The sequence below is a fragment of the Schistocerca piceifrons genome, chromosome 8 (genome assembly GCF_021461385.2).
Source record: "Schistocerca piceifrons isolate TAMUIC-IGC-003096 chromosome 8, iqSchPice1.1, whole genome shotgun sequence".
In the NCBI taxonomy this organism is placed as follows: domain Eukaryota; kingdom Metazoa; phylum Arthropoda; class Insecta; order Orthoptera; family Acrididae; genus Schistocerca; species Schistocerca piceifrons.
Window position 1 is genome coordinate 389,134,346 of NC_060145.1, and position 144,179 is coordinate 389,278,524.

The window sequence follows — 144,179 nt, forward strand, 5'->3', positions numbered from 1 at the left end:
GGTGGCTATTTCGGATGAATCACGTTTTATGCTCCATTAGACAGATGACTATTCTACATCTACATCTACACCCATACTCCGCAAGCCACCTCACGGTATGTGGCAAAGGGTACCTCGACTCACTATATCGGTTCTCCCCTCTATTCCAGTCTCGTATTGTTCATGGAAAGAAAGACTGTCGGTATGCCTCTGTGTGGCCTCTAATCTCTCTGATTTTATCCTAATGGTCTCTTCGCGAGGTATACGTAGGAAGGAGCAACATACTGCTTGACTCCTCGGTGAAGGTATGTTCTCGAAACTTCAACAAAAGCCCGTACCGAGCTACTGAGCGTCTCTCTTGCAGAGACTTCCACTGGAGTTTATGTATTATCTCTGTAACGCTTTCGTGATTACTAAATGATCCTGTAACGAAGCGCCCTGTTCTCGGTTGGATCTTCTCTATCTCCTCCATCAAACCCATCTGGTACGGATCCCACACCTGTGAGCAGTATTCAAGCAGTGGGCGAACAAGTGTACTGTAACCTACTTCCTTTGTTTTCGGACTGCATTTCCATAGGTTCCTCCAATGAATCTCAGTCTGGCATCTGCTTTACCCACGATTAATTTTATATGGTCATTCCATTTTAAATCACTCCTAATGCGTACTCCCAGATAATTTATGGAATTAACTGCTTCCAGTTGCTGACCTGCTATATTGTAGCTAAATGATAAACATCTTTCTTTCTATGTATTCGCAGCACATTACACTTGTCTACATTGAGATTCAATTGCCATTCCCTGCACCATGCGTCAATTCGTGCAGATCATCCTGCATTTCAGTACAATTTTCCATTGTTACAACCTCTAGATATACTACAGCATCATCCGCAAAATCCTCAGTGAACTTCCGATGTTATCAAGGTCATTTATGTATATTGTGAATAGCAACGGTCCTACGACACTCCCCTGCGGCACACCTGAAATCACTCTTACTTCGGAAGATTTCTCTTCATTGAGAATGACATCCTGCGTTCTGTCATTTAGGAACTCTTCAATCCAATCACACAATTGGTCTTATAGTCCATATGCTCTTGCTTTGTTCATTAAACGACTGTGGGGAATTGTGTCAAACGCCTTGCGGAAGTCAAGAAACAGGCATCCACCTGGGAACCCGTGTCTGTGGCCCTCTTGAGTCTCGTCGACGAATAGCGCGAGCTGGGTTTCATACGATCGTCTTTTTCGAAACCCATGCTGGTTCCTACAGAGATGATTTCTAGTCTCCAGAAAAGTCATTATACTCGAACATAATACGGGTTCCAAAATTCTACAACTCATCGACATTAGAAATATAGGTCTATAGTTCTGCACATCTGTTCGACGTCCCTTCTTGAAAACGGGGATGACCTGTGCCCTTTTCCAATCTTTTGGAACGCTATTCTCTTCTAGAGACCCACGGTACACCGATGCAAGAAGGGGGGCAAGTTCCTTCACGTACTCTGTGTAAAATCGAACTGGTATCCCATCAGGTCCAGCGGCCCTTCCTCTTTTGAGCGATTTTAATTGTTTTTCTATCCCTCTTTCATCTATTTCGATGTCTACCATTTTGTCATCTGTGCGACAGTCTAGAGATGGAACTACAGTGCAGTCTTCCTCTGTGAAAAAGCTTAGGAAAAAGACATTTAGTATTTCGGCCTTTAGTCTGTCATCCTCTGTTTCAGTACCATTTTGGTCACAGAGTGTCTGGACATTTTGTTTTGATCCACCTACCGCTTTGACATAAGACCAGAATTTCTTGGGATTTTCTACCAAGTCAGTACATAGAACTTTACTTTCGATTTCGTTGACGCCTCTCGCATAGCCCTCCTCACACTACATTTCGCTTCGTGTAATTTTTGATTGTCTGCAAGTCTTTGGCTATGTTTATGTTTCCTGTGAAGTTCTCTTTGCTTCCATAGCAGTTTCCTAACTCTGTTGGTGTACCACGGTGGCTCTTTTTCATCCCTTACGATCTTGCTTGGCACATACTCATCTAATGCATAAGGTAAGATGGTTTTGAACTTTGTCCACTGATCCTCAACACTATCTGTACTTGAGATAAAACTTTTGTGTTGAGCCGTCAAGTGCTCTGAAATCTGCTTTTTGTCACTTTTGCTAAACATCAAAATCTGCCTACCTTTTTTAATATTGGTGTATAGATCGTGAAACGTCTGAAAGAAAACTATTAATCATCGGAAGTGTCCAGACCGGATTATATTCCCTTGATGATCCCGTCATTCTAGAAAGCAAAATGGCTAAACGGAAGTAAGCATCCATTCTTGGGTACCTTGTCCACCCCTATATGCAGTCCGATTTTTCTCGGCATCTTGGCATCTTTCAGCAGGACAATGCAACCTGTCACACTGCTCGGAGTATATGGGCGTAGTCCGAAGAGTACCATGGTGAGTTGACCACACTCCACTGGCCACTAAACTTCCCACATTTAAGCCCAATCACCAATCTGTGGGACCATCTCGATTGGGCTGTTCACACCATGCATCCTCAGCCGAGAAACCTAGCCTTGTTGGCCAAGGAACGAGAATCAGCGTGGCTCCACATAGGTGTCCATACCTTCCAAAACCTCACTTACTCTCTTCCTGCACGTCTTCCAACAATCCACGCTACAAAAGTCGTTTATTCAGGTTTTCCACAGGTGGTGACATTAATGTGGCTGCACCGTGTATAGTCATGAGTTCAATGGTAGTAGGCACAGGGCTGCAGATAACTTTATTAAAAGTACGATGAATTTAATTCGCTTGGTTATGCGATAAAAGTAATTTTCTCAAGCCATCTGTGACCACAGATCACTTTTCGGAGCACAGGATGGGGAGGGAGAAGTTTCTGGTAGCACCTGTCAGTAAATTCAAAGATTCAGGGGCACGGGCCTCCCCGACGGCCAGACACCTGGCACCACTCCAGTAACGCCAACCTGCGCGAGTGTGGGCCGAACAGCCCCTCTGCTGAAACCCTAAGAGATTGTCGGCATTCCCGTCCCAACTCGTGTTGGCAGCGAGGACCTGTTGTTCTCCGAGGAAGCACACAGTGCGCTAGGACCCAAGTTTACTAAAATTACTGAGAGACGCGCCCTAGGTCTCAGTTTGTGGCAGCACGTCGTACGCTGTTCTTCGTGACTAGCAGTCTCGCGGTATTATCCGCCATTTTGCGATTCATGCGTTACCTTCTACCGGCTTGTAAGCAATGATGCATAGTTAAGCTCTATTTTGATCAGGTAATTGGTGGTAGAAAGCTCTTAGCAAACTCGACCGTGTGTAAGATGCAAAAATTCGATTTTGACGGCGGTTTTATCGGTGTTCAATCATTAGTGTTTTTGTCAGGTGCTCCCAAATTACTTCTTCTCGTGGCTCTTTGCTATAATTTGTGATTCATATCTTGGAATTCCTCTTTATTAAGCTTCATCAAAACTCGATTCTGGAAGAGTTATCGTTGTCTTCGTTCGTATTTTATATCTTTCCGTCTACTTGTGATTTATCCGACAGCAAACTTGCGAATCGCTTGTGTAGTACGAAGTTGTCGACTAGCTAGTTATTATTTATTTGTACAGAAGCTGTCCCTCATTTCAGTGTGTTTACGGGAATAGATCTGCTTTTCTTTTAGCTAGCTATATGTTGTTGATCTGTAGTCTCCCCAGCTACTCTTTGTTAACTAAATAACTCCAGTCAGCAATCGGAATACCTGCAGTACGTGAAGAAGCATGCGACGCCACCACGATCCGGAGATCAGCAGATATTCACATGATTTTTTCTAATCTGATGGTAGGGTGACCCGCTGAACTCATTTATTTCTTCCATTTTGATCTCTCAGAAGCCAGAAGAAATAGGCAAGTAACAAGGCTGTCAAAGATTGTATGGATGTCTGCGATGTTAGACTATGGACTGTGAACAGTTCAGTGACCGGGTTGTTCTAATCAGAATCGACAGCAGACCAACACCGAAAACGATAGTGCAGGTATACATGCCGACGTCGCAAGCTGAAGATGAACAGATAGAGAAAGTGTATGAGGATATTGAAGGGGTAATGAAGTATGTAAAGGGGGACGAAAATCTAATAGTCATGGGCGACTGGAATGCAGTTGTAGGGGAAGGAGTAGAAGAAAAGGTTACAAGAGAATATGGGCTTGGGACAAGGAATGAAAGAGGAGAAAGACTAATTGAGTTCAGTAACAAGTAAGTAATAGCTAGTAATAGCGAATACCCTGTTCAAGAATCACAAGAGGAGGAGGTATACTTGGAAAAGGCCGGGAGATACGGGAAGATTTCAATTAGATTACATCATGGTCAGACAGAGATTCCGAAATCAGATACTGGATTGTATGGCGTACCCAGGAGCAGATATAGACTTAGATCACAATATAGTAGTGATGAAGAGTAGGCTGAAGTTCAAGACATTAGTCAGGAAGAATCAATACGCAAAGAAGTGGGATACGGAGGTACTAAGGAATGACGAGATACGTTTAAAGTTCTCTAACGCTATAGATACAGCAGTAAGGAATAGCGCAGTAGGCATTACAGTTGAAGAGGAATGGACATCTCTAAAAAGGGCCATCACAGAAGTTGGGAAGGAAAACATAGGTACAAAGAAGTTAGCAGTTTTAATGGCCAATATTGAAGTAAGGCACTGATCGTGACATAAAGGAAACGACTTTTGTGAGTACAGGTATGCAAACACCTAACAGAAAGGTAATGCAGGTATCACCTTAACTGGCCAAAGCTACTAGTAAAACTACCGTAGTTTACCCTTATTTATGACAGTCTACAGTAGTTCATGGGTAACAGAAGAAATACTTCAGTTTATTGATGAAAGGAGGAAGTACAAACATGTTCCGGGAAAATCAGGAATACAGAAATACAAGTCGCTGAGGAATGAAATAAATAGGAAGTGCAGGGAAGCTAAGACGAAATGGCTGCAGGAAAAAGATATGATTGTCAGAAGGACAGACTCAGCATACAGGAAAGTCAAAACAACCTTTGGTGACATTAAAAGCAACGGAGGTAACATTAAGAGTGCAACGGGAATTCCACTGTTAAATGCAGAGGAGAGAGCAGATATGTGGAAAGAATACATTGAAAGCCTCTATGAGGGTGAAGATTTGTCTGATGTGATAGAAGAAGAAACAGGAGTCGATTTAGAAGAGATAGGGGATCCAGTATTAGAATCGGAATTTAAAAGAGCTTTGGAGGACTTACGGTCAAATAAGGCAGAAGGGATAGATAACATTCCATCAGAATTTCTAAAATCATTGGGGGAAGTGGCAACAAAACGACTATTCACGTTGGTGTGTAGAATATATGAGTCTGGCGATATACCATCTGACTTTCGGAAAAGCATCATCCACACAATTCCGAAGACGGCAAGAGCTGACAAGTGCGAGAATTATCGCACAATCAGCTTAACAGCTCATGCATCGAAGCTGCTTACAAGAATAATATACAGAAGAATGGAAAAGAAAATTGAGAATGCGCTAGGTGACGATCAGTTTGGCTTTAGGAAAAGTAAAGGGACGGGAGAGGCAATTCTGACGTTACGGCTAATGATGGAAGCAAGGCTAAAGAAAAAACAAGACACTTTCATAGGATTTGTCGACCTGGAAAAAGCGTTCGACAACATAAAATGGTGCAAGCTGTTCGAGATTCTGAAAAAAGTAAGGGTAAGCTATAGGGAGAGACGGGTTATATACAATATGTACAACAACCAAGAGGGAATAATAAGAGTAGACGATCAAGAACGAAGTGCTCGTATTAAGAAGGGTGTAAGACAAGGCTGCAGCCTTTCGCCCCTACTCTTCAATCTGCACATCGAGGAAGCAATGATGGAAATAAAAGAAAGGTTCAGGATTGGAATTAAAGTACAAGGTGAAAGGATATCAATGAAACGATTCGCTGATGACATTGCTATCCTGAGTGAAAGTGAAGAAGAATTAAATGATCTGCTGAACGGAATGAACAGTCTAATGAGTACGCAGTATGGTTTGAGAGTAAATCGGAGAAAGAGAAGGTAACGAGAAGTAGTAGAAATGAGAACAGCGACAAACTTAACATCAGGATTGATGGTCACGATGTCAATGAAGTTAAGGAATTCTGCTACCTAGGCAGTAAAATAACCAATGACGGACGGAGCAAGGAGGACATCAAAAGCAGACTCGCTATGGCAAAAAAGGCATTTCTGGCCAAGAGAAGTCTACTAATATCAAATACCGGCCTTAATTTGAGGAAGAAATTTCTGAGGATGTACGTCTGGAGTACAGCATTGGATGGTAGTGAAACATGGACTGTGGGAAAATCGGAAGAGAAGAGAATCGAAGCATTTGAGATGTGGTGCTACAGACGAATGTTGAAAATTAGGTGGACTGATAAGGTAAGGAATGAGGAGGTTCTTCGCAGAATCGGAGAGGAAAGGAATATGTGGAAAACACTGATAAGGAGAAGGGACAGGATGATAGGACATCTGCTAAGACATGAGGGAATGACTTCCATGGTACTAGAGGGAGCTGTAGAGGGCAAAAACTGTAGAGGAAGACAGAGATTGGAATACGTCAAGCAAATAATTGAGGACGTAGGTTGCAAGTGCTACTCTGAGATGAAGAGGTTAGCACAGGAAAGGAATTCGTGGCGGGCCGCATCAAACCAGTCAGTAGACTGATGACCAAAAAGAAAAAAATAAGTTGGCATCTAAATAACTCAGCAGATGTTTATGTAATCTCTTAACGTGGAGATATCACATCTATGCACCAATAAGATTATAACTACTCTATGTTTTATATTTACTGTTGCGTGTTTTGAGATCCACTTGCTCTTTGATGATTGTACAGATTGCTTGACCGGTATAGTTGGTTCCGCATTGACAAGTAATGTTGTAAATTGCAGGAATCCTGAGACCAAGTTTGCATCCCCATGTTGGACAGAAAACCAGCGACGTGTTACAAACTGTCATTAACAAAAATCAGTGATTTCGTGAAACAAACATTATGAATAAATGTGAATTTGTATTTGGTAACACAAAAATCTTGCGTCACGCACCAGGCTACTAGGGTTCTGAAATCAAAGAGGTCAAGGAGATCACAACGGTAACTTTACCCGGGACAGCGAAAATATCAGTATCTATGGAAGCGGACCATCTATGTCGAGAGGCTACAGCTAAATTCTACGAGCTATGTAGGCTACAGTGCCCATCACTAGCGTGGAACATAACGACACATCTGGCATCATAACAACTGTCAGTTGTCCCTGGCTACGATAACGGAGGATATCGTCGAAAGCTCGAATATTTATCCTAAATTCACGAGGCAATAATATCAGAGAGTTTTATACGAGAATCTGGAAGCGAGAAAGTTTGTTTCTACATTCTGCATTCTCGGTTCCTGCCACTATGTTTGAAATGCGTGTTTTTTAGGAAACACTATCATTCATCACTACGCAGAACAAAGTTTGTTTGCACTGCCAGAAAAGAAATGCAACGCCCTCAGGGACTGTGGTCAGCGGCACCAGAGTATAATAAGTGCACACTGAGGGGCTGTAGTGTTAGTGATTCCTTTGTCAAGGTCATCGGCGATCAGATAATGCTCAAGAGGACGGTCTGCGAGCCTACCGTTTTGACTCTGCAGCCAGTAACTGTTCAGATTTTAGAGGTGAGTAGTGTTTGCAACATTCATACCAGGGCCCAACCTGGCCCCACCAACGAGTACGTGCGCCTGTGAAACAGCTTCAGCCATTTTAGCTGATCGCACTGTGGGCCTGCGGGAACCTGCATGAATGTAACACAAACTGCTGCACTCATTGGGCACATTGTGTCGAAGGTATCTCGATGCTTTCAACAGTGGTCTGTGGAACATCCTCAGGGACCAAATCCGGGAACACGCTGCATCTACTGTGTCATGGGGGACAATTAGGAACCGTCTGTTTGCAGCAGGATTATGGACACGTTTGCTTCTGGTTAGGATAGCACTGACACCATGACACCGCCAACCACGGCTACTCTAGGGTCGTGAAAATGTTGACTGCAGAGAGGAATAGCGCTCTGTTGTCTTCACTGGTGAGAGAAAGTTCTGTCTGCAGGGAGTGATGGACGTACACATGTATGGTGCAGATATGGTGAGCTGCCTATTCCTACGTGCTTTTGCCCACGACGCACAGGTCCCATATCAGGCTTCAAGGGGGGAGATGGGGAGGGGGATGCACCAGTTACAATTCGCTGTCACATTTGTTGTTTCTGCAGGGGAAAGTAACCAGTACCTGCTACATTGCACAGGCTATTATTCCCGTGCTAGTGCCATTTATCGCACAGGAAGGTGATGTGTTTTTTCAGCAGGACAATGCACGTCCACATACGGCTGCGACGATGTAACACCCTATTCGTGAAGTACAACAATTGCCCTGGTCAGAAAGATCCACCAGATCTCTCGCCAACTGAATGCGTGTGGGACATGAGGGACATGAGGGACAGGATGAAGCGGGAACTTACTCGTTCTCCAAGGGCAACAAAAGCTATTGCCGAATTACAACAAAACGCGCAAGATTCTTGTGACTGTCTATCGCAGGATGGCATTCGGCACCTTTATGGTGGTTAGCACGCGAGAATATAACCTTGCTTTGCCGCCAGATGGGATGGACTGTGACTGATGCCATTGTATGGGCACCGTTTACTCTCTGACATACGTGTTTCATTTGGTCTGAATTTGTCATATACCTGTACTCCAACAATGATAAACTGTCACCTCACTTATCAGTAAAATGGCATTGTCACTGAGGATGTTGTAATTTTTTACGACAGTGTACACTGATATTTCAAATGTTGACAAGGGTTCTTCAACGAGTTTTTGAAGTAAGGAATTTAGGAATTTTTACCGCTGTAGGCTCGATACTTTCATTTAGTCTGTTAACTGCATAACCCTCGTTATCGTTTCGTGCTGAAAATACCCGCACACACCGGCGACGAATGTATTACGTGTCTCACGTGACGTTACCGGTGGGTAATGAGCGAGCTGAGGTTTGTGGACGTGAAAACCAGGGCACAACTGAGCGACGGAGGTGATTTTTTTTTGGGGGGGGGGGGGGCACTTTCTTTCAAAACTTAGCGGACACCGGTCAAAATGTTACTTATGCCCTCAACAGCGCACAGTGGTCGTTTTACAAAGTTTTAGATGATGTAGAAATGGTACTATATGGTAACGTGACCCACCACGGCTGACGTGATGGCAGCAAAGTGGTATGTGGCAGTCGGTTGTTTGGAATCAGAGCACTACGAGGTGCATTCAAGTTCTAAGGCCTCCGATTTTTTTTCTAATCAACTACTCACCCGAAATCGATGAAACTGGCGTTACTTCTCGTCGTAATCGCCCTGCAGACGTACACATTTTTCACAACGCTGACGCCATGATTCCATGGCAGCGGCGAAGGCTTCTTTAGGAGTCTGTTTTGACCACTGGAAAATCGCTGAGGCAAGAGCAGCATGGCTGGTGAATGTGCGGTCACGGACTGTGTCTTTCATTGTTGGAAAAAGCCAAAAGTCACTAGGAGCCAGGTCAGGTGAGTAGGGAGCATGAGGAATCACTTCAAAGTTGTTATCACGAAGAAACTGTTGCGTAACGTTAGCTCGATGTGCGGGTGTGTTGTCTTGGTGAAACAGCACATGCGCAGCCCTTCCCGGACGTTTTTGTTGCAGTGCAGGAAGGAATTTGTTCTTCAAAACATTTTCGTAGGATGCACCTGTTACCGTAGTGCTCTTTGGAATGCAATGGGTAAGGATTACGCCCTCGCTGTCCCAGAACATGGACACCATCATTTTTTCAGCACTGGCCAACTCTGGAGGCGATCTATTCAACAGTCATTCAGCGATCCCCCAAAACAGTTCTCTCCACTTTCTCGATCATGTCGTCAGACCGGCTTGTGCGAGCCCGAGGTTGTTTCGGTTTGTTGTCACACGATGTTCTGCCTTCATTAAACTGTCGCACCCACGAACCCACTTTCGACACATCCATAACTCCATCACCACATGTCTCCTTCAACTGTCGATGAATTTCAATTTGTTTCACACCACGCAAATTCAGAAAACGAATGATTGCACGCTGTTGAAGTAAGGAAAACGTCGCCATTTTAAGTATTTAAAACAGTTCTCATTCTCGATGCTGGCGGTAAAATTCCATCTGCCATATGGTGCTGCCATCTCTGGGACGTATTGACAATGAACGCGGCCTCATTTTAAAACAATGCACATGTTTCTATCTCTTTCCAGTCCGGAGAAAAAAAATCGGAGGCCTTAGAACTTGAATGCACCTCGTAAGATGAGTCGACGCGGTGACGTGACAGGATGGCAGATAGATGTTTCGTTAGCATGCGCCCATGGCCACACCATGAATAAAGTTTTCCGATTATTTGCGGTATCAAAGTGGACTGTCCAACATATTTACAGGGAATGGTGTATTACTCGGAGCCTACATTGCGTAGGAGTAGGGGTCTTAAGAAGACAGTAACCAACATCGGAGACGAGTGTCACGCGTTGACAATGATAGTCGAATTCAAACCCGACAGAAACTGCCGATCTTAAGTCAGTGACGGTCCGTCTCAACAAATTTGCGAGTGGACATAGCGGAGGAAAGTGCGTGAAACTGACATCTGCAGTTGCGTACCTCACAAAAGACCAGTGTACACATCGGCACATAAAGTTTGCACGTCTTCAGTGGACCATGCAGCACAGAAACTGGACAGTAGCTGAATGTAGCGTGGTCCGTAATGTCGTGATTTCATGCTTTTTGACTCTGTGAGAGACATCGAGCTCCCCAACTCTTCAAGGAGGGGTTCAGCCTGCAATGTGCCAGTTGCACGTTTGGTACCCTAGACCAGGGCTTATGAAGATCTGCGGATTCCAGCACTCAGTTCTAAGTGATATCGTTAGAGACAAAAACAAATGGCAACTAGCGAACGAAGTAGCAAATAAGGTGTTTGGGAAAGAAGTTAAAAATTATATATAAAGCAAAGACAATGTATGAGAAAACAATTTCTATGAGATACTGCTGAAGTGAATACTGAGCGTGAATTGATCATCACCGCTGATTCACCGCCACCAGAATTAACTCCCACACAGAGGACGACCAAAGGTGCCGGACAGGTGGCCAACAACGTGGCAGCTATGATAGAACCAAGACTTACGCGCTTCTCTGAGCAAGAACGGGGTTCGGGGGTTAGTGTGACTGACCCGTAAGTTTCGTTGGTTGACACCATTGGGACTGCGGACGAAGGCTCTGGCTCACCTGTGGCCCCATCTCACGACTGACATGTAGTGGGTTCGAAACTGTTTGAGGATGGTAGTGGTTTCCTGGAACTCCGGTTCTAGAGATTTAACGTGTTATTCCCATCCATAGCGGACTCACTCGCATAGACTTAACACGGGTTGTACACTGCTGGCCATTAAAATTCTACACCACGCAGATGACGTGCTACAGACGCGAAATTTAACCGACAGGAAGAAGATGCTGTGATATGCAAATGATTAGCTTTTCACACAAGTTTGGCGCCGGCGACACCTTCAACGTTCTAACGTGAGGAACGTTTACCACCGATTTCTCATACACAAACAGCAGTTGACCGGGGTTGCCTGGTGAAACGTTGTTGTGATGCCTAATGTAAGGAGGAGAAATGCGTGTCATCACGTTTCCGACTTTGGTAAAGGTCGGGTTGTAGCCTATCGCGATTGCGGTTTATCGTATCGCGACATTGCTGCTCGCGTTGGTCGAGATCCAATGACTGTTAGTAGAATATGGAATCGGTGGGTTCAGGAGGGTAATACGGAACGCTGTGCTGGATCCCAACGGCCTCGTATCACTAGCAGTCGAGATGACAGGCATCTAATCCGCAAGGATGTAACGGATCGTGCAACCACGTCTCGATCCCTGAGTCAACAGATGGGGACGTTTGCAAGACAACAACCATCTGCACGAACAGTTCGACGACGTTTGCAGCAGCATGGACCATCAGCTCGGAGACCGTGGCTGCGGTTACCCTTGCCGCTGCATCATAGACAGGAGCGCCTGCGATGGTGTACTCAACGACGAACCTGGGTGCACGATTGGCAAAACGTCATTTTTTCGGATGAATACAGGTTCTGTTTACAGCATCATGATGGTCGCATCCGTGTTTGGCGACATCGCGGTGAACGCACATTGGAAGCGTGTATTCGTCATCGCCATACTAGCGGATCACCCGGCGTGATAGTATGGGGTGCCATTGGTTACACGTCTCGGTCACATCTTGTTCGCATTGACGGCATTTTGAACAGTGGACGTTACATTTCAGATGTGTTACGACCCGTGGCTCTACCCTTCATTCGATCCCTGTGAAACCCTACATTTCAGCAGGATAATGCACGACCGCATGTTGCAAGTCCTGTACGGGCCTTTCTGGATACAGAAAATGATCGACTGCAGCCCTGACCAGCACATTTTCCAGATCTCTCACCGACTGAAAACGTCTGGTCAATGGTGGCCGAGCAACTGGCTCGTCACAATACGCCAGTCACTACTCTTGATTAACTGTGGTATCGTGTTGAAGCTGCATGGGCCATCCAAGCTCTGTTTGACTCAATGCCCAGGCGTATCAAGGCCGTTATTACGGCCAGAGGTTGTTGCTCAGGGTACTGATTTCTCAGGATGTATGCACCCAAATTGCGTGAAAATGTAATCACGTGTCAGTTCTAGTATAATACAGGGCTATTACAAATGATTGAAGCGATTTCATAAATTCACTGTAGCTCCATTCATTGACATATGGTCACGACACGCTACAGATACGTAGAAAAACTCATAAAGTTTTGTTCGGCCGAAGCCGCACTTCAGGTTTCTGCCGCCAGACCGCTCGAGAGCTCAGTGAGACAAAATGGCGACAGGAGCCGAGAAAGCGTATGTCGTGCTTGAAATGCACTCACATCAGTCAGTCATAACAGTGCAACGACACTTCAGGACGAAGTTCAACAAAGATCCACCAATTGCTAACTCCATTCGGCGATAGTATGCGCAGTTTAAAGCATCTGGATGCCTCTGTAAGGGGAAATCAACGGGTCGGCCTGCAGTGAGCGAAGAAACGGTTGAACGCGTGCGGGCAAGTTTCACGCGTAGCCCGCGGAAGTCGACGAATAAAGCAAGCAGGGAGCTAAACGTACCACAGCCGACGGTTTGGAAAATCTTACGGAAAATGCTAAAGCAGAAGCCTTACCGTTTACAATTGCTACAAGCCCAGACACCCGATGACAAAGTCAAACGCTTTGAATTTTCGGCGCGGTTGCAACAGCTCATGGAAGAGGATGCGTTGTCTGCGAAACTTGTTTTCAGTGATGAAGCAACATTTTTTCTTAATGGTGAAGTGAACAGACACAATGTGCGAATCTGGGCGGTAGAGAATCCTCACGCATTCGTGCAACAAATTCGCAATTCACCAAAAGTTAACGTGTTTTGTGCAATCTCACGGTTTAAAGTTTACGGCCCTTTTTTCTTCTGCGAAAAAAAACGTAACAGGACACGTGTATCTGGACATGCTGGAAAATTGGCTCATGCCACAACTGGAGACCGACAGCGCCGACATCATCTTTCAACAGGATGGTGCTCCACCGCACTTCCATCATGATGTTCGGCATTTCTTAAACAGGAGATTGGAAAACCGATGGATCGGTCGTGGTGGAGATCATGATCAGCAATTCATGTCATGGCCTCCACGCTCTCCCGACTTAACCCCATGCGATTTCTTTCTGTGGGGTTATGTGAAAGATTCAGTGTTTAAACCTCCTCTACCAAGAAACGTGCCAGAACTGCGAGCTCGCATCAACGATGCTTTCGAACTCATTGATGGGGACTGCTGCGCCGAGTGTGGGAGGAACTTGATTATCGGCTTCATGTCTGCCGAATCACTAAAGGGGCGCATATCTAACGTTTGTGAATGCCTAAAAAAACTTTTTGAGTTTGTGTGTGTGTGTGTGCAAAGCATTGTGAAATATCTCAAATAATAAAGTTATTGTAGAGCTGTGAAATCGCTTCGATCATTTGTAATAACCCTGTATATTTGTCCAATGAATACCCGTTTATCATCTGCATTTCTTCTTGGTGTAGCAATTTTAATGGCCAGTAGTGTATATGCAGAATTACGCAGTATGGGCTTCTTGAGGAATGGCAGCTTCCATAATTCTGAGTTTCCTACCACGTTAGATCAGGAACTGTCAGTAAGACATCTGGTGAAATGGTGGTATGGAGGATCAACAAATGTAGTGACATAGTATAAGCGTTTTAGGTGTTTTTACTTCTTTATTTTACATCTAATTTCTGCAGGATGAATTCGTTAGTGAGTAGCTTCAAGTGAATATGGCACTCCTGGAGAAACTTACGGCCTCTGTTGCTCTGGAAAGTAAGACAATAATGAAGACCTGATCACAGTATTAGTATGGCATCTGCGCTTATTACACTGCATGCGTTCCCTTCTATTTAACAGCAATTGAACTGTGCCATATGGGACCTATTATTGGACGAAAATATGGAGTACGTCCACGGTTCACCTTGAGGATGGCTTGAACTCCGCTGAGGGCACATTCAATGACAAATCTGAGTGTTTATAGAGGCGGCGAATCCAGAGAAGACAGTGACGTTAAACGCTGGGATCTGGAGGGAAATCCCAGAGCAGTCCAGTCCATTTTACGAATGTTACTGTCCACAAACTCTTGCATTACAAATGCTGCTTTATAACAGGTTACTCCGTCGAGCTGATGCAAACAATCATCGTTTCTAAGCCGTTCTTCTACCATTCACAGTGCACAGTGCTGTAATATGTGTTCATATCCTTCCACATATAACGTTTCCTTAAGCGCATTAAGGGGACCACACCCTAACCACGAAAAACATCCCCATACCGCAACGCTGCCTCCTCTGTGCCTCACTGTTGGTGCGTTATCAACGACATCTTCGTCAATCACACCCGGCACTCTGTTCACAGTTACGGCAGGGACGCCACTTCTGAGCTTCCCGCCATCGATCGCTCTTCTCCGGCGGGTGGCGCCGCACATATGCGCCACCCGGAGACGCTAAAATGACATGACTTCACTGCTACAGTTCTCTCTTGAAGCAGCCACGCTCAGAGCTTCGCTGCACCCCCCCACACCGCCGCTCCAGGATTCAGTGCACCTACAGACTTATCAAAATTAGTACGGAAGGCTGCAGTCATAAACATAGCATGACGCCACTCAGCGTTACTAATATTCAGACATACATAAGCGTATCAGCATTCAAGACTGACTGTTGCAGTTATAGTTGCAAAACTACTGTAGACTGCCGGCCGGTGTCGCCGAGCGGTTCTAGGCGCTTCAGTCTGGAACCGAACAACCGCTACGGTCGCGGGTTCGAATCCTGCCTAGGGCATGGATGTGTCTGATGTCCTTAGGTTAGTTAGGTTTAAGTAGTTCTACGTTCTAGGGGACTGATGACCTCAGATGTTAAGTCCCATAGTGCTCAGAGTCATTTGAACTACTGTAGACTGTCATAAATAAGGGTAAACTACGGTAGTTTTACTAGTTGCTTTGGCCAGTTAAGGTCATACCTGCATTACCTTTCTGTTAGGTGTTTGCATACCTGTAGTCGCGAAAGTCGTTTTCGTTATGTCCCGATCAGTGTCTTACTTCAATATTGGCCATTAAAACTGCTAAACCAAGGAGAAATGCAGATGACAAACGGGTATTCGTTGGACAGATATACACTCCTGGAAATTGAAATAAGAACACCGTGAATTCATTGTCCCAGGAAGGGGAAACTTTATTGACACATTCCTGGGGTCAGATACATCACATGATCACACTGACAGAACCACAGGCACATAGACACAGGCAACAGAGCATGCACAATGTCGGCACTAGTACAGTGTATATCCACCTTTCGCAGCAATGCAGGCTGCTATTCTCCCATGGAGACGATCGTAGAGATGCTGGATGTAGTCCTGTGGAACGGTTTGCCATGCCATTTCCACCTGGCGCCTCAGTTGGACCAGCGTTCGTGCTGGACGTGCAGACCGCGTGAGACGACGCTTCATCCAGTCCCAAACATGCTCAATGGGGGACAGATCCGGAGATCTTGCTGGCCAGGGTAGTTGACTTACACCTTCTAGAGCACGATGGGTGGCACGGGATACATGCGGACGTGCATTGTCCTGTTGGAACAGCAAGTTCCCTTGCCGGTCTAGGAATGGTAGAACGATGGGTTCGATGACGGTTTGTATGTACCGTGCACTATTCAGTGTCCCCTCGACGATCACCAGTGGTGTACGGCCAGTGTAGGAGATCGCTCCCCACACCATGATGCCGGGTGTTGGCCCTGTGTGCCTCGGTCGTATGCAGTCCTGATTGTGGCGCTCACCTGCACGCCGCCAAACACGCATACGACCATCATTGGCACCAAGGCAGAAGCGACTCTCATCGCTGAAGACGACACGTCTCCATTCGTCCCTCCATTCACGCCTGTCGCGACACCACTGGAGGCGGGCTGCACGATGTTGGGGCGTGAGCGGAAGACGGCCTAACGGTGTGCGGGACCGTAGCCCAGCTTCATGGAGACGGTTGCGAATGGTCCTCGCCGATACCCCAGGAGCAACAGTGTCCCTAATTTGCTGGGAAGTGGCGGTGCGGTCCCCTACGGCACTGCGTAGGATCCTACGGTCTTGGCGTGCATCCGTGCGTCGCTGCGGTCCGGTCCCAGGTCGACGGGCACGTGCACCTTCCGCCGACCACTGGCGACAAAATCGATGTACTTTGGAGACCTCACGCCCCACGTGTTGAGCAATTCGGCGGTACGTCCACCCGGCCTCCCGCATGCCCACTATACGCCCTCGCTCAAAGTCCGTCTACTGCACATACGGTTCACGTCCACGCTGTCGCGACATGCTACCAGTGTTAAAGACTGCGATGGAGCTCCGTATGCCACGGCAAACTGGCTGACACTGACGGCGGCGATGCACAAATGCTGCGCAGCTAGCGCCATTCGACGGCCAACACCGCGGTTCCTGGTGTGTCCGCTGTGCCGTGCGTGTGATCATTGCTTGTACAGCCCTCTCGCAGTGTCCGGAGCAAGTATGGTGGGTCTGACACACCGGTGTCAATGTGTTCTTTTTTTCATTTCCAGGAGTGTATTATACTAGAACTGACATGTGATTACATTTTCACGCAATTTGGGTGCATAGATCCTGAGAAATCAGTACCCAGAACAACCACCTCTGGGCGTAATAACGGCCTTGATATGCCTGGGCATTGAGTCAAACAGAGCTTGGATGGCGTGTACAGGTACAGCAGCCCATGCAGCTTCAACACGATACCACAGTTCACGAAGAGTAGTGACTAGCGTATTGTGACCAGCCAGTTGCTCGGCCACCATTGACCAGACGCTTTTAATTGGTGAGAGATCTGGAGAATGTGTTGCCCAGGGCAGCAGTCGAACATTTTCTGTATCCAGAAAGGCCCGTACAGGACCTGCAACATGCGGTCGTGCATTATCCTGCTGAAATGTAGGGTTTCGCAGGGATCGAATGAAGGGTAGAGCCACGGGTCGTAACACATCTGAAATGCAACGTCCACTGTACAAAGTGCCGTCAATGCGAATAAGAGGTTGCCGAGACGTGTAACCAATGGCTCCCCATACCATCACGCCGGGTGATACGCCAGTATGGCGATGACGAATACACGCTTCCATTGTGCGTTCACCGCGATGTCGCCAAACACGGATGCGACCATCACGATGCTGTAAACAGTACCTGGATTCATCCGAAAAAAATCACGTTTTGTCATTCGTGCACCCAAGTTAGTCGTCGAGTTCACCATCGCAGGCGCTCCTGTCTGTGATGCAGCGGCAAGGGTAACCGCAGCCATGGTCTCTGAGCTGATGGTCCATGATGCTCCAAAAGTCGTCGAACTGTTCTTGCAGATGGTTGTTGTCGTGCATGCGTCACCATCTGTTGACTCAGGGATCGAGACGTGGTTGCACGGTCCGTTACAGCCATGCGGATAAGATGCCTGTCATCTTGACTGCTAGTGATACGAGGCCGTTGGGATCCAGGGCGGCATTCCGTATTACCCTCCTGAACCCACCGATTCCATATTCTACTAACAGTCATTGGATCGACCAACGCGAGCAGCAATGTCGCGATACGGTAAACCGCAATCGCGATAGGCTACAATCCGACCTTTATCAAAGTCGAAAACGTGATGGTACGCATTTCTCCTCCTTACACGAGGCATGGCAACAAGGTTTCACCAGGCAACGCTGGTGAACTGCTGTTTGTGTATGAGAAATCAGTTGGAAACTTTACTCATGTCAGCAAGAAAATGGCCCTGAGCACAATGGGACTTAACTTCTGAGATCATCAGTCCCCTAGAACTTAGAACTACTTAAACCTAACTAACCTAAGGACATCACACACACTCATTCCCGAGGCAGGATTTGAACCTGCGACCGTAGCGGTCGTCCGGTTGCAGACTGTAGCGCCTGGAACCGCTCGGCCACCTCCATCATGTCAGCACATTGTTGGTGTCGCCACCGGCGCCAAACTTGTGTGAATGCTTTGAAAAGCTAATTATTTGCATATCACAGCATCTTCTTCCGCTCGGTTAATTTTCGCGTTTGCAGCACGTCATCTTCGTGGTGCAGCAATTTTAATGGCCAGTAGTGTAGATTCCCCTGGAAACCCGAAGCGGTGAAACATCTAGAAACTGAGTGACAATATATAAAAGGCTGCATAACCTATGGACCGTCTGTTACTTAATACACAACATTTACAGAAAAATTGAAAAAGTCACTGTTTAATTCAGGTTTTATTCGGAAACTATTGATTCGTAACGGGAAACAGAGGGATGTTGCAGTAATAATAAAGAAAACAATGTGTATTTATCATATAGCTCTATAAAAAGCAATTTCCTCAAGAAAAAACTAACATAAGAAAAATGGAAAACAAAAATCTATCAAACGTTGTTTCAATACTTCATCAGACTTATATAAAACATGTTTCTGTTATTCAATGCCACTTCCGCAGTATTAATAAATACAGGAAACTCTCCCTTTTTGATCATGATAAACATTCCGTCGAGTTAAAAAGTAACAACAATAATTATACATATTTTTTATTTTTCCGTATATAAACTGTACTTGCATAAGAAATAATTGATTTGGGTACATAAAAGAGCAGAAGATACGCTATCAAGCGATTTTTATTACTTAGGTAATTCAGTTTATGTTCTGTAGGGATATAAAATACACAATGGACTGGCCATGCATGAATGATGTGCAGTTAATTAGAAACAAAAATACAAGGAGAGGGCGTTGGCTTCCTGTTTTTCTCTTACAGATTTATTTATGCTTTTTTTCCTTATCAGCGCTAAAATACTAGCTGTAATCCTACCATTTACTACTTCACTTATGTACTGTACCAAACCTACCGCATCGTACTTTTGGTAGAGCGCAACTCTAGTTACAATCAAGACGTTCACTGTCTTTGTATATAACTCAGCACCACTGAAGAATCTACGGCACTTTTAAGATATATGCATTTCAGATATTCATTGTAAGTAAACATATTAATGTGTCGTCTTTTTGTAGATGTGTGAATGTATTTATTCGCCACTTCAGCAACCGATACATCACTTGGCACTACACATAATGACAGGTAATGTTCTCAAGGTATTCATGAAACCCAAAGACTTCCATGAGACTGACACGGGCATAGGGTGATTGCCGATCGCTGTGACCGAGCGGTTCTAGGAGCTGCAGTCCGGAACCACGTGGCTGCTATGGTCGCAGGTTCGAATCCTGCCTCGGGCATGGATGTGTGTGAGGTCTTTAGGTTATTTAGGTTTAGGTAGTTCTAAGTCTAGGGGACTGATGACCTCAGATGTTAAGTCCCATAGTGCCTAGAGCCATTTGAACCAGCGTAGCGTGATTCGTCACTACAAATCTCTAGTTTCCAGTCATTCGCTGCCCAGTGGCGTTGCTGTTTACAACACCTAAAATAGAGCAATATTTTAGCTACAGACTGTCTTTTTCTCAAATAGTCACTGCCATTCGTTATGCACTTTAGAGTTTTACAAGCAGGCTTTGGTTCATGGTTGGCTAAAGCACCTGAGGCTAACCACTTAATTACAGCTTTTACAACAGCATCCGAGTCTTGAAAATATTCACCACTTAGTCCTTCTTTCAGAGGCGCAAAGAGATGAAAGTCTGAAGACGCTAAATCGGCACTGTACGGTGGATGTTGTAAGACAGTCCAGCCGAATTTTGCAATGAGTTGCGTGTGGTCGCAAAACAGGTGAGGGGCCTGGTGTTATCACGTTGCAGGTAAAAGTTGCTCTTCTTCTTTGACCTTACCCTGGAAATTCGTGCTTTCAGAGCAATCAGTGCAGTCTTGTACAGCGCTGAATTGACAGTTTCTACAGGCTCCGTGATATCCAGAAGAACCACACCCTGTCTATCACAGAAGACTGTGCACATCATTTTGCCTGCAGACGGCTGTCTCTTGAATTGCTTCTTTGACAGAGAATTGTCACGTTGCCAGTGGAGTGTCTTTTGCATTCCGGCTAGTGGTGGTGACACCATGTCTAATCTCCGGTGACGGTGCTATTCAGAAACTTGTCACATTCAGCTTCGTATTGGTTCAGCAGGTCCCTACAGATTTCCACTCTATGAGTTTTTTATTCTTCTGTAAGCTTCCGCGGGACCCATCTCGCACAGACTTTGCGATAACTAAGACGTTCTAACATTGTTTTCCGCCGACATTCAGCTGTGCACACAATTCTTTGGCCGTTATCCGCCATTCGGTGCGGATAAGTTGATGAAGACGCTCTTCTTTGCGAGGAATGACAACTGTGCAGGGTCGACCGGGCCGTTCATGCACACACTTCTCACCATCTTAAAAATTGCGTACCCACCTCCTCACATTGATCACGCCTATTGCATCGTCTCCATACACCTTTAGCAAGCGTCTACGGATTTCAATCGGCGCACTTTCTTCAGCGGAGGGGAATTCAATCACACGTCGCGGCTTTATACGCGCGTCCATATGACTCTCCATTTTGGAACACTCCTCTGCTGGTGCCAACTACCACAGGACAACGAAACCACCTGCAAATGAAAAAGGAAGGTTCAAGCATTAATGGTACACCAACGACATCTGGCACGGACATCCAAAGTTACCACAGAAAAATAAGAGGCATTACTTTCGGATCGACCCTCGTACTTGCGATTATGCCTCTCGTGACACCTGTTGGTCGAATTCGCATTGCACTGAGGTGTCCGGATACTTTTGATCATAATGCTGTATATGTGCCAACACGCTTATGCTTGTCGTAATAGGCTTTCGTTTAGATGCGAAGACACTGCCTCATTGTGAAGTCTGTCTTCTTCGCCACGTGACCTCTAATCTGAGGACGCCTGCGAGTACGTTACGTGGAAACGCAGTTATTGGAACGCAGTGCCGCGCGCGCATAGCTGCCACCCTGTTCAAGCCGCCGCCCAGCCGCTTCATGCAGAGTGAGCCGACAGATTGTCGGAAACGACTGGGCCGCGGTGATTTTCCTCTGTGTCGTCAACCCGCGTATCTTACAAGCCGCCTCTGCAAGAGCGCAGACCGCATAGCCGACATCTCCGAGAATACGAAAATAATCTTAGGAGCAGCATTTTTGGGATGCTGGAATAACATTTCTATTGGGTTGGTGGATAAGTTCGTATCGTTTATCCATAAGTTTAGTAAATACAATACGTACACATAACAGAGACTTTAGTCATCAATAATATTGCAAACTCACCGCCTTTTTGTTACCACGTACAAGCTTCGTAAACATCCGTACTTCTGCGTGGTTAAGCAACTGTTAGAGACAAAACTATGATAATAAAACAGGGCCATCACAAGCCCTAGCCCTTCCTAAGTATCTAGAATGACTGAAGTGGAATATCAGTTGAATAATTTCTTCAAGGGGAAATATAAATTTCATTCAAATTAATTGGGACGATTGATGACCGTAATTGATATCCACAGTGACTTGAAATATTACTCATTCCTCTTTAGCTGAGCACACCGGTTTCGTGAATTTATCTGGCTACAGCCCGTCCCAGGGAATATATGAGACGAGCATAAAATCACAATTTTTAGAAACGGGAGAGGCACTTAAGGAATTGTAAATGAGCAAACAGAACACAGGAGATTAACTTTCAGGAATCAGGATTATTCATTAAAAGAACACAATAAAAGAGAGGGGGGGCATATTCAGTTAACATTCTAACCTAGCACCTGAAAACTAAAGCATTAAAACGATGCAGTAAGCTTATGTTAGAACAAATAAGCCCTCGGTCACAAATATTAAGTCAAAATTGATCAGGTTTCGACGCTACTATGAGCGTCGTCTTCAGGATTAAACTAACTGTTTTAAAACATATTAGGTATATAATTCATTAATAAAATTAAAGTTTGTACTGACTGGAGAGATGCAGTACTTACAAGTCACATTTAAAAAAAATCTAAGCCTGAAAGGCGACGTCATGAATAGTTGTAAATAAGATGGCGAGCCGCTAAGATGGCGAACCGCTAAGGGCTGCTCGTACTTGAGTGAACAAGACTTAGTCTTGTTGCAACCCTTGTTCACTCAAGTACGAGCAGCCCTTAGCGGTTCGCCATCTTAGCGGCTCGCCATCTTATTTACAACTATTCATGACGTCGCCTTTCCGAGAGCGCGAGGATAAAGTCCGGCTAACATATACTTACGCTCACACGATAGAACAGGTCAAGACATAATTCACCATCACTAAATGCATGCACGAATCGGCAAAGACGTTTAACCGTTTAGAATAGTTTACAAAGATAATATCAAAGCATAATGAATTGCGCACGACAACCGAGTGCCAACCTCTCCACGTGGCTAGTTACATACACTTTTAAACGAACTGAAACGTTTCCAAAAAAATATAAACACCAAGAAAACCGGAAAGCTGACTAAAACCACGACAAGACTAAATGATCGCGAGTCATACGTAAGAGAAATAACTTTAAAAAAGAATACTGAGAACGGTTTTACGGTACATGTGGCCATTCACTAAACAAGGTAGCTCCCACAAATTCGTATACAACGCTCAGATATGAAAATTCAAATGATCTGCAGGCACAATTTAAATTCAAACCGAATCAAGAAATACGATTAGAAACTACAAACAGCACACATGGCTCGTCGCCCAACGAAAATGAAGTTCAAGCACGAGTATGGACCGGACTCTTAAGTCATACAGAAAAATGCGGAAAATTAGAAAAATAAAAACACACATGCATGTAGATCCAGTCATACCACATTCACACGATACTTTGAGTTACTGTCTCAAATTAAACACATCTACTTCTGATTATTCCACCCCGCTGTTCCGAAGGAACAAGCAAGGCTTCGCTCACTGACAAACTCCGAAACAAACATACTCCTCTCAAAAATCTAGAAACGAAGTGAAAAATAAATACTGCGCTTCAGCAAACCTAAAGGAACATAAATATTTTCAACGATTCCTTTAGTAACTGCAAACGCGCTTAACATCATATTCTAATTCAGCGCAGGGCTTACTTAAAGGGGGATGTAATGCATTTTGGTCCAAAAAATCGATTTTTCAAAAATATTATTTTCTTGATCTGCACTGTTTAATCTATGTTGTGTGTGAATTTCATCGTGACAGCAGCCTGAGAAATACCTTTAAATTATTAAACTGATTAACTCTGCACTGGCGGCCACTTCCGCCTTTTCCGACATTTTGGAGTCCGCAGCTCGTGGTCGTGCCGTAGCGTTCTCGCTTCCCACGCCCGGGTTCGATTCCCGGCGGGGTCAGTGATTGTCTCTGCCTCGTGATGATTGGGTGTTGTGTGCTGTCCTTAAGTTAGTTAGGTTTAAGTAGTTCTAAGTTCTAGGGGACTGATGAGCATGGATGTTGAGTCCCATAGTGCTCAGAGCCGACATTTTGGAAACTGCTTGCTTCAGCGGAATTTTTGTCGGTGTGAAGGCTATTTTCTTTCAATATCTTTGACTGACATCTACATCTTTGCCGGAAAACTTTCTTGCGTGTGGTTTATTTACGTTTAGACAATACTAACACATATTAGTAAGTGGAAGGATGAATTCGCAAACCTTTATGTGGAAGTCAAGATCTATGCATAATGGGTGGTGGAAAAACTGTGTTTAGGAAACGGAAGTTTCATGGAAATCGGTTTACCATCAAAAAAAGGAAGCAGCTCGAAATGAAGAACATAAGCTCTCAGCTTCAGCATCGAAACTTGGGACAGGAGAATTGTACAGGTGCGTGAATGATGTTGATACGGATTCCATTGGATTCAGACTTATTGATTTCGAGCTTCTCTCCCAGGATATAAAGTTTTCATGTTCATGTGTTAGCTATAAAAATACGGAATGCATGATTGTTGTTGAAGAAAGAAGAGTGAGAATAGCTTGTAATTTTAAATTAATTTGTAATTCGTGTGGCTATGAATTTTCATTTTCCTCCTTAAAAAAAAAGTCAAACTGACACTGGTACCTATGAGAGCTCTTTTAGGTTAGCATATCCTCAGAAATGCCTTGGACTGGGCCGGGAAAGAGGTAATTTATTGTGTGGTTTTCTGAACATGCCTCTACCTTGTGCAAGGTTCGAAAAAATAAATAAAGAAATGTCTGATGCTGTACGTGATACTGCCAAAGTTTCTATGAAGAAAGCAGTGGAGGAATTGGTGGAAATAAACCTAAAAGAAATAGATCCTGGGGTAGATATTCTTGATAGTGGTCCTCCTACAAATGTTACTGGCCTGTGTGTGTGTGTGTGTGTGTGCGTGTGTGTGTGTGTGTGTGTGTGTGTGTGTGTGTGTAGATGGGACCTGGATGAGAAGGGGTCTCACATCTCTGTATGGAGTTGCATCTGTTATTGGTATTGACTCAGGCAGAGTTTTAGATGTAGAAATTATGTCTAAATACTGCCACCAGTGTGCAACAAGGAAAATGCCCAACAATGAAGACAGTGAGTAACAGTGGCAAGAAAAGCATGCAGTAGCATGCCCTAAAAATTATAGTGGCTGAAGTGGGGGCATGGAGACTGGTGCAGTTGTGAGGATGTTCTCCAGATCTGAGGACCAGTATGGTGTTAGATATACTAAACACCTTGGTGATGGGGACTCCTCTTCGTTCAAAGCTATAACAGATAAAAATCTGTACAATACAACTATAGAAAAGTTGGAATACATTGACCACATCCAAAAGAGGTTTGGTGGTAGCCTTCGTCGCTTGTTGAAAGAGCAGAAAGATGAAGTGCTTGAGGATTGAAAACCACTAGGAGGAAAAGTCAGGCTTACTCTGAAAGAAATTGATTCCTTGCAATTATTTTATAGGAGAGATATCAGGAGAAACACACATAATTTAGAGGCAATGAGGTGTGCTTTGTGGGCAATTTTTTTCCACAAACTATCCACTGACCAAACACCGGCGCACAATCTGTGTCCGGAAGATGATTCGTGTAAATTCAACTACAGAAATGAGACGTATTCACATAAATACTCATTACCGGAACCTGTTATGAATGCAATTAAGCCCACTTTCAAGTTTCTTGCAAACTCCGATTTATTGAGGAAGTGTCTTCACGGAAAGACACAAAATGCAAAGGAAAGCCTCAGTAATTTAATTTGGGTTGGATGCTCAAACAGGACACTCTGTGGACTTGAAGTACCGGTTCTGAAAATAGGTGTCTATGATGCAGTTTTGCATTACAATAACGGAAATAATGGGAGAATTCAAGGTCTGATGAGAGTTGTTATAGATCCTGGTGTGTTTACAACAAAAGTATTTTACACCGTCGATGAGAGCAGGGTCAAGAAAGCTAACAGATCAGTGTCTTACCTGCAAATACAGGCCAGGCAGATTCGAAGAGGAGAGAAGAGAAACATGGAGGATGAGGAGTAGCAGTAAGGAGGGTTTTAAAATTGAGGTAAGCTTATTACATGTGGAATTACGGCAAGAAAATGTTTGAAAGTAATTTTCTCTGTTTCATATTTTTTACGTTATTAGAAGCCTTTTCTCAAAAAGTATATGCGCTAATGCTATGAAATTTTCAGGAACTGTTCGCAAAGTGTTGCTGTCTCCCTGGAAGTAAAATATACGAGATCCTGCAATTACATTCAGATTTTTAGATGATTGTATGTAGAAAAAAAAAGTTAATTTTAGATGTGCAAAATTAAAAACTCTGTTAATGATACAATTTGTACCATAATTAATAACTGAAGTTTAGTGGTCTTACACTACAATAAAATTTAATTGCATGATTAGAATTTGAGTTATGGCTTTTTATAAAAAAACCGTTAAAAATTACAATTTCAAATTTCTGGCAAAATGTTAATCCTGCATATTTTAGGATGTTTTTTCAGTTAAAACACAGCTTTTTTTGCTTGACACGTGCAAAATTTTAGATTTGTACGTTACTAAATATGGTTATAATGATTTTGTAAATAAATGTTTACATTTTCAGTTACATCCTATCTTAATCCTCTGACCATACTCTCCGGCAACCAAACGAAGAAGAGTGCCGTTGTGAACAAAGCTCCTAGCTACCTTGGATTACAGGCGGAACTGACCTGAGGACCGATTACGCCACCAACCAGAGTCATTTGAACTACTGTAGACTGTCATAAATAAGGGTAAACTACGGTAGTTTTACTAGTTGCTTTGGCCAGTTAAGGTCATACCTGCATTACCTTTCTGTTAGGTGTTTGCATACCTGTAGTCGCGAAAGTCGTTTTCGTTATGTCCCGATCAGTGTCTTACTTCAATATTGGCCATTAAAACTGCAAAACCAAGGAGAAATGCAGATGACAAACGGGTATTCGTTGGACAGATATACACTCCTGGAAATTGAAATAAGAACACCGTGAATTCATTGTCCCAGGAAGGGGAAACTTTATTGACACATTCCTGGGGTCAGATACATCACATGATCACACTGACAGAACCACAGGCACATAGACACAGGCAACAGAGCATGCACAATGTCGGCACTAGTACAGTGTATATCCACCTTTCGCAGCAATGCAGGCTGATATTCTCCCATGGAGACGATCGTAGAGATGCTGGATGTAGTCCTGTGGAACGGTTTGCCATGCCATTTCCACCTGGCGCCTCAATTGGACCAGCGTTCGTGCTGGACGTGCAGACCGCGTGAGACGACGCTTCATCCAGTCCCAAACATGCTCAATGGGGGACAGATCCGGAGATCTTGCTGGCCAGGGTAGTTGACTTACACCTTCTAGAGCACGTTGGGTGGCACGGGATACATGCGGACATGCATTGTCCTGTTGGAACAGCAAGTTCCCTTGCCGGTCTAGGAATGGTAGAACTATGGGTTCGATGACGGTTTGGATGTACCGTGCACTATTCAGTGTCCCCTCGACGATCACCAGTGGTGTACGGCCAGTGTAGGAGATCGCTCCCCACACCATGATGCCGGGTGTTGGCCCTGTGTGCCTCGGTCGTATGCAGTCCTGATTATGGCGCTCACCTGCACGGCACCAAACACGCATACGACCATCATTGGCACCAAGGCAGAAGCGACTCTCATCGCTGAAGACGACACGTCTCCATTCGTCCCTGCATTCACGCCTGTCGCGACACCACTGGAGGCGGGCTGCACGATGTTGGGGCGTGAGCGGAAGACGGCCTAACGGTGTGCGGGACCGTAGCCCAGCTTCATGGAGACGGTTGCGAATGGTTCTCGCCGATACCCCAGGAGCAACAGTGTCCCTAATTTGCTGGGAAGTGGCGGTGCGGTCCCCTACGGCACTGCGTAGGATCCTACGGTCTTGGCGTGCATCCGTGCGTCGCTGCGGTCCGGTCCCAGGTCGACGGGCACGTGCACCTTCCGCCGACCACTGGCGACAACATCGATGTACTGTGGAGACCTCACGCCCCACGTGTTGAGCAATTCGGCGGTACGTCCACCCGGCCTCCCGCATGCCCACTATACGCCCTCGCTCAAAGTCCGTCAACTGCACATACGGTTCACGTCCACGCTGTCGCGGCATGCTACCAGTGTTAAAGACTGCGATGGAGCTCCGTATGCCACGGCAAACTGGCTGACACTGACGGCGGCGATGCACAAATGCTGCGCAGCTAGCGCCATTCGACGGCCAACACCGCGGTTCCTGGTGTGTCCGCTGTGCCGTGCGTGTGATCATTGCTTGTACAGCCCTCTCGCAGTGTCCGGAGCAAGTATGGTGGGTCTGACACACCGGTGTCAATGTGTTCTTTTTTCCATTTCCAGGAGTGTATATAACATGATCTTTTGTGGATGTCCGCAGGTCTTTGTGCGGGGATTTGCTGCTTTGTTTGGGCTCAACTATTCCTTTCCTTTTGTTACGTTAGCATAAAGTCGCCATTTCTCGTCACCAGTAACTATTCAGGATAGGAGTGGTCGGTGTTGTTTCCGAGCCAACGTATGACGAGCAAGCAGATATGCGCATATGGCCGCCCCACGATTTTTGCGATTTTGGCTTAGAACATGTGGTAAACATTCAACTAGTTTTTTAACCCTCCTCATTGCATGCAAATGTCGCACGATGGTGGAATGATCACATCTGCCAGTTCTCGAGAACTCCGACGTGGAGCATTGTCGATTAATGTGTTTAAACGATCTTCGTCAAACCCCGAAGGTTTTCCTGAACGCAGGGTGTCAATAATGTCAGAACAATCCATCTTAAAACAAGAAAACCGATTTCTCCACTTGGCACTCCGTCTTGTAGCGTCCACTGCTCCATTCACTATCTCCTAATGACAAAATGACAATATGCAAACTCAAAAAGCAACACTGAACTACAAATAAAATATGACAATCCATATATAAACCCATAGAAAGCGGAATACCAACATGCAAAACAAAAATGCTACGAACTGATGCACAAATCTAATAATTGCCAAAGGAAGTTTAAATTAAATAAGCTGTTCATACTGTCACGCATAGTTGTACGTAGCTTACTCACTCCAGAGTCAGCACGTATTGAAACAATCTAAATCTGAACATTGAAAGTTGTTTGACAACACATTCAATGAAACTGTGCTTTGATAAGGAAGCCTTTGTGGTTATAATTTATTGTTGGTACACTGAAATTAACTTTGTACTTTGTTATAAATGTAACGTGATAGTGCTTACCACAGAATATTCTGATGGAATCAAGTTCTCCTGTCGGTTGCAAGAGTTCATTTGTTCCTCAGTTCGGTGTCCTTTTTAAATTTGAACACAGATATTGTTTCCCAGAGTGGCAGTTACTAGTACAACCTCGTACACAGCACTTACTATAGTGTGATGGAAAGCAAATACCACGTGGTGGCGAAAGAAATTTCTAGCAATAACAACACCTTAAACAAGTCAAAGCTCGACAGCAATCCACTCACAGTAAAAAGCTGTCGCCGCATTCCCAACATACTTTCTAGCTCTGGGCCGTTTGGCGTGACGTCACAGTGACGTAGCAAAACTGTTGGCTGGCCTTGTTTCCTCGTAGGTGCTGGCACAGTATATGCATTCGCTCACTTGTAGCGGCTTATGTCTGCACGCCAGAGATCACTAATTTTCTGTCAAATTTTGCTTGCAATCAAAAGTAAGCTGTGTTTCTTCCTCTGTTGGGGGAAGCCCTTCTGTGAGACGGCCATCGTTTTGAAGTTCTACGTATTTCACGGTACCAAGGATGAACAGCTGCTCCGAGCTCTTCAGGTGCACACTACAGAGATCATCTTTCCTGAACTTTCTTTTTGGTTTTGGTCCATACTACCCCCTCCAAAAATATGGAAATCAGAAAGCTTGTACTAAATGAGATCCACTGTTTACAGATACCAGAACGGTTTTCGCTTATAATTTTCGACTCAGTCGTGTCTGCAGCAGTGGACCAGGATTCCCGAAACTGTGACATCATCACGGAATCACCCTGCTTTTTAGGGTTCAATGCCTCCATCAGTAGAAACGGAATCCTTATACGGTAATCCTGATGCCAATGTTTGTCTGTCTGTCTCCATGTACGACTGTTAAAAACAATTGTTCACAGGAACGTGTGAACGTGTCAAGTTGAAATTTATGTCGCATGCTAAACTCTACTGTCCGTCAGCGGTGTAAAAATTGAAGCTTCTAAGTCAAAGCAATGAAAAGGTACGGCCATTTATGTCATATATTGTCATACTCGCAAAACTCGCTCATCAAAGCATATAATGTACTTCCCTTTGACGAAAAATCATGAAATGTGTCAAGAACGAAGGTATCACAGTAAAGGGGAAAACTTTTAATTATATAACATGAAAATTTATTTGTATCATTTCTTGTCCGACAGTATATCTGTCAATCCGTCTGTGAAGACGCCTTTTTCTCAGAAATAGGTAGAGCTAGCGTTGAAATTTATGCCCATTACTAAGGTCTATGGTCCATTACAGTGTAAAAGTTTAAGCTACTAAGTGAAAGCACTCAAAACATACATCCATTTATAATCCGTACAATCTTTATTCATAAATGGGAAAAATCTCTCTCTCAGCAACGATGGTAGGAGTCATAATATACACACATCAAAAAAAGTTTTGCATCACCTCGGTTCCGAGAGTTCCGGAATCTGTACACAAAATTGGAATAGATACGAACATAAACATCATTTCCGCCCATGAAAACCACACATTGCATGTTGCACCACCACACAGCGACATCTTCAGAGGAGTTGGTCCAGATTGCTGTACACACCGGCACCTCTAATACCCAGTAGCACGTCCTCTTGCATCGATGCATGCCTGTATTCGTCGTGGCATACTATCCTCATGTTCATCAAGGCACTATTGGTCCAGATTGTCCCATTATTCAACGGCGATTCGGCGTAGATCCCTCAGAATGGTTGTTGGGTCACGTCGCCCATAAACAACCCTTTTCAATCTATCCTAGGCATGTGTCGATAGGGTTCATGTCTAGAGAAAATGCTGGCCACTCTAGTCGAGCGATGCTGTTATCCTGAATGAAGTAATTTATAAGATGTGCACGATGGGGTCGCGAGTTTTCGTCTATGAAGACGAATGCCTCGTCAATATGCTGCCGATATGGTTGCACTATCGGTCGGAGGATGGCATTCACGTATCGTACAGCGGCTACGGCGCCTTCCATGACCACCAGCTGCGTACGGCGGTCTCACATAATGCAACCCCAAAGCATCAGGGAACCTCCACCTTGCTGCATTCGCTGGACAGTGTGTCTAAGGGGTACAGTCTGACCGGGTTTGTTTCCAAACACGTCTCCGGCGATTGTCTGGTTGAAGGCATTTGTGACACTCATCGATGAAGAGAACGTGATGCCAATCCTAAGCGGTACATTCGGCAAGTTGTTGGGCCCATCTGTACCGTGCTGCATGATGTCGTGGTTGCAAAGATGGACCTGGCCATGCACATCGGGGGTGAAGTTGCGCATCATGCAGCGTATTGCGCACAGTTTGAGTCGTAACACGACGTCCTGTGGCTGCACGAAAAGCACTGTTCAACTTGGTGGCGTTGCTGTCAGGGTTCCTCCGAGCCATAATCCGTAGGCAGCGGCAATCCACTGCAGTAGTAGCCCTTGAGCCGGCTGAGCGAGGCATGTCATCGACATTTCCTGTCTCTCTGTTCTCCTCCATGTCCAGACAACATCACTTTGGTTCACTCCGAGACGTCTGGACACTTCCATTGTTGAGAGGCCTCCCTGGCACAAAGTAACAATGCGGACGCGATCGAACCGCGGTATTGACCGTCTAGGCATGGTTGAACTACAGACAACACGATACGAGCACCTTCTTCCTGGTGGAATGGCTGGAAATGATTGGCTGTTGGACCCCTTCCGTCTAATAGGCGCTTCTCTTGCACGGTTTTTTATATTGGGTGGGTTTAGTGACATCTCTGAACAGTCAAAGTGACTGTGTCTGTGATATAATATCCACAGTCAACATCTATCTTCAGGAGTTCTGGGAAACGGAGTGAGGCAAAAAGTTTTTGGGTGTATGTATAAATGAAAATCTAACTGGACTGCAAAGTGCAAGAAGGTATCAGCATCTCTCTACGCCCTACGAAAGTATAGAAAGCTGTTCCCTCTTACACCGAAAAAGAAATTTTTACAAACACTTATACTTCAAAATATTTATTACAGTAATGCTATCCTGAAGGACTTTGTCAGAAAAGGTAACGGCGCATGAAACTGGTTATAAAGACTTGTGTTCTTTGTGTCTGTGATGCTCGACTCTTTGATCATATTTCACCATTCTGGCTGCGTGCAGAGAACCGCAGAGATTTCCATATCCCCGTGTTCTCTACTGCCTTAACAACATACACTGTTCCTCATATCTCTCCTCGGTCTCAACGATTTTGTTTGAACAGTGTGGCAGAAACACCCGTTCCCTTCAGAGCAAATACCATTCTGACCCACCCCATCGTTCAGCCACTTTCGCGATGTCCTTCTTAGTTGCAGAAACCCTTTTCTAGAATAACCTCCCACATAATAATAGAGAAACGAATAACATCTCCAGCATCGACGATAGTTAATGACACATCTATGAGACGCCAGCTAAACCCGCTTGGGAGAACAGTTGTTTAGGATTGTGGAAAGGGCAAAATAATGTGTCGGTCAGGTTCACTAAAAATTGTAATTTGTTATAATTTAATGACACCTTTAAACTAAAACGGCACATAGCATAAACTTTTCAACTACGAGTTTCAAAAAGGATATTATTTAACGGCTGAGGGCCTCCAAACAAGAAATCTTAAAAGTCAACAAAATAAAAATGCAGTTAAAATTGCAAATAAAACAATTAAAGTATTAATGATATCACAGCTAGGCTGGAAAGCCTGAAGGCAAAAGTAGATAGAACAAACATATGCAAGGTGCAATACAAGTGGTTGAGGGCCACAATTAAATTTGAAAATTTTAAAATATATTACCATAATCTTTTAAGGCAGAAGGCCGCAATTTTTTTCCTTAAAAGGTAATTTCAAAATAAGGTTTTAAGCGCTTAGAGCCCACAATTGATTTTTCCAAATAAAAAATACATAAAGTCCAGTAAAAACAAGAATATTTAAATCATTGGCTATGATAGATTAATAACAGAGGATTAAACATCGGTGAGAAGGACAATAAAGAAAACGGCACTCAGAAACCTCCAGGGAGGTCGGTCTGCCCTCGTTCACTTAGGTGAGACACGTGGTGAGCCAAACTACACTTGATCCGTTGGAACCCAACCACGGGACAGCCACGCACCGACCGACACAACGACTCGCTTGCCACCAAGCAGTACATGAGAACTCAAAAACAAAAGGTTACGAACGTGATTATCCACGATGAAATAATGCAATAGCTGTCAAAGTTACACACCATGTTGGACAGCGACAACAGGTGAAGAAAGGACGGTGCCTGAAATTACGTTAGTGGCCAGGGCTAGTAACCGGAACACTAACGGCCACAAGACAGAAAATTCCACTGGTACGCTTGAATTTGAAATATGGTAATATAGTTCACTTCACCCAAAAGAACGCGTCCTGAATTTACGTCAGTGGCCAGGGCAGGTAACCAGAACACTAACGGCCACAAGGCAGAAAATTCCGCTGGTTCACTCGAATTGTAGTCAACCATATAGTTAATTGCACCGCATGGCGGCTAAATTTCAGCAGTACAAACACTAGGTGTTGCTCACAGGAAAACCTCCCCAACAGCGAACCACCGAAACGAACTACACAACATGAATGCATGTGGCTTGGGTAGTTGAAACCACAACTCAACTTTGACATCCTGCGACACTGTGCAGAGACCGCCAGTGGACCCAGTTGACTGCACTGCGCGCAGATACAACCGACCGAATCGCAGCAGAATGCCGACAACATCTAAAATCGTCGTCAGTGGAAACAACGGCGACTACACACACAACCGGACAAACACCTGCATGAAGACCTGAGCGATACCCAACAGTAACTAAACACACACGAAGACAATCGGGAATCGCTGCACACACACAGCTGACTCATGAACGACTGGCGAGCCAAAACACGTCGTCCAGTACGACGACCGACCGACGATCCACCAAGACAGTGGCCCTGCTCAAGTGATGCGTGGCGCAATGGTCGGGTGAACCATGTCGACGCAGACCTCACTGTTCCTCCAACCGACTGCACTAGCGCCGCATTGCAACTCCCCGACTGGCAGGTCTGGACTGAACTCCAGACGTGTTGCAACTGACTGGCCTACCCAAACTCGCTACCTGCACTCACTCACGACAGACAACGACTGGGAAGTCATAGAAGTCCAGCAAAGATACTACGAGAGGGGATATATCGATACGCGCTGCTACCGCCACTCACGGTCAGGCAAAGCAACAACTCAGTGACAGCAGTAATTTAAATTAACGTAGTGAGGTGGAAGTACGTTAAAAACAGGGTGTAAAATACATGATGGCGGGAACATGAGCCACGCACGGCTCAATCTACTCAAGCAAAAATAATTATTACAATTGCCCCTGAATGCCCTCGTTACCCTTGTACACCCTTCTTTCCAACCACATCTTCCTCATTTCCCAGTATTCTTAGCTGGTGAATCGTCCTTAACTTTTTTTCTTTCCCACGAACTCGCTATGTAGGAAAACACCTATTTTGTACACCTGTAAATTCCTATTATATTTGCCACTATAATTTTTGTTATCATTGTCATACTTGTAATGATTTTCATTATGATTATAAGTGGAAACGGCAGCAGTAGTTGAATTACTACCAGTATTAACTTTATTAGTTCATAGTATTAGTTAGTCACTTTGTCATTATATACATATAATTCAAAAAGTAACTGTATGTGTAAAAACTCCATCCCTAGGTAAGAGAGGGTCTGATGGTCCTCATCAGAACAATTTAAATAAATAAATATATTGATACCCGCAAACCTATAGGATACCTTCCGCTGGCCTTTGATCACGATATTTGGAAGCAGCAAGATTCATAGAACATGTAAAGAAAAAAATAATTCCGAAAACTGTTGACATGTAATTATATCAGTTGAAAGAAATATTTCATGCATCATTTGTTATACAACTTCAGACTTAAAATTATAACGTTCTCGAAACACTTGGGGTCCCCAGCTCATGGTCTACTGGCTATTGTTGCTGCCTTTGGATCACGGGGTCCCGGGTTCGATTCCTGGATTCGTGGGTTTTTCTCCGCTCGGAGACTGGGTGTTTATGTCGTCCTCATCAGTTCGTCATCATTCCTGAAAGTGGCGAGTCTGGACTGTGTAAAGGTTGAGAATTTGTACGGGCGCTGATAACCACGCAGTTGAGCGCCCCACAAACCAAAAATAATCAACATCATGGAAAGCTTTAGAATTCCTGAGACCGATATTTTACCAGTATCTATGTCAATGACAGGCAACAGACGTCGAGATTCGGAATGGATGAACTGTCTATATACATAATTAAGTTTGTACGGAACCCTCAGAACGCGGTTCCTATTCATAACTGCTCTATTTTTTTTTTTTTTTACCTCCTCTCCTCGGTTATAGCTAGTCTCAGCGAGCAAACTCAAGACGGATAAATTTCAGTTTCAATGTTAAAAGCAGGATGTAATTTTTTGCTTTCATTGGTCATGTGAAACTATCGCCATGCGGAAACATGGGCTAAAGTGTTGCCAACTAATGGACAGTCCTGGTTGGCACTGTATTACACACACGGGCAGAGTCCAAACGAAAAAAAATAAAATCGTACGAATAAAAAGACGGAAAAAAGTCATTGATGAAAATGATGCTCCAGAAGATTAGAGAAAAATACATATAAACAAATTAATTCAATAAAAGTTATAATGAAAGTCATTTTGAGAAGGTAAAAAATTTCAAAACAGCTGACTGACTTTGAACACACAATATCGATTGGTCCAGAGTGTACCTTAACAACTACACTATACTATAACTGATGCTATAAAATTTATGACATGTTTGGATTCCGAATAGTGGGTCGGCCTCTTTTATTTTGCATTTCATCAGAAATGATAACCAAACGTAAAACGTCAGCAGCTCGTGGCCTTCTGGTTAGCATTGCTGACTCTCAACCACCAGGCGTTGGGTTCGGTTCCTGGCCGGCTCGAAGATTTCCTTACAGTGAAAATCATGGAAAGTGGTCGCAATATTTACAGTTAGTGGCAATAGTGTCCACAAAAACTGAATCGTATCAGTACGAACTTTCCGCCACTTGTCAGCACTAACTGATGGTTGCTGTGTTTGATTGTAGTAGTGCTGTCAGCCGAAATGCGCTGGTTAGTTTGCTCCTGAAAGGACCTCAAAAAGCTCTCTCTTCTGTGTGCCTTTCTATCTTACGATGTTGCCACATCTCATTTGAATATTAATAAAAATCTTCTTGGTAAAGCATAAAGGGTCAACCTTGAAAGACAGAAAGAAACTGGAACTTCTTCAAGAACAATACGCTTCATCTTAGAATGCAAAATGTTTCTCCATAAACAACTACTTCTAGGAAGCCGAATAGATCATTTTTAGAAAAAAAAGATGTAATTTCTCTTGAACAACAGTGAAACGCTATAAAAAATAAAACTACTTTTGAAACTACGAAGCTCCACCACAGTTATAAGCCCGTCAACATTATCTGAAGGTCGCGATCGCGCATCGCCGAGACCACGCAGATCCTGGGCGTGTCCGCAAGTCTAACTTTGAGCGACGCCACATAAGCTCCGAAGAACGGATGAAAGGAACGTTTCAAACTCTCGGAAATTTGCAGTACATAAAGACAGAAACGAGGAGAAAACTCATGAACAGGGTTACGATAAAAAGCAACATAAAATATGGGTTTATACGTCTTAGTGCCGAGGAACATATTGCATAACATTCCGGCGCGCTGGTGAAAGGAGAGTGGAAATGCTTTTAATAGACAACGGGCCGTATAAAACCGCAGGCGCCCATTAGCGAATTGCTGGGAACGGGCAGCGCGCTGGAAATCCCACAGCTGCGAGAGTCGACGCGGTAATTTTCCGGCGACCCCGTGGCGCCGGCCTGGCCCGTAGCAGTTCCCGGGTCGCTTTCTGCTGTGATCCCTCACTACCCTCCCCCACCAACCCCCTCCCCCCCCCCCACTCCAATGACCACTCCTCAACGTCCCGCCCTGTTCCACTCGTCTCCCGTGCTTCGACTCCACCCTCCCTCCCTTTTCCCCTCCTCTTGCCAAATCCGTTGCGATGCATCGATTTAACGCTGCCGCGGTCAATGTCACCACTATAGCAGAGTCTACCATAAACGTCGCGACACTCACTGGTGTAAAGGTTGTTACCGTTTGACAGATGGATCGACACTAGCGCTCCATGTGGCGACTAAGGTGGACGTCAGACGCGTCGTAAGCATAATGTTTGTTTTGCATCCTTTTCCTAAGTAATTTACGAAATATTTGAGTTATTTTCTTGCCTCCAAGGGTGTGTGTAGTATCAGAAGGCATGTTGTTGTTGTCTTCAGTCCTGAGACTGATTTGATGCAGCTCTCCATGCTACTCTATCCTGTGCAAGCTTCTTCATCTCCCAGTACTTACTGCAACCTACATCCTCCTGAATCTGCTTAGTGTGTTCATCTCTTGGTCTCCCTTTACGATTTTTACCCTCCACGCTGCCCTTCAATGCTAAATTTGTGATCCCTTGATGCCTTAGAACATGTCCTACCAACCGGTCCCTTCTTCTTGTCAAGTTGTGCCACAAACTCCTCTTCTCCCCAGTTCTATTCAATACCTCCTCATTAGTTATGTGATCTACCCAGCTAATCTTCAGCATTCTTCTGTAGCACAACATTTCGATAGCTTCTATTCTATTCTAGTCCAAACTATTTATCGCCCATGTTTCACTTCCATACATGGCTATACTCCATACAAATATTTTCAGAAACGACTTCCTGACACTTAAATCTATACTCGATGTCAACAAATTTCTCTTCTTCAGAAACGCTTTCCTTGCCATTGCCAGTCTAAATTTTATATCCTCTCTACTTTGAGGCATCATCAGTTATTTTGCTCCCCAAATAGCAAAACTCCTTTACTACTTTAAGGGTCTCATTTCCTAATCTAATTCCCTCAGCATCACCCGAGTTAACTCGACTACATTCCATTATCCTCGTTTTGCTTTTGTTGATTTTCATCTTATATCCGCCTTTCAAGACAATGTCCATTCCGTTCAACTGCTCTTCCAAATTCTTTCCTGTCTCTGACAGAATTACAATGTCATCGGCGAACCTCAACATTTTTATTTCTTCCCCATGGACTTCAATACCTACTCCGAATTTTTCTTTTGTTTCCTTTACTGCTTGCTCAATATACAGATTGAATAACATCGGTGGGAGGCTACAACCCTGTCTCACTCCCTTCCCAACCACTGCTTCTCTTTCATGCCCCTCGACTCTTATAACTGCCATCTGGTTTCTGTACAAGTTGTAAATAGCCTTTCGCTCCCTGTATTTTACCCCTGCCACCTTTAGAATTTGAAATAGAATATTCCACTTAACATTTTCAAAAGCTTTCCCTAAGTCTGCAAATGCTAGAAATGTTGGTTTGCCTTTCATTAATCTATTTTCTAAGGTAAGTCGTAGGGTCAGTATTGCCTCACATGTTCCAATATTTCTGCGGAATCCAAACTGATCTTCGCCGAGGTTGGGTTCTACCAGTTTTTCCATTCGTCTGTAAAGAATTCGCGTTAGTATTTTGCAGCTGTGACTTATTAAACTAATAGTTCTGTAATTTTCACATCTGTCAACACCTGCTTTCTTTGGGATTGGAATTGTTATATTCTTCTTGAAGTCTGAGGGTATTTCGCCTGTCTCATACACGTTGCTCACCAGATGGTAGAGTCAGAAGGCATATACGTTTCTAAAAATGATTATAAAATAACGCAAGCATGGACAAAAACCATGAATCGAGTGGCAAGCTACAATACATTCGTGAAGAAACACTTGTGACGTTGGATAGAATGGCAACTTACCACGCTGATATCAAAAGAATATAAACACACAGATTCACGCGTAAGAAGCACAGACATGTACCTCTACATGCGAAAGCGATCGACAGCTCATTTATCGTTCTGCAGGCCTACTGTGTTTGTCATTGTCACCTGTTGCCACATGCACGACCTTCATATTTATATTACTCTGAGTGGGACAATCAACAGCCAAATATTAGGAAAATATGTTGAAAACTTTATAATGAGCTGATTAAATTACATTTGACGCAAAACAAAATGTTTGGAAAATTTTCAAACAACTTGTCAGCGAACAAGGTGCTAAAAAAATGTAATCACACGAAGGGAGCAAGGGAAATTAAGTGACTAACAACAGAAGTGAATGAAATACATACCTACATACTTCAACATTCGTTTGTCCTTGTTCACTTCATCCTTCCGATACAATTTCTGTCTCTGTCTGTAGGCACTTTCCTATTCCTGTAATAATTTTGCTCGAAGTCTAGCGATCTGCACATTCTGACTTTTCACACTCTTTTGTAATACACGGATAACTGCACTTAATCTAACCACTTCACCGTCAAAGCAGGTCTGTATTGACGATTCACACGAATCTGACACTGATGCATGGAGAGCTGAACTGACAGCTTTCGTGTCATACGACTGTTTTACAGCTTTAGATGGATTTTCGAATCTTTGTGGCCGTTTCCTCTTCATCGTCAGTTTAGGTGGCTTATTTGCGATGCCAAACAGTGTAGGTACTGCATTCCACACGAGTTTATTATTGTTGTATTCATGGACTGGTTTTGTTCGAAATGTAGCAAACAAAATCTAATATTATTACACAGGTAAACTGGGTCTTTTTTCATAAGCTCTTCTCGTCTGCTATTAACTAGTCATTTTCCGCTCCTAAAACGAAACATTAATCATTAATACACATGTAGTTTGAAAGTGAATCCTGACGATACAGTTTAGTAACATGATGGTATATACCTCTCAGGATTCTTAGGAAACCCAAAAAAAGGCCAGCTGCGGTGTCTTCTTCCTGTTGTTGCTGCAATTTATTGCGCTACAATCGCTCCCGCTTGTAAAAACCATTGTAGAAATAAAAACAAACAACCACTATTCACTTTCATGATCGCGCCGAACTCACAGTTTAACTTACTGGCCGCTTGGGGCGCTGCTGGCGTGGTAGGCAACAAAATCGAGGCGAAGTGTCGCGACTGTAATGTTAGACTGTGCCTACAGCGTGTCAGCAGAGCGCTGAGAGAGACAAATTCCTGTCATTTGTTACTGCTCCAGCTGTCCCACTTTCAGGTGTTCACCCAATTTGCTGAGGATGCGCTGGTAATACCAGTCAAGGCGGTACAGACGTCGTGACGACATAGGTTCCGCCAAAGGCGCAGGCATAGAGGGGGTGCAAACTGACCGAAAAAGAAAGAACAAGAAAGGGAGATGGTTCAAGAATTAACTGGAAGATGCACCTGAGTTTTCCTACCCGTTTCTGCCTCTGGTAAGAAACCTTTCCGTCGGCCTACGACTGTAAACACACGCTGATGTGACAGTGTCGCTGCTACAGTGTCAATTCGTCCAAGTAGCATCATAAAGAAATGACTACTTCTGAGCAGGCGTCCGTTGCTAATAAGGTTTTACGCAATTCTTACTACTACTTCGGTATGGTATTGTGCTTCTTCCGCAGGAACTTCGGAAATCGCAACATATTCGCTGGACAAAACTGCTAAATATTTCTTGACAGCAGATCTAAGCTGTTCCCTTAGGTTCCTGCCCTATCACACCTTCGAAAATCGTAACATATTCAGAAATAAACAGCCAATTATTTGTGACAAGCAAGAATATGTGTTATTGCTGCTCGATTCACTTTTATCAATTTAATCAGTGGTCTCAATATTAGTAAGTGTAACCTACTGCATACAACAAAGGGAAAATCCCCATCAATGTACGAGTACAAAATAAATTCCCAGTCTTTGGCAGCGGTAACATCCGTCAAGTATCTGGGGGTGACTATTCGAAATGATGTCAGATGAATTGATCAGATTACACAAGTAACAGGTAAGGCGAACTCTAGATTGCGTTTTATTGGTAGAATCCAGAAGCGATGCAGTCCTTCAACAAAGGAAATTGCTTAAAATACTTTAGTTCGTTCAGTCTTAGAGTACTGTTCGTCTGTATGGGACCCCTACCAGTTGGGTCTGATTCAAGACATTCAGAAAGCACAAAGAAGAGCGGCAAGATTCGTGATTGGTACATTTAGCCATCATGAGAGCGTTACAAATCTCATAGAAAGTTTGAAGTGGGACATACTTGCAGATAGACGACGCGCTAAACGGAAGGAGCTGCTCACTAAATTACAAAATCCGATCTTCGCCGAGGATGTAGAGCATATACTATTACCACCAACGCCGGCCGGTGTGGCCGAGCGGCTCTAGGCCCTTCAGTCTGGAACCGCGCGACCGCTACGGTCGCAGGTTCGAATCCTGCCTCGGGCATGGATGTGTGTGATGTCCTTAGGCTAGTTAGATTTAAGTAGTTTTAAGTTCTAGGGGACTGAATACCTCAGATTTTAAGTCCCATAGTGCTCAGAGCCATTTAACCATTTTTTTACCACCAACTTTCACATCGTTCAATGAGCACCACTCAAAATAACGGAAATTAGAGCTCTTACTGAGGCCTTCAGACAGTCGTTTTTCCCTCGCGCGATCCTCGAGTGGAACACAGGGAAGAAATTTGACTTTGGCGCGAATAGTGTCCTCCGCCACATACCGCTTGGTGGCTAGCGGAGTATACATGTAATATGTATGTAGATATGTAGATGTAGCTCTAATTTCCAATCTAACAGCACTCACGAAAATCGCGACGTGGTCGGAAATAAACAGTCAGATATTTGTGCCAAACAAGGAATATAAATGTTACTGTTGCCGTTTCAATCGCAGTATTTTTAGCTTTACTGTTATTTCCTTGTTTCCTTTTTTACTTGACTTTCAGTTCGTGCCCATTCAGCCATTTCTGTAATAGAAAGACGATACGACATTGTGTTCGAGACGATTTTCATGGCAGATACGACGATACGAACGTAAGGACAAAACAGCACCCGGTCTTTGAGAGGAGAAAATATCTGAGACGGTCGGGAACCGAAACTGTGCCCTTGCGATTCAGAATTCACAGTGCTGACCGCGAAGTTACTGATGCGCAAAGACTCTTAGGTTCCTGTTTCGTCACACCCTCGAATATCGTGACATATTCGGAGCAACGGCTATTATTTGTGACAAGCAGTAATACAAATGTCATTGATGGTAGTTTCATCCTTCGTTTTCTAATCAGAAGGTAGTCACAAAATCTAAAAAAAAAAAAAAACTCATTCATGAGAGAGCGCACTCTTATATGTAAATAACGTGGAATATTGCAGAACATATTTCTATTACATTAATAGCAATGTCCCAGAATCGGTTACAAACGCGAAGACGGGGAAAAAACGTATTACCTTGTAGCAGGACGCAAACCTAGTTACTTCGACTCCATAACTCGACGTTTCTAACAACGAGATCACGAAGAACACCCGCAATTCTGAATAATAATGTCGTTCATCTTAGCAACTCCTTAAGATTTATACCACCAATGCGCCGTTAACTGACATTTAATTATGAGAAGTCGCACCAGCAGTAACGTGTCTTTGATTTATCTTCAATGTACCGTTGGCTGAAATGGCCATAACACGCAAGCTATCATACAAAAACAACATAATGCGATCTGTCATGCCAATGCATCTTACGTCAGCTGTCCAGCTATTTAAGACATGGTGTACATTTATAGCTCAAATTGGGCACATCTGTTAACCTGTACTGATATCAGGTGATCTACATCTACAGCTACATCTACATCCCTACTCCGCAAGCCACCGGACGGTGTGTGGCGGACGGTACTTTGAGTACCTCTATCGGTTCTCCCTTCTATTCCAGTCTCGTAATGTTCGTGGAAAGAAAGATTGTCGGTACGCCTCTGTGTGGGCTCTAATCTCTCTGATTTTATCCTCATGGTCTCTTCGCGAGATATACGTAGGAGGGAGCAATATACTGCTTGACTCCTCGGTGAAGGTATGTTCTCGAAACTTCAACAAAAGCCCGTACCGAGCTACTGAGCGTCTCTCCTGCAAAGACTTCCCTGGAGTTTATCTATCATCTCCGTAACGCTTTCGCGATTTCTAAATGATCCTGTAACAAAGCGCGCCGCCCTCCGTTGGATCATTTCCTATCAACCCCATCTGGTATGGGTCCCACACCGGTGAGCAGCATTCAAGCAGTGGACGAACAAGTGTACTGTAACCTACTTCTTTTGTTTTCGGATTGCATTTCCTTAGGATTCTTCCAATGAATCTCAGTGTGGCATCTGCTTTACCCACGATTAATTTTATATGGTCATTCCATTTTAAATAACTTCTGATGCCTACTCCCAGATTATTTATGGAATTAACTGCTTCCAGTTGCTCACCTGCTATATTGTAGCTAAATGATAAAGGATCTCTATGTATTCGCAGCACATTACACCTGCCTACATCGAGATTCAATTGCCATTCCCTGCACCATGCGTCAATTCGTTGCAGATCATCCTGCATTTCAGTACAATTTTCCATTGTTACAACCTCTCGATATACTACAGCATCATCCGCAAAAAGCCTCTATGAACTTCCGATGTTATCCACTAGGTCATTTATGTATATTGTGAATAGCATCGGTCCTGAGACACTCTCCTCCGGCACACCTGAAATCACTCTTACTTCGGAAGACTTTTCTCCATTGAGAATGACATGCTGCATTCTGTAATCTAAGAACTCTTTAATCCAATCACACAATTGGTCTGATAGTCCATATGCTCTTACTTCGTTCATTAAACGACTGTGGGGAACTGTATCGAACGCCTTCCGGAAGTCAATAAACACGGCATCTACCAGGGAACCCGTGTCTATAGCCTCTGAGTCTCGTGGACGAATAGCGCGAGCTGGGTTTCACACTATCGTCTTTTTCGAAACCCATGCTGATTCCTACAGAGATGATTTCTAGTCTCCAGAAAAGACATTATACTCGAACATAATACGTGTTCCAAAATTCTACAACTGATCGATGTTAGAGATATAGGTCTATAGTTCTGCACATCTGTTCGAGGTCCCTTCTTGAAAACGGAGATGACCTGTGCCCTTTTCCAATCGTTTTGGAAGGCTGCGCTCTTCTAGAGACCTAGGGTGCACCGCTGCAAGAAGGCGGACAAGTTCCTTCGCGTACTCTGTGTAAAATCGAACTGGTATCCCATCAGGTCCAGCGGCCTTTCCTCTTGTGAGCGATTTTAATTGTTTTTCTATCCCTCTGTCATCTATTTCGATATCTACCATTTTGTCATCTGTGATGGTGACTTTTTGTCGAAATCGGCCATCGTAAATAAAGGTTTTAGAAATGTGATCTTGGTTGAGAATCCGTCTTTCTTCAAGTTGAACATTTACAGATCGCCACTTATTATTCAGCATGAGGAGTTTAACTAATTATATAACTGTAAATGTAAGCAAAGAAATGATTTGGCTCCGTTCTTACAGCATTATAAAGATTTATTCACGTCTTTTTATATAACTCTGGAAAATTTATTTAATTACGAACCAGTACCTTACCGCTTCAAACCTACCTTCCTGCCGTATCAAATACGTATACAGCTCACTTACACATTAGGAAAGAATCTTGGGCCTACACTTCATTCGATTATAAGATTTAGTGACGTATAGTTAGTTTCTCATGCGCAGTAAACCGTCACTAATTCGAATCTGACTACTTTTTTTTATTTACACCGAAGTGAAATGAAATGCCCACTAACTGTACCGTACATCATTTACTGCAAAATGTTCAATTCTGCCACTTGTTTCCCATTCGCTTCACCTGTTGCCGATAATGAGTAACATGTTTTTGTTGATCACAAGCACGCAACGAAGTCGGACTCAACTCAGTTGACTTGCTGCGGCCCACAGGACAATCTGTGGTAACTTCCATCTCTGTGTTTGCTTGTAAATGTATTAGAGTGCGGTACGGAACAATTCAGTAAGCAAGATGATGTTACGAGCAAATGTAAATCGTTTGGCTTAGGAGAGTGCCTGATAAAATCCAAACCGGTGCTTCAATCCGGAATTTTATAACAGAATTTGTCATTGCTAAATCGACGTTTTGCGACATTAATAAAAGTTGAAGTAAAACTGTGGACTTCGTGCTAAATTAATACGAACTAGTAAGTAGAATAAAATGGACAACTGGACCAAAACTGACAATTGTTGATGATGCTGTGTACACCGATCACAAACAACGTCGTGTCCGGTTCCTATAAGAAGAGTTGAACTGTAGGCTGCATCACAAAAATTAGCAAATAGGTACAGGATTTCCCATAATATTCGACCGCAACACACACTGTATGTTACTCGTGTATTCCTATGATTCAGACTTTCAAGAGCTCGGACTGGACGTCGCTCCAGTTATTTCTTATTAGTGAGGTTTCACTGTAATGTAACCCATATCTTACAACGGTGCAATGTTATGACTGAACATATTACAGCTATGTGTTTAATAGATCGTTACGCTTGTTAAACAGCTTTCTTAACTTTTTTAATGAAAAATATGTTAATGATAGCATTTTAAGCTTCACTCACGAGCCCACTGCGATTCAGAGCGAACACTCCCATGAAGCCCGCAAACAGCACGCGGTGTTCTGTGAAAGCAAACAGTGCTGTAAGAAATGCGGAGTATAGCTATCGTTGTTTACTTAAGAAGACTGTTATAGAGAACAACATCGAACACCTCGTAGCCATCTCGAGACAAGAATAGGACACCGAGCGAGGTGGTGCAGTGGTTAGCACACTGCACTAGCGTTCAGGAGGACGATGGTTCAAACCCGTGTCCGGCCATCCTGATATAGGTTTTCCGTGATTTGCCTAAATCGCTTCAGGCCAATGCCGGAATGGTTCCTTTGAAAGGGGACGGCAGATTTCCCTCCTCATTCTTCACTAACCCGATGGGACCGATGTCGTCGCTGTTTGGTCCTGTCCACCAAATCATCCAGCCAACCAAGAGTATGTCGAAGAAGGCAATAAAGGAAGTCAGCAAGCACAAGACGGCGTCTCTCTTTCCCCCTTCCTTAGTTCGTCGTTGCAGCAGCGTGCTCTAAAATATCGAAAAGAGAACGATCGAAAAAAAAAAAAAAAAACGTTCTCCATTATCGACTGACTCATGCTACCCTCTTTTGTTACTTTTTAACAGAGAACATGCTTTTCTTGTTCTCATAAACTGAAACTGACAGCCAAATGGTCAGATCAACGGTGTCCTAGATAAAACACATTAATAAACAAAAAAAACACACCTGGCCTACACGGATAAACAAAAACTGACAACAGTTTTCGTAATTAGTACAAAGAAAAACCAGACCAAAGTTGCAAATTTTTTATATTCACTGGATGAGTAGTTTCAGGCCGTGACCCATTTTCAAATCATGGTAACATAGTAAAAAATGCTATTTCCAAAGATGTGAAAACCATGTCAAAAACGTGCAACGAACAATGACAGCATATGCAGATAACATCCTCTCCTGTGGCATCAACTTCATCTGCAGGCTGATTCTCTCTAGTAGGGCCATATAGAGGGCCTACAGAAGGCCCAAAGAAGGAAACAAAGAAATTTTTTTTATGAATGTTCACTTCATGTGTTCAGTACTTCCCATCAATTTCCTATAAGTAAACCCTAATTTTCATTCATCAGTTACAGAAAATTTTTAAGTTTGCTAAATATCGGTAGATAAAACGCAGAAATATAATTTTATTGAGTATTGAGGGAGGGGAGGTGGGTGGCGGAGGGGGGAGGGGCGTAGTTTTGGCAGTTCTGTCACGGTCGCAGGATCAGCCCACTAGTACGAAGCAAGCTATTCCACGATGACATAAAAGATTTCTTATTATGCCATATCTTCTTCTAGCTACTCTTTGATACTAGTAGATTTCTTCTGACCAGGAGTGTTCTCCTTGTCTGTGCTCATTTGCTTCGTATGTCCTTCTTTCGTTGACTGTTACGCGTTACTTACAATTCCTTTTCTTCACCTACTTCGTGGTCCCCCATTTTAATATTAAGTTTGTCAGTAATCTCATTTTAGAAGTTATTCAATACTTTCGTCTTTTTTTTGGTTTACTCTCGATCCACATTATCTGCCCATTAGACTGTTCATATATTGCATTCAACACGTTCTTCACTTCTGCCTCTAATTAATAAGGGATATTTGATATCATTTCACCCTGAATTATATTTCCACGTCTGACTTTTTGGTTTTGTTTCTTTCATTCATTCATTGATGAACATGTTAAACAGTAAAGGCAAGAGACTGCATCTCTTTCCTACGCCCGTTTTAATCTGGGCATCTCTATCTTGGTCCTCCCCTTTCTTGTGTCTTGTACATACTACGTATTACCCGTGTTTCTGTCTAGCATATAACTGTATTTCTACGCATTTAATACATCTTGCAACATTTTACAGTGAAGATTTTTTGAAAAAATTCTTCTTAATCCTTGTCCCTTATCAAACAGGTAGCGAGAACTGCCTATCTGGTGCATTTACCTTTCCTAAAGCCAAAGTGATAGGGCATGAAACATATTACCAGTTTTCCTTCCAATTGTTCTGAATGTCATTCTCGTTATATTATTCTGTTCAGAAACTCGGATTCATAGATGGTCAAACAGACTGTCCTTTAGTTCTCTTATTTAGTTGCAGTTGGTATCTTGTGATTTGTGTGTAAGACATACTTCAGAATGTTCGATGGCGTGTTTTCACTCTCATAGAGTAAACTCCCTAACGTGAACGTTAGTTTGATTTGTCACTTTCCCCTAATGACTTCAATAATTCCACTGGAAATTCATCCTTTCCTTCTTGTTTGATCTTAAGTCTTTTAAAGCCCTATCAAGCTATGGATGTAATACTGCATTAACTGTGTTCCCCAGATGGATTTCCTTTTCTCTTTTATCACTTTATCATGTAGTCCCTCTCGTTCACACGGGCCCTCGTAGCTTTTCCAACTATAAGGTCTCTTCATTTAACTGTAGAACTTCTTTTGTAATCTCTATATTGACTCCTTTGCATTTTCCCTCCTTAGGATTCATAGTTCTGGGAATGTGGCATTAAGTGTAGCATAACAGATAAAAGATAATTTGAAATGAAAACATTTCTTCCGGGAAATTTTATTATTTCATTATTTTATTTGGTTGTCGTAGTGCACTTTCTTCAATACAACAATGAATCGTTACCTGTAGAATTACATGTGCGTGAATTTTGTTGGTAATCTACTTACTGCCCTATCCTTTTTTCTCTGTTCTGAACATGTATTAACTTTACATTGTCTGTAATATTATTTTTCCTAGTCTTTACCTTTTTTACAACTTTCACTCTAACATATAGATGGCAACCTATCGTTTTCCTATGGCACCTCTGTCCATCGTCAGTCACGTAAAGGCACACGAGTTCTCATAACACTTCCGTTCTCATCTTCTGCCGAAAAGAAGATGTATTTCCCCGTAAACGCACGTTATTGCCACTTAATCAGTCATAAAGTGTTGGTCCCTCCATGTAGCATCATGAAGAACGATTATTGCCGAACAAGTGTATCCCGCTAACATACCTCAGGCAAAATCAAGGCTAACCCGCAACATAAGCCAAGCCAAGAGCCGCTTGTTTTGACGTTCTGCCATCTGCCGTCGCCTGCTGCCCATGTTAACAGCCTCTCTAAAAGCATTCCTCTGCAGAGATAGGCGAAACTATTTGCCTACTTCAGTAGGGGTCGCTCACCCTTCTGGTATGGTGGAGGCTACTGATCGCCCAGTGTGTCGATTGTCGCGGCCTCTGTGCGTCTAAGGGATCAAACAAAAGATACCGCTATTATTGTTACACATTTTGATACTAGCAAATTCGCTCATCACAACCTATAGGCTATTTTCCATTGACCTAGAATCATGATATTTAGCAAGAAATTGACTCTACTACGTAGAAAGCTTGAAACTAATCCGTCTTTCCCAGTTCATACCAAAGCATGTAACAAATTAAAGTTTAATTATCATAGTACATGTAAGAAAAATCCGAAAATTGTTAATTTGCTATCAGATCACACGAACAAATATTTTTTGTTATTTCTTACAAACAATAAATATACATGTATAAATTTACAAACGTCAGCATTTCATACGTCAGAAATTTATGTCAACTTATTGTATTCGATGTGCCATTAATCTATTAATTTAGAGATTTTTCTAATTCTTCAGGATCAGAATATTTGTTGGCAAGAAAATCGCCTCAGTCGTTTCCCACTGCTTGTGGGAGAATCTGTCTATCCGATCCTAGAGACTTTATTCGGATAATTCATGTAAAACACCCCCTCGAATGATTGTTATTTTGGCTGCACTACGGTCTTGGTAGTATACTAAGTGGAACTGAACTCAGCTTCGGTATGGCTACGTAGTTCGTATTGTGCGTCGTCTGCCCCATTCTTCCTGCGTAAAATTGCGTACAAAACCGACGATAAGTAGTCGTAGAGAGTGAGTGACTTGATTTGCGCAAACATCGCAACATCCAGTGAAAAACCTGAAAGGTCTTTTAAGCGTATCGCTGTGGCCCGCCCCTTGGGTCTATCGCAACTAGGAAACTCCTTGGTCTACTCCGGAATTACGGTCAAAAGACTATCATAACGTACCGATACCCTCGGTATTTGTTGCAGAATTCTCATTGTTGCGGGACTTCGGAGACGCTTCTGTATTAAAGCTCGTGAGGCAACCGTGTACCATGGATATTTGGAGCGGAGATGTACGCAAGAGAAACTTGTTCACACCAATTCTGTACCACAGCGGACTACGACGCTATATGGCTAGAAAAATCACAGTGATTCCTGTACATGATCTATGTGCTTCGTCCTGTTCAAATTATACCTCAGGCAGCGACAGTCCAGGTTGTACTCAGACAGGAAGGGACTGCGCTGTGTTTATAAGTAGTTAATCACGTGGAAACGTCTCCTATGGTTCAGATGACGCATACCTCAAGTCATATTAGTTAAATTGTCGAGCGTAATATTACTGGTCCAGTCTTCCAAGACAATTATAGTTGCGTCCACCGCGCAGAAACTGTAGCTGCGTGACATGGAAAAATTTTAAGGAGCATTTACTTATCTTGAAAAGTACCAATACTCATACTAGAACGCTAGTGGAAATACCTGGGACTGGCTAGATCCATAGCCCCGTTGACACGAGCGATTGTTTTTTTTTTTCGTCCGCAACTCCTGGTCTAGTGGCTAGCGTAGCTGCCTCTGGATCACGGCGTCCCGGGTTCGATTTCTCTGCCTGGGGACTGGGTGTTCACGAACGGTTTTTTCGACTCTTGGGACGTACACCCCAAGCGCGCACACCAATACTGAGCGAGTAAATGAGAGATGTAACAAGAGGCAAGATATAATTAAAAAGTTGTTTGTACGTTGTGGCGCTTTGGAATGTTATAAAGGTTAAAAAATCTTACACAAGCACTAATCTAAAAAAAATTATTGATTTATGAAGGGTGGCAGAAACAGTCTGAAAAGGTTGTAAGGGTTTTGCAGGGTAGGTAGTGCTGAGAAATAATTGTTAAGAAAAAAATTCGATATATTGCGCGGTTTCTGAGATAATCAGCAGTGAAGTCAGCCAATCAGGCCGTAGCGACCCGCTTGGCAAAAGCTTGGCAAAATCAGCAACTGAAGGCTATTTTTGTAAAATTTGCTAACAACAACTTACAACAAGTGTTCAGTCTACTCACAGTGATAATTGTGGTAAACTATACTGCTAAACAGCTAAAATGTCATGGTCCCACTTGTACGAGGGGCGCTCAATAAGTAACTCAACAAACTTTTTTTCTTCTAAAATCTGGTTCGTTTTATTTAGGATTCCAATACACCATACTATTCCCCACTGTTCTGTTTGCAAAATTCTACTTTTCGACATAATCTTCTTTCAATGCGACGGACACGCTTCTATATTAGAACTCGTGAGGCAACCGTGTACCATGGATATTTGGACCGGAGGTGTACGCAATACAAACTTGTTCGCTCTTTTCGACATAACCTCCTTTCAATGCGACGGCCTTAGGCCACCTTACTTGGAGGGCCTATACACTGCATTGTACCACTCTACTGGTCGACGTCTGAACCGAAGTCTACGAAAGGGATGAGCTATCATCAGAATTTAGAAAATCATTATCGTTACAGTATTTGAGTGAGAATGAGCAGGAGAATGCTGAATTAGCAAGTAAGGTGACGAAAGTATTGTTCATGCTGCCCTAATATTTGGGAGTCAAACAGTAGAGGGCTATTACTGAGCATCTGGGAATAAGGGACCATTGGCAGGAAATGAATACGCTAAAGTAAATAAATAAACAAATAGAAAAGAGTATTTACGGTGTTACTGGGTCTCGGATAAATTGTGTTTGCGTGATACTCTTTTTTGCAAAATGTTTACCCTCCTTGACGAACAACTCCTACCACACTGACATTCGTTACACCACCTTGAAAAAGAATAAAAACGTGTCTGTGACGTGTCCACGTTGGAGTTTATAGTCCATGACAGGCTCCTGAAGAACAGTCAAGCAGTGAAGGAAACGACGGAGAAATTTGAAAAGGGCGTTGAAATGAAATGATCTTATGACATTGACGGCCAGAAGTTCCCCACGTGAGGAAGTTCGGCTGTCAAATTGCAAGGCTTTTCAGTTAACGCCACATTGCGTGACATGTGTGTCGATGATGATGAAATGATGACGAGGACAACACAACACCCAGTCCACAAGCAGAGAAAATCTCCGATCCAACCAGGAATCGAACCCAGGCCCGCTGGGTGGCAGTGAGACGGCTTACCACTCAGCTAAGGAGCGGACAAAAATGCGTTACGATAAGGGAGATGAAATAAGAACTTTGAGATTTATCGATGACATTGTAATTCTGTCAGAGGTGGTAATGGACATGGATGATCATTTGAAAGGAACTGATAGAACCGAGGTTAGAAGCTGACTATAAACAAAAGTAAATCAAGATAATGGAATACCGTCTACTTAAATGAGGTGCTGCTCACATAAATAGATTAAGAAATGAGAGATTGAAAGCAGTCGATAAAATTTGCTATCTGGACAACAAAATAATGTACGATGGACGAAGTAGAGAGGAGATAAAATATAGACTGGTAATAGCAAGAAGGTAACACTGAAAATAAGAAATTTTTTAACAGCGAATAGAAACTTAACTTCAATGCTCAGATAGGCAAAGAAAAACAGTACTGGAAAACTGTAGGAAAATATCCCACCCACAAATTTACCAACAAAAAAGGAAAAGGACTTATCGAACTATGCCAACAAAACAACCTTAAAATCTTATGAACATCATTGAGGAAGATTCCCCGAAACAAAAGACCTGGAGATCCCCAATAAAAGAGCTCGATGAATATCAGATTGATCATGTTGCCATCTCGTATCCTCTACAGAAGGAAGGTCATGACATACAAGTTCGTAGAGTTGCAAACATAGATTCAGACCACTATGTAACAAGGATAAATATGTAATTTCTCGCAGAGAGAGTCCACCGCAATAAAGTGCACCAGCAGAAATTTGACACCAGAAGAATCAAAAAAACTAAGCTTGGAGAAGAACTGGAAAAAATCCAGGCAGATACTTGGGAAAAATTTCATAGTAAAGTAATCCAGAAGGCTAAAGAAAAGCACAAAACATACATTGTGGGATACAGAGTGTGATGAAGCTGTAGAAAACGAAAAAAGGCTTTTCTTAACTACAAAGGAAAGAAAGTACAGTAAAAACCTCAATATTTTTATTAAATTAGGAAACAAGTGTGGAAAATTATTAGGCAGACCAAAAGAAAATACCTGAAAACCCAACTGAACTTTATCGAAGGAAACTTCTGCAGCTACAATACACAAGATTTATACAGAAATTTTGCAGAAAAAATTCACGGATACAGCCCACAAAATTTATGTTTCAAGAAATGTAATGGAAATGTGGAACTCACTAACCAGGAAAACTGTATGGAACTGGTACATTGTTTTTCAACACGCCTTAATTGTCCGGAACAACCTTCGAGATTCCCTAAAGAAACATCTACTTACACGCACCCTGAATCATCCCCACCACATCGTTAAACTAAAAAAAAAACAAAAAAAACAATAGAACTTCTGGTTCAAATGGCTCTGAGCACTATGTGACTTAACTCCTGAGGTCATCGGTCCCCTAGAACTTAGAACTAATTAAACCTGACTAACCTAAGGACATCACACACATCCATGCCCGAGGCAGGATTTGAACCTTCGACCGTAGCGGTCGCGCGGTTCCAGACTGTAGCGCCTAGAACCACTCGGCGAACTTCTGGTGAACATCGGATTATTGCTAAGCTACTGAAAACTCTAGGACCAAACTCTCTTAAAGAGTTAACCCAAATCATCGAAGATATTTGGGAGACAGAAAAATAACCCCAGGAATGGAAATGTGCGATTATTCATCCTACACACAAAAAAGGAGACAAATCCTATGTAAATAATTATCGAGGCATACCCGTACTTCAGGTGACATACAAAGTTCAATCAGCCTGTCTTCTTCAAAGAGCACAAGAGCAACTGGAAAACAAAATTGGTGAATACCAAAGTGGTTTTCGCCAGGTAGATCCTGCACAGAACACATTTTCTACCAAAGGACCGTGCTAAACTACAAATCAGTCAGAAACAGCCCTGTAATTGGCACGTTTGTTGACTTTAAAAAGGCCTACGACTCTGTTGACCGACAAACACTTTTTGATATATTTGATGAACCGGGGTTAGATCCAAAAGCCCTTAACCTCATCAAAGAAACACTGACCGTTACTATCTCTAAGGTTAAATTCATGGATGAAATATCCGAGCCCTTCCTGATCAAAACTGGCGTCTGGCAAGGTGATGGTCTGTCTCCCGTCCTATTCAGCCTTGTGCTGGACAAGGTCATCCGCGAATGGGAAAAGGAACTGAAGAAAGAAAACTGCTGGAAAGCTATTCAGACGGGACGAGTCAAGGATGACATAAGATTAGCTTAGATTAGATTAGATTAGTACTTGCTCCACAGATCATGAATACGAGACTTCGTAATGACGTGAAACGTCTCAGGTCAATAAAAGGTGTCTATACAAGATATTACATTACACAAAATATTTAATGACACTTAATACTTTTATTTTATTTTTTAATTTTTTATTTTACTTTGTTTTACTTTTGGTAGGGTTTGGGTTGGAGAAATTACCCACTTACTACATCCAAAAATTCATCTGATGAGTAGAAGGAGTTGCCATTAAGAAATTCTTATAATTTCCTTCTAAATGCTATATGGCTATCTGTTAGACTTTTGATGCTATTAGATAAGTGACCAAAGACTTTTATGGCAGCATTATTTACCCCCTTCCGAGCCAAAGTTAGATTTGATCTTGAGTAGTGCAGAACATCCTTTCTCCTAGTGTTGTAGCCATGTACACTGCTATTACTTTTGAATTCGTTCGGATTGTTAATAACAAATTTCATAAGTGAATATATATTATGTGAGGCTACAGTGAAGATCTCTAGCTCTTTAAATAAGTGTCTGCAGAAGATCTTGGATGAGCTCCAGCAATTATTCTGATTACACGCTTTTGCGCAATGAATACTCTTTTACTCAATGATGAGTTATCCTAGAATATGATGCCATACGAAAGCAGAGAATGGTAAGCTAATTTACTGAGATGTATACCTCCAAAATTTGCAATGGACCTAACAGGATAAGTAGCTGAACTCAAACGTTTCAGCAGATCTTCTGTGTGTTTTTTTGTAGTTCAACCCCTCATCAATGCATACACCTAGAAATTTTGAATATTCTACCTTAGCTACCGATTTCTGATCGTAGTCTATGTTTATTAATGGTATCATTCCATTTACCGTGTGGAACTGTAAGTACTGTGTTTCGTCAAAGTTTAATGAGAGCCCATTTGCAGAGAACCACTTAATGATTTTCTGAAAAACATCGTTTACAATTTCTCCAGTTAATTCTCGTCTGTTGGGTGTGATAGCTATACTTGTATCATCAGCAGAAAGTACCAGCTTTGCATCTTCGTGAATATAGAATATAAGAATTTCATGTTTAGCCTTACTAGTGGATGATGAGATTACAGCAATCGAACAGGTTGAAATACTTAAAGGATGTGCAGACAAAGTTAGTCTGTAAATATGTTTCCTAAAGTCTCAGTTCAATGCCACTAAAACTGACATCCAAAACATGACTACAAAATACGATCATATCAATAGAGTCCCATATTTTAAATACTTACGTGAAGTCGTTGTACCAGTGGGGCAAGAGAAAATAGCACAAAACATGCGCCTCCAAAACCTAAAGAGAGTCTGTAGAAGAACCTACAAGGTGTACAATAAAAAAATGCTTGTCCAAAAACACTCAAATTAGACACTCTAATACGTTATTAAATCTGAAGTCCTGTATGCCAGTGAAACCCTGACAGTACACATATAAAGTGACCTAGAAAACTTATTAAAGGAAGAACGTAAGACCATCAGAAAGATACTAGGGCCAAAGAAAACAGAAGGGGAGTATAGATTACAATCTCGTCAAACAACTGAGAAATTGAAACGTCCCGGCAGATTAAAACTGTGTGCCCGACCGAGACTCGAACTCGGGACCTTTGCCTTTCGCGGGCAAGTGCTCTACCATCTGAGCTACCGAAGCACGACTCACGGCCGGTACTCACAGCTTTACTTCTGCCAGTATGTATTGAGAAATTGTCCAATCTTGCAGCAGACATTAGAAACAGGCGATTAAAATTTATGGACCGTCTCTAGGCATCCCAAAAGAAGATTTATATATATATACTTCCCCCATGAACCATAGACCTTGCCGTTGGTGGAGAGGTTTGCGTGCCTCAGCGATACAGATAGCCGTACCGTAGGTGCAACCACAATGGAGGGGTATCTGTTGAGAGGCCAGACAAACGTATGGTTCCTGAAGAGGGGCAGCAGCCTTTTCAGTAGTTGCAGGGGCAACAGTCTGGATGATTGACTGATCTGGCCCTGTAACATTAACCAAAACGGCCTTGCTGTGCTGGTACTGCGAACGACTGAAAGCAAGGGGAAACTATGGTCGTAATTTCTCCCGAGGGCATGCAGCTTTACTGTATGGAGAAATGATGATGGCGTCCTCTTGGGTAAAATATTCCAGAGGTAAAGTAGTCCCCCATTCGGATCTCCGGGCGGGGACTACTCAAGAGCACGTCGTTATCAGGAGAAAGAAAACTGGCGTTCTACGGATCGGAGCGTGGAATGTCAGATCCCTTAATCGAGCAGGTAGGTTAGAAAATTTAAAAAGGGAAATGGATAGGTTAAAGTTAGATATAGTGGGAATTAGTGAAATTTGGTGGCAGGAGGAACAAGACTTTTGGTCAGGTGAATACAGGGTTATAAATACAAAATCAAATAAGGGAAATGCAAGAGTAGGTTTAATAATGAATAAAGCAATAGGAATGCGGGTAAGCTACTACAAACAGCACAGCGAACGCATTGTTGTGGCCAAGATAGACATGAAGCCCACGCCTAAGACAGTAGTACAAGTCTATATGCCTACTAGCTCTGCAGATGACGAAGAAATTGAAGAAATGTATGATGAGATAAAAGAAATTATTCAGATAGTGAATGGAGACGAAAATTTAATAGTCGTGAGTGACTGGAATTCGATAGTAGGAAAAGGAAGAGACGGAAACATAGTAGGTGAATATGGATAGGGGTTAAGCAATGAACGAGAAAGGTAGAATTTTGCACAGAGCACAACTTAGTCATAGCTAACACTTGGTTCAAGAATCATAAAAGAAGGTTGTATACATGGAAGAAGCCTGGAGATACTGACAAGTTTCAGATAGATTATATAATGGTAAGACAGGGATTTAGGAACCAAGTTTTAAATTGAAGGACATTTCTAGGGGCAGATGTGGACTATGACCACAATCTATTCGTTATGAACTGCAGATTAAAACTGAAGAAACTGCAAAAATGTGGGAATCTAAGGAGATGGAACCCGGATAAACTGAGTAAACCAGCGGTTTTACAGAGTTTCAGGAAGAGCTAAACGGAACTATTGACAAGAATGGGGGAAAGAAATACAGTAGAAGAAGAATGGGTAGCTTTGAGGGATGACGTAGTGAAGGCAGCAGAGGATCAAGTAGGTAAAAAGACGAGGGCTAGTAGAAATCCTTGGGTAACAGAAGAAATATTGAATTTAATTGACGAAATGAGAAAATATAAAAATGCAGTAAATGAAGCAGGCAAAAAGTAATACAAACGTCTCAAAAATGAGATCGACAGGAAGTGCTAAATGTCTAAGCAGGGTTGGCTAGAGGACAAATGTAAGGATGTAGAGGCTTATCTCACTAGGGGTAAGATAGATACTGCCTACAGGAAAATTAAAGAGACCTTTGGAGAAAAGAGAACCACTTGTATGAATATCAAGAGCTCAGATGGAAACCCAGTTCTAAGCAAAGAAGGGAAAACAGAAAGGTGAAGGGAGTATATAGAGGGTCTATACAAGGGCGATGTACTTGAGGACAATATTCTGGAAATGGAAGAGGATGTAGATGAAGATGAAATGGGAGATATCATACTGCGTGAGGAGTTTGATAGAGCACTGAAAGACCTAAGACGAAACAAGGCCCCGGGAGTAGACAACATTCCATTAGAACTACTGACAGCCTTGGGAGAGCCAGTCCTGACAAAACTCTACCATCTGGCGAGCAAAATGTATGAGACAGGCGAAATACCCTCAGACTTCAAGAAGAATATAATAATTCCAATCCCAAAGAAAGCAGGCGTTGACAGATGCGAAAATTACCGAACTATCAGTTTAATAAGTAACGGCTGCAAAATACTGATGCGAATTCTTTACAGACGAATGGAAAAACTCGTAGAAGCCGACCTCGGGGAAGATCAGTTTGGATTCCGTAGAAATATTGGAACACGTGAGGCAATACCGACCCCACGACTTATTTTAGAATCTAGATTAAGGGAAGGCAAACCTACGTTTCTAGCGTTTGTAGACTTAGAGAAAGCTTTTGACAATGGTGACTGGAATACTCTCTTTCAAATTCTGAAGGTGGCAGGTATAAAATACAGGGAGCGGAAGGCTATTTACAATTTGTACAGAAACCAGATGGCAGTTATAAGAGTCGAGGGACATGAAAGGGAAGCAGTGGTTGGGAAGGGAGTGAGACAGGGTTGTAGCCTCTCCCCGATGTTGTTCAATCTGTATATTGAGCAAGCAGTAAAACAAACAAAAGAAAAATTCAGAGTAGGTATTAAATCCATGGAGAAGAAATAAAAACTTTACGGTTCGCCGATTACATTGTAATTCTGTCAGAGACAGCAAAGGACTTGGAAGAGCAGTTGAACGGAATGGACAGTGTCTTGAAAGGAGGATATAAGATGAACATCAACAAAAGCAAAACGAGGATAATGGAATGTAGTCGAATTAAGTCGGGTGATGCTGAGAGAATTAGATTGGGAAATGAGACAGTTAAAGTAGTAAAGGAGTTTTGCTATTTGGGGAGCAAAATAACTGATGGTGGTCGAAGTAGAGAGGATATAAAATGTAGACTGGCAATGGCAAGGAAAGCGTTTCTGAAGAAGAGAAATTTGTTAACATCGAGTATAGATTTAAGTGTCAGGAAGTCGTTTCTGAAAATATTTGTATGGAGTGTAGCCATGTATTGAAGTGAAACATGGGCGATAAATAATTTGGACAAGAAGAGAATAGAAGCTTTCGAAATGTGGTGCTACAGAAGAATGCTGAAGATCAGATGGGTAGATCACATAACTAATGATCAGGTATTGAATAGAATTGGCGAGAAGAGGAGTTTGTGGCACAATTTGACAAGAAGAAGGGACCGGTTGGTAGGACATGTTCTGAGGCATCAAGAGATCACAAATTTAGCATTGGAGAGCAGTGTGGAGGGTAAAAATCATAGAGGGAGACCAAGCGATGAATACACTAAGCAGATTCAGAGGGATGTAGGTTGCAGTAAGTACTGGGAGATGAAGAAGCTTGAACAGGATAGAGTAGCATGGAGAGCTGCATCAAACCAGTCTCAGGACTGAAGACCACAACAACAACAACAACATCAGTCCAGTTTTGCCGCTGAATTATGCAGCGCAGCACAACAGTGACAATTTCCAATACATTTATATACTGAAGCGCTCAAAGAAACTGGTATAGGTATGCGTACTCAAATACACAGAGATGAAAACAAGCAGAAGACAGTGCTGCAGTCGGAAACGTCTATGTAAGACAGCAAGTGTCTGGCGCGGTTGTTGTATTGGTTTCTGATGCTACAATGGCTGGTTATCAAGATTTAAATGAAGATGAATGTGGTGTAATAGTCGGCGCACGAGCAATGGATTACAACATCTCAGAGGTAGCGATGAAGTGGGGGGTTTCCCGTATGACAATTTCACGCGTGTGCCATGAATATCAAGAATACGGTAAAACATCATATCTCCGACATCTATGCCGCCGGAAAAAGATCCCGAGGGATCGGGAACAACCTCGACTGAAGAGAAACGTTCAGCGTGGCAGAAGTGGAACCCTTCCGCAGATTGTTGCAGATTTCAGTGTTGTGCCATCAACAAGTTTCACCGTGCGAACTATTCCGCGGAACATCATCGATATGGGCTTTCGGAGCCAAAGGCCCACTCGTGTACCGTTGATGACTGCACGACAAATAGTTTTACGCTTCGTCTGGGCCCATAAACACCGACATTGGACTTTTGATGACTGGAAACATGTTGCCTGTTCAGACGGGTTTTGTTTTAAATTATAACGAGCAGATGGACGTGTACGGGTATGGAGACAACCTCATGAATTCGTGAATCCTGCATTTCACCAGGGGACTGCTTAAGCTGGTGGAGGCCCTGTGATGCTGTGGGGCGTGTGCAGTTGGAGGAATATCGGATTCCTGATACGTCTAGATACGAGTCAGACAGGTGATACGTTCATTGCGCTATTCGACGGGCTTGAGCAATTCCAGCAGGCCAATGCGACACCCACATGTCCAGATTGCTATAGAATGGCTCCAGGACCACTCTTCTGAGTTTAAACGCTTCTGCTGGACACCAGACTTCCCAGACATGAACCTTATTCAGCGTATCTGGGATGCCTTGCAACGTGCTGTTCAGAAGAGATCTCCATCCCCTCGTAGTTTTACGGATTTGTGGACAGTCCTGCCGAATTCAGGTTGTCAGTTCCCTTCAGGACTACTTCAGATGTTAGTCGAGTCTATGCCGCTTCGTGTTGCAGCTCTTGGGCGCCCTACGCGATATTAGGCAGGTACACCAGTTTCTTTGGCTCTTCAGTGTATTTTTCGCGAATGAGGCAACTTTGAATCATGATCCACATCTGCATCTATACTCCGCAAGCCACCCAACGGTGTGTGGTGGAGGGCATTTTACGTGCCACTGTCATTACCTCCCTTTCTTTTTCCAGTCGTGTATGGTTCGCGGGAAGAACGACTGCCGGAAAGCCTCCGTGGGCGCTCGAATCTCTCTAATTTTACATTCGTGATCTCCTCGGGAGGTATAAGTAGGTGGAAGCAATATATTCGACACCTCATCCAGAAACACACTCTCTCGAAATCCCGACAGCAAGCTACGCCGCGATGCAGAGCGCCTCTCTTGCAGAGTCTGCCACTTGAGTTTGCTAAACATCTCCGTAACGCTATCACGCTTACCAAATAACCCTGTGACAAAAGGCGCCGCTCTTCTTTGGATCTTCTCTATCTCCTCTGTCAACCCAACGTGGTACGGATCCCACACAGATGGGTAATACACAAGTATAGGTCGAACGAGTGTTTTGTAAGCCACCTCCTTTGTTGATGGACTACATTTTCTAAGGACTTTCGCAATGGATCTCAACCTGGAACCCGCCTGACAAACAATTAATTTTTGTAAGTAGGCTGTTTAGGTTTTTATATTGGTAACGCCACGTAGCGCTCTGTATGAAAATCACTGGCTGTGCTGTGTGCAGTCTGTGGCTGGGTGGCATTGTTGTAATATTCGCTATTGTAGTGTTGGGCAGTTGGCTGTTAACAGCATGTAGTGTTGCGCAGTGGGAGGTGAGCCGCCAGCAGTGGTGGATGTGGGGAGAGAGATGGCGGAGTTTTGAGAGCAAATGATCTGGACGTGTGTCCCTCAGAGATAGTAAATTTATAAGACTGGAAGTCATGAGCTGATATATATATATATATATATATATATATATATATATATATATAATGACTTTTGAACACTATTAAGGTAAATGCATTGTTTATTCTCTATCAAAATCTTTCATTTGCTAACTATGCCTATCAGTAGTTATTGACTTCAGTAGTTAGAATCTTTTATTTAGCTGGCAGTAGTGGCGCGTCACTGTATTGCAGTAGTTCGAGTAACAATGATTTTTATGAGGTAAGTGATTCATGAAAGGTATAGGTTATTGTTAGTCAGGGCCATTCTTTTGTAGAGATTTTTCAAAGTCAGATTGCGTTGCGCAAAAAATATTGTGTGTCAGTTTAAGCACAGTCATTAATAATTTTTCTAAGGGGGACGTTTCATATGGCGACCCTACCAGGATACCTCACTGGAATCTTCTGATTCTTTCTTGTAGTTTGTGTAATTAGTGTAGCTATTGTTTATTTTTAGCACATAATTATAGAGAGAATTTCCTTTGTAGTTGTAGTTTTTCGTTGTTGTACAGTAAAACAGTTGTGGCATGCATGTATAATGGCACCAAGTACTTCGCAGCTGCGCTTGCAATTAACTAGATATTATTTTCAGTGCTATGTTAATGTGTTTTCTTATTTTTGCTCTTCAAATTGTGCTTTTCTTGTTATCGTATGAAATACGTGATAATTATGGCGTGTGAAAAATGTAACACTAGGCTCCAAAGTAAACTGAGAAATGACAGTGAAGACGAAATCAGTGTGTTAGCGCCACTGTGTAATTAATTAACTAATGTTCAAAGTAATAATTTGGTAATTGTGCATAGGGAAATGGAGAGGGCTGCAAATAATGGTGTAGACAGTGAAACAATTGGTGAACAGGTAAACATTATCGATCGATCGGTCGGCAACAGCTCGTCTCAGGAATCTGAAATGACAGGACACAATCTTGCAAATACTGTGGATTCAGGTTTTGGGTCCTCATCGTTTTCTCAAATAACTCAAGACACATTTTCTGCTTTTCAAAATGCGAATATTGCCGGTTCAAATGCACTGCCGAATAGCACTGAGGAACATGTTTCAGACACCAGTGCATTGTTATTACAGTTACAAATGGGACAAAGGCTACAAAAGTTAGACACAACGCTTGAACAAAATCAGAAACAAATGGGACAAAATCTTCAAAAGTTAGACACAATGGAACAACACCAGAGACAAACACAGCAACAGTTAGACGCAATGGAACAAAATCTTCAAAAGTTAGACACCACGCTTGAACAAACATGTGAAGATTTAACTACTGAGTTACATAAAATCGAATCGAAATGTCAAAAAGTCTGTAATGACGCACAAACACAAATTTGTGAGCATTTCAAACCTATTTTTTCGCGTCATGAAAATGCATTACAGATTCACGAAGCAGCCATAAAGGAACTGCAAACTATTGTTCATCAAAATTACGACACCTTGCAAGCTAAAATTGACTCAGTTGCATCTACCGATTCGGTAACGCAACTTGCAAAAACTCAGGAAAACTTAAAGGACATAGTAGATACGATTTCAACACAAATGGACACTCTGAAACTTGGTTCAGAAAAAAACACTGAGGAAATAAGTTCACTATCGGATAAAAAAGTAGCCGAACTTTCGGATCAGTTCACTAACTTATCTATAAAGGTAGATGATGATCTGAATGACACAAGGCCTGTAGCCATCACTGACACAGAAGAGTATGAACAAATTAAGAAATTCAAACAAAATCAGAATCAAATTAATACGCAACACAAAAGAGAAATCCGGGAAGTACAACATCAGTTGGCACAAGTGATACAAAAATTACATATTTCAGAGGACACTCGCGCTCCAACGCGGGAAGAAGGACTTAGAAATACGGAAAAGGCGCAAAATAATAACACAGGGCATTTCGGAAATTATGAAAGAAATTGGCAAGGTGCACCGAATTTTGTGATGGAACCGCCGACACGACGTAACAATGACCGATATGCGACTCGCCGACACGATGATTTTGACTATGAGCTGTTCATTACTACACGTAAATTCAAAACATTTAAGAATTCTGGCAACGACATTCATCCACAAGCGTGGCTCCATCAATTCTCTCATTGTTTTCCTCCCAACTGGTCAATAGAGCACAGATTAGAATTTATGTGTGGCTACTTAGAGAATGAACCAGCTGAAAGAATGAGATCGGTCATTCACGATTGTCACAGTGAAGGAGAATTTTATGATGCCTTCCTCTCAGCATATTGTTCTCAAGCTACACAAGACCGAGAAAAACATAGAATCATAATGATGAAACATTTCGAACAATCTGAATTTTCCAGTCTTGTGAAATATTTTGAAGACATGTTGCACAAGAATCAGTACCTGTCAAATCCTTACAGACCCTCAGAACTCATCCGCATTTGCTTAATCAAATTGCCTGAACATTTACGACATATTATTTTGGCAGGCCGTTGCAAAGACGACATTGAAGCTTTTCAGGGACTGTTACAAGAATTGGAAATTGACACTGACAATTGCGAAACGCGAAAACAGGAACACAACAATTACAGGTCACATCCGTCACAAATCTGTGATGAAAGAAATAATAACTGGGCACAACAAGGCTATTCTTACAACGTAAATCGTGACCGAAACAGACACCACCCGTACGAAAACCGTTGGAAGAGTAATAATAATTACAGGGAAAGATCACCTCTCTGCAGTAATGATTATCGCAGAGACAATCACAGAAACAGACAATATGGGAACCAAAATAATTACTATCAAGAGAGACAGAATAACGTCAGACACAACGGTCCCCCACGCAGTTACGATTCCGGGAGAAATTCTCCACCACATGCCCGACAAAAAAGAAACTATGTAAACTACCGACAAAACGGCAGACCCGAATTTCATCAGAACTGGCGGGATTCAAACAGGTCAGGGCCCTCTCGACAAGGTGAATTTGTAGAAGTTAGATCTCCAAATCCCAATAACGACACGTGCCAACAAGAGACAATAGGCAATGACTCACACCGCTGGCAGCCACAAAACGTACTTATGAAGCTGACGATGTAGCTGCCGTGGCTAGTAATTATGTAAAAATGGAAGACATTAGGGACGTCTTACTCCAGGAACACAACGTAAAACAACAACATTGCATATCCTGTCATTCACATTACAGTAAATGACGTAAAATTTACGGCAGTACTTGACTCTGGGAGTCCCACTTCAGTAATTAGTGAAACATCCTACTTACATAGGCATTATTGGTTCAAATGGCTCTGAGCACTATGGGACTTAACATATGAGGTCATCAGTCCCTTAGAACTTAGAACTACTTAAACCTAACCTAAGGACATCACACACATCCATGCCCGAGGCAGGATTCGAACCTGCGACCGTAGCGGTCGCACGGTTCCAGACTGAAGCGCCTAGAACCGCTCGCCCACACTGGCCGGCAGGCATTATTGAGCCTGCAGTAAGCTCATACATTACATGTTGTTGAGAATAAAAATGGATCGATCAGACTTGTCTTAGATTCGAGACAAATCAATACTATCATCATTCCTGAAACAGACAGGCCGCAAACGATGGAAGAACTTCTTCAAAATTTTAATGGTGTAAAAGCGTTGTCTTTTATTGATCTCAGATCCAGCTTTTATCAGATCAAACTTCATCCAGAATGTAGAAAATACACAGCTTTTCTTTGTTTCGGCGTTTGTAATCAATTTCGGAAACTTCCTTTTGGTTTGAACATTTCTTCGGCAGCATTCATTCGCGGGCTAAATTCCATATTACCTGATTTCTTAAAACGTCACATCACCTTATATGTGGATGATATTCTAATAGCAGAAGCCTCATGGGAACAACATAATCGCATCCTCAACAGTTTGTTACGTATCTTTGCAGAATCTCGAATTACAGTTAACTTGGAAAAGTCTGAATTCGGTAGGTCAAAGGTGAGGTTTTTGGGACATATTATTTCTTCTGAAGGCATTCAGCCGGATCCTGAAAAGTTAGAAGCAATCAGAACCATTCCAGTTCCATCCACAAAAAAACAAGTCTGCAGTTTTCTAGGTCTCGTAAATTTTTACCGTCGTTTTCTGAATATGTAAATTCTAGTTACACCAAAACTTTGTTCTCTCACTGGAAAAAAATACTATTTGGAACTGGGACGAACAAGCACAGTGGGAATTCAGTTCTTTGAAAGAAGCGCTACTTAACGCGCCAATACTAGCTCATCCGGATCTGTCACAAGATTTCTGCCTTAGCACGGATTCTTCTAAAGTCGGTCTTGGTGCCCATTTATTTCAAGAAGCCATAGAAAATGATACTACTGTTCAGAAAACCATTGCTTTTGCTATCTGAGTGCTAACAAAATCTGAAAAAAATTATTCTGTTACTGAATTAGAAGCTTTAGCTATCGTTTGGGCATTTAACAAATTCCGTTTCTTTCTTTCTGGCAAGCACATAAAAGTATACAGTGATCATCGTGCATTACAATTTATTATGTCTTCAAAATTAAATCATGATGGGTTAAAACGTTGGGCATTGTTTCTGTAAGAATTCCACTTCCCCATAGTCTACATTCCCGGCAAGGAGAACATTGTTGCGGACGCACAGTGTATGCGCACCGGCTGGGCTTGAGAAAAGTAACACAGAAGGCAACCTCGAGAGAGATTTCAGTATTCTTTACATTCAGAAAGTCGCCTTTGAAAACTTCATCACCACATCTTCAAAGGACATTGCTCATGAACAAGATAAAGATCCGATTTGGAAAGACATCAAAAGCAAATGGCATGAAAAGACGCACACTAAGATTCGGCATTATTATCTGGTTAGAAACAACATACTCTTCAAACGCTGCACTGTTGATGACAAGCTATGGGTACTTTGCACTCCAGACGATTTTGTTAATAAGCTCATTTGGTACATTCATTTCAGCTACGTACATTTTGGTCCACGAAAATGTTATCATATTCTTCGAACGACTTGTTATTTTAACAATATGGAAAAGAGAATTCGAAGAGTCTTGTCTATATGTAAACTTTGTCAAAAGGCGAAACCATCTACTATCTCACATCGTGTTCCTTTGTTTCCTACCATTCCTTCTAAATTAAAAGAATTTGCTGCTGGTGACCTCTTGGGACCCCTTGTCAGAACATCGAATGGATTTTCGTACGTTCTAGTCGATGTTGAACTTACTTCAAAATTTGTTTCTTTCACTCCGTTACGTAAAGCCACTGGACGGTCTGTATCCAACGCCTTTGTTAAAAATTTCTTACATGAAGTTGGACACGTTAGTAAAGTCATTTCAGATAACGGACCGCAATTCAGATCTGTTGTTTGGTCACGCATGCTCCGATACCATAAAATCAAACCTGTTTTTATTTCATTGTACTCACCACATTGTAACCTGTCTGAACGGATTATGAAAGAAATCAATAAGCTTTGCAGACTTTATTGTCACAGAAAGCATCAACATTGGGACAGATATTTACACTTATTTCAAAACGTGCTGAATGAAATGCCTCATGACTCCACTGCTTTACCACCTATTCTTGTACTGAAGAATGAAGAACCACCGAACAGAATCAGAGAGCTTGTACCTTTTCCGAACACACGTAAACCTCGACACAAAGACATACTTGATTTGGCTGTTAAAAATATAAATTCTGCAGCAGACAAAAGGAGAAAACTACACGGTAAAGCAAATGCAAAGAAATTACATATCGGTCAGAAAGGTCTCATTAAAGCTCATTCATTGTCACATAAGAAGAAACACTTGAGTCACAAATTCTTTCTGATTTACAATGGATCTTACAGAATCTGTCGTATACCACGTGATAATTGCGTTGAAGTTGAAACTCGGCGTACTAGGAAGAGTAAAGGATTGCACCACATTTCACATGTAAAACCGTTTATTGAGAGTTAATCTGTTTTTTTAACTGAGTCTTTGCTATAAAATTTTTCACTTCACGTTACTAGTACTCTTTGTCATACTTAGAAACTGTTAACATGCAACTATGTTTTAAAATAAACTACCCAGTCTAAAACGTAGGGAACATATTTAGACAGTAATTATGAATGCATTGTTATAGTGAACAGACGACACAGTGTTATTGTGTGTGTACGCTCTTGCTTGTTAGTTGCACGATTACGTAACGACTATAGGGCTTACATACTTAGAACATATATCGGTACTGCTAATGAGATTTTAATGCAACATTTTGGTTTACTTGAACAGACGTTCTTTATTTGAAGTACTTTCTGGAAGAATAAAGATGATTTAGTATTTGGTTTCTTTGACAGCTACAAGATTATATAACGACGCTACTAATGTGTGACACAATTTACGTTGTTGGTTTTGTGCTGTATCTGTTTCTTATCTGCACAGTTTTTCTGTATTATTCTGGAATGTAAAACATGTTTTAGTACTAACTTTTGTGGTATAGCTACAATGAGACAGCCTTTTTCCGTAGCACAACAATACGCTATAGTATGGTACTTTCTTCATCACGGCAATAAGCGTAATAACTACGATATCTATACGCAAAGCATTTCACTTTTGTTTATGATGAGGTGAGTACATTGACTTCAGCAGAACTTTGCTTCCAGAGGACAATAACTATGACAATTCCACAGAATTATCTTACAGCAAGACGCACATTTAGCGCTACAGGACACGCATTTGAGTGATTAATTTTGTACTTAAAACATTTATTTTTAAAGTTTTTGAATTACAAAGAAAGTTTTCCGTGGTACATTTCATTCCATTGCAGTAATCTGTAACACCTGAGGATATAATTACATTAATCCTCAGGGGGGTACACGCTTACTTTGTGTACCATGTGTTTGGCAACCACAAGGAGCCCTAGCTAATATGGTATTTGCTTATACAACTTTACACATCGGTACCATATTTCTCTAACACGGAATTACACAGCTATCTGATTATTTAACAGAGAAACAAACATTTTTTTACTACGTCAGTGACATATGTTTACGCAATGACACAGTTGGATAACTTCACACTTACGAAATTGTGTTTTGTCTGCACTTTGTGAACTGTTCATATTTTTTTCGGAACCACTGTGATACTATGAGAGCTTTGAATGATATATTTGGTATGGGGTCACGATTTTTAAAGTACGATTGAGGTAGATGACACTATTGAAATGAGCAGAGAATTTTTTAGGTTTTGAAATTATTATAGAAAGCTACGACGTTTTTGAGATTTGGCTGAGTTTTTATGATGTTATTATTACTATGACAATGTGTGTTATGCTGTCGATGTATGTTTATGATCAATAAGCTGATGCTATATGAGGAATCTGATTATGCTACATATTTATTATGATGAAATATTGAAGAAGTGTCGACGAATATGTATATGTGTAATAAGGTAAGGAATAATGAGTAGTGGTTAGGGACTCTGACTTGTGAAAAAGGATGTTGGAAACCAATAATCGTACTTTAAGAGTTATGAAATGTGTGTAAATGCATGAATGTATCACATTGCCGGCAAAAATTTTTTGGACACTGTTATATTTATAGAATTTTTTTCTACAGATTTGTAACGCAAATATTTCGACCTGTGAAATTTTATTTGTATCAAACTGATGTCGTAAATATTTCAGTAAGAAGGTAGGTCACCTTGACGTAATGCACTGTAAGCACCCAGCTGCGCGACAGTCGCCTGGAAAAAAGCCATTAGCGTGTGCCTTTCAGAGGCACAGGTGGAGAAAAAAAGAGGCCATTATCCTCACTAATGACATTTCTTTGTAGAAAGCATCGCAAATACGACACGCCAAACTTGAAAACATATGATTGCACTGTGGAGCTCTTAATTTATGATATTTACTAAATTGCCTAATGAAATGATGAGAAACATTTTTGGATCTATTGTCTTTCTAGTTGAGAGATTTTACTACTGCCTTTGGAGACGGCATTTGAATAGGGAATTACTTTTCACACATTGCTTTGTATATATGAGGGCTATCCACAAAGTACATTACATTTTGGAATGAAAAATAAATAACGTATTGAAAATTTTTTTTATTGTATACAGATGAAAGCCACACTTAAATACTACTTTTCTACGTAGTTGCCATTTAAATTAAGGCACTTATCGTAGCGATGGATGAGCTTGGAAATTCCTTCGTTGTAAAATTCGGCCGCCTGCGACTTCAACCACGTGGTTACCTCTTCTTGAAGTTGTGCATCGTCATCAAAATGCTGCATAGCCAACCACTTCTTCATTTGCTGGGAATAAGTGGAAGTCGCTCGGTGCCAGGTCGGAAATGTACGGCGGATGAGGAATCAACTCCCACTTACAAGATTCGAAAAGTTCACGAGTGGCATTTGCCATGTGGGCCCGGGCATTGTCGTGAATCAGCAAGATCTTTGAGCCCAACTTTCCCCTGCACTTGTTTTGTATTGCTCTTCTGAGGTTGTGCAGAGTTTGACAATACCTTTGAGAGTTTATTGTAGTGCCTCTTTCCAGGAAATCCACAAAAATCACACCTTTTCTGTCCCAAAAGACAGTCGCCATCACCTTCCTTGCCGACATTGTCTGCATGCATTTCTTGGGTTTTTGGGGGGAATTTGTGTGCCCCCACTGCATTGACTGCAATTTTGTCTCGCAGTTCACATGCTTAACCCATGTTTCGTCACCAGTAACGATGCGATCGAGTAATGAGTCGCCATCTTTCTCGTAAGCGTCGAAAAACGTTAACGCTGCAGCCATTCGCTGATTTTTGCGAATCTCTGTCAAGATTTTTGGTATCCATCTTGCACAAAACTTGTGGTAACCAAGCTTTTCGGTAATGATTTCGTGCAACAAACTTCGTGAAATTTGTGGAAAACTCATTGAGAGTTCCGTTATTGTGAAATTACGGTTTTCACGGACCGCGGCATCGACTTTTTCGACAAGTTCGGCAGTCACTATGCTGGGTCTTCCACTTCGCTCTTCGCCGTGAACGTTAGTTCGGCCATTTTTAAATTTTATGACCCATTGACGCACTCCACCTTCAGTGATTATGTTGTCCCCATACACTTCACAAAGCTGCCGATAGATTTCTATCGGTGTACACTTTTTTGCAGTCAGAAACCTTATTACAGCACGCACTTCACACTTCGCGGCATTTTCAATTAACGCTGGCATTTCAAACTGTCACAGTAACTCAACGGAGTACAGCACAAACCTCTCACTAGCACGGCAGGATGCCGACTGAGCGGCGGAATGCCATGACACCAAGATGGCCGCGCTAGCCCCGCCCCTAACGGACACAAACGAAAACGTAATGTACTTTGTGGATAGCCCTCATATTTGCTCATTTCGTTTGATATCTAGTTTCTAGCTGCACTGCAGCATTGGTTAAAATAAAATTTAATAGATGTACTAATACAGATATTTTATGCCTACAGATCCAGTAAATAATAATTTTGTGATCTACTTCCAAAAAAACGAGGGAGCACAAAAAGACATTTCCACTTCACAGGAATTGCGTACATAATTTTTGTCAATGACTTTGTAACTTGTCTGCTAGAGTAAGTTATAGTGTTGTATCACTTTAGTGTTAAGGTGTGACAGGTATTAGACATGGCCATCTTTAGTGTAATATTTTTTTTGTTTGAGCTTTGTCTTGTTTAGATATAAGTTATTGCATTTGCTGCTGCTGTTTGCCAGGCATAGTGCTACTGAATTTCACTTTGTATTACTCTGATAAGCCAGTTTTACTACTGATTTATATTTCTTGTTTGCTGCACATTGCCTTATATTAGCTGTAATATTGCATTTGCTTTGCTAATTTATATTTATTGCTGCTAACTTTGCCAATTTATATTTTTTGTCATTGTTGTTTGTGTTAGTTGTTTTGTGCTGCTGCATTGCCTCGTCCCTTAGTTTATGCATTGGAGCTCAGTAGATTTAAGTTAGCTTAAGATGGGGTAGGCTATATAAGAGAAAGAGTTGTGATGAATTGGAAGAGGTGCATTGAGAAGCTATAAGAAAATGGTTTGGCCAAAAAAGTATTTTGAAAGTGGATATGAACAAAAAAGTATGGTTTTGGGAAAGCAGGTTTAGGTAGGATTCTCTTGGAAATAAATGATGAGGTAAGATAATGGAAAATAAATAATGAGGTAAGAAATATGTGAACATATAAATACAGAAAGCATGCTTGGATATGATTTTTTTTTTTTTTTTGTGGAAACAGATGTTGAAATAAGAGGAAAGATCTATGGAATGAAGTTTTGGGTTGGATTGCAGTACCAACTGTCACACTGAAAACAAACCCTGTCCCGTCCTTTTGTGTTATTCCACTGTGTGTCTGTGTACGTTGTGCATTTGTGTTCTTCCTGTCTTTATGTGTTTAGCTGATAAGAGTTATGTTGTAGAATTTTTCTAATAATATGTTATTTACTTTGTAAAGATGTTTAGACATATTTATTCTGTTTTGTTGCTCATGTGTGAAGTTGATATTTCGAAAGCTATTCTGATGTTTTATGTATTTACTTATATCATAATTCCTGTAACGCTGATGTATATGTTTATCGAATTAAGTGACTTGTAAGCATTCATTTCACCACACACATTTCTGTTGGTCATAGTATATGCACAATATGTGAAAAAAAGAGGACTGTTAGTGTTTGCACGTGTGTTAATAATTCAGCAAGGGACTGGATAACAGCATTGTTGATTCTAAGGACATTTCAAAAAAAATTTTGTGAGTGCACAAGTGGTGGTTCATGGACTTGCTATATTGTCCACAAGACTCTTCGATGGTGATTGTGCACCTGCACAGTCGCAACGGATTGCTGCTAGCCATCTCTACAAGGATTACAGTGGGTCTACACCTCTGACGACTCACCAGCACTATTATTTCTACAAGGACTGCAGTGGGTCTGCACCTCTGGTGGCCCACCAACACCGTAATCTCTAACAGGACTACAGTGGTCTGCTCTGTGATGACCTACCTACCAATATTCTTCAACTTCGACTGACTCTGCTGTGGGTTTGCTCTGTTGTGGCCCATTACCTGTCTGCATGTCAAGAGTCAGCACTGTCTTTCCGTTGGAAGGACAACACTACTTCTTCAAGACTGCATGGAAATCCACTACTTCCGTGTGCATTTTCTTTTACTGCTCAGACTTTGAGAAAAACACTGCAATTTTACTGTGATGAATGATCAGGACTGTCTTTATGGACTGGGGGACTTAAAGGCCTTCTCGTTACAAACAAACAGACATGTTGTTAAGCTGCAGCTTTCTTAGAATGCACAGAGTGGACCCCTCGGCGCATTCACAGCCGTTTATCAAGAAAATTCCGGGTGTGCGTCATTTGGAAATACGTCGTTGGAGGCGAGCTTGGACACATCACAACGGCTGCTGATGACAGTAGGCTGTCCACTCGCAGAGCAAAATCCAGGCAACTTTGGAATTGGGACCGAAATGACTGGCGGTCTATAACCAAGACTAATAGACCACTCATTGAGGAGACATCGCAAACTGAGCCCACCAAAGACAAGACGGGAAATTCAGCACCCTGAATGACAGGGGTGTAGGTAGACGAACGAAACCCCCAACTCCCTTAGAGAGAAGAGATTCTGTTGATTTGAGGTCATTGTAAGTGATGACATTGTCTTTCGCATATGCCATTCCGACGTAGCATTCTGGAAGCACGTCGGTATTTCTTCTATTCGTTTTTCAGACTCTGAGTCAGCTTCCTGTATTCATCCTGATGTCTATTGCCATTCAATGCAATTCTCATTTTCCGTTCCACGTCAGATTTTCAGTACATAACCATTCGACTTTATTTCCGTTATCTGTCCTACACCTCTAAATATTGCTTGGACCCCGCTCTGCAGTCTAATTCCTGCAGAAGAAAGACAATAGGGCAGCACTAACCTGCAGGTGGTATTTTTACGTGGAGTGTGACTTGGAGAAAACAGGGGACAAGACGTGTATTGAGTTGCTCCTAGCATTGCTCGTAGGGCTCTGTGTACACAGAGCTATAAAGTTAAATGCCTCCAACTGTGAATAAAAGGCTACGAACACCATGCAAAATCGACTTTCACGCACTGCCAATTCCATGAGATAGTGAGATAAAGAATTTTCTCTCTTCCACCCGCCCCACCCCTCACCTCTACATGCCCACCTGCTGAGTCGTGTGTACTTCCAACCAATAAGCCCTGATAAATTTTTATTTATGAGGGTTGTACAAAAAGTATGGAAACACCGCGAGAAATGCATGCTTGACCGTAACTACAGGTACTTTGGCCAAGCTTGCGCCTTGCGCTGCTGTATTTGGCGACCGACGGCACCTGTCCAATGTCTTCAATACGTTGCAAGTATCAATCGTGGATAGAACAGTGTTTGTTACTTGGAAGTGCCTTATGTCTAAGCTATGTGAATTCGAACCTGGGCAAATTATTGTTGATTGTATTGTGAGTGCTTCCAGGACCAAGGAAGCCGAAGTGGTCTCAAGAGGCACCGTATCCAAGATTTATACCGTATCCAGGGAAAGAGGCAAAACATCATCCGCTAAGTCACGCGGACAAAAAAGTGTGTTGTATGATCGTGACAGACGTTCTTTGAAGAAGATTTTGACGAAAAACGAGAAGACGACAGTTAATGCAGAACTGAAGCCTGTCAGCACCAAAACAACACGAAGGGAGGTCGATAAGCTGGGAATTGGAGGGCTAGCTGGAATTGGAAAACTACGCACCTGTGGTTCAAACGCCAGTAACAGTAAAACGTCGTGTCGAAGTCACAAAAGCTGAACTGTGGAGTAATGAAAGAAACTCATATGGTCGGATGGGTCTTATTTCAACCTGTTTCCAAATTCTGGCCGAGTTTACGTCCCTGCAGTGACACATGACGGAGGTTCGGTGATGATTTGGGCAGCAGTATCGTGCTACTCCATGTTCTCCATGGTTACTTTCCAAGTCGCTTTACTGGCAAGGATTATGAGACCATTATAACTGATCATGTCCATCCGGTGGCACATTAATTGTTGAAGCTGTATTCCAAGACAACATGTCCCCTATTCATATGGCTCGAATCATCCAGGTCTGATTTCCTGATTAATTCAGTTTTAAAATGGAAGCTGAAACCGAGTCAGGTTGGATTATAGGTGATAACCAGCGTTCCTACTTCAAAATCGAGTCTCTTCGTGGGAACAACTTAACAGTAATTTATAACGCTTTGACAGAGATGTCTGGGAGTAGTGAAACGGATCTTAGCACAGTGTCACGGTGTTCTCGTTTCCGTAAAGGTCGGGTAAGCACTTAAGAGAGCCCAAGACGTGGCAGGCCATCAAATGCAACAGCTCTCAATTCATTTTTAAGACATTCTGAGAGAGGAAATTGCACATGAGGTCAGAATATCTGTCACTTTAGTTTACGAACTCATAACTGAAAAGTTAAAGATGGGAGTTGTTGATGCCAGATGGGTTCTGCATGATCTGAGTGAAGGGCAGAAAGCAGGTCGCAAAAGAACCGCAAAAGAGCTGCTTCAACGTTATCGAACAGGAGAACAACGGTTTCTGAAAAGGACTGTTGCAGTTGATGTAACCTTGATACGAGATTTTGAGGCAGAGCTGGTTTTCACAATGGGAAAGACTCGACTCTCCACGGCAAAAAAATAAGTAAATAAATAAATAAATAAAAATAATCCGCTGCCAACAGTCAAGGGCGCAACTGATAATGATCTTTGCTTATGACGTCAATGGAGTCATATCTATAAATAGTGCCCCAGGGCACGTATGTAACTGGCGAGTACTACAAGCTCTTTCTGCAAAACGTTTTGCGCCCGAAAATTCGTCAAAGGAGGGAAAAGTTCCACAAATATGGATCAAATCAAATGTGTGTGAAATCTTATTGGACTTATCTGCTAAGGTCATCAGTCCCTAAGCTTATACACTACTTAACCTAAATTACCCTAAGGACAAACACACACACCCATGCCCGAGGGAGGACTCGAACCTCCGCCGGGACCAGCCGAAATATGGATCGGAACTACTTCCCCACCGTCCATACAGTCCTGATAAGACCAACACCATTTACTACCCAAACTGAAGGAACAACTTAGTGGAAAATGTTTTGATACAACTGTTGAAGCACCCAGGGAAGTGCCCCGAGTAATCAGGTAGCTCGAAATGAAGGTGCCCTGTCCGGATTACAGAAGTTGCCAAAACGGTGGGGAGCTGTCACAAGCAAGAATGGAGATTACGCTGAAAGCCTTTAAAGGTCTCTTGTAAAATAAATTATTTTCTTCAATTGTATCTTACAGTGTGCAGATCTTTTGCAATGACCCTCGTATTTACGAGTTGTTCTTTGTAGTCATTGTCAGTCAGTGCAGTTACCCAGAAATACAGCAGGCCCCTCGAGACGAAACACAGACTGGGTGGGCCAGTAAAGGAATGTTACTGAAATAGGTAGATTCAACGATTACATTAATCTTAAGTAATGTCGCAAATTTAATTTCGTAAAAACCCTACAGTAAAACTTATCTTGGGTCGGTATATAGCTTCCAATAAGAATGTAGCACAACGTCGGAGCGATTTTTGTATTTTCGATGGTGGGTGCCAATTTAGTTAATGCAGTGACTCTTCCGATGAAAGGGGCGACACGTTGATGGAATAATTTCATCACAGCGCGCTGTCCACCCACGCGGCCCTTGGTTATTAACTCCGCCCTTCAGCTTTGCATCATTGCGGTGAAGGTCACAAGCGATTAAAGGTGGGGGCGTGTTTGGCGCGCTCGCCGCTGGATTACGGGTTCCACTCGTTTTTACTGCGGTCACCCTTCGATCGACAAAGCTGCGTAGTGGTAATAAGGCCCGTGTGTCCCCGGTTTACGGCAGTGTGTAGGCTGACCAGAAATAACCAGTGTCCTCCTGACTAGGATCTCCCCGTTCTGAGTCGAACAAAGTTTTTCCATCCATAGTAAGATTCTCTCCGATATTCGTCTATGATTCTCAGAATGTGTTCAAATGTTTCAAATTGCTCTGAGCCCTATGGGACTTAACATCTCTGGTCATCAGTCCCCTAGAACTTAGAACTACTTAAACCTAACTATCCTAAGGACATCACTCACATCCATGCCCGAGGCAGGATTCGAACCTGCGACCGTGGCGGTCGCGCGGTTCCAGACTGAAGCGTCTAGATCCGCTCGGCCATACCGGCCGGCTCAGAATGTGTACAGTCAGGAGAAGCAGCTACACAGCGAGTATGAACATACTTCAGTTATATAATAAAAACCACGCCGTTTTCTTGTACTGCTATTAATTTGAAATTTGGTCTAGATTCTTAGTCGTAAAGAGAACAAAAACTGAGACACGGGAGTTCGAAATTTGTGCACGACCTTTATTTCGTCTGGAAATCTATATCACAAAGCGATAACATTTATATTCGGGTTGTAGGAGCAATCCACGAAATTACACGCCCATAGCGTTAACGTCGACATGTAGCAGGATTTTAGAACATATATTGTGTTCTAACATTGTGAATTACCTCGAAGAAAACTGTCTATTGATACACATTCAACATGGGTTTAGAAAACATTCGTTCCTGTGAAACACAACTAGGTCTTTATGCACATGAAGTGTTGAGTGCTACTGACAAGGGGTTTCAGATCGATTCCGTATTTCTGGATTTCCAGAAGGCTTTTGACACTGTACCACACAAGCGGCTCGTAGTGAAATTGCGTGCTTATGGAATATCGTCTCAGTTATGTAACTGGATGTCTGATTTCCTGTCAGAGAGGCCACAGTTCATAGTAACTAACGGAAAGTCATCGAGTGAAACAGAAGTGATTTCTGGCGTTCCCCAAGGTACTGTTACAGGCCCTTTGCTGTTCCTTATCTATATAAACGATTTGGTACACAATCTGAGCAGCCGTCTTCGGTTGTTTGCAGATGACGCTGTCGTTTATCGACTAATAAAGTCATCAGAAGATCAAAACAAACTGCAAAACGAATTAGAAAAAATATCTGAATGGTGCGAAAAGTGGCAGTTGACCCGGAATAACGAAAAGTGTGAGGTCATCCACATGAATGCTAAAAGGAACTCGTTAAACTTCGGTTACACGATAAATCAGTCTAATCTAAATGCCGTGTATTCGACTAAATAGCTAGGAATTACAATTACGAACACCTTACATTGGAAGTAACACATAGAAAATGTTGTGGGGAAGGCAAACCAAAGCTGCGTTTTATTGGCAGGACACTTAGAAAATGTAACAGACCTACTAAGGAGACTGCCTACACTACGCTTGTCCGTCCTCTTTTAGAATACTGATGCGCGGTGTGGGATCCTTACCAGGTAGGACTGACTGAGTACATCGAAAAAGCTCAAAGAAAGGCAGCACGTTTTGTATTATCCCGAAATATGTGAGAGAGTGTCACAGAAATGATACAGGATTTGCGCTGGTAATAGTTGAAAGAATGGCGTTTTTCGTTGCAACGGAATCTTCTCACGAAATTCCAATCACCAACTTTCGCCTCCGAATGCGAAAACATTTTGTTGTCATCCACCTACATAGAGAGGAACGATCACCACGATAAAATAAGGGAAATCAGAGCTCGTACGGAAAGATATAGCTGTTCATTCTTTCCGCGCACTATACAAGATTGGAATAACAGAAAATTGTGAGAGAATCTGCCAGGCACTTAAGTGTGATTTGCAGAGTATCCGTGTAGATGTAGATGTAGGTGTATTAACTATAAAATCGAGAGGAAAATTTTCTATATTTTGAGGAGTATAAGACAAAATTATTAGCGAAAAGAACATATTGTTGAGAATACTCGCGTTATCACCTCCAAACTAGACAGTTAGTTTTGTTTGCAAGACTTTATTTCTGTTTAAAGATTTTTGAAAACATGTTTGCATGAAAAAAGGAATTTGTGAGTAAAGAACACGGTTAACGAAAAGTTGGAGGGTCATACCTTCAAAAAAAAAAAAAAAAAAAAAAATTACAACACAACTCAAAATGAACACGGCGATTACTTTTATAGATGGATACAGCTCTTAAAAACAGAGCGATACATCGATAACGATTACCGAGAATGTAAAAGGACGTTCAAAATTTAGATCATTGTGCAAGCGCATTGAACTGGAAGTCAGGGCATGCTCGTTGAAGCACAACCGAAAAGTTCCAAGTCACAAGTGAAAATGAGATGATGTAGTAGCGTCACATTGACTTACACAGTAGATAAGTGTGCTTAGACCAGCGATAGTGATAAAACAACATTGCATATCGTCCACCTAGAACACAAATTCAAAATGAACACGACATTTGAAAACACCAACAAATGTGAAGTTCGCTCTGTAATATAGTTATTAGCGACAATAAATCTCAAAGGTACCGACTCTTATTATGATATTTGTCATGTATTATATTCAAAAGTGATGACTGATTCTGTTGTGAGTCAATTGATTTCCTTAAAGGAGTCTTACTTGTTCATTTATCTGTATTCCGGTTGGGTCGTTCGGATGTAAAACGGGCCAGTACAGATATTATAACGAATAAAAGTAATAATGACAACACTAATATCTCATTCTCATTGTAACTGTTGGAGATCTACAGCGTCGACCAGAACTACACCAACAAACTTTCAAAGGTCAATCAGGGACGCCTCTTCAACATTTTGATATCTCGTAACAGAGCCATTGCATTTCGTTTGGTTTCTTGTTCCGATTAGCTATGTATCTGTACTGCGTTGAAAACAGCGGGCGCTTGGGTGGCCGAGCGGTTCTAGGCGCTTCAGTCCGGAACCACGCGGCTGCTACGATCGCAGGTTCGAATCCTGCCTCGGGCATGGATGTGTGTGATGTCCGTAGCTGAGTTAGGTTTACGTAGTTCTAAGCCTAGGGGACTGATGACCTGAGATGCTAAGTCCCGTTGTCTTTAGAGCCATTTTTTTTTTAAACAGCACAACAGTATAAATGTCGATGGTTGGCGCTGTATGTCTTGTCTCCATTCGCCCACGGCGACTGCTGTTGACAACAGTAATGTCCTCCTTACCTCTGTGCCCTCAACTCTGCGAGGTGGCACAGTGGTAAGAACGCTGACTCACATTCGGGAGGACGACAGTTCAAACACGCGTCTGGTCATCCAAATGTAGGTTTTCCATGATTTTCCAGGCAAATGGTTCCTATGAAAGGGCACGGTCGATTTTCTTCCCCATCCTCGCCAAGATGCACCTCTCTAATGACCTAGACGTTGACGGGACGTTAAACCCAATCTTCCTTCCTTCAAGTTTGCGTGCAGTACTGATCTGTTCTGTATCGAGTTTTGTTTTCCGGTCGCGTTAGTTCTGCGGTAACAGTGATACAGAAGTACTGCTGCTAACTTTACTCGCAAAGAGTTGGTCAATATGTATCTGGTGTATGGATCAGCTGGATGCAATGAAAGAGTGGCAAAATGGCGCTATGCTGAAGTGTTCCCACACCGAAAGCAGCCACTTCACAGTATTTTTACATCTCTACGTACACTGAAGCGCGGAAGAAACTCGTGTAGGAATGCGTATTCAAATACAGCGGAATGTCAACGGGCGGAATACGGCGCTGTGGTCGGCAACGCCTATAAAAGACAACAAGTGTCTGGCGCGGTTACTTCTGCTACAATGGCAGGTTATCGAGATTTAAGTGAGTTTGAACGTGGTCTTATAGTTGGCGTACGAGCAATGGGACACAGCATCTCCGAGATAGCGATACAGTGAGGATTTTCCCGTACGACCATTTCACGTGTGTTCCGTGAGTATCAGGAATCCGGAAAAACATCAAATCACCGACATCGCTGCAGCAGGAAAAAGATCCTGCAAGGCCGGGACCAACGACGGCTGAATAGAATCGTTCAAAGTGACAGAAGGGCAACCCTTCCGCAAATTGCCGCAGATTTCAATGCTGGGCCATCAACAAGTTTCAGCGTGCGAACCATTCAACGAAACATGGGCTTTCGGAGCCGAAGGCCCACTCGTGTACCCTTGATATCTGCACGACACAAAGCCTTACGCCTCGCCTGTGTCCTTCAACACTGACATTGGACTGTTGATGACTGAAAACACGTTGCCTGGTCGGACGAGTCTCGTTTCCAATTGTATCGAGCGGACGGACGTGTAAGGATATGGTGACAAGCTCATGAATCGATGGACCCTGCATGTCAGGAGAGGAATGTTGAAGCTTGTGGAGGCTCTGTAATGGTATGGGGCGTATGCAGTTGGAATGATATGGGACCCCGATACGTCTAGATACGAATCTCACAGGTTACATGTACACAAGCATCTAGTCATGTCCATTGTGAATTTCGACAGACTTGGGCAATTCCAGCAGGACAATATGACACCCACATGTCCAGAATGCTACAGAGTGGCTCCAGGAACACTCTTCTGCGTTTAAATGCTTCCGCTGGACTCCCCAAACATGAAAATTATTGGGCGTTTTTGGAGTGCTTTGCAACGTACTGTTCAGAAGAGATCTTCACCCCCTCGTACTCTTACGGATTTATTGACAGCCCTGCAGGATTCATTGTGTCAGTTCCCTCCAGCACTACCTCAGACATTAGTCGAGTCCATACTACATCATGTTGCAGCACTTCTGCGGGCTCGCGGGCACCCTACACGATATAAGGCCGGTGTACCAGTTTCTTTAGTACTTCATTGTTGGTGTCCACCAGTAAGTGGGTCTTTCCGTGTTAGGATGGAAGATACAGACTGTGTGAGGTACGCTACAACACCTGGTATGGAAGAGAATGTGTTGCACGCGACTGGTGAAAATCATGCCAATAGTACCACGTTGCACGAGCTCAAAACACAAGCCAGTCACCAATTTTGGGCGCCTTACATGAATAAAAGTTAAACCTCTATCATCCATCGAAAGATACTATCATTGCATCCAGTGGGCTTTCCGTTTGGGAGTGGCGTTTGCAAAATTATTCCTACAGCAATGTGCAGGGTGGCTGTAATTAATGTGCCTGAACCAGTGTGGACGGAAATCTATTTACCCTAAGCTTACACAAATTGTAGGAATTATGTTCAGATAGTGCGCTGCAGGATTTGTGTTGTTAGTAGTGTTAGGGGGATGACTTAGCGTTAGCTGACGGTACTGGTACGGCGGCGTGGGGCTAAAACATACGCATCAGTGTGCACTGCAGTTGCAGACACTCAACATGGGTCTGGACAAGGTGAGCAGGGCTTTATTCATATAGACGTTTTATCAAAACAACAGCAACAGTGCCGCAGCTCTTCCCGAGTATCGATGTATTAAATGAATACAGGGAAGTCCTCCTCCCGCATAGCGGTTAAAGGAGATGATTCGGAAGTTCGAATGAACTGGCGACTTGGGTATTTCTCCTGGGGGAAGCAGACCAATTGTGCCAAAAATTGTTGAAGAAGCTACTATTTCGTGGTTGGACGCAATGTGCTATCTTCAAGCAGCACATGAGCTGTTCAAAAATGGCTCTGAGCACAATGCGACTTAACATCTGAAGTCATCAGTCCCCTAGAACTTAGAACTACTTAAACCTAACTAACCTAAGGACATCACGCACACCCATGCCCGAGGCAGGATTCGAACCTGCGACCGTAGCGGTCCCGCTGTTCCAGACTGAAGCGCCTAGAACCGCTCGGCCATTCCGGCCGGCTGCATGAGCTGTGACACAACAGCTGAACGTTCCGTGGTTCACCTTTCGGAAAGTTCTGCCAACAAATATGAAACAGTATCTGTGTAAATTTCCAGGCTGTCATGGACACGTATGTCGTCACATTGAGCAATGTTTGTAACCTGGAACGTAAACATGGTACGCAACTGATAAATGTTACTCCTCTCATTTGGAAACTGAAATGTGTTTCTTTTATTCGTTATCTCTGTTCAGCATGTCGTTATAAATGTTTCCAAAAAGTTTCTTTTTCCGACAATCATTCGCTTTTCACGAGGGCTCCATCAAGTAGCGGAAGTTTAATTACAACCAACATGTACATAAAACTCAAATTTTCATGCTTTCGTTTTTTTTTTTTTTCAGACTAGGCCATGCTTACAGTAGATGCCATGTTCAACAGTGGAACACAGCCATGTATGGGCGACAAAATCCACAACCAATGGTATGTCGATTCAGTCATCAGAAATTAGCTATGAATGTATGTGGTGATATTGTCAACGATTTTATTATTTGACCTTGCATTCATACTCTTACACTGAACAGAGTCGTTTACAGGAAGTCTCTTTTAGAATGCCGTTCCACTGTGCCTGGAAATGCGCAGCTGGGAATTCGTCACCTTACGTGGTTTCCACAAGACGGGAGGTGGGATCGTTCTGACACGATTTTTGTTTTTGAGTCATCAGTCTTTAGACTGGCTTGATGCGGCCCCCCACGAATTCCTCTCCCGTGCTAACCTCTTCATCTCAGAAAAGCACTTGCAACCTACCTCCTCAATTATTTGCTGGATGTATTCCAATCTCTGTCTTCCTCTACAGTTTTTGCCCTCTACAGCTCCCTCTAGTACCACGGAAGCCATTCCCTGACGTCTTAACAGATGTCTTATTATTGTGCCCCTTCTCCTTACCAGTGTTTTCCACTGATTCTTTTCCTCTCCAATTCTGCGCAAAGCCTCCTAATTCCTTACCTTATAAGTACACATAATTTTCAACATTCCTCTGTACTACCACATCTCAAATGCTTCGATCCTCTACAGTTCCGGTTTGCCCAGAACCAATGTTTCACTACCGTACAATGCTGTGCCCCAAACGTACATTCTCAGAAACTATTTCTTCAAATTAAGGGCTATGTTTGATACTAGTAAACTTCTCTTGGCCAGGAATGCCCTTTCTGCAACTGCTGCTCTGCTTTTGATATCCTCCTTGCTGTGTGCGTCATTGCTTATTTTGCTGCCTAGGTAGCAGAATTCCTTAATTTCATCTACTTCATGACCATCAATCCTGATGTTAAGTTCTTCTTGTTCTCTTTTCTGCTACTTCTCATTACTTTCGTCTTTCTTCGATTTACTCTCAATACGTATTCTGTGTTCATTAGACTGTACATTCCACTCAGCACATCCTGTAATTCTTCTTCACTTTCACTCAGGATAGCAATGTCATCAGTAAATCGTATCATTCATATCCTTTGGCCTTGAATTTTTAATGCACTTCTAAACCTTTCTTTTATTTCCATAATTGCTTCTTCGATGTACAGATTGAACAGTAGAGGCGAAAGTCTACATTCCTGTCTTACACCCTTTTTAATCCGAGTACATACTGTATATGACTCGTCTCTCCCTCTAGTTTACCCCTATTTTTCTCAGAATTTCGAACAGCTTGCACCATTTTACATTGTCGAATGCTTTTTTTCAGGTCGACAAATCCCATGAACGTGTCTTGATTTTTCTTTAGTCTTGCTTTCAGTATGAACCGCAACGTCAGGATTACCTCTCTGGTGCCTTTACCTTTCCTAAAGCCAAACTAAACGTCATCGAACACACATTCAATTTTCTTTTCCATTCTTCTGAATATTGTTTTTGTCAGCAACTTGGATGCATGATGTGTTAAGCTGATTGTGCGATACTTCTCGCCCTCGTCATCTCTTCAGTCTTCGGAATTGTGCCGATGATGTTTTTTCGGAAGTAAAACGGTGCGTCGCCAGACTCATACATTCCACACACCAACGTGAATAGTCGTTTTCTTGCCACTTTCACAATGATTTTAAAAATTCTGATGGAATGTTACCTATTCCTTCTGCCTTATTTGATCTTAACTCCTCCAAAGCACTTTTAAATTCTGATTATACTACTGGATCGCCTATCTCTTTTAAGTCGACTCCTGTTTCTTCTACTATCACATCAGGCAGATCTTCACTCTCATGGAAGCCTTCATTACTCTTTCCACCTACCCATTCAATGTTAGCAACCAGATTGAAGTACATTTACATATTGGTCGCGCTGGTTCTGTTCTGTGGCTATCTCGATCACCAGACATGACACCAATGAACGTCTTCTTCTGGGTTCATGTGAAGAGCCTAGTTTGTAAAATTCCGGTCGACACTTGTACCAACCTGGTCGCTGGGATTATCAGTGACGCGGAAGTAGCACACCAAAACCCTGGAACTCTTGAGAGTGTAAAACAGGAGGTAGTGCGTCGATGTACACTCTACCACGATAATGCTGATCGAAATTTTGAACAATACGTGTACTGTATAATCACCGACCACTGTGATAAAAATGTACGTGTTTCGTCTGAGGGTTGTTACATTACTCTTTTTTGGGTGCTTGCTGAATTTTTTTGGTTATTACATATTACAAGCTTCTTCACTGTTGTGAAGGTACTTTTACAGAAACAAGTGTCACTGCAGTAACAAACCGAATAATTCATTATTACATTGTTAGTCTTTAACGAGCCACCAGAGATCATTAGTCTCTGATACTGAAATACTCAGAAGGTATCGTTGAACAACCTCTGGAGGTTTGTCATCTGACGGGGTTCATATGATGTTGATGATGGACTTCAGTCGGAATGAAGTGAAAATTTGACCATTTAGTGCCAGATTAGTGATGAATTTTGATAAACATCAGACTGGGGTTATACAGTGTGACACTTTACATTTAATCAGCGTATAACGAACCATGATCAGCTCAGTTCACAGGAATTCGTGGAATATAGCAGTAGATGCAGACACTACGTAAAATACAAGTTTTGCATCACGTCAGTTCCCAGAACTACTGCAGATAGTCATTGACTGTGAATATTGTGTCACAGACACATTCGCTTTGACTGTTCAGAGATGTCAGTAAACCCGCCCAAAAATATAAACAACCATGCATGAACAGCGAATATTAAACGGAGGAGTGCGACAGCCTATCAGTTCCAATCAATCCCCCAGGAAGGAGGTACATGGCACTTGTTCTCTATAGGTCAACCATGCCTAGACGGCCAATACCGCTGTTCGATCGCGTCCGCATTGTTACTTTGTGCCAGGAAGGGCTCTCAACAAGAGAAATATCCAGGTGTCTCGGAGTGAACCAAAGCGATGTTATTCGGACATGGAGGAAATACAGAGAGACGGGAACTGTCGATGACGTGCCTCACTCAGGCCGCCCGAGAGCTACCACTGCAGTGAATGACCGCTACCTGCGGATTGTGGCTCGGAGGAACCCTGACAGCAACGCCACCATGTTGAATAATGCTTTTCGTGTTACGACTCAAACCGTGCGCAATAGGCTGCATGATGCGCAACTGCACCCCCGACATCCATGGTGCGGTCCATCTTTGCAACCACGGCGCGGTACAGATGGGCCAACAACACGCCGAATGGACCGCTCAGGATTGGCGTCACATTCTCTTCACCGAAGAGTGTCGCATATGCCTTAAACCAGACAATCGTCGGAGACGTGTTGTAAATAGGCTGTTTAGGTTTTTATGTTGGTTACGCCACGTAGTGCTCTGTATGAAAATCACTGACTGTGCAGTGTGCAGTCTGTGGCTGGTTAGCATTGTTGGAATATTCGCTATTGTAGTGTTGGGCCGTTGGATGTGAACAGCGCGTAGCGTTGCGCAGTTGGAGGTGAGCCGCCAGCAGTGGTGGATGTGGGGAGAGGGATGGCAGACTTTTAAGAGCGGACGATCTGGACGTGTGTCCGCCAGAAACAGTAAATTTGTAATAATGGATATCATGAACAGATATTATGACTTTTTAGCATTATTAAGGTAAATACATTGTTTGTTCTCTATCAGAATCTTTCATTTGCTGAATATGCCTATCAGTAGTTAGTGCCTTCAGTAGTTAGAATCTTATTTAGCTGGCAGTAGTGGAGTTCGCTGTATTGCAGTAGTTCGAGTAACTAAGATTTTCATGAAAGGTATAGGGTATTGTTAGGCAGGACCATTCTTTTGTAGGGATTTTTGAAAGTCAGATCGCGTTGCGCTAAAAATATTGTGTGTCAGTTTAGTGTTGATCAGAATAAGTAAAGAGAGTAATGTCTGAATACGTTCAGTTTTGCTCAGCTGTTTGAAAATCAAATAACGTAGAGGTTTATCAGCACAGTAATTTATAATTTTTCAAAGGGGCAACCCGGCCAGTCTGAGCGCCTTAGACACACTGTCCAGCGAGTGCAGCAAGGTGGAGGTTCCCTGCTATTTTTGGATGGCAGTATGTGGGGTCGACGTACGCCACTGGTGGTCATGGAAGGCGCCATAACGACTGTACGATACGTCAATGCCATCCTCTGACCCATAGTTCAACCATTTCGGCAGTATATTGGCGAGGCATTCGTCTTCATGGACGACAAATAGTGCCCCCATCGTGCACATATTGTTAATGACCTCCTTCAGGATAACGACATCCCGCGACTATAGTGGCCAGCATGTGATCCAGACATGACCCTATCGTACATGCCTAGGATATACTGAAAAGGGTTGGTTTTGGACGACGTGACTCACCAATCACTCTGAGGGATCTACGCTGAATCGCAGTTGTGGAGTTGGACAATGTGGACCAACAGTGCCTTGAAGAACTTGTGGATAGTATGCCATGACAAATACAGACATAAATCAATGCAAGAGGACGTGCTACTGGGTATTAGAGGTACCAGTGTGTGCAGCAATCTGTACTAGCACCTCTGAAGGTCTGGCTGTATGGTGGCACAGCATGCAGTGTGTGGTTTTCGTGAGCAGTAAAAAGGACGAAAATGATATTTACGTGGAACTCTAATCCAGTTTTCTGTACAGGTTCCGAACCTCTCGGAACCGAGGTGATACAAAAAATTTTGATGTGTGTATTTGAATACGTTGACATACAGGAGTAGAATTGCGCGATACTCGCAGATGATTGCATTACGTGTTTCACTGCTGCATCCTATAGACGGTAGAATGCCTTGTGTTTCAGTGAAGAGGGATTATCCTTAAAAAACCGAACAAGAGCGAGTAGGATTCTCACTTTGAGGGCTCGGTACAAACTTAGTTATGTATGTAGATGATAATAATAATAATAATAATAATAATAATAACAATTTCGTGTGGCTCAGTAGCAAGGACTTCCCTAACCTACCCCCAGTTATCTAATCGGATAAAGCGCACCTACAGTTTAACGTGGAATCGAAACCACGTGCTGTTTCTGGCGACTCCTAACATCGCTGAGAGGTGTTGGCCAGGTTGAAACGCTGACTGAAAAATTCGTGTTAGGACTCATATTAGATCCAACGACCTTGCGGGTTCCAGACATGCTGATTATCTCTACACCACCATACGTGGCACGTTTATAGATAGCGCATAATAGTATGTGAGATATATGGTCGCATCTTTTGACTGCAATGACGTATAAACCTACATTTTTTGCAGTATCAAGTGTTGTGTCTAGACAAGACAGCCTAGACACAATGAGAGGAAGCCGAAAGGCACGCGCTAAGTTAAAGCAGGATGGCGTGAGGTCTGAAACAGGATACGTAATGAATGCTATAAAGAAAAGTACGTAGCTTCTGGAATACTCAACTTTAATCCGTCCTTTTGGCACATCTGGAGATTGTGGCGATACAAGTGAGGCTCTTTAGATAAATGCAATGTTACTAATGGCACCTTGCTAGATCGTAGCCATTGACTTAGCTGAAGGCTATTCTAACTATTGGCTCGGCTAATGAGCAATGCTTCGTCCATGTAGTCGCTAGCAAAGTCGTCCGTACAACTGGGGCGAGTGCTAGTCCGTATCTCGAGACCTGCCTTGTGGTGGCGCTCGGTCTGCGATCCCTGACAGTGGCGACACGCGGGTCCGACATGTACTAATGGACCGCGGCCGATTTAAAGCTACCACCTAGCAAGTGTGGTGTCTGGCGGTGACACCACATTCCTCCCGCGCAAATCGGCGAACGGTCGTGTTATAAGGCTTCCGCCCGCCGTGGGGAGGACCCCATGTTGACGTATGCGATGAGGTGGGGAGCCTAACAACAGGCGAGGCTGTGCCACCCGCACCCGGCCATTCGGTCCGAGGGGAGCTAGGAAACGCCTGAAAACCTAGTCCAGGGTGCACGTCAACATGCGGAGTATGCGCCCGTAAAGAGACAGGAGGGGCCGAAGGGTCAACCTCCATTGCGTCGGGGTACCCGACGCTCGAAGACGCCATGTGGTCCGGAGCGGGGAAGAGTTCCAAGGCGGAGGACAGCTGGTCACGGGAAGCGATCGGCGGCGCGTGACCCAGGGAGGCGCTTGGCGGCTACAGCGAAGCGTCCACTGCGGGCGGCGCCGGCTGGAGGACAGGCGGCGGCGGCGGAGGCGGCGGCGGCGGCGGCGGCGGCGGGTCGCCATGGGGCAAAATGGAAGGCATCGTCGGTAACACCTGGGGATGAGGCGAGCCAGTAGATGGGTCCCCAGGGCGCTGACCGGACGGCACCGTCGCTGAAAGCAGACGGGGAGCGGCAGAACCCGTGCGACGACAGAGGCGCAGCTGATTGAGATGCCGACGCACCTCATCAGAGGCCCCCAAAACCAAATACATCGCGCGGCCGAGGCAGCGAAGAATGCGCCCTGCGAGCCAACGCCGTGAACCGCGAAAGTTGCGATAGAATACAACGTCGCCTGGAGCAAAAGCAGAAGTCTGCCGCTGCACAGGAACCTGATGCGGCGGGTGCAGCAAAGACATCAAGGTTCGATGAGAACGACCGTGGAGCAACTCAGCCGGCGAGCGACCATCTCGGGGCTGAGAGCGATACGATGACAAAAAGAGCAACAACGCGTCCTCCCGAGAATGCGACTCTTTCAACTTCAACACCTGTGACTTGAAAGTCCGGACCAATCGTTCAGCGGCACCGTTTGACTGAGGCGAAAACGGCGCGGATGTCAGATGTTGAATACCATTGGCCTGGCAGAATGACTGAAATTCTGCGGACATGAATTGTGGGCCATTGTCGGAAACAATAGTCTGCGGAAGACCTTCAATGCAAAAGATAGCAGACAACGCTTGGATGGCGGCAGTTGACGTCGTGGAAGACATCCGGACAACAAAAGGAAAAATTACTGAAGGCATCTACCAGAACCAACCATCGATCATTCCAGAATGGACCAGCAAAATCGATGTGCAAGCGTTGCCAAGGGGAAGTGGCTTTTGGCCATGCAAAGACTTTCCGCGGCAGTGCGGATTGTTGTTCGGCACACGCCATGCAAGAAGAACACATATTCGTAATCGCAGCATCGATTCCGAACCAAGTACAGTGCCGACGAGCAAGTTGTTTCGTTCGCACTATACCCCAATGTCCTTGGTGAAGAAGCCGTAAAACAGAGGACTGTAACGAACGTGGGACCACGACTCTGGACTGATCATTATCAGAACGCAACAACAAAACACCACGTCGAACAAAAAGTCTCTCCTTGTGAGCAAAAAATCGGCGAACCAACGGATCCTCGATCCGAGACTTTGACAAAGGCCATTGCGTAGCAACAAAACGCAAAACGGTAGCAAGGACAGGGTCAGCAGCTGTGGCTGTAGCTACACGACGAAAATCAGTCGGAAACGATTCGACCACTTCATCGGTTTCCGAATCAATGAACATGCAAGCAAGTTCGGAAGAATCGAATGCTCTATCCTCAGCAACAGGCAAACGGGACAACGCATCGGCATTTCCGTGCTTAGCAGTGGACCGATACAAGATATCGTAGCGGTACTGCGAGAGGAAAATAGACCAGCGAATGAATTTCTGCGCTGTACGTGGAGGTACAGGCTTGTTCGGATGAAAAAGCGACGTCAAAGGTTTGTGGTCTGTGATGATGGTAAAGTGACGACCATACAAGAAATCATGAAACTTAGTAACACCAAACGCGAGAACCTCACATGATTTGGACTTTGAAGGCAAGGTGATCCCATCCTCGTCGCCAAAAATGTTGTGTCTAGACAAGACAGCCTAGACACAATGAGAGGAAGCCGAAAGGCACGCGCTAAGTTAAAGCAGGATGGCGTGAGGTCTGAAACAGGATACGTAATGAATGCTATAAAGAAAAGTTCGTAGCTTCTGGAATACTTAACTTTAATCCATCCTTTTGGTACATCTGGAGATTGTGGCGATACAAGTGAGACTCTTTAGATACATGCAATGTTACTAATGGCGCCTTGCCAGGTCGTAGCCATTGACTTAGCTGAAGGCTATTCTAACTATTGGCTCGGCTAATGAGCAATGCTTCGTCCATGTAGTCGTTAACAAAGTCGTCCGTACAACTGGGGTGAGTGCTAGTCCGTATCTCGAGACCTGCCTTGTGGTGGCGCTCGGTCTGCGATCCCTGACAGTGGCGACACGCGGGTCCGACATGTACTAATGGACCGCGGCCGATTTAAAGCTACCACCTAGCAAGTGTGGTGTCTGGCGATGACACCACATCAAGGACCACAGATCTTACTGCTTGACAAAAATTTCTACTAGATGCCTTTATCCATGTTCGGATTTTTACTTTTATTGTGAAATCTTGCTTCAGGTCAACTTCCATTATTCTAGGTCAAGTTTTGATGACTAAGTATGCAAGTATAAAAACATGCGATTTAATTGGCCATAGCTTTTGAATGCATTGACTTAGAAAGTTATTCTTTTTTAAGCGAGCTATGGACAGTGGATATAAATTTCAGCTTCATACCTCTACCAGTTCCTGAGAAAAAGTGGTTTTAAAAGTTGGACAGACAGCCAGACAGAGAACTAAATACTCTGTGAGGTTTCCGTTGAGGTATAGTACCCGAAAAATCTGAAGCCTGCCCGGTTAGCCACGCCGTCTAACGCGTTGCTTCACGAGCGGGAAAGCGTGCCGATTCCCGGCACGAATCCGCCCGGGGCATGAGAGTCGATGTTCGGCGTGCCGGCTAGTCTGTGGATGGTTTTTAGGCGGTTTTCCATCTGCTTCGGCGAATGCGGGTTGGTTCTCCTTATTCCGCCTCAGTTACACTATGTCGGTGATTGCTGCACGAACACTGTTTCCACGTACACCCTAATTACTCTACCACGCAAACATTTGGGGTTACACTCGTCTGGTATGAGACTTTCCCGGGGGGGATCCACTGGGGACCGAACCACACAATAACCCTGGGTTCGATGTGGGGCGGCGTTGGGCTGGGTGGACTGCTGTGGCCTGTTGTGGGGTTGTGAACCTCTGAGGGCTACGGCCGGACGAAGCCTCTCCGTTGTTTCTAGGTCCCCGGTTAAATACGCAATACACAAACCCAAAAAATCACTACAATTTCTTACTGCTGCAGGGAAAAAAAATCGAAGAGTGTGGTAAAGATCAAGGAGAACTGCGAATTTCGTTTACATTTTTACCTAAAATTAACTATTACATGTCTTTTATGACTGAATGTTTATTACTCCTTTACGAAATAGTAAGGTTATGTGCAATGTATAGCATAGTTGTTACAAGCAGTTGAGTCCAGAAGTGCCTACATAAGAGACAACTGACACACATAAAGAATAGGATATATAAAGACCGCTGAAGATACTTGAGGTGAAACATTCTTCCAAAACAAAAAAAGCCCATTCCAGAAGACAAATAATAGTTATTTATATCTACAAGACAAACAGCATTGAACTGAGTAAGAACGGCTGCATAAACCTACAAGGCTTGTTCAGAAACTACTAACCCCTATTGTTTGTGTTGACTTTGAGTGTTCGAGTCAGATTATTTTGGTGAAATACATCTTTGTGAATCTTCTTACAAATAGCCTTTTGATTTCTTTGTCACGCGACAGACATTACTTGCAGCAGAGTGTTGCAAAAATGCCGTCTGGCATCGAGGTAAACGGGACTCTACACATTGTATTTATTGTGCAGTAATATTATGTAAATATATTGCGCGAAAGTTCGAGGCCAAGAACGTAATATTCAATATTACTGCGCAATGTTTATTAGCGGGACGCGTCAGTTACGGCTCTGCCTTCTTCGGGAACATGTCACCGCACGATGATGTAGCACCCGCAATCGCCTACGTGCTGCAGAAAGAAAAACAAAAGGAAGCGGCGATGGCGATAAAGTTGCTTGGAAGGCTCTCGATGTACGGTCGTACTAACGCGCTAAGAGAACTAGCTGCAGGGCCTGATGAACGAGGTATCTTTCAACGAATTAGGAAGCATCGTAAAGCATCATGCACACAGAAAAGATACTGTTAACATAGTTACCCGATTTCACTTTCCACAATGCTGGGTTGCGATCCATAAACCTTAAAAGAGTAAAGATACATTCCTGTAGAGGATCCGTAGGTAGTTCTGTCGTCTATTTCTGCCGTCAATAATTCAGACTCCAGAAAGGCACAAATAAGCAGTTGCAGAATTATTTCTATGCACTTAAACACTTATCGACTGTTTCTATAGCTATTTACTGGGGTTGAGTTTTTTGGGGGAAGAGACCAATCAGCAAGGTCATCGGTCTCATTGGATTAGGGAAGGACGGGGAAGGAAGTCGGTCGTGCCCTTTCAAAGGAAACATCCCGGCATTTGCCTGGAGCGATTTAGGGAAATCACGGAAAATCTAAATCAGGATGGCCGGACGCGGGATTGAACCGTCGTCCTCCCGAATGCGAGTCCAGTGCAGCTATTTACTAAATAAGTACTAAATATAATCTGCTAAATGCACTTCAGCGCACGATTCCTTTTATCTGCCTTTCCTGAAATGTCAGCACTATTCGAAAAGTAATGTCCAATCTGTAGCGAAATAGAAACCACAGTGAAAATAAAAAATGCTTTATTTGCAACAGTTAGCTACAACTTCCAGCTTTCCTGAAATGTCAGCACTATTCGAAACGTAATGTCCAATCTGTAGCGAAATAGAAACCACAGTGAAAAGTAAAAATGGTTTATTTGCAACAGTTAGCTACACCTTCCAGCTACTTCTCTGAATATGCGCCGCTCCGACTGAGACACTTGTCGTAGCATTGTAGCATATTTCGTCGTAGAATGCAGCCGTCTGAGTTCTCTGCCAACTGTCTGCGCTCATCTGCCGCTTGTTGTCTGTGCCAAAATGCTGTCTTCATGGTCAGCAGCCGCGCGGGATTAGCCGAGCGGTCTAAGGCGCTACAGTCATGGACTGTGCAGCTGGTCCTGGCGGAGGTTCGAGTCCTCCCTCGGGCATGGGTGTGTGTGTTTGTCCTTAGGATAATTTAAGTTAAGTAGTGTGTAAGCTTAGGGACTGATGACTGTAGCAGTTAAGTCCCATAAGATTTCATACACGTTTTGAACATGGTCAGCGGTTCATGTGAGCGGAGATGAAAATCAGAGACAGCCAAGTCTGGGCTGCGTGGTGGGTGATCAGGCATGTCCTGTGAAAACCGCAGGAGAGTCCTCACAACCCTGCTGTGTGCGGCGGAGAATTGTCATGAAGAAGGAGGTGCATGACAACTGTGATACGCGGGCTGCATGAAATCAGGCAAAGTCTTTCATCACGCACCCGTACTTGACGGAAGACGCCTTTTTCTAGGCATCTTTACGTGCTCACTATGAGGTAAGGAGTGGCAGGAGCGACGTGATTCGAACGACGGTTATACTAGAGACACTGTCCAACATATCTATGCAAAGATTCATCGGGTTTTCACCATCGATCAGACCTTACTTTCCGAACATTCATATTCTCGTCGTACTGCATATCAGTTGTTTGCATATCGCAAATCACGAAGTCTCGGCAGGAACTATCGTATACTGAATAACATCGCGATTATACGGTGCTACATACTCCTCAGCATCATGAGCGAGCGGAAATATTTTTAAAGTTTTGCAGTCTCCTTCAGTATTCTCTGTAAACCGTGAATATCACTCTTATGTGGTCACTATTATTTCACAATGCTTTCACTATTCTCACTGTAAACCAACACTTCCTTAAATTTAGTGTTCACAGCCTAGTAAATTTCCATATATTCTTTGTTGTCAGATTTCGTTACTAAAGTAGATTCGTTGTTTGAAACTTTTTATATGAGGGGGCATTTTTCTCAAGTCGGATTTACTTTCACAGGTAATTCAAACATTTATCCACACACTTGAAAGCAAAGACGACAATTTTAAGAGAGCAAAAGGAATTCCACTGTTAAACACAGATGAGACACTAGATGGATGGAAGGGGTACATTGAAGGCCCCTGCGAGGAGAGGAATTGTCTAGAAGTGAAAGGCATGGAGGATCTAGTATTAGAATCACAATTCAAAGACTTGCGTCCAAATAGTGTGGAAGGCATAAATAAAATTCCTTTCAATCTTCTAAAATAACTGGAGTAAGTGAAAAGCTAATGAGTATTGAAGTTCTTCGTGAAATGTATGGATCTACAGACATACGCTCAAACATTCAGAAAAATATGATCCACGAAATCCCGAAGATGGCAGGAGAAGATAAGTGTGAGAACTATCGCGCAATCAGCTTAAGAGTTCAAGCGTCCAAATTGCTTTCTAGAAAAATACACAGAAGAATCTAAAAGAGCAATTTGGCTTTTGGGAAACGAAAAGGCACCAGACATATCATCCTGATGTTGTGTTTGATAATGGAAGAAAGACTTAAGGGAAAGGAAACCAAGTTCATTGGATTTGTCGACCTAGAAAAAGCATTCCATAATGTAAAATGCTGCAAGATATTCGAAATTCTCTGGAAAATATCTATAAGGTATAGGCAATGACGGACAATACACAAGATGTAAAAGACTCAACAGTGAAAAATACAGATGGAAGACCAAGGACGAGGTGTTCGAATTAGAAAGGATACATCAGAGTGTATCACAGGAATTGCCGCTGGCAAAAAGTGTCTCTGAGCACTATGCAACTTAACTTCTGAGGTCATCAGTCGCCTAGAACTTAGAACTAATTAAACCTTACTAACCTAAGGACATCACACACATCCATGCCCGAGGCAGGATTCGAACCTGCGACCGTAGTGGTCGCTCGGTTCCAGACTGTAGTGCCTAGAACCACATGGCCACTCCGGCCGGCCTTACGTTAGCAGCTACTGAAGGAGAGGAATGTTCAAGAGTGCGATTACATTGATGGTGGAAGGAAATCAATGATAAGATGCGCTGGTGATCCTGATGTACGCAGAGTAAACGAGGCAGACTTGCAAGACGTGTTGAATGGAGTGAACTGTCTAAGGAGCGCACATCATGCGTTGAGAGTTGATTGAAGAAAGACGAAAGTAATGAGAGGTAGAAGAAATGAGAGTAATGATAAACTGATCAAAATAGGAGACGACGAAGTAGACGGAGTTGAAGGAATTCAGCTGTCTTGAAAGAATAACAACACATGACGAAAGAAGCTAGAAGGTCATTTCTGGCCATAAGAAGTTTACTAGGATGAAATATCGACCTTAATTTTGGGGAGAAATTTTTAAGAATATACGTTTGGAATACAGTGTTGTATGGAAGCGAATTATTTATTTATTTATTGTTCCGTGGGACCAAGTTAAGGAGAAGTCTCCATGGTCATGGAACGAGTCAATACATGGAATTGTAACACGATAGTAGAAACAGATAAAATGAAATATAAGAAACATATTCAGAGGACAAGTCGTAAGTTTAAATAAAGAAAATAAACAGTGTAGCACTGGAATTTGCTTAATTTTTCAGCTCTTCCAGGAGCTTCTCGACAGAATAGAATGTGAGCCATGAGGAAACTCTTCAGTTTAGACTTAAAAGTGTTTGGGCTACTGCTAAGATTTTTGAGTTCTTGTGGTAGCTTATTGAAAATGGATGCAGCAGAATACTGCACTCCTTTCTGCACAAGAGTCAAGGAAGTGCATTCCACATGCAGATTTGATTTCTGCCTAGTATTAACTGAATGAAAGCTGCTAACTCTTGGGAATAAGCTAATATTGCTAACAACAAACGACATTAAAGAAAATATATACTGTGAGTGCAATGTCAGAATTCCCAGCCTATTGAATAGGGGTCGGCAAGAGGTTCTCGAACTTACACCACATATAGCTCGAACAGCCCGTTTTTGAGCCAAAAATACCCTTTTTGAATCAGAAGAATTACCCCAACAAATAATACCATACGACATAAGCGTATGAAAATATGCGAAGTAGACTACTTTTGGTGTTGAACTGTCACTTATTTCAGATACTGTTCTAATGGTAAATAAAGCAGCATTCAGTTTCTGAATAAGATCCTGAACATTGGCTTTCCACAACAGCTTACTATCTATCCGAACGCCTAGGAACTTGAAATGTTCCGTCTCGCTTATAATATGCCCATTCTGTCTGATCAAAGTATCGGTTCTTGTTGAACTGTGAGTTAGAAACCGTAAAAACTGAGTGTTACTGTGATTTAGCATCAAATTATTTTCCACAAGCCATGAACTTATTCCATGAATTACATTATTTGGTACTGTTTCAATATTACACACAAGATCCTTCACTACCAAGCTGGTGTCATCAGCAAACAGAAATGAATCACCTGTGATACTAGAAGGCATATTATCTATATAAATAGGAAACAGCAGTGGCCCCAGCACCGACCCTTGAGGAACGCCCTACTTAACATTGCCCCATTGGGAATGAACATCACTACCACTCTCAGTATTGCGGAGAATTACCTTCTGTTTTCTGTTCTTAAAGTAAGAGGCGAACCAATTGTAAGCTACTCCCCTTACTCCATAATGGTCCAACTTCTGCAGTTATATTTTGTGGTCAACACAGTCAAAAGCCTTCGATAAATCAAAGAAAACACCTAGCGTTCGCAACTTTTTATTTAATCCGTCCAAAACCTCCCAGAGAAAAGAGAACATAGCATTTTCAGTTGTTACACCATTTCTAAAACCAAACTGTACATTTGGCAGCAAATTACGTGAATTTAAATGCTCCGGTAACCTTGTGTATACAGCCTTCTCGATAACTTTAGCAAACGCCGATGGCATAGAAATAGGTCTAAAATTGTCAAAATTATCTCCTTTCTCCCTTTTTATAAAGTGGCTTCACTACTGAGTCTTTAACCGCTCAGGAAACCAACCACTCCTAAACGAAAAGTTACAGACATGGCTAAGTACTGGGCTAACATACATAGAACAATACTTCAGTATTCTGCTAGACACCCAGTCATATCCATGAGAGCTCTTGGTCTTTAGTTACTTAATTATTAACTCAATCTCCCTCTTGTCAGTATCATGGAGGAGCATTTCAGGTAACAGTCTCGGAACACTTTTTTCTAAGAGCGCTATATAATTCCCTGTTGGAACTAGGTTTTTATTTAGTTTACCTGCTATATTCAGAAAATGATTATTAAATACTGTACATATATGCGACTTATCAGTAACACAGACATTCCCAATTCGCACTGATTCTATATCCTCGACCTGTCTCTGCAGGCCAGCCACTTCCTTTACGACTGACCATATGGTTTTAATTTTATCCTGAGACTTAGCTATTCTGTCTGCGTACTACATACTTTTTGCCTTCCTAATAACATTTTTAAGCATCTTACAATACTGTTTGTAATGGGCTGCTGCACTTACATTTTGACTGTTTCTAACGTTTTGTTATAATTGCCACTTTGTTCTACAAGATATTCTTATCCCTCTAATCAGCCACCCAGGCTGTCTGTTTGTGCTAGTATCCTGTTTTGAACGTTCTAACGGAAAGCAACTTTCAAAGAGCACGAGAAAAGTCTTGAGGAAAGCATTATATTTATCGTCTACTGTATCTTGCCACTATTATTCCTTGATAAGATTTACAAAGGTCTCTACAGCAAGTGGATCAGCTTTCCTAAACAGTTGATAACTATATTTAACATGTGTTGCAGCACAAAAACCTTTTTGCTAACAGAATGCCCTTCTAGTAATGAGGAATGAACAAAAATGCTGCCTGTGGTTGTTGGAAAGAATACGGTTTGTATAAGATTATATGAATTAAGAAGGTCTACCAGCATCCTTTTCCTTGCGCAATCACTTATACAATTAATACTGAAGTCACCACATATAACTAACTTTTTGTATTTCCTGTAAAGTGAACCAAGACTCTCTTCTAGTTTTAGCAAAAATGTTGTGGAATCGGAGTCTGGGGATCTCCAGATAACAACAGTTAGAAGTTTAGCTCCACTAAATTTAACCACACCTGCACAACATTCAAACACCTTTTCAGTGCAGTACTTTGAAACATCAATAGACTCAAATGGGATGCCGTTTTTCACATACATGGCTACTCCTCCACACCGCATAGAGCTCCTAGAAAAGCTGCCAGCCAACCTGTATCCTGGAAAAACCGGTAAAGAAGATAATCGAAGCGGTTGGGATGTGAAGCTACAGAAGGATGTTGAAAATTATATAGGCTTATAAACTACGAAATGAACAGGTTCTCTGCAGGATCTGAGATGAGAGGAATAAGTGGAAAACACTTGAAACGAATTATTTTTTTACTAGCAACAGCAACACCAACAACGGCCAGCTGAATAAGAAGACTCTAGGAGACATACGGTTAGCAAAAGAAAGATGTTATTGAAGAGCAAACAACATATTTAGACCCTTGAAGTGTCGACGATTCCTGTCGAACGAGGACGTGTAGAAGCCACTTACGGGCTTCTTCACGCAGTAGGACACGGAGTTTTACGAAACATGGGGCGGCGGTGGGATGATTGCGTCAGTGCTCACGGCGATTTTAGCTGATCGGGATTCCAGTTCTCGACTGTAAGACTATCGAAAAGAAACTTTTAGATCGTCCCGTACAGTTACAGTATTTAAGTGAATTTATGTTTCGTTTAACTGTTTTATTGCATTTTCTGTGCGCTGTAGTTTCCATGAGAATAAATAGCATTATTTGTTTCGGAATGATCCCACTATAACAGGACACACTGGACTCTTATTCGGGAGCACGACGGTTCAAGTACGTGTCCGGCCATAATGATTCAAGTGTTCCGTGATTTCCCTAACGCTCCAGGCAAATGCGTCGATAGTTACTTTGAAAAGTGTATGGCCGATTTCCTTCTCCATACTTGAATCATTCCAAGCTTGTGCTTCGTCTCTAATGACCTGGAACTCGTAAGGACGTTAAACCTTCATCTTCCTTTCTTTTTTTTCTTAATAGCACAACACACGATGTCAGAAGGCGGAACGACAATGTAGGTCCACCGAGAACAGAGAGTTACGAAAACAGCGGCGTTTCGTCCTCTGGTCCGAGAGTGCCATCGGTGATAGGGCAGTGGTCACGCCCTTGTCGCAGACTTCCTCACGTGACCACCTGGACGTGGTCGGGCAGGACGGAGGACGCGGCGCTGGCGTTGGCCGTCAGAGACGCGCGCCGCTTCGCTCTTTAGTAAAACAGAGGCTGCCTCCGCTAAAGTCGTTGACGTCACTTTCTCTGTATACTCGCCTGCAAGGTCAGCAGGCCATCGTTCGCAGAACACGTTCCTGCGGTCGCGTATTTGTAAGGCAGACGGTGTACGAGCGGGAGAGAATCAGAAAAAGACTTCCGCGATCTGCAGTCACTCTTCGTGAACGTTCTCCCGGCTGCTGACATTACAGCTGTGGCAAGAGAATACCGAAACAGGAACACACTGCACTACGTTTGAGTATAGTGAAATCTCACATTTCTTACAAGCAGTTTAAAACGTGTTTCCCTAATCACATGCTTAATCTGGTTCGATTACGACAATTTTTATTTGGTAGAAGACCCTCATTCAACAACAACAACAACAACAAAATTCCACGGAGCAACCATTGGATCATAACTAAGAAATGTTTTATTAACCTAGCGACTGAAGTGATATTACACGTTGCTGTTATTTATATGGGAAGTGACTATGGCACAAAGACTAAACTACGCGAATTAAAATATAGTTGTGACACAATATAGCGAACAGTAACGAAGAGCAGCGTATGGAACGTTGCCACAACTGGACAGAAATTAGGTTTCATCTTGAATGAAAATGGCAACTTTGTACTGCAAATAAGTAGACAGTCTGTAAGGTGTGCGAGTATAACAGAATACGGAGTACTCCCATACGTAATGATAAATTAAGAGCTGATATTTTAATTTTTTTTCTTTATTGTTGTTTCATGCCATGTGGGCAGGGTTGGGCTGGAACGGCACAATTCGCTGCTCTTCAGCCAACAGACTGTATAAAATATCACAGCAGAACGGTATATACATAAAATACAGGGATAAAAGATGAGGCCGGCCGCGGTGGTCTAGCGGTTCTAGGCGCGCAGTCCGGAACCGCGTGACCGCTACGGTCGCAGGTTCGAATCCTGCCTCGGGCATGGATGTGTGTGATGTCCTTAGGTTAGTTAGGTTTAAGTAGTTCTAAGTTCTAGGCGACTGATGACCACAGATGTTGAGTCCCATAGTGCTCAGAGCCATTTGAACCATTTTTTGATAAAAGATGAAGGGGGAAGGAATTGGAGTTAAATTATACAGAAAAGGAGCAATTTGACGAGGTACGTTTACATAAAATCCACAATTATTTAAAATGACACTCGCCAAAGACGTAGCACATAACACTGGTGCCACGAATAGCACAATTATAAGCGGCGTTTCTGATGTTTTAATGATATGCAGAATATGAATATGTAATCTCCACGGGGAAAAAGCTGGCAACGCGATACGACTCGAAAATACATGCAAAATGGTGACACACAACACGCTTGTATAAATTCAGCTCAACAGAAAGAAGAACTGGCCTGCATCACGAAGTATACAGAATGGCCCAAAACTCCTTTAATATTTGAAAATGCATTAATTCACGGAATAATGTAGGTAGGGAGGTAAACATTGATACACATGGAGCGATTCTAGGCGCTTCAGTCTGGTACCGAGCGACCGCTACGGTCGCAGGTTCGAATCCTGCTTCGGGCATGGGTGTCTGTGACGTCCTTAGGTTAGTTAGGTTTTCGTAGTTCTAAGTTCTAGGGGACTGATGACCTGAGATGTTACGTTCCATAGTGCTCAGAGCCATTTGAACCTTTTTTGATTCATATGCCTAAGATGGCATGAGGTTTTACTCAAACAAAAAACTAGTGCAAAAACTGATCAATAAATAGCGCTGGACAGCAAGATGTCAGTGACGCTGCATGAGAATCGTGTATGAAATTAGCTGTAGTGGGGGAGGCAGTCAGATCATCCTTAGCTTGGGTGATAAACACCTGCTGCAAGGTACGACTTTTATGCGCTTTACCACATACTGATACACGTGTGAAAGATCTCTTGCGCATAGTGTTTGCGAGAATCACATGACTGATCCGCCATGTCCGTCATGGTTGGCCTCCCAGTTCTCCAAACCTCAATCCGTGTTATTGTTGGTTGTAGGATTACCGTAAGTCGCAAGTCTACCGCGTTCATTTGACGGTAGTTTCTCACCATACCTACTGATATGCTGTACAATGCTGTGCAAAAGATTGTCCTTCGACTACGGGTACTGTTGATAAGTGACGGCCGACATGTCGAGCATTTGTTATAAAGAACTTCGTCTTCGCTACAAATCAATTGCTATGCTAATTATTGCTTCTGTATCCGAGCATGTGTGTCAGTTTCTATTTCTCTACCTATATTATTCCGTGAAGTATTGAATTTTCAAATGTTAAGACTTTTGGGTCACCCTTTAGTATGTGGTACGTAAACGAATAGTTTCATCAGCGCAACAGATTCCTTTGAATATGTGCTAGCTTCCCATTCACAGCGTCCAGCTGTGTTGTGAGACAGTCTGCCCTGTTATATACACACAAAATTCAGAATTCAGAAAATAGTTAAGTACCTGAAAGATCGTTTAATAAAAGCCTAAGTTCCTATCGGACATGTCATCTGATGATGAGTTGACGATGGCGTTTGAAGCTTATGAGTGCTCAACGACGAGGTAATTAGCGCCCTTACAGTCATTAAAAGAAACGAATGTGGCTAAAATCACGATAATTGTTCACAGTCATGCACTTGAATCGATAACACAATCACACTATCTTATGTGCTCTAAAACAACTGAAAAATAGTGAAGGTAGCTTAAAATACAAGTAAAACGACAAGAGAATAAAAGAAAGGCACAGGCAAATGTCACTGTCTGACGAGTTACAAAGACTATCGGTGAGCCTGTTAACATGTTAAAACAATCTCCGTAAACTCTTGAGAAGAATGATGGACAGTACACAAAACTTAAAAACTCGTACCACATTCGTTTGAACGCTACTTAAAAGAGAGGGTGGATCCGTCGGCAAATCCGCCGCGACCCGCTTGTCGAAAAATAAAACACAGCCCAATCAAATGTGGCGCTGGTCGTGCTGGTTGTTGACGCATATTCCAGATTTTTATGGTTAATCACTAGTCGTGGGATCACGGCAGCTATTATCATTGTACATCTCACCAACATCTTCAGCTGGTTTGGGCCCGCTAAGGCTCTTGTCAGTGATAACGCTACGGCGTTTGTTTCCGAACAGATTAAGCAGTTTTCCTTTCGTAGCGCTGTTCACCACATAACTAGCAACCATAATATTCCCAGACATCTTTCGCCGAGAAAGTGAATCACAATCTTAAGTCGGCGTTGATTATTTACCATCATAAGTGTGGTGTCACCGCCAGACACCACACTTTTTAGGTGGTAGCTTAAATCGGCCGCGGTCCATTTAGTACATGTCGGACCAGCGTGTCGCCACTGTGTGATCGCAGACCGAGCGCCACCACAAGGCAGGTCTCGAGATACGGACTAGCACTCGCCCCAGTTGTACGACGACTTTGCTAGCGACTACACTGACGAAGCCTTTCTCTCATTTGCCGAGAGACAGTTAGAATAGCCTTCAGCTAAGTCAATGGCTACGACCTAGCAAGGCGCCATTAACCATTTTAAGATAGAGCCTCACTTGTATCATCAAAGAATGCTGTATTCACATGAAGGATTAAAAGTTAAGTATTAAAGCAGCTACGTACTTTTCTTGCTACCATTCATTACGTATCCTGTTTCAGACCTCTATCTAGCCTACGTGAGATTACGCGTGCCTTTCGGCTACTTCAGTGTGGCGTAGCTGTCTTGTTACGCCACAACAATAAGTATCCGAGTAAGTGGGATACCACCCTCCCTTCGCTCAATTTTGCTTTCACACTTCTCAGCACGAAGCATCCAAGGGAGTTCCTGGCACTCTCTTGTTTGCGTATCCCATCAATTCCCCTTTATCCAACTTGTGGGATACCAACGACCTCCTGTCGTCGTTCGTTACTCTTAAAGATCTTAGAGAAAACTGAGAACGGGCCTGGGATAACATTAGGCTAGTCCACCGCCAGGCACTGCGATATAATAGGAATAGACGCCCCTTTCATGGCAAGGTAGGAGATAAGGCTGTCGGTCGGTTAATTGGTACTGCCAAGCTCGGGAAGTTCACTCTTCGTTGTATAGGCCGATGCTCTGTCATCAAAATTCTGGGTCCGGTTAACGTGCTTCTCACGCATCTGGCCACTGCTAAGGTCCTCAGGGTGCACCTTAATCAACTTAAACCAGTTAATTCCTCTTCCTCTTCTGTAGGCTGGACTGGGCTCCATGAGTTTAAGGGGGCGAGGTTGAGCCGTGACGGGGTTGCTGGCGCCACTAGCTCCATCCGTGGTGTGATGTCCCTCTGGTTTGAGGACACTAAGATCTTTGCTTGAGGTTGTTGATGGGGACGGGCCGTGGCGTGGCGTGTCGAGTTGAGTACTGCTAACGGAGTGAGGAGGACGGTGTGACAGGTCCAAATTCAAATGGCTCTGAGCACTATGGGACTTAACATCTGAGGTCATCAGTCCCCTAGAACTTAGAGCTACTTAAACCTAACTAACCTAAGGACATCACACACATCTATGCCCGAGGCAGGATTCGAACCTGCGACCGTAGCGGTATCGCGGTTCCAGACTGAAGCGCCTAGAACCGCTCGGCCACAACGGCCGGCGTGACAGGTCCGCCTTGCGGGTAAGGCGAGCCCTTGCGCTACCTCCTTGGGCACGGCGTGGTTGCTGGCCATATTTGTGGGCCGATTTCAATCCGTGGCTCTCCCAGTGTCGTCTTCAAGCGTAGCCTGGCCAGCCAGCTCTGGGAAGTGGCACACTGATGAGCGAGTTGAAGCCAGTTTCGCTGTGCTGGGCTCTCTTTGGAACAGGCAAACTTCAGCTTCGATTCGTGAACTTCGGGATATCTTAAACTGTGTGAGCCTACAGTGTTTCCTGAGCAGGACCGATAACGTGTTTCTTCAATGCTGTGGCTGTCCCCTACCAACCACCCTCCTTCCGCCTAAGCCACCTGCCCCCCCCCCCTCCCACCTGTCGTCACGCAGTAGATCCCCGCCCTGCCAAACGTCTTCAAACACAACATAAGAACCATCCTCTTGTAATACGACTGGGTGCCGGCTTCGGGCATTGCAGACATCACCGGTCTGGTAATAACACTGCCTTAGACGGTGCCTGGCTCTCCAAATTTGCTGTTGCTGAGGCCACGTAATTGGGTCTGGCAATATACTTTTTTTTCAGGCGTTTCTCTGTTGTTGTAGAGGCAGTAACTTGCAGTGACGAAGGTGTACCCTTCGGCTAGTTTTTGTTGCTTTCACGTAGTTAAACTTGCTGTGTTAACATTCTTTCGCTGGTCTTAACCAATGAAAAGGGCCTTGAAAGGCTGGGCCTCTCGTTGTAACCTTTCTTGGCCTTCCTGTTTAGTGAAGTCTTGTGCTCCTTGCGTATAAGCCTTCTGTTGCACCCCTTGTGAGTAGGCAATTCAAACTCTTGTTTATTTAATTGAAGCTATTTTCTATTTGGTAATTTTACTTTACTGTAGCTGTTATTGAAGAAGGTTTGACTATTTTCAAAAAAATGGTTCAAATGGCTCTGAGCACTATGGGACTCAACTGCTGAGGTCATTAGTCCCCTAGAACTTAGAATTAGTTAAACCTAACTAACCTAAGGACATCACAAACATCCATGCCCGAGGCAGGATTCGAACCTGCGACCGTAGCGGTTTTGCGGTTCCAGACTGCAGTGCCTTTAACCGCACGGCCACTTCGGCCGGCCTGACTATTTTATATTTGGTAATTTTACGAGATTGAAGCTGTGGCCTGCCTATTTTCTATTTGATAATTTTACTTAACTGAATCTGCTGTTATTGAAAATCTGCTCGTTCCCTTTTAGTTGAGTTAAGAGCTATTTCATAATTTGAGTCAGCTGAAACTCTTATTAAGCAAGTTCTACCTTTTCTTATTGCCTTGTTATTCAAATCTGATATCTTACTCAATCTGAGTTGTAATTAACTGAAACTGTGATTGCCAAAGGCCTACCTGTTTCACCCGGCCGCTGTGACCGAGCGGTTCTCGGCGCTTCAATCCGGATCCGCGCTGCTGCTACGGTCGCAGGTTCGAATCCTGCCTCGGGTATGGATGTGTGTGATGTCCGTAGGTTAGTTAGATTTAAGTAGTTCCAAATCTAGGGGACGGATGACCTCAGATGTTAAGTCCCATAGTGCTTAGAGCCATTTGAACCTTTTTGTACCTACCTGTTTCAGAGATATTTATGTCAATAAGTAACAGCAAATGTTACATGATGGTACACAGGCCCTTACCTTTCGCCTTACATCCATTTCAAAGTGTTTTGTTTGTTCTTGCCAGCTAGAAGTACGTCGCGCAGATCGGGCAAGTGCTGACGTATCGACTTCCATCGGCTCGAGTTTATAACGCCTCCGTAAACAGTAGACACGTGGTCGATAGCAGTCGATCGCTACAAGAAACCTGAAACTTTACCACATTTGCATCAGCGCTTATGATGTTGCAGAGAAATAAATGAATCGATAGTGAGTATAGGCACGTGTTTAAAAGTGGAGCGCACTCTCGAATGAAGTTCACTTGTATATTACGAATTAAAATATTTTAGAACGTGGTCGGCCTATGTATATCTATGGTGTGAATAAACCAAGCTAAAGTGTTTTATGCTCAACAAGGAATATTCATGGAGGACATATGCTGCCTCATTTATCAAAAAGGAAGGTAATTTCGGTTGTATCTTTTATCGAATTTTAATTAAGTGGCTAAAAGCACATGGAGATATTATTTGATTTTAAGACGTTCTAAAAATCAGAAGTATATCTGCGATATTATAATACGGAATGTTTCACAAGGTTTTGACGAATTTAAATTTGAGCAAGGCGCCGTAAAAGCAAGATACAGCGACGGTGGTGTCGTCTGTTAGTAGTGCGGAGTGTCAAATTTCACGTTATATACGATATGGTATAAAAAAATCCGGAATTATTTTTAAAAGTTGTGTATATGTTCAAATTGTAGCCGTGCGGTCAGAGGCACCTTGTCACGATCTGGGCGGCTTCCCCCGTCGGAGGTTCGAGTCCTCCCTCGGGCATGGGTGTGTGTGTTGTCCATAGCGTAAGTTACATTAAGTAGTGTGTAGGCTTAGGGACCGATGACGTAAGTAGTTTGATCCCATACGACCTTCCCACCAATTTCCAATTCCAGTTTTACAAAACAACCTTATCCCCATTAAAATATTCTCCGTTACAACTAATACATTTATCCCGCATGTGCTTCTACTCTTCGAAATATTTTTTTGTAGTAATCTTTAGAAATGGCTGTCAGCTCCCCCCTTGTTTTTTATTGACTTCTTGAATGTTGCCAAACTAGTGTCACTTCACGCCCCTTTTCATGAGTGGAAATAAGAAAACGTCGGACATAGCCAGGTCAGGAGAGTAACGTGCGTGAGGCAGCAGAACCATGCCATTTTTAGCCGAAAACTGTCTAACAGGGATGGCTGTGTGTGCAGGTGCGTTGTCGTGGTGGAAGAAAATGTCCGCCACAAATCGGGTCCTTCTTGACGAACACTGTAGCGGAATCTTCTTTAGAACTTCCAAATAAAAGGTTTGATTGACGGTCTTACCTGGGGAACAAATTCTGAATGAACTACGCCCTTGGCATCAAAAACAGCATTGTTTTGATGTTTGATTTCAATTGACGACATTTTTTTGACGGTGTGACTTTGACGTCTTCCATTGGCTTGACCGATGCTTTGATTGTGGGTCGTAACCCTAGCAACAGGACTCATCACTAATTGTGACAGTTGACAGAAAATCTGTATCAGTTTCAAGCTGTTGTTTCAAAGCACGACATATTTCATCTCGACATTCCTTTTAATTGTCAGTCAGAACCCGGAGGACAAACTTGGCAGCAAACCTTTTCAGTCCCAAATCTTCCGCTGAATTCGATGAACCGAGCTCCAAGATAACCCACTAATCTCTGACAGTTGATCAGTTGTTTGTCGACGGTCTGTGAGAAAAAGCTTTAGAATTTTTCAATATTTTAGCCAGTTCGGGCAGTTGTTGGATGTCCAGAACGAGGTTTATCATCAATCGACATGTCGTACAGGTCAGTAATCATGTCGCTCTCGTCACAGCAACATCGCGTGTTCGCGATGGAGTGCTATTTTCTCTACGGCGAATCGTAGTACGCATAAAACGTAACAATTTCAAGATTCAGCAGCGATATCTAACTCCTCCTCGTGGATCAATATTGAACTGGGTAAGAAACTTCAATGCAACTGCCAGTGCATCGACTCGAAAGTCAATCGGCCTTCGAAAAACTGTCCGACCTCTCGAGAACATCGAACATGTGCATAGCAAAAATGGTTCAAATGGCTCTGAGCACTATGGGACGTAATATCTATGGTCATCAGTCCCCTAGAACTTAGAACTACTTAAACCTAACTAACCTAAGGATATCACACAACACCCAGTCATCACGAGGCAGAGAAAATCCCTAACCCCGCCGGGAATCGAACCCGGGAACCTGTGAGCGGGAAGCGTGAACGCTACCGCACGACCACGAGCTGCGGACCATGTGCATAGCAGTTTACAGGCAAGCCCTCGTCCATTATGAAACGTGCCCAGAAGTTTGCACCCATTAAAAGACTGAAATCGCTATGAAATTTCCGGAATTCCTCCAGAAGTCACGAAAGATGTGTTTAAAATCAAGTGAAAGGCCCTGAGTATTGTATAGCCGCGAATGGGCGTATTTTATGAGATAAGGTATTCCGTAAGCAAACTTCAATAAATGTTCTGCCTTGTGCAGAACGTTCAACTTTGTTTCGCGATTAGTTCGTGTGTTATTCAGATTTGAAATCGTGAAAATATTGTGGACTACCCTGTATATTTCGACGACGTGATTTTACGAATGAATATGTTGGTGTTTCATGGAGAGGAAAGAACTACAAATTACAATTGTAAACAGTAAGTGTTTACAGCGTACCACAATGGTGATGGTGAAGTCGAGGCGAACAAATTGATGCAGGACACTTGAGGTCTATCAAGCCGGACAACAGTCTCAATTTACCTGAAAAAGCCATCGTAAGATACAGCGCAAGCACGCCGTTCGAGATTTTGGCTAAAGTCCGCCTTGAATATTAAAAACTTTTTGCACTTGTAGTTACCAAATTGAACAACGACATTTGTGTATATTTCATCTGAAAACTTTGTGAATTTTCACAGCGTAAAATTAACAGTTCAATCGTTTTGTTTGTCTGATCTGCTAACATCAAAGTTACTATGCATGCAAGGGTTAAGCCTAGATCAAACTGCATAACATTTATAAAAGTTTAAATTAACAATGTTAATGAAGTATACGACTAAGACAGTGCCGTAAGAGAGAGACAGAGAGGATATTGAAATAGCTCACGTAGCGCGCATGCTCCGTACCTTCGATGGCTTTTTCAGGCAAACTGGAAATGATTTCCTGGCTTGATAGACCGCAATTATTCTATATCAATTATCGTTTGACTTCACCTACACCACTGTAGGCCGTTCTAAACAGTCATCGTTTACATCATGTATATGTTAACGAAAAGTACGCAGGCCAGTTTTCTGAAAATTAATCCTACGGAATAGTAATGTTGAAAAATATTATTTTCAAGCGTAATTGCTATTGATGAAGGCAACGATTCATATACTTTACTGTCTGTTTAAACAGCGCCGCTCGCTATCTGAAGGAGTGTATCTCGTTTAACTTAGGTTAGGCCGAGAGAAAAGATGACATGTCTTCTCTGTGCCCCTGATATTTCACTTCACGGCCTACCTTGGGGCTGACTGTATGTCTTACTTTTAGTCTGTGTTGTGAAAAGTCAAATACAAAATTGTTCAAATGTGTGTGAAATCTTATGGGACTTAACTGCTAAGGTCATCAGTCCCTAAGCTTACGCACTACTTAACCTAAATTATCCTAAGGACAAACACACACACCCATGCCCGAGGGAGGACTCGAACCTCCGCCGGGACCAGCCGCACAGTCCATGACTGCAGCGCCTGAGACCGCTCGGCTAATCCCACGCGGCAAGTCAAATACATTAACGCATAGCAATATTATTGGTTCTGTGTCACAGTGGTGGCACCAAATTGTATAGTGTACATGTATACAATCCACAACTAGTATTATATGGGTTCTCAGATATATGGGCCAAGGAATGAAAGTACTCTTTTGGTTCATAGTGGACTTGAAGATGGCATAAGTGTTGTTCCAAAACTAGTCGTTTGAAATAAATTTCCTTGACTATTCGGCTGTGGTGGCCCGCTTGTTTATTTATGTCATGAAGTTGCTCTACAACCGGTACTTTTTAAGTTATGTACTGTTTTGCTTCAGTAGTAAATCAATAGTTATTAAATTGCTGGTAATTTTTTCGAAAATAGACAGTAAAAAAAAATTAAAATTGTGCTTAAATATTAACAGAGATCCAACAGTTCCGAGAACGTCCCGTACTTCCGGGAATTGGCTAGTTGCCTTTCAAGGGAACCTACCAAAAGCGGGAGACAGTTCGGTCCTAACGTCATCATATTTCGTCGAAACCTCCACTGGTCGTACATATCCTGATTTTTGTGCCTTCCCTTCCCTGTGCGTATGTTGTCCTGTAGCTGTTCAGAAGAAGTCTCAACAGAGTGTCACTTTGGCGCTGAACAAACAGCTCCGCGGAGGAAGTCGCACCAACACGTTTCTAACTAAGAAAGACAGAGCCCTTTTTTGCCGCCGTGTTTACGGATCCTTACCCGCAGAAAGCAGGCGGTGCTGCCTGCGGACCGACAGTTCTCGGGCTGCATCTCCTTTCAACATCATTTCTCATTAACTCCCGCACTTTCATACCCACCAACAGTCATTCCCCTTAAAGGTGGCACCGATCACTGCAAAGAATTATGAGTTGTATTGCATTGCTTAGGGTTCATGAAAGATCGGTTGCGAAACTGCGGTTTTTTTTCGATAGTGTTGGCGCTTGTCCTCTGGGGTCTATTTGGTTTAACTGTTTAAAACAGACAACCAATAAACATGCTGTAACTCGCTGTTAGATTACTTACTATTCATTGAGTGGTAGGCTATGGAAGGTCGCTTACTTCAGTCAGCAGGAACTTCTTTTTATTATTATTTCTTTTTGTTCCAGCATGATGTGATAGTATATTTTGTGCACATTCACACTTATTTTTGTTTGGTGACGTAATCTTCTCTGATTATTTTGCCCGTTATTTGATTAAGGTTTAGGACCATCTAAATTTTCAGAAAAATCCCTTTACTGATTGAATTTATTGAGGTCGCAACGGATAACATAATGATATTCTTTGGGGCAATCAGAGAAAACTACGTGCTGTGAGCTAATCCTGTGCCGAGGACTTTAGATTTTGGGAGCGTATTCTTCAAATGTTACTAATGTGGCACTCTTTTTTGATATGTTGGAAAATAAATTAACGGTCATGAAAATTAGCTTCAGATGACAAAATATTTTGAATAATCTTTCGCATGTTAACAGTAATCAGGTGGACAAAACATTCATGATACATTTATATAAACCATCCTATGTCTTTCTCACTCTAGAATTACAAGCCACGTTGGCCTTAATCTGCAGAGTCCTTTGGGGTGGGGAGATCTGGGGAGCACGTGGTCAGTGCTCAATTTTGAAACACAGAAATTCACGTGCACTAAATCCACACCGCAAGCAAAATGTCGACAGCATTTTTAGCCAGAAGAATTGTATGCACTTCGTGGATGGCATCAAGCAGGATTTGGTGGGTGCATATCTTTAGCATGAAGCGCTTGGAAACAAATCGACTCATCTTGCCAAATGCGCGCTTGATACAGTTTTTTTTATATAATTTAAAATGTTCACCACAAATAAAAATAAGAAGGCAAGCTGTAGCTTTTAAGGTTTGGGTTGAGATTTGAATTTATAGACAGCGTGGTCGCACATAACGGAAATCACATTACTCTGCAACCTATTAACTGAACCAAGAATTATAACAAGTACCTAATGGTCATTGCAAAAATAACTACGAGAGGAAATTGTTGAGTTTAACAAATTAATAACATATTCACATACTTTTTGTCCCTTGTTCGATACAGCTGTTCTGAGGGAACGTCTGGTCGCTTATCTGTCTTCAGAACAACTCACTCTGTAGCCGTCGCGCGGAACTCTCTCCGAATCGCCCGAGGTGGTGGGGGAGGCTCACGACCAACCTCTACTACGAATACGTTTCGCTTTACTCATCTTTGGCCAAACCCTCCTGTTCCTGCTCTCTGATTTCCACCTGCACTGTTTATGTTGGTAGAAGATTAAGAAACCCACCACTTCTCTGGTTCGTCTGCCACTACACACAAATCACTCACACTTAACCACACACTTTCAGGAGGGGTGAAAAACAGAAATAGGGACACAGGACGTGCACATAAGAATGAAAAAAAATGTCGACCCTATTGTTTCTATAGGCATGCGGTTGTTGGGGCTGAGATTAATTAGTTCCATAAAAGATCGGTTTAATTTTGATTTTTAGTATATCAGATACTGTGAAGATTTGTTTTGGCACTGATTTTTAATCATGTAACGACACCTATTGTGATGTTCTGTTTTGCGAGTGAAACATTTAGGTGGCACACAGCGTTACTAGCTCGACGCACCGACCCTGAGGACCGTTCGCTACTGACAGCCGCCGTATCGTCCTCTGTCAGTGGCGTCTTTCGGATGCGGTATGGAGGAGCATGGGGTCACTGCATCTCTCTCCCGAACGTTGTCAGTTTCCCATAAATCGCTTCTTCTCGCTCTACTGGCTGAGGGCAGCCTGTTTCAATGCCTTCGCAGTACCGGGAGAGGAAAACTGGGTTTAACATCGCGTCGACAACAAGGTCATTAGCGACAGAGCACAAGCTAGAATTGTGTCAAGGAGGGGAAGGAAATCGGTCGTACCCTTTTCAAATAAACCGTTCCGGAATTTGCCTAGAACGATTCAGGGAAATGACAAAAAACCTATATCTATATGTCCGCAGGCGGGTTTGAACGTCGTCCTCTCGAATGTGAGTCCAGTGTGCTAACCACTGCGCCACCCTGCTCGGTCCGGGAGACGAACCCGAGTCCTCTGCAGAGTAGTCAGACACGCTGAGTATTTAACTACATAGGCGGACACACAGTACCGATATTTCTCAAATATCGCGATGATTGCAGACAATTTTGGCGGCCCTATCAATCAAAGATGTCTCTGGAACTCTCTCCTCACTATTGGAGAACGCTGGTAACGAGTCTTGCACATAGAGTGCCACTAGTTAAACATTCTTTACAGAAGGTATCGCGTTAGTAAAGTATGTTTCATACCTATACCTTGCGTGTGTGTCATGCTTGTTTCATTAAGCGAATGAGAATTTGTAGTCTCTTGATATGTAATAATATACTGTTTAACTGATTCTTATAGAAAAATTGTAACTATTAAACAAGGAAACACATTGATTTGACTATCTTTCACAGCTTTTTGTTTCACGTGGACCTTGTTTTGAATTTTTAGTGGTAAGAACGTAAAACATCCACTCAGAACAGCTAGTGTACGATCAAACGGTTTGTTCTTTCTTACGAGTTCTGGACACTACCAGAATAGCTAAGGGAAAATGTGGTTGACGTTTCCCCCTTGTCCACCCACCATCACTAGTCAGTTCCACGCTGAAGTGCGAAAGAAACTGGTATAGGCATGTGTAATCAAATACAGAGATATGTAAACAGGCAGAATACTGCCCTTTGGTCGGCAACGTCTACATGAGACAAGCGTCTGGCCCAGTTATTAGATCTGTTACTGCTGCTACAATGGCACAATGGCAGGTTATCGAGATTTAAGTGAGTTTGAACGTGGTGTTGTAGTTGGCGCACGAGCGATTGGACATAGCATCCTCGAGGTAGCGATGAAGTGTAAATTTTCCCGTACGAGTGTACCGTGAGTATTAGGTAAAACATCAACTCTCCGACATCGCTGCTGCCGGAAAAAGATCCTGCAAGAACGGGACCAACGACGACTGAAGAGAATCGTTCGATGTGACAAAAATTCAACCCTTTCGCAAATTGTTGCAGTTTTAAATGCTGGGCCATCAACAAGTGTCAGCGTGTGAACCATTCAAAGAAACGTCATTGAAGGTCCACTCGTGTATTCTTGAAGACCACGACACAAAGCCTTACGTCTCGCCTGGGACCGTCATCACAGACATTGGACTGTTGATGACTGGAAACATGTTGCCTGGTTGGACGAATCTCGTTTCAAATTGTATCGCGTGGATTCGCGTGTACGGGTATGGAGACAATCTGATGAATCCATGGACTCTGCATCTCCTCAGGGGATTGTTCAAACTGATATGAGACTCCTGATACGTCTAAATACGACTTTGACAGGTGACACTAAAGATCTTGTCTGATCACCTGCGTTCATTCATGTACATTGTGCATTCCGACAGACTTGGGCAACTCCAGCAGGACAATGCGACACCCAACATGTCCAGAGTTGCTACAGAGTTTCTCTAGAAACATTTTTCTGAGTTTAAACACTTCCGATAGCGACCAGACTCCCCAGAGATGAACATTATTTCTGTTCAGAAGAGATCTCCATTCCCTTGTACTCTTACAGATTTATGGACAGCCCGGTAGGATTCATTGCGTCCGTTCCCTCCAGCACTACTTCAGACATTAATCGAATCCATGCCAATAGGTGTTTCGGCACTTCTGCTTGCTCCAGGGAGGCCTACACGTTATTAGGCAGGTGTACCAGTTTGTTTGGCTCTTCAGTGTATACTTTGTAGCAAATTTTTCATCCTTACCTGCTGCCAACAACAAATACGACGTACTTCCTCAGTCGATATGCGTCCCCGAAAGTACTTGCAATGAGATTGAGCGCGGCTGGCCCTTGTTAACGAACATTACAGAAGATGATATACAGGGTGTTTCAAAAATGACCGGTATGTTTGAAACGGCAATACAAACTAAACGAGCAGCGATAGAAATACACCGTTTGTTGCAATATGCTTGGGACAACAGTACATTTTCAGGCAGACAAACTTTCGAAATTACAGTAGTTACAATTTTCAACAACAGATGGCGCTGCGGTCTCGGAAACTCTATAGTACGATATTTTCCACATATCCACCATGCGTAGCAATAATATGGCGTAGTCTCTGAATGAAATTACCCGAAACCTTTGACAACGTGTCTGGCGGAATGGCTTCACATGCAGATGAGATGTACTGCTTCAGCTGTTCAATTGTTTCTGGATTCTGGCGGTACACCTGGTCTTTCAAGTGTCCCCACAGAAAGAAGTCACAGGGGTTCATGTCTGGCGAATAGGGAGGCCAATCCACGCCGCCTCCTGTATGTTTCGGATAGCGCAAAGCAATCACACGATCATCGAAATATTCATTCAGGAAATTAAAGATGTCGGCCGTGCGATGTGGCCGGGCACAATCTTGCATAAACCACGAGGTGTTCTCAGTGTCGTCTAAGGCAGTTTGTACCGCCACAAATTCACGAAGAATGTCCAGATAGCGTGATGCAGTAATCGTTTCGGATCTGAAAAATGGACCAATGATTCCTTTGGAAGAAATGGCGGCCCAGACCAGTACTTTTTGAGGATGCAGGGACGATGGGACTGCAGCATGGGGCTTTTCGGTTCCCCATATGCGCCAGTCCTGTTTATTGACGAAGCCGTCCAGGTAAAAATAAGCTTCGTCAGTAAACCAAATGCTGCCCACATGCATATCGCCGTCATCAATCCTGTGCACTATGTCGTTAGCGAATGTCTCTCGTGCAGCAATGGTAGCGGCGCTGAGGGGTTGCCGCGTTTGAATTTTGTATGGATGGAGGTGTAAACTCTGGCGCATGAGACGATACGTGGACGTTGGCGTCATTTGGACCGCAGCTGCAACACAGCGAACGGAAACCCGAGGCTGCTGTTGGATCACCTGCTGCACTAGCTGCGCGTTGCCCTCTGTGGTTGCCGTACGCGGTCGCCCTACCTTTCCAGTACGTTCATCCGTCACGTTCCAAGTCCGTTGAAATTTTTCAAACAGATCCTTTATTGTATCGCTTTTCGGTCCTTTGGTTACATTAAACCTCCGTTGAAAACTTCGTCTTGTTGCAACAACACTGTGTTCTAGGCGGTGGAATTCCAGCACCAGAAAAAATCCTCTGTTCTAAGGAATTAGCCATGTTGTCTATAGCACACTTGCACGTTGTGAACAGCACACGCTTACAGCAGAAAGACGACGTACAGAATGGCGCACCCACAGACTGCGTTGTCTTCTATCTCTTTCACATCACTTGCAGCGCCATCTGTTGTTGAAAATTGTAACTACTGTAATTTCGAAAGTTTGTCCGCCTGAAAATGTACTGTTGTCCCAAGCATATTGCAACAAACGGTGTATTTCTATTGCTGCTCGTTTAGTTTTTATTGCCGTTTCAAATATACCGGTCATTTTTGAAACACCCTGTACGTATCCAACAACGACGTCGATGGATGGCTGAGCCCGATTTATCCAACTGTTGTACGCAGGTATCACTCGTTCCTGAGTAACACGAGCAGTATCGTCTCCAGTGTTCTGCTTAGCTCTTCCACTGTATGAAGATTATTTGCGTGCACCTAACCCTTCAATTTTTTCCACAGGTTAAAATCACTGTGAGGGAGATCAGACGACCCAAGTGGCCCGAATACTGTATTGCCTCGGCTGATTGTCCTCTGCTCACTAAGAGAACAACAACTTTACCCACTCGTGACGAGGTTGTCACGGTAGTGCCTGTTGTTGCTCAGTCCTGTTGTAAATGTACACATAGTCGTTCATCTTTTGTGAGTTGCTTCACATGTGGATTAGAAAGTATCTAGACATGCCGTTTAGCATTAATACTTGGGTGAAAGAACGGTATTACGATGCAGACATCAGACATCGTACATCAGACACTAATCTAGAGTTGCGATCAAACACGATTCTATGCTGACTTCTGATTTTTAAAACCCTCTGGAGCCGTAATTACTCCACAATATTTCGGCAGACAGATTCATTGTCAACTTCAGGTGGTCTCCTATGCAGCTTCTCCTCTCCTGTCGAAATCCTAGACATATTTGCCACTAATCCACGAAATTACAGGCCCATATCATTAACGTCGATATGAACCAGGATTTTGGAACGCATATTGTGTTCGAACACTATGATTTAACTCGAAGAAAACGGTATATTGACACACAGTCAACATGGATTTTGAAAAGATTGTTCTTGTGAAACACAACTAGCTCTTTATCCGCATCGAGTGATATTGACAAGGGATTAGATTCAGTATTTCTGGATTTCCGGAAGGCTTTCGAAACTTTACCACACAAGCGGCTTGTAGTGAAATTGCGTGCTTATGGAATATCGTCACAGTTATGTGATTGGATTTGTGATTTTCTGTCAGAGAGGTCACACTTCGTAGCAACTGACGGAAAGTCATCGAGTAAAAGAGAAGTGATATCTGGCATTCCCCAAGGTGAGACTTGAGCAGCCACTGGCGAAGTGTCAGTGCAGCAGCAGTGCAGTAGCGAGTCGCATATTTAGCTTTCATATTTGTTTTGTAGTTTGATTCTTAATTTATTTCCGAGTGTTTGGGCACTTGCATATTTAATTACATAAAATTCTTGCGTATTCTCGTATTTGAGAGGAGTAATATTGCTTGTTGATAGCCGTAGAGTATAAATTCGCGGAGTCGTTAGATATAAGCAGTAGGATGGATAGAGTGTGTGCGTGCTGTATGCGGGCGCAGGAGGAACTGGCCGCGGTTCGCGAGAAGCTGAGCGTGCTGTTGGCCACGGTCAGCCGCCTTCAGGCTGCTGCCTCGAGGTGCAGCGACGGCGGAGGGTCTGGCGCGTCGCTTGAGACACCCCAGGTGTCGCTTGGCTGCCTCCGCTGACTCAGCCGCCGAGGCACCTTCTAGTGTACCCGGCGCGTTGGGGCCACTCGAGGCGGAGGGCCAATGATGAGGCTGGCTAGCTGGTCTCGCCCGTTCATCCTGTCAGTGGGTAGGTGGCCGCTCCTTCAGCAGGGCCCGAGCAGGCACACGGGGGCAAAGGCTTGATGGTTATTGGGAGCTCCAACGTTAGGCGGGTGATGGAGCCCCTTAGGGAAATAGCGTACAGGGCTGGAAAGAAATCCAACGTGCACTCGGTTTGTCTGCCGAGGGGCCTCATCCGAGATGTGCAGGCGGCCTTGGCTGCGACTATCGAGCGTACGGGGTGCAATCGTCTGCAAGTAGTTGCTCACGTCGGCACCAATGATGCCTGTCGCTTGGGTTCTGAGGCGATCCTCAGTTCGAACAGGCGGCTGGCGGATTTGGTGAAGACCGCTGGCCTCGCACGCGGGGTGCAAGCAGAGCTCTCTATTCAGCATCGTTCCCAGTGTGGATCGGGGTCCTTTGGTTTGGAGCGGAGTGGTCTCAACCAGAGGCTTCGTCGACTCTGTGACGGTCTTGGCTGCAGATTTCTAGACTTGCTCTATTGGGTGGGGAATTGTAGGACACCCATAGACAGGTCAGTGGTGCACTACACAAAAGAAGCGGCTACTCGGGTAGCAGAGTGCTTGTGGCGTGCACATGGGTTTTTTTAGGCTAGGCAGCAGTGCGAAGTGTCCTGATGAACACTCACCAGTCGACGTGCAGGCAGGAAAATCATGACGCGCCCAGTGTAAAGACACTTCAGCTATCAAGATATTAGCAGTAAATTTTCAGAGTGTTCGGAATAAAGTTCCTGAATTTACTGCCCTCCAGGAAGCGTGTGGCGCGCAAATTATTCTCGGGACTGAGACCTGGCTGAACCCTGAGATAGGAAGTTCTGAAATATTTAGTGAGGTTTGGAACGTGTATCGGAAAGGTAGATTAGACACCGTAGGAAGTGCTGTCTTCATTGCAGTTGACAAAAATATTGTGTCTACTGAGGTCGAAGTAGAGTGTGATTGTGAAGCTATCTGGACACGTTTAACAGGGCTAGGGGAAATAAAGTTAATTGTTGGGTGTTATTACCGGCCACCAGGTCCCACCGTGACAGTTCTAGAATCATTCAAAGGGAGTCTACATTCTGTATCGCAGAAGTACCCGGATCACGCTATATTAGTCGGAGGCGACTTCAACCTACCCCGTATAGACTGGGATGTCTATGGATTCATTACAGGTGGTACAGACAAGCCGTCGTGTGAATCACTTTTGAACACATTATCCGAAAACTGTCTTGAGCAGCTAAATCGACAGCCAACGCGTAATGGAAATATTTTAGATCTGGTAGCTACGAACAGACCAGACCTCATCGATGGTGTCGGTGTTGAGACAGGGATTAGTGGTCATGATGTTGTCATTACGACTATGGTTACAAAAGTTAAAAAGTCGGTCAAGAAGGCTAGGAGAGTGTTCTTACTAGAAAGAGCAGATAAGCAGTCGTTAGCATCGCACTTAGTAAATGAATCGACTTCATTTACTTCCGGTACGATGGACGTGGAAGAATTATGGGCAAATTTTAAACACATTGTAAATCGCTCATTGGACAAGTATGCGCCGAAAAAGTTGGTTACGCACGGAAAAGACCCACCGTGGTTTATCAGCGCAATTCGGAGAATGCTCAGGAAGCAAAGACAGTTGCACTCGCGGTACAAGAAAGATCGGGAAAATGAGGACAGGCAAAAGTTAGTAGAGATTCGTGCTGCTGTAAAAAGAGCGATGCGCGAAGCATTCAACCACTACCACCGCCATACCTTAGCAAAAGATCTTGCTGAAAATCCAAGGAAATTCTGGTCTTACGTAAAATCGGTAAGCCGATCGAAGGCTTCCATCCAGTCACTAACTGATCAGTCTGGTATGGCAACAGCAAAACGAAAGCTGAAATTTTAAATTTAGCATTTGAGAAATCTTTCACGCAGGAGGATCGTACAAACACACCGCCGTTTGAGTCTCGTACAGATTCCCGTATGGAGGACATAGTGATAGACATCCCTGGCGTTGTGAAGCAGCTGAATGGGTTGAAAATAAATAAATCGCCAGGTCGTGATGGGATTCCGATTCGGTTTTACAGAGAGTACTCTACTGCATTGGCTCCTCACTTAGCTTGCATTTATCGCGAATCTCTTGCCCAACGTAAAGTCCCGAGCGACTGGAAAAAAGCGCAGGTGACGCCTGTATGTAAGAAGGGTAGATGGACGGATCCTCAAAATTACAGACCAATGTCCTTAACATCGGTTTGTTGCGGGATTCTCGAACATATTCTCAGTTCGAATATAATGAATTTCCTTGAGACAGAAGTTGCTGTCCATGCATCAGCACGGCTTTAGAAAGCATCGCTCCTACGAAACGCAACTCGCCCTTTTTTCACATGATATCTTGCGAACAATAGATGAAGGGTATCAGACGGATGCCGTATTCCTTGACTTCCGGAAAGCGTTTGACTCGGTGCCCCACTGCAAACTCGTAACTAAGGTACGAGCATATGGGATTGGTTCCCCAATATGTGAGTGGCTCGAAGACTTCTTAAGTAATAGAACCCAGTACGTTGTCCTCGATGGTGAGTGTTCATCGGAGGTGAGGGTATCACCTGGAGTGCCCCAGGGAAGTGTGGTAGGTCCGCTGTTGTTTTCTGTCTATATAAATGATCTTTTGGATAGGGTGGATAGCAATGTGCGGCTGTTTGTGGTGGTGTACGGGAAGGTGTCGTCGTTGAGTGACTTTAGGAGGATTACAAGATGACTTGGACAGGATTTGCGATTGGTGTAAAGAATGGCACTAACTAAATATAGATAAATCTAAATTAATGCAGATGAATAGGAAAAAGAATCCCGTAATGTTTGAATACTCCATTAGTAGTGTAGCGCTTGACACAGTCACGTCGATTAAATATTTGGGCGTAACATTGCAGAGCGATATGAAGTGGGACAAGCATGTAATCGAAGTTGTGGGGAAGGCGGATAGTCCTCTTCGGTTCATTGGTAGAATTTTGGGAAGATGTGGTTCATCTGTAAAGGAGACCGCTTATAAAACACTAATACGACCTATTCTTGAGTACTGCTAGAGCGTTTGGGATCCCTATGAGGTCGGATTGAGGGAAAACATAGAAGCAATTCAGAGGCGGGCTGCTACATTTGCTACTGGTAGGTTTGATCATCACGCGAGTGTTATGGAAATGCTTCAGGAACTCGGGTGGGAGTCTGTAGAGGAAAGGAGGCGTTCTTTTCGTGAATCGCTACTGAGGAAATTTAGAGAACCAGCATTTGAGGCTGACTGCAGTACAATTTTACTGTCACCAACTTACATTTCGCGGAAAAACCACAAAGATAAGATAAGAGAGATTAAGGCTCGTACAGAGGCATATAGGCAGTCATTTTCCCCTCGTTCTGTTTGGGAGTGGAACAGGGAGAGATGCTAGTTGTGGTACGAGGTATCCTCCGCCACGCACCGTATGGTGGATTGCGGAGTATGTATGTAGATGTAGATGTAGTGTTATAGGCCCTTTGCTGTCGCTTATCTACATAAAAGATTTGGGAGACAATCTGAGCACCCGTATTATGTTGTTTGCCGATGACGCTGTCGTTTATCGACTAATAAAGTCATCAGAAGATCAAAAATTGTAAAAATATTTAGAAAATGTATCTGAATGCGGCGAAAATTGGCAGTTGAGACTAAATAACGAAAAGTGTGAGGTCATCCACATGAGAGCTAACAGGAATCCGTTTAACTTCGGTTACACGATAAATCAGTCAAATCTAAAGGTCGTAAATTAACAGAATACCTAGGAATTACAATTACGAACAACTTAAGTTGGAAGGAACACACAGAAAATGTTGTGGGGAAGGCTAACCAAAGATTGCGTGTTATTGGCAGTACAATTAGAAAATGTAATAGATCTACTAAGGAGACTGCCTACACTACGCTTGTCCGTCCTCTTTTGGAATACTGCTGCGCCGTGTGGGATCCTTACCAATAGGATTGATAGAGTACATCGAAAAAATTCAAGGAAGGGCAGCATGTTTTCTATTATCGCGAAATATGGGAGAGAGAGTCACTGAAATGATACATGATTTGGGCTCGACAGGCGTTTTACGTTGCGACGGTATCTGCTCACGAAATTCGAATCACCAACTTTCTCCTCCGAATGCGAAAATATTTTGTTGACACCGACCTACATAGGGAGGAACGATCGCCACGATAAAATAAGGGAAATCAGAGCTCGTACGGAAACATGTAGGTGCTCGTTCTTTCCGCACGCTGTACAAGATTGGAATAATAGAGAACTGTGAAGCTGGTTCGATGAACCCACTGCCAGGCACTTAAATGTGATTTGCGGAGAATCCATACAGATGTAGATGTAGAATTACAACCCTTTTCACGACTCTGCTATTATTGAGAGCCGTGCAGTCGCTGCGGGGTATGGCGGTGGTGGTGGGGGCAGCGGATCTCACTGCATGGGAATGCTTTTGTTTTTCTAGGGTCAGTGCAGGGATTCACACCTGACTCAGTTACAGGCATCTGTATTTATTAACTGGCTTAGCGCCCGCTGCTTCGCACACGTAAACAGTATCGCCTGCAGAGATTTTTTGTTTTTGTTTTTATTTAATCGAATGTTTATGTTGTTCACAAATTCCGTCTGTTTCCAAGCTTTTCACGCTAATTAAGGCCATATAAGCATGGTCTTTTCAGAATGTACTTCTGATCAAAAAGTGATTCTGGTAGCTGGAGTCCAAAGTTTTTTTAATCGTTTCTTCTGCGTTCTTGTGGAGATATTTCGGTAGCAACTTTTATCCCCTACAAATATTTCTTTATGTCCAGCCGAGAAGTGAAATACCAGTTTTCATAAATTTAGCTTCAAAATTTTTTTGATGTAAATAATTATTTTCTTAAAAATTTTCATCCCCTATTGCACTATATTAGGGGTTGGACACCAGAAACGCTGAAACACATGTTTTTTAAAATTTCTAACCGTGAAGCCAAATGTGAGTTGTCGTAGATGTAGCCTTAAAATCCATTAGTAGTTTTTTAGTAATTACTTATTTTCCAAAGAAAACTTTCACCCACTAGTTAACCCCCTTAGTGGTTGAATTTCGAAAACAGCTAAAATGCACATTTTTTATTTTGTGACTGGAAACCAAATACCAGTTTTCGTAATTCTAGCTTTAAAATTCCCTTACTAACGATATGCTTTCAAAAAGCCTTTCATCCCCTATTTAACTCCCTTAGGAGTGGAATTTCGGACAATCCCTTCTTAAACGGATTTTTATTTATTATTTCTAACTAAGAAGCTAAATTTAAATTTTTATAGGTTAAGCTTTAAAAATGCTTTCATAATAAAATAGTTTTGTAAAAGGTCTCATTCCCTATTTCACTCCCATAGATGTTCAGTTTCCAAAAACAATGAAACACGAATTTTTTATTTGTAACCGAGAAGTCAAAATACCATTGTTAATAGATGTACCTTTAAAACTGTTATAATATTTCGTTAATAATGACATATTTTCAAAAAAATAGCTTTCACCCAAAATTTGAGCCCTATAGTCTTAGATTTCCATAAATGCTGAAACACGTATTTCTTTATTTCTGAGTGAGTCGTCAAATGCCAATTATCATAGTTTAGCCTCGAAATTCCCCGAATAGCAACATTTTTAAAAGAAAAACTCCCTTCATCTTCTATTTCACCCCGTCAAGCTTGTAATTTTGAAAAATGCCGTCCTAAATGATTCCTACAGTATAAGTTACACGCCTTCTCCAAATTTCAAGTTTCTATCCTTCGCGCTTGGGTCTGGGCGGCGATGAATCAGTCAGTCTGGACATTGCCTTTTATATAAAGACATTAGACCATCTTTCACCGTAAATTCTTCAACGGATTCTTTGATACGCGATCCCAGAAGGAGGAAGAGTGTCTAATGATTTTGCTGTTGTAATCCATAACGTAGCCAGTTTACGTACTGTGGTAGGCCAAGGATGATTTGATGGTGTGGCGTAATTCCATGTGACGCCTATGTTCACGGCACTTCTGTTCCACCGTGCTTGCAATTTACCAGAATAACTTTTCTACACTGCCTGGGGATTTGGGAGACCCCTGTTTGTGGCCACCGCACCAATGGCGAAAGGCGCGGAATGATGGAGAGGGTAACGGCCAACATATGGGCCTATAGGATGCCGACAGGAGTGGAACAGCACTCATCAGGGTCCACCTGAAGATGGCAACAAGTTTGCCGAAATATCGTGGAGTAATTACGACGTGACCAGGCCAGAAACTCGATAATTCTGAAAATCAACCTTAATATTATGCAACGGCTCGTCAAAGAGCTGACTCATAATGGTGCATGTTTTGTGAGTTCACATGGCCTGACTAGCTGAACCAGGTCTTATCTCAAAAAACAGAGTGTGGAAGTCCTAATTCCACTCAGAAATCATCGGTAGAACTCAAAATGCGAAAGATCGTATGGACTTTCTAAAACAGGCACTTATGTAGATTTGTGAGGATACACATGCAGCTCCTTTTAATAATCTTTTGACACGACGGCTTAACTGTCACTTTCACAGATAACCGGCGTTGACATGTCATCGGATCTCGTTCCAGGCTTTCCTTAGCTCGAGTAATATTTTCTGATGTCCGAGCTCTCTTCAGTCGGTTACGGTTAATATTCGCTACAGAGCTCGTTTTGCGCCATTTTGCCACGATGTTTCGTATTGCAGACTCCTGGAAGTTTTGACAAAATCAAACCTTAAACTCTTGTACTAACAATTCTACGTGCATTTTCCTTGAATTGTGCTTCGAGTAATAGTCGAAATGAACATGTTTTTTTTTTTTTTTTTTTTTTTTTTTTTTTTTTTTTTTTTTTTTTTTTTTTTTTTTGGTGCGAGCGCCGTTTTGTGTTGCCTTCAGCAAATCACTAAATGTGTCTACTCTTCGCTCTCACTCAGTCGCGATGACACAGCCAAGTACTCGCGACAGAGCATGTGGGAGATGTGCACACGCTGACATGTGGCACCAACCTGCTGGTGCATCAAACTCACGGTTTCCAGCAGTTTCTGTAGAAGGAGGTGCTGGTGTTCACTAGCAAGGGTCAGTTCTGCGTCAGTCTTATACATACTTTTTGGTCCAGATTTTTTGCCAACGCTGTGTGTATCTGAAATTACTAAATTTTAAAAGTTTCCAGAATCAGTTGCTACTACACTAGTTAAACAAATTGCATGACACAAGCGCTTCTTTAATTTTCGATGGAATACTTTTCAAACTGTGTGTTTTTATGAATTTCACTAAGCAGTGATGTAGAATTATTATTATTGTATTAACTAATTAATGTTTTATTGTTATTACAAGTGGTGTACAGTAAGTAATTCAATACATTTTTTCTCTCGGCCAATTTCAGTTGAAAAAATGTGGAAATTGTTGTGGCACATCGTGAAGTACTCCCTTCCAGTCCCTACAGTTCCATGAAGTTCCGACAGGTAGCAGCTTTGTGCAATACTTTCAAAATGGTATCTCTAACGGAGGTGGGTTCCAATCAGGGAGCTGTCATTGAGTTTATTTTGGCGGAAAACTAGTGCATCGGAAACATTCACATGCGCTTGCAGACTATATACGGAGGCCTGACAGTGAACAAAAGCACGGTGAGTCGTTAGGCGAGGGACCTGTCATCATCGCAACAAGATCGTGCAAACTTGTCCGATCTCCCGTTTGCCGCCGACCGCACACAGCTGTGACTCCTGCAATATTGGACCGTGCGGACACACTCATTCTTCCCCAAAAAACTGCAAACGAACTTCTCCTTCTCCATGACAATGCAAGACCTGACAGAAGTGTGCGCACCGGAGAGTAGCTCACACAACTTCACTGGACTGATCGCCCTCATCCGCCCCACACCTCGGATCTTGCACCCACCGACTTCCACCTGTTAGGTCCAATGAAGGATGGACTCCACAGGAAGCAGTTCGTTGATGACAGGGAAGTTGCTGATGCAGCAAGACTCCTGCTACGATGTCGAACAGCAGAGCGGTACCATGTGAGCATAAAGGCCCATCCAGTAAGGCGGCGTAAGGTTGTCACATTAAACGGAGATCATCCAGAAAAATAAGGTCTTGTAGCCAAAGGATTGTGGAATAATATGGTGTATTGGAATCCTGGGTAAAATTAACACGCCTTCAGCGGAAAGGTGGCTGTATTATCGGGTGTTAATAACTAAACTTTCCCTGTTTAACACGTTATAACACGGAAGCTAATTACCGTACGAGAACAAAACTTGGTAGCATTAACGTCAAGTACATGGGAAAGATAAATAACTTAGGATCAACTCAATTTAAACAATTTTAATATGCTACTTCGGTACATCATACCATTACATACCGGTACCATTACTGCTATAAAATTAGCTCAATATGGCGCCCATCGGTGTCCAGAGGAATCTGAAAGCGCAGGACTTCATTCTGCACAGCAGAACGAAGCTTGTCCGTAGGTATACTGGCTACCTCTCTTGATATGCTGCGCTTCGGATCAACACATGTGTGAGTGTTCCCCTGATTAAATCCCATTGTTCAAGTAGCCCAATAACGAGAAATCACTGGGGGTGAGATCAGGTGATCGTGCCGGCGAAGCATTTGGAAACGTTCGGCTGATAAATGATTCAAATGGCTCTGAGCATTATGGGACTTAACATCTGAGGTCATTAGTCCCCTAGAACTTAGATCTACTAACCTAAGGACATCACATACATCCATGCCCGAGGCAGGACTCGATTCTGCGACCGTAGCGGTCGTGCGGTTCCAGACTGAAGCGCCTAGAACCACTCGGATCGTTTCCAAATGTGTTTTGGAGAATCAGGTGAGCTTCACGAGCGATGTGGGGTGGGGCACCATCTAGCATCAGAACTATTGAGTTCAATGCGTCTCTCTCGTGTAGGGCGAGTATGTCATGCTGGCGAGGCATATCGCAGTAAGGCTGGACAGTCACACTGCACTTTTTTGGTCCTTGAGCGCCAACCTGTTCAAAAAAGAATGAGACAATGATGAACGTAGCCGTGAAGTTACACCATATGGTGACACTTGACTCGAGGTGAAGATCTCCACACTCGGCAATTCTGTGTGTTCACCTCACCCGTCAGAGAAAAAATGAGCTTCATCTGTTCACAGGATGGTCCAGGGCCAGCCCTTGTCACCTTCAATCCTTACGAGAAAGTGGAGAGCGAAGTCGACACGTCGTTGTGCGTCCTGTTTGTATAGATACCATTTGAGAATGGTTCGAAGCACCCTCCGTGCAGTGGACCACGGAATGTTCAACTGGCGTGACACAGCACGCGCACTGCTTGACGATCGGGTATTGCGCGCAACGTTGTCCGCCATAGCAACAGCCATTTCATCAACCACCTGGGGTGCAACCAGTCGTCGGCCTCTTCCCGCAGCGACGTCAAGTTCTGCAGTTGATTCGAACTTCATCATGCTTCACACAGCAGGTGGAGAGAGAGGACCCTTCCATAGTCCTTTCAGCCGGCGATATTCTCGAAGTGCAGCTGCAGAATTATTGTTGTTTTTTGATAGAGCTTCATCAATAATACTCTGCTCATTTTGTCCACGCCTATGTTGACCAACAAGTTCACTGCGACTGGTCAGGTTGTGCGACTACGAATCACGATGACTGATCACGGCATCTGGTGGCCATAGTTGGAACTGGACGGTGGCGCTGTGACGCATGGAAATGTCGCTCCCCATACACTGGACATTAATGCTACCAAGTTTGGTACTCGTACGGTAATTAGTTTTCGTGTTAAAAAAAGTGTTAAATAGAAAAACTTTCATTATAAACACCTGGTACTTATTGAGTTATTAAGTTACGCGTGGTACGTTAAAAGTGGTGTGACTATTTCTGTTTGGGAGACAGCCATGGTAACGTACTGTAACCACCACAAGAACCGAACCAAGGAGCCGTGACAGTCTAGGTTGCAGCTGCTATGAGGGGATGAAAAGGCTTACACAGGATAGTCCAGCGCGGAAAACTGCTTCAAAACCAGCCTTTGAACCGAAGACCATATGAACAACAGCGACAGAACATGAGTATTCATTGCCAATCAAAGCGTCACAACTTATTGCACAAACAAAAATTAATTCTTCTATAAAGTGGATTAAACTCCACTTGCAACTTCTTTCATAAATTTCGTTCGCCCTACAGCCTCTCAGTTCCTTTCCACGGGTCAGAGGACGCAGATATTTTAATCTGTCCACTCCACTGCTGACAAAGCCTGCAACATCCGCAATCTGGAGGCTTTCTTATTTCCTCTTCGGATGCAATAATCCTTTTATTACAGCAATATGGACGGCGCAGTAGCCCATTATTTCTCCTACCAACATCTCCTCTCGTCCTTGGAGCGCTATTTTTGGCTTTTCGACTGTAGCGGAATGCGTAGTAATTCCCAGTTTACACGCCATATCCTTATTCCATTCGATTCCTCTGCACAACCTGTAACTGTTTCTTTTGCAGTTTCCGCTCCAGTCTTCAAAAACAGCTGCGAACACTACGGACTTAGGTAAATATTGCTTTCGAATCGGGAGTGGTGGGGCTCTAAGGTTTCTACAAAACTTTGTGTGAATTCTCCTACCGCGGGAAGTGGTGACACGCAGGAAATATCTGTTATACTATGAACGTAAGTTGAATATTGAGATTGCGAAGTATTTAACACAGTGAAAGGAAAGCTTTCACTCTTGACCACTTATTTTTTTTTTTTTATTTTTTTATTTTTTTTTTTTTTTACTCAAATACAAATATCCAGTTTGTAACTATGAAATGTATGCAACAAAGTTATTACACCACTCGACACCCTGCAACGTAAATATTAGATTGTACCATTTCTAAATTACTTTTCATTCTTGGTTTCTTTTTTTTCTACAAATGCAAAAGTAATATGTTGACTAACTGTAGAACTTCGGTTAAAAAAGTGTCATGTTTGAAACCGCTGAACGATATTTCAGAGTACCATAAATAAATATTCAGATGTTTGTGTTGAAAAAAAAGGTATATACTGGAAAACGAAAAATTCGTGTACTATGTAAACGACGAATGAGTCCGTTATTGCTAAAATTTTTCAAGAGACTGTTAAAATCAGCAACGAAATACGCTAAGTGTTTAACCCGAAACCGATGTGACACTGACCATTGAGCAGTGAACTACATGTATATCGCATCAGCATTTTACGGAATGCTTAAGCAACTTATGTTTGAAATGCAGAACTCTGTTTCACAGAAGGGAGTTAGGAAGCTCTATCTGCCTATCTGCCAGAAGTATTTTTGGCGACAGTTTTAACAGCGTATGACTAAAGCCACAACTCGGAGCTACACTTGCTAAAATACCATTTAGCAGACAGCATTAGAAGATCAAAGCAGTCATAACGTGCATATTAAATTCTTTCCAAGTTCAGCGTTAGTATCAGTTTGAAACTTTAATTCATTACGCATAGCTAGGAGGAGTAGGACTGTGTTTTCATGAAAAAATGTAACGCAAGTTCCTCTGAAGTTACACACATCAAAAAAAAAAATTTGCATCACCCCAGTTCCCAGAACTCCTGAAATAGACGTTGACTGTCGTTATTATGTCACAGACACAGTCCCTTTGACTGTTCACAGATGTCACTAAACCCACCCAAAAATGTAAACAATCATGCATTAGCAGGACCTATTAGGCGGAGGGGGTCCGACAGCCAGTCAGTTCCAGTCATTCCACCAGAAAGGAGGTACACGGCCCGTGTTTTGTTTAGACAACACGCCACGTGTTGCCTGTAGTTCAACCATGCCTTGACGGTCAATACCGCGGATCGATCGCGTCCGATCGTTACTTTGTGCCAGGAAGGGCTCTCAACGTCTCGTAGTGAACCAAAGCGATGTTGTTCGGACATGGAGATACAGAGAGACAGGAACCGTCGATGACATGCCGCGCTCAGGCGGCCCAAGGGCTGCTACTGCAGTGGATGAACGCTACCTACGGACCATGGCTCGGAGGAACCCTGACAGCAACGCCACCATATTGAGGGGAAATGGTTTTCGTGCAGCCACAGGATGTCATGTTACGACTCAAACTGTGCGCTATAGGCTTCATGATGCGCAGCTTCACTTCCGACGTCCATGGTGAGATCCATCTTTGGAAACAGCTCGGTACAGATGGGAGCCGGTCGGAGTGACCCAGCGGTTATAGGCGCTACAGTCTGGAACCGCGCGACCGCTACGGTCGCAGGTTCGAATCCTGCCTCGGGCATGGATGTCCTTAGGTTAGTTAGGTTAAAGTAGTTCTAAGTTCTAGGGGACTGACGACCACAGCAGTTAAGTCCTATAGTGCTCAGAGTCATTTGAACCAAATGGTTCAAATGGCTCTGAGCACTATGGGACTTAACATCTTAGGTCATCAGTCTCCTAGAACTTAGAACTACTTAAACCTAACTAACGTAAGGACATCACACACATCCATGCCCGAGGCAGGATTCGAACCTGCGACCGTAGCAGTCCCGCGGTTCCGGACTGCAGCGCCTAGAACCGCACGGCCACCGCGGCCGGCTCATTTGAACCATTTTGAACAGATGGGCCTTACAGCATGCCGAATGGACCGCTCAATATTGGCATCACGTTCTCTTCACCGATGAGTGTGGCATATGCCTTCAACCAGACAATCGTCGGAGACGTGTTTGGCGGCAACTCGATCAGGCTGAACGCCTTAGAAACACTGTCCAGCGAGTGCAGGTGGAGGCTCACTGCTGTTTTGTGGTGGCATTATGTTTCGCCGACGTACGTCGCTGTTGGTCATGGAAGGCGCCGTAACGGCTGTACGATACGTGAATGCCATCCTGCGACCGACAGTGCAACCATATCGGCGACATATTGGCAAGAAATTCGTCTTCATGGACCACAATTCGGTCCCACATCGTGCACATCTTGTGAATGTCTTCCTTCAGGATAACGACATCGCTCGAATAGAGTGGGCAACATGTTCTCCAGAGATGAACCCTACCGAACATACGTGGGATAGATTGAAAAGGCTGATGGCAAGCGAGATGCACTCAGCCCTTTTGAGACTGAGGAGTTACTTGATTGAGAAGTAGCGGCTCTGGTCTCGTAAACTGACAAACGGCAGGGAGACCGGTGTACTGACCACAAGCCCCTCCCCCCAGCCAGTGTGCGGAGGCACACAACGGCGGCTGGTTGGTACCATTGTGCCTTCTTGGCCCGTTCGGGCGGAGTTTAATTTTAGTTTACTATGTGGATCGTCAGGCTCTATATTGAATGCTCTGAGCATAACACGTAAAATAAAGCCACACTGCACAGTATAATTGGACGATCACTTTTCGAAACTTTATAATTCTCACGTATTGTGACGCCTAAGTTTGAAATTTGGCTCAACGACGCCTGCAGCCTTTCTCCGTAACGGTCCAAAAGCGTGCCACCCTGCTACTTCACCATCGCAGTTGACAACGCTTTAGAGAGCAAGGTGTCGACACATCCGAAAAAAAAGAAAAAAACACAGCTCAGAAGTTCGTGTGACGTGTAAGGTGGGTAAATGATGTCCCATTGACACCAAATTTCACTATAATGTTCAACAACACCACTGTTGACGTGTTACACGATAGAAAGATCATCACAACCCTCTTACCGACAATTAACCTCTTCTTTTGACTACTCTGCGATGTAGGTCAGAGACGCGAAGCACAGCGTTGAAATCACACGGTTTTCATACGAGTGGCCGAGGAAAGCATTTCAGCCACACCGCCACTCTGTATCGCCACGACAAGGCCTCAGGGAATGGCATAAAGCGGGTCCATAAAACCACCCCAATTCCTGGGGCATTGATTCCCACACACTCCGCGGTTAGAAACGAACAGTTCGCAGAGTGATGAGCAACATCAAGACGTTATTGTCTATCTTTGATGCTGCTAACACCTTCGACCGTTTCAGTCCTTCCCTAAGGGAGTTGTGGGGCAGCATCTCCCTCGAATGTGATCGCACCCGTTTCTAGCGCAGCGTGCCCGAAATTTTTGCTCTTGTGTACAGCTTGGAGCCACTAGGAACCGTTTAACACCGTTCGACGAAATTTGAATGTGATACGACTTATCTTAGAAAATAGATAAAGGAAAGGCAAACCTACGTTTCTAGCATTTGTAGACTTAGAGAAAGCTTTTGACAATGTTGACTGGAATACTCTCTTTCAAATTCTCAAGGTGGCAGGGGTGAAATACAGGAAGCGAAAGGCTATTTACAATTTGTACAGGAACCAGATGGCAGTTATAAGAGTCGAGGGACATGAAAGGGAAGAAGTGGTTAGGAAGGGAGTGAGACAGGGTTGTAGCCTCTTCCCAATGTTATTCAATCTGTATTAGGAAACAAAAGAAAAATTCGGAGCAGGTATTAAAATCCATGGAGAAGAAATAAAAACTTTGAGGTTCGCCGATGACATTGAAATTCTGTCAGACAGCAAAGGACTTGGAAGAGCAGTTGAATGGAATGGACAGTATCTTGAAAGGAGGATATAAGATGAACATCAACAAAAGCAAAACGAGTATAATGGAATGTAGTCGAAAAAAGTCGGGTGATGCTGAGGGAATTAGATTAGGCAATGAGACACTTAAAGTAGTAAAGGAGTTTTGCTATTTGGGGAGAAAAATAAATGATGATGGTCGAAGTAGAGAGGATATAAAATGTAGATTGGGAATGGCAAGGAAAGTGTTTCTGAAGAAGAGAAATTTCTTAACATCGAGTATAGATTGAAGTGTCAGGGAGTCGTTTCTGGAAGTATTTGTATGGAGTGTAGCCATGTATGGAGGAAGGAAATATCGACGATAAATAGTCAGCACAAGAAGAGAATATAAGCTTTCGGAATGTGGTGCTACAGAAGAATGCTGAAGATTAGATGGGTAGATCACATAACTGATGAGGAGCTATTGAATAGAATTGGGGAGAAGACGAATTTGTGGCACTACTATACTAGAAGAAGCGATCAGTTGGTAGGACATGTACTGAGGCATCAAGGAATCACAAATTTAGTATTGGAGGGCAGCGTGGAGGGTAAAAATCGAAGAGGGAGACCAAGAGATGAGTACACTAAGCAGATTCAGAAGGATGTAGGTTGCAGTAGGTACTGGGAGATGAAGAACCTTGCACAGGATAGAGTAGCATGGAGAGCTGCATCAAACCAGTCTCAGGACTGAAGACCACAACAACAAGAACGAACCAGCAGGGGATGCTTACGCTTCTTCATTCCTCCTACTTCACCGTCTCCTGAGGAGTGATCCGGGGGAATGGGGCACTGACACATGCGTGAATAAAATGAAAAGGATCGCCCAAAGTTCCCCCAGTTCGGCAAGCGTCTGTGACACCCACCCACCTTTACTGAGAATTTTAGAAACGTGCCTGTACAGAGAGAACTTTGACAATGCCCTAGGCCGTTGCGGATCAGCAATGCCTTCGACACCTCCCTATTCTGGATGGTCTACTATGAGGCGTAAGAGCAGCAGTACAGCGGCGAAGGAACAACAGTGAAACCTGCCTGCTCCCGCCTGGGACTTTCGGCACGCTTCCTGCCTGCACAAGTACATTCTGAAGTTTTTGAAGGTGCCTAGAAGAAGGCCGGTGAGTGGCGCCAATAGTTTTGCCGTACAAGGGGTTGGGAAGGTCTTAGAGGAACGCTTTTCCACTTTATTCACGCATCTGACGAAGTAGCATTCCCCCATGATCAAGCCATGCGAAATAGGAGGGTTGGAAGAGCTGCTCCGGATCATGATCAAATACCGTCGAACGCAAAACTAGCGGTCGCGCTGAGTTCGAAAGTTCGTAAACCTGGGGATCGATGACCTCAGTAATTTGGTGCCATAGGAACTTACCACAAATTTCCAAATTCTTGCACCATTACAGAGGAAGGCTGTACGCACCCTTGAACCAAATTTCAAACTTAAGTGTCGCAGTGGGTGGGAACCGCGGGGTTTCAAAAAAGCCATCATTTAATTCTGTTTCGCAGTGTTTCTCACGACTATTGGAATCTGGTGGTAGTCAAGGGAAGGCAGGATTCGGTTACGATTGTGGACGGGGCCGTAATCAATTACTATTGGTTGCCTTTTACAATTACAGACAATTTATTTTAAAACAGTAATTCCAGACTCAACTATAAATAAAACAATACCACACGTTACTAATGAAGGAATAAACAACTGCGCAAATAATAGCGTTTTCAGTGCGTTGCGTTTAGCAAATCACCATAAAATGCAGATACAGATAACATAAAAAAAACCACAAACAAGGCACTGTGATCACGGCTGAAGGCCTTACACGCCAAAAATGGCAATAAATTAAGAATGTTTAAGAACTCGCTGCAATTACAGCTTACAGGTATTGAAATATTAAAAAGTAAATGGCTATAAACAAAGCAGAAGGTATCAGGCGCCAGGAATGGGAGTAAATAAGATTTTAAGGCTTACTGCTAAAATACAAATATCGAATTATTTTTTTAAAGCAAATGACCACAATCATGGCTTAAGGCCTTACACACCAGGAATGGCAGTTATATAAAAAAAATTTAGAAACCTGCTGTAAAACAGCAAATACAAGCAACGGTTAATTAAAAGAAACAAGCAACTGACCACCAGACAGGTGAAATAAGATGATGGTAACCTTGTAACGTAACCCTTACTCTGCTAGATTTATTCCAGAAGGCGACCGGAACTATTAAATATACATACATAACCTTTAATGTAGGCATTACAAGGTATGGTAATAAATAATACAATAATAAAACACAAGGACCATGCACAGACGGTGCTCCAGGAATGGACATCTGAGAAGGTCCGGCAACAAACACTTTCGCGAGTGATGAGATAGGCAGCCAAGAGTTGCATTCACTTCACAAGATGCAAACTCAGACTAGTGGCAGTCTAACGAATGACTAATGATAATCTTGCTGAAGCTACCTGACGTCCAACAAACCAAATGCAAGAACGGAACAACACGTCAAGCTGGAACCAGCGGACTGCACTACGCCCCCAGAATACTGTGCTTAGAGCGCCCAGAACGAGGAAGGAACCACTATCACCACAGTGGAAGAATCACAAACGGCGTACAATCAAGAAAGCTGTCAAAACTACATGCGTTAGTGGGCAGCAGCGGCAAGGCGAGGAAACGTGCACTGCTGTTACATACACCAACCCCCAGGCCAGGTAACTGTGGCGCTGGCTGCCACCAGGCAGGAAAAATGCTGCTGGTTGAACTTCACAAATTGTAACAAGCTGAACGCAGTAAATACTAATAAGAAGCCCAGGAAAGCTAATCAGATCCGCCTTCCCCAAGCACTGCACTAACTGCTCTTCGTCTCGGCGACACTACGAGCAGCAACAACGCAAATCACTGGTGAATAGCGAGATGTCACAATGATGGAGGTTTCTCTACTTAAATTGAAATGCACTCATCTTAAAGGCTGCAGGATCTGGTTTACGACGAGGTCGTGCACCCTCGTGACCACAACCCTTTCATCTGGCAGTCCACGCGCGCCACCAGCGGTCCCGCCGTGTTCTCGCACTGTGTGGACCTGGATCTTCCTGAGTCCCTAACCGAACTGCCACCCTCTCACGACACGGAAAAACAATGACATCACCCCAAAGATAGGGCAAGTTACTACATATCGATAACCGCCGCTCCTGGCACAAGCGGACAGGCAACGCTTGCGAAACGATTGGCGCCAGTGAAGACGAGAAGAAGATAAACAACCGCAACCATGCCAACTAAAGGATACGTTCTGGCCTCGAACAGAGGGCGGAAGCCTACAAACAACACCAACGCAAGCCACAGCACGGCTCAACTATTTTACTTTATGTAAGTTATAAAATTAGGTTACATGACAGTTTCATAAATTCATCTTTAGAAATTGTAGTAGCATTGTGCACATGATAGAATGTGTTACGGCATAAAGTCAAGCGCCGGCACACCAGTCGGGACCGAAAGGAAAGAGATGGCTGTATGACGACGTGAGCCAACAGCACGCTGATCGACCCCTTTCCAGGACGACAACGCGACAGCAGCGGCCTGTAAGTGAAGAGGACATAAGCGCCGCGTCCGACTGGTGGCGGCCAGTCGAACAGCAGCTTCAAGATTAGGCACTTGTATAGCAGCGACTTAGAATTGTTATACAGAAGAACATTGACTACTTCGTATGTCGCCCTTTGCTCGACGCATCTGTGTAACACAAAGTTAAGGATTGTAATTGCTCATTTTGTAATAAAACGCATTAATACGATTTATTTGAATGTTGTCTAGCGATCCGAGAAAGCAGGTTTCCTAGCCACCAGATATTCGACGACTAGACAGGATTTAACAGAATGTTTGATGCAGATATTCACTTGTATGACTAACCAGTAGCCTCAGTCACAGTTGTGTTAACATTACATTTTACGTAGGTCTCTTCATTTTTGTGAATTCATTATTTTCTGTTAATAATGGCTTCCGTCATCGTGCCAACAATACAACAATTTTTCGTGTCTAACGCCATCATAAAGTATTGGGCCTCTCTCTACCCAGTGACCAATTTTCTCGTATAGTGTTTCATATACCACATGTCAATCGTAACGGCCTGGGTTCGATTCCTGGCTGGGTCGGAGATTTTCTCCGCTCAGGGACTGGTTGTTATGTTGTCCTAATCATCATCATTTCATCCCCATCTACGCGCAAGTCACCGAACTGGGGTCAAATCGAAAGACTTGCACCAGGCGAACGGTCTATCCGACGGGAGGCCCTAGTCACACGACATTTACATTTTACATATACCACCTTATCAAAAATGTTTTTTAATTATAGTCATTGTCACAAAAATACCATGGGGTGTTGATCCGACATTTGTAAATCCTCCTTGTATCTGGCCTATGACATACTCAATGCTCAATATCAGATACAGTATGTTATCCACGCCGCACGGAGTGGCCACGCGGTTTGAGGCGCGATGTCACGCATTGCGCAGCCCCCTCCCGCTCGAGGTTAGAGTCCTCCCTCGGGCATGGGTGTGTGTCTTGTTCTTAGCATAAGTTGGTTTAAGTTAGTTGAAGTAGTGTGTAAGTCTAGGGACCGATGACCTCAGCAGTAATTCACGCACTTTTGAACATGTTGTTCACAATTGTAGATCATATTTTACACCTTGCACGCTGTGGGTTGATTGTTCTGTAAATTATTTGTATTTGTACGTAATTTCTTTTTTCAGTGGATTAAAGTATTAGATACCCTAAGAAATTGGAACTAATGTAGCGGCAGAATTATTTGATTGTATGTAGATGCTAATAAACAATTCTGACTAACAACTAATATAATGACAGCAGGGATTAAAATTTGGAGAGAGGATAGACAAGGTCTTTCAGGTGTACTGCTTAATATCTACTTAAAGCTGTTTTTATAAACGTCTTGTACGTCTCGTAAGAACCAGTGCATAAGTTGCGAACTACTCCAGTAATTCAAAGATCTTATAGTCCATGTTTTCGTCTCCAGTGGCGTCTTACGTGGAGAGAAACAGGTCTTCATGTACTACTTTGAGAGCAGAGCTTTTTAATACAACCAGGTTGCTTGCCACAGAGTTTCCAGTTAGGCTGAGCAGTATACGGCCTATTGGACATTCTACTCTGCGTGTTGGTCTGTTTACTATACTGCATTACTATACTGCAGTGTCGAGTATTATTGGTGAGATCGTTGCTCGGTTGCATTAAATTGGCATAATTCCTCATTACAGGATTTTTCAGATGCTGCTATTGAAAATGCTGTTCAGTCGTGTATCCATGTGAGGCAGTTTCGCTCTTTGTCCAGGTCGCGACTTCCTTTGAATCCTGAAATTGTAGGTCACTTTTCATGTCACTTTTTTAATCTATAAATAGTAGTAAGGGGATTTTAAAACGTATGGAATTATTTTTCTGCTTCTTTTGGATGTGTGGTATTGTATACGACGTGGTTCATTAGAGGACGTAAGTGAATATTGTTCATGCATTTTCGTCCCTGAATGATAACTGAAGTTAATTTGAAGTTCAAATGGTTCAAATGGGTCTGAGCACTATGGGACTTAACAGCTGTGGTCGTAAGTCCCCTAGAACGTAGAACTACTTAAACCTAACTAACCTAAGGACATCACACACATCCATGCCCGAGGCAGGATTCGAACCTGCGACCGTAGCAGTCGCGCGGTTCCGGACTGCGCGCCTAGAACCGCGAGACCACCGCGGCCGGCTAATTTGAAGTCTCTCACGAATTATTTCCCTCTCGGAGTTCTTCTTCCGCAGTACAATATTTTATGCTCGTATGTCCATGCGCTCACAAATCTTTACCCATTATAGTGCCACGTGCGAGTATAACGTATTTAAAAGGGATCGTCTTCAGCTGAATTAATAGTGCAATGAACTGTCTTCAGCAGTCACTCTCTTTCTATTTTGCATATAATTGTTCATCCAAACAAGGTAGGTACGAGTTACAGGGAACCTCAAGACATGTACTGTAACAATGAATTATTCAAGACTTTACATTGCTATGAACCATTATTTTGATCGTTACCTCTTAGGACACACCTCTTGCAGTCACATCTGCCTAGCGCGCGTCTTTTCTACAAGGAGAGAGGCATTTACACCGATGGGGTTTATTAAGGAGGTTGAAAATCTTGCATGCTATGTATCTTCCTTTAATTTATGTTAAAGACGCCCTTCTTCTGTTCCATTGCGCTGTGAATATTTGTTTACGAGCCAATATTTCATTGTCAGTCGTCAGATCGCTGTGTTGTTCATTCATGGGTCCAATGTCATACGAACGTGAGTAATTTCAGGGCATTAATACTGGAGCCATAATTTGCTATGCAGTCAGGTTAAATGACAACAAGTGGCAGTGGCTTTCCTCTGGCAACTCTCTGTCAGGATTAGTTTCTGTGAATCTTCTAAGTGTAGCCAGCCTGACCGAAAACTTTCGTCATTCTCACGCAAAATCCTGTCCGTGTCAGGTTTCGCTGTTTAGCTGACTTATTTAAAAACTGCTTCCAACAGAAGTGTAGTGTGACAATAGCAAGGATGATAATAAAGTGTATATTTGCTGAAGCATGTTCTTACTGAATGACAATGAAAAGATAATTACAGACATGCTAAAGGAGCCGAAAACCAGCTACGAGGAATAAAGAATGAAGATACACGGGATAAAGACAAAATAAGTTGTTTTCCACAAGGGAATAATTGTGAAAATTTGTGATTAGTTGGTGGAACATGTTGACAACTTTACGTACGAGGATGCAAAATTACCAGTTACATAATATGTAATCAAGAAAATAAAAACAGTGATAGATATTGCGAAAGAAATGTTTTACAGTAAGAGTAGCAGCTTCTATTAAACAAGCAGTTAAGGAAAAGATCAGTGAAGTGTATTCTAAGCAATGTTGCCTTGTGTGGTGACGAAAATTGGACACTGCCAAGGAGAGAGGAGAAATGCCCAGGGACTTTCGAGATGTGGTTTTGGAGAAGAATGAAAACTATGGAATGGATAAATGAATTAAGATATTATGTAGTGTTAAAAATGGTGAATAAGAAAAGACGAATAATGGAAACAATTAATAGGAGGGAAAGGAACTGGTTAGGCCGCTGGATGAGAAGGGACTACATAATGAAGGATGCACAAGCAGGAAAGAAGACTGGAAAGAGGACCAAAGATAGAAGAAGATACATGTTTTTTGAAAGCATCATATGCAGTTACGGAAACTGTGGGGGACAACCGGAAGGATTGAAAAGTGTTGAGCTTGGAGTGATGCACCCGCCTAATGGAAGAATACATTGTCATCATACTTAAACTACAGTGTGTCACTGATGAAGAAGATGATGTCGTTCATACCATCGAGCCATTCCTTGGCATTGGCTCTTCACTGAGGGCCGGTGACTGTTTGTTTAGACAGTCTCCGGTGCTCGACGCCGCACAACACCTACCGTCTTTACTTTGTGTAGTGCGAAGAGGAAAATCCGGAGCTCTCCCTGCGAGAAACAAATGCTGACGCCAATAGGATGGACACCGTTTACCGTGGCCTCTCTTTCATCTGCCCCCCCCTCTCTCCCCCTCCCTCTCTCTCCCTTCCTCTCTTTCTCTCGCCCTCTCTCTCTCCCTCCCTCCCACGCTCCCTCAGGATGTTTCTGCCGACAGAGTTAGCACCGGACAGACACTTTCAGAGCGAACGCCAAAGGAAATATGTTTCTGCACTTAAGAGCTAACTCATCAGAAGTGTGCTCGAAAATAACTGCTTTGGGCCGCACTGAGCTGTCGGAAATCTCGGAAGACACAATTCCGGTGCACGAAAAAGCAATAACCACCTGGACCTAATGTTCAACAATCAGCAGTGGGTGAAACAGCGTTGTACTTTTCAGAGCTTTTTTATATGAAGCCCCCTACAATCGGTGTTCTTGTAGTAGCGCGAGCAGTTGCATCAGTGTGGCAGGAAAGAGACATCAACCCGTTGCTGTTGGTACAGAGCATTATTTAGTGTGAATGTTCATAGTAACAGCCGGCCGGTATAGCCGAGCGGTTCTAGGCGCTTCAGTCTGGAACCGCGCGACCGCTACGGTCGCACGTTCGAATCCTGCCTCGGGCATGGATGTGTGTAATGTCCTTAGGTTAGTTAGGGTTAAGTATTTCTACGTTCTAGGGGACTGATGACCTCAGATGTTAAGTCCCATAGTGCTCGGAGCCATTTGAACCATTTTTGAATCCATAGTAACATGTTCTGCAACCAGGCTAGTAAGCGCCATATACTACAGCCAAAGGCAAAGTGTGTACACCTAGAAAGTACTTCCGTGCAGGGTTCGTGAAGCAGAGAAAGAATTATGCTCCCTCTGTGGCAGCGTAAGATGCCAGTCAAGTTCAGGAACACTTTCCGCAACTGGTCCAGCACTTTTCTTAAATTTGGGAGTTAACTTACGCCAACACTGCCTGCCCTTACATAATACAAACCATGCTATTATTTGTTGTGCACATTAAAAACGTCCCATTGTTTACCAAATTAATGGCTAAAGGGATTACTGAAAATAACGGTTTTCACATTTTGATGCTTACACCTGAAATCTACTTGAAAGCACAAGTCTCATGAAAGACCAGTAATAGTTTCTTTGAGAAGCAGCTATAAATAGCTTGCTGAGTGAAGTGGTGCAGTTGTTAAGAAACGCATCCCCTTGTCCAGCGAGGTTAAGGTTTTTTGTGGTTTCGTTGAATCGCTTAAGGCAAACGATGGGATCATTCCTTCGAAAGGCAAACGGCAGATTTCCTCGCGATCCTTCCGATCTCAATGGAATGTTAAACCAAGATCTTAATTCCATTGTAATACCTACAATTTAGAGTGCACACAATGACTTTTGCGATCCCGTGGCTGTATATCCAGATGCTCTTTTCCTACAAGATATGAGCGCTTACATTTATATAGATTCTTGTACCTTTTGGTAATAAAAGAATTCCTTTTCATTTTCCTTGTTTTCATGGCTTTTTCCAACCTTGAGTATGCAGCCAACTGCATAACAGCACATACTGCATATAGTGATTAGGTCATCCTAGTCGAGGGCTACCGTCCTGAATTATTAATCAAAACATCGTGGGTCCTTGGTGGGATCCCAGCTGCTGTTCAGATTTTGACCAAATGTCATCAGTATCAGACTTCTGATGTAAGGAGTGCTACTGAGTCTGCCAACAGCTTTGTCAAAGAAGATGGTCAAGCGGATAGAAATTCTGGCCACCTCTTGCTCTTGCGGTATGAAACTTACCCTAAACGCGGAACAATGATCAAAGAACAACGGTATAACGACACAAAGGGTAATGGAAACCACTACATTAAAGTCACATTATACAGGAAATGTCGCCCGTAGTTGACAAAAGATTCCGGATTAGTCTACCATTCGGATCTTTGGGAGGGCACCGATAACTGAGTAGCGATCGTCCGAGAAAAGATTCAATAAGCAATGCATCTGTACCATTTAACTAGTCGAGGCGTGGAATGTCTAAAGCATGAATGCAACAGAGACGCTACAAAATCTGAAAATGGAAATTAAAACGCTCAATTTAGGTATAGTAGGAGACCATGTAGTGAAAGGGGACGAAGGAAAGAATTTCTGGTCACGTGCATATAACATTATGTCAACACATGCTTAAAATGTCGTTACGGGAGTGGAATTCTTTATGAACAGGAAGGTAAGGAAAAGAGTGAATTACTGCGAACTGTTCAGCGATAGAATAACTTTATGTCGGAATCGATTGTAAACCAGAGACAATGGCAATAGGTATCCACATACGCCAATATCACAAGTAAGTGAAGGAGCTACAGTGAGCGTATATGAGGGCATCGAATGGGTAACTCAGTTTGTAAAGGGAGATGATAATGCATTAATCACGTTGAAATCTAACCAAGGAAATGGAAAGAATGGAAGGCAAAGTTGTAGGAGAAAACTGAATCAGTAGAACGAAGGGGAGATGAGAAATCGTACTTAAGTTCTTCAGTGAACTGAAGGTAGTAATAGAAAGTACACTGTTGAAGCAGTGTTCACAAGAGAAGGCTGTATACTTGTAAAGGTCATGGAGGCGTGGAAAGGTGCTAGATTACATTATGATGAGCCCTATATTCCGAAATCAGACACTGAATTATAAGGTGTGTTCCGGGGCTAATACAGATACAGACCTCAGTTTAGTAATGATGAAGAATGTATTAAAATTTTTCGTCAAGAAATATCAATGTGTAATGAACATAGAATAAGAAAAAGAAAAATGATGGTTACTGCAAGATTTCTGATAATTTCAGAAACTAAAAACGTCCACAGACTCACACGCCCAATCGCCACTAGACACACCCTCATAACATCCCTAACCAACCACTCCTCCACCCATACAAATACACACGCAAGCCATTCCTTGCAGGTTCGCAAGCGTCTTTTCGTATAATCCATTTGAGTCCACCCACGTCTCCATCGTTTCTTCTACTACCCAAAATATTTCCGTATGACGGTCTCCATGAGTCTCTGCAGAAATACCCCTGTTTTGGCCTTCTCACGGAGTGCGGCCGTGAGTTGTTCGTCTCTGCTGCTGAGGTGATCGAGTAAGCTGAAATTTGTCACGGCGTAAGGACTCAGATCAGGATCGGAAAAATGCCTGACACTAGTATCTCGCGTCAAATAGTTCCATAAACATACGCGCGACCACACTTAGATATGTTGTGACTGTAGGATTCGATTTCTCCATGCAGCATTTTTGCGCGATGCTTAAATTTAAATTCCGAGCTCTTCTAGTAACCCGAGCCTCCTGATTCTTTGTGTTGCATGGAGACATTGAGATTATTGCAGACATATTGCATTAAATTAGTAACTTAAATGTCGCTTCCTTTTCTTTCCGTCTTTTGTGAACCGTCCATTGTTAGAGCTCCATTTCCGCTACAGGCAGTATCCTAGCAACGACCGTTCTACTTAATGCGCAGTCGAAATTAGCTATTCAAAAAATCTGAAATTTTTTGAGTTAATTTGGAGAAGTGTACTAGTCTGACCGTCCCCCAGTACGGCGTATAGCAGGCTTGTTTCAAGTCCGTAAAATGTATAGGTATGCAGCATGGGAACATCGTCTTGACACCTCAACAGCCACCGACATGAGCAGCGGAGATTATGCCGAGGGAAGAGGGCTACCACAAGTACAGCCGGAGGAGGGGAATCTAATGAACCATCTTAGCTATCTTCCGTCGTGGACGCTTTCACACGAGCTAAGCAAGATCACATAAGCATGAAATCAGCAGAAAGATTATAGTAACCAGACACGATATGGATGTGATCCAAAGGTTGCAGCAAAGGCTCCAGCATAGCAGTCAGTAAAATCTGACGCTGAAGAAAGTAGCAATCATAAAATACTGGAAGTGCCAGGTACTCTTAACACAGCAGTACGCCAGGCAGCGAGGACGCCATCGGATCCAGATGCGAACGACTATCAACAACAGCGAAAGGTAAGAAGTTATACACGTAACTACTATGAACAATATGTTTACACCTACATCTAAACGCTGCAAGCAGCTATGCTCCCAGTACCAAGGATACTCCCCATTCTAGAACGTACTACGGTTTTTCCCGTTTGATTTTCCCGTTTCATTCTTACGGGAAAAAGGCTTGTTTCAATACTGTTGCTCACGCTGTAATAAATCTGATCTCGTCTTCGTGTTCCGTACGGGAGCGATACGAAGCTCTTGCACATTTCTAGATTTCTCAATGTTGTTTCTTGAAACCATGTAAATAGCCTTTCATGGGATGGTTGGCATCTGCCTCCAACTGTCTGGCACTTCCTCTTTTCATCATCTGAGTGACCATTCCCAGTGGGTCCACAGACCTGTGACCGTTCTTCTTCGTATTAGTTCACTATAGCCCATTGGTCCAGTTTGTTAAAGATCTAACATATTACAACAGTATTCTAGAACGAGTCGCAAGAGTGTTTTGCAAACAATTTCCTTTGTAGATTTATTGCGTTTTCCTAGTATCCTACTAAACAACCGAAGTTCACCACCAATTTCACATATGACTGGGCGTATGTGGACCTATCACAGCCAGGTACGGGGATTAAACAAAAATTTGTAAACACCATGAGAAATGCATGTTTGTACATAAATGCAGCTGCTAGCGAAGCAGGTGGTGCTGTTAGATTTTACCACCAGCGGCGCAGTGCAATGACCTCAATACGTCGTCTCCAGGACTGA